General features: G+C 40.4%; 1 protein-coding gene and 1 long non-coding RNA gene across 4 annotated transcripts; one reads left to right on the top strand and one right to left on the bottom strand.

Moving 5' to 3' along the window:
* Nucleotides 1-32,318: 32,318 nt before the first annotated feature.
* On the bottom strand, nucleotides 32,319-125,673 carry MUSK (muscle associated receptor tyrosine kinase). Of its 3 annotated transcripts, none has more exons than XM_040481948.1 (15): nucleotides 124,736-125,673; nucleotides 114,139-114,265; nucleotides 108,862-109,013; nucleotides 103,901-104,028; nucleotides 102,499-102,640; nucleotides 83,032-83,061; nucleotides 75,630-75,754; nucleotides 65,696-65,855; nucleotides 57,517-57,523; nucleotides 47,725-47,988; nucleotides 44,147-44,322; nucleotides 37,508-37,709; nucleotides 36,824-37,015; nucleotides 34,974-35,122; nucleotides 32,319-33,598 (listed from the first exon to the last, which is right to left on the bottom strand). In XM_040481948.1, exons 1-15 carry the CDS (start codon nucleotides 124,812-124,814, stop codon nucleotides 32,916-32,918), a joined length of 2,616 nt encoding a protein of 871 aa, XP_040337882.1. In that variant the 5' UTR covers nucleotides 124,815-125,673; the 3' UTR covers nucleotides 32,319-32,915. The 3 variants fall into 3 exon arrangements, with proteins under 3 accessions (XP_040337882.1, XP_040337880.1, XP_040337881.1); XM_040481946.1 differs by lacking the exon at nucleotides 83,032-83,061 and adding an exon at nucleotides 43,457-43,480; XM_040481947.1 differs by lacking the exon at nucleotides 83,032-83,061.
* On the top strand, nucleotides 37,633-133,752 carry LOC121034827 (uncharacterized). Its single transcript, XR_005792636.1, has 3 exons — nucleotides 37,633-37,711; nucleotides 92,797-92,877; nucleotides 133,316-133,752. It is a non-coding gene; the product is annotated as an uncharacterized LOC121034827 (long non-coding RNA).
* The last annotated feature ends 10,427 nt before the right edge of the window (nucleotides 133,753-144,179 follow it).

The raw sequence follows: 144,179 nt of genomic DNA, 5'->3' as shown, positions 1-144,179 counted from the left end.
TGGAGGAGGGGAAGGGGGAAAAAAAAGAGGTTAGAGTGGGAGAGAGTCAAAGCATAAGAGACTCTTAAAAACTGAGAACAAACTGAGGGTTGATGGCGGGTGGGAGGGGAGGGTGGGTGATGGGTATTGAGGAGGGCACCTGTTGGGATGAGCACTGGGTGTTGTATGGAAACCAATTTGACAATAAACTTCAGATATTGAAAAAAAAAAAAGAAAGAAATGGCTCTCCAAGCCTTAGTACACAGATGTCTGACTCTGACCTCTCTGCCTCTATTGTAGGAAGAAGCTGTATTTGTATTTACTGCATAACATCATATGTGTGTGTGATATCTTATAAAAGAAATTGATTATGGCAGAAAAACATATCTTTGCTTGCTTCCTCCTCCCACCCCCCACCCTATGTTCTGCTTTACAGTACAGGCAGTGCTGGGGATATTTGCACCAATATGGAGAATTCCTTTGAGGAATCTTCAACTTAATACCAGTGGGGAGATAGTCAAGTGGAGAGAGAATCGCAAAGACCCAGAAAAAATTCACTTCTTTCCTGAAAACAGCACCTTAGAGGTAAAGCCACACCGAACAGGTGAGCTCACTTGAATAAAAGCCGACGGGCAGTTTTAGCACCAAGTGTGTTCAGGGTTTCCATGAACACGATTGGGACCAGCTTCTTTCACTCACACTTGTTAAAAGCTAAAACAGGCTGCAGGGCGTGGGGCTACTGAGCAAAGGAGGCTTGGTAGTGGAATACCTCTGCCGATGAACTATTTCAAAGCCTTCAGCAAAAGACTGAGGTATGTCCCGTGTTTAATCCTGAAAACCGAGCATGGATGTGTAATGGCATATAATTGAAGTAAACAGTAATTTTCTCAATTGTAATGTATTGGAAGGACAGTAGGTCTGTGTGGAGTCTACAAACCTAGAGCCAAAGACTGACTCATTTATCCCCAGCCCGGTTTGGAGAGGGGGCTATGCAGGCTGGAATGAGTAGTGAGCCCTCGATAGGATTATCTCAATGGGGAGATGCCAAGGAGGTTCACATACTGCTTTGTTCTGGTTCAGTGCTCACTGAGAAATCTTTCTTTTTCAATTTTCAGTTTTTATTTGTAGGCATTATTTTATACGAGACATTTGTCATCTTTATCATAAAGTTATATCTTTACACTGAGCATTTAAAAAAAGAGAAACACTTCAAAAAAAAAATCACTCCATTTCACTTAGGCCAACAACAATTTTTGGCACGTATTTTCTCCCAGTCTGTGTTCTACGAATACGTATTATAATAATAGTGTGTAAACCGTCTTGTCTTCTGTTTTTCATTTAACGTTCTATCAGAAGCATGTCCCACACAGCTAAATCATATATATAACTACCATTTTTAAATATCTCGGCACAAGTATCCAAAGCTTGTCTATATTTACAACATAAAGAGAATTAAATATGAAATTTCTGGGCGACCATGTGAAAAGTTTTACTATAGAAGTTGTTCGTGACAGCCATATGGCTAGCTCCCTAATCAGATGCAGTAGTACCTTTTCATGAGTGTAGGGACTGGGCATCCAACTCGCCTTTCTCCAGACTCACACAGGGATTTTCTGCCTGCCTATTTGTCCAGTTTTGGTGATGAATTTGGACCCTGGGCCAGTCTTTTTGATCTGGCATCTCCCCAAGACCGTGCCTTTCAGATTTCTGTCTCACAGACATCCCTCTGATCGACCACCACCCTCGCAAGACATAGGCTTTTGGACTCTTGAGCCCTTGACACAACCCAATGTCCAGCATCTTTGCACGTGACAAAGAAAAACCCAGAGAAAAGCGTTGGAAAAATGGAAGTATTTTTACTTGCAAAGTTTTGCAAGTTACTCCTGACTTCAAGAGAGCTGGGCTTCCAGAATAACTTAAAGTTAGCTTGTTGGTGGCAGGAAAAGCATGTCATCGTCACAATTTTGTCACGCGATTGTCATCTGTACACAAAGGTTCACGTATATGTGGAGGCATAGGTCTTAGAAAAGTCAAGGGTAAAATTGTCTTGGTTGGAGAATAATGTAAAGGAAAGAGCTCAGTCTTTATTTCTTTGGGGGAATAGTGCTGGGCAGAGTGTTCTTGCCGTTAAAAAAAAGTTTTATTAGGATGCAGTTTTTCCCCTCTGACTGAAGTTGGTGATAGGCTTAGTATTAACAGCAGCAGGAACACAAGGCAGCTCTGCCTTCTCATTTGTCTTGGATAGAAACCAGGTGGAAACACAGAAGGATGCAATGGGAGGTCAGGGAAAGGACAAATTAATGATACACATTGGCTGTATCCTTTATCTACAATATATCGCCTAACAGGCAGCCACAAAATCTCAGTGGTATTTAACAGCAAGCATTTTATTTTTTAATTTAAAAAAAAATTTTTTTTTTCAACGTTTATTTATTTTTGGGACAGAGAGAGACAGAGCATGAACGGGGGAGGGGCAGAGAGAGAGGGAGACACAGAATCGGAAACAGGCTCCAGGCTCTGAGCCATCTGCCCAGAGCCCGACGCGGGGCTCGAACTCACGGACCGCGAGATCGTGACCTGGCTGAAGTCGGACGCTCAACCGACCGCGCCACCCAGGCGCCCCACAGCAAGCATTTTAATCTCACACACCTGTGAGTCCTCTGCGCTGACCAAAGTTGGACTTGGTTAGGTCGGTTCCCTGGAAAAGTTCTGCTTGGTGAGTTTCTTATGTTCCTTCTGGGACCAGCCCACTTGTTCTTCTTACAAGTGATGTCAGAAGTTTGTTTAAAGGGACTTGAAACTGATACATTATCATCCGTGCTTCCGTGCTGTTGGCCAAAGCAGGGCAAGGCCAACCTCAAAGATATGTGTGGGTAAGTGTAGTTTGCTCAGGATAAGCCATGGCAAAAATGCAAATGCAGAGAATGGGGAAGAATTATGGCCACCAATGCAGCCTGTCACACTGGGGGTAAGGGAGGACTTCTTGGGAAAGGGACAAATGAACTGGTCCACAAAACAGCATGACGTGTTTGGGAAAAATAGAAGCAATTAATTGAGGTGCAAGGGATAGGGGATGGTGATTGAAGATGAAGGTCTATAGATAGGAACAGGCCAGAGCATGAAGGGCCTTGTGTACCAAGCAAAGGAGCTTTAATAATTTGGGGCCATGGAAAGCCTTTTTAGAGTCTTAGATTTGCCTTTGGTAAAGGTCCTTTCGGGTGAAGTATGTGGCACATATTGGCATGGTCCAGAAAGGTGTCAGGGGGCTCAGGAGAGAGAGTAGAGAGGCCATTGAAGGTGAGGTCATAAGATCTTGAATTAAAGCAGTGGAGATGGCGATAAGGCGGAGTAAAAGGATAGACATAAGGTAGAATCCACAAAAGTTGATGAGTTGGTTGTTAGAGCTCTGAAAAGAAGGCTTGCTCCTCCTAGGGTGATGCACAGGCTGGTGGTATCAGCTTCACAGGAGGAGATCGTTTTCTGATTTGGATGTTGCTGGGGGTGGGGGTGGGACAGATGTTTAGCTTAGCTCAGTTTGGAGCCTGTAGCCTTTTGGTCTCTGGTTTGTTCTGGTGTTTTGGTCCCTAGATGATTTGACCTGTCTAGAGTTCTAGGTCTCAGGATAAAGGTCTGGGACTTGACTCTGGATTTGGATGAGGCTTCCCAGGGAAAGGGATTGAAACCCAAATAACTGAATTACCAAATAATTGAGGACTGAAGCCGGATCCCAGATGCAAGGAGTCTGCTAAAGAATAAGGAGAAGAATCATCTGCCAGGTAGGAGGAAACCCAGAAAGGTTGTGTTATGAAAGCCCACGGAGGAAAGGTGTTCATCAAGGTCCAAAGCCATAAAGAAGTTAAGTGAGATTTTAATAAAAAGGTGTCTTGGGCTTGGGAACCAGCAGGTTAAAGGTGATATCCACGAGGATGATTTTAGATGAATGATGGTTTGAGTGGCTCAGCCAAGGTCACACATTCTACTTTTTTTTTTTTTTTAATGTTTATTTATTTTTGAGAGAGAGAGAGACAGAGTGTGAGCAGGGGAGGAAGACACAGAATCCGCAGAAGGCTCCAGGCTCTGAGCTGTCAGCACAGAGCCCAACATGGGGCTTGAACTCACGAACCGTGACATCATGACCTGAGCTGAAGTCGGACGCTTAACCGACTGAATCACCCAGGCGACCCGCACGTGCTCCTTCTCATGTGGGTTGTTTGGAATTCAGACCAGGGCTCTGCTCTGTCAGTTTCCCTCTGGTACCTCTCAGTTGCTGATCTATTTCTAAAGACGATGTATCGATTTCCTGACCTCTAGAGCTTTGAAGGAGGGAGGAGAGTAAAGAGGCATACATGAATGGTTTATCAAAAAGTGCCTGGTAAATGCGTTAAGCTACAGCTCTTGGATATCCTCACAGACCGTAGTTGAACAGATAGATATACTTGGGCTCCTGGATAAAGCTGAGGACTCCCTTCAGCCTGGATCCCCGGTGACTCCAGCAGTCTGCGAGATACCCCATGACATTGTCACTCTGTAATTTCCTCACAGCCTCCCGGACCTGAAAGGGCTCTGGGATTCTTTCTTTTTATTCCATGTAAGTGGAGGTTTTGACTACCCGGCCGGGGAAGGAGATACATAATGTTGGTCCTTAGCTTTTCCACTCTCCCTTTGCACAAGTGTTTCCTTTCTCCGTGTGGGCCGTAAATCCTGTAACTAATAAAATGTCAAATCGCCGTAACCTAAAGATCCATGACAAATCTTCTCCTTTTCCTTCCAGTTAAAATACTGACACACAAAAATAAACTATGTCCAACATTGTGGTTTCAAGTATTTTTCCAGGCAGAATAGGCAAGGGAAAAGAATGTAAAGAATCTTAACGGGTATGCATTCTTGGGAGGTGAAGCAAGACTTCATGATTTCCAGTTTATGGGGGCTGTGCAGCCTTAAAGACAGATTCGAGCTCCAACCTCCCTCCCACGACTACTCCCCCACATCTTTATCTTGTAATTTTATTTTTCACAGTCTTCCATTCAGTTTCTTAGATTACTGGAATGTCGTATTGCTGAAAAGGATTTGAAGCTGATAGTCTGGTATTTTCCTATTTATGCAGTCTATTAAATAGAAATAATTACTTTGCATTTTCGTTTTCAAGAGAAATCTTTCTTTTTCCTTTTATTGACTTACTGCATTGGGTGAAACTTCCAGAATAAATTTAAGTTAGGGTAGTTAACAGCGGGCATGTTTTATCTTCGTTATTTACGTATGCCTTCACTGCTACGTGTTATAGCTATTTGAGATTCGTCTGTCCGCATTCTTCCACACTCGTTTAGGGCCTTTTTTCATCTGTCTTTTTGTTATTTCTTTCCCCTAGAAATAGATATTGAATGCTATCGAATGCTTTGTTGACACATGCTTTTTTTTTTTTACTATAATTATTGACATATCCAATTACTATGCTTATTTAAATGGAACCATTCTTATGTTCCTGGAATAACTCTTACTTGTTCATAAGTTTTCATTTTTGTAATAGCGTATGTTGATGGTGGAGTAACAGTAGGTAAGCGAAGTATTCTAGAGATGGATTGCCCGAATAGAAGTCCCAGGTCCCCTGTTTACTAGTTATGTAAACTTGTGCACACTTCTGTAATCTCTCTGTGCCTCAGTTTCCTCAACTCTGTAGTGGGGATATTGGCCCCTACCCTATAGGGATGTTACATGTTACAAGGATAAATAGATTATGCCAGTGAGGTATGGGTATAGCTAGCGTGCTTAGGGAGGGGTGGGTGGTGACAGCTAAGGGGAGTGGAATTTCTTTTTGGGGTGATGAAAATGTTTCCAAAATTAATTGTGATGGATACACACCTCTGTGAATATGCTAAAAGCCATTGAATAGTACACTTTAAATGGCTGAATTGTACTGTATGTTGACGCCCAGTTTATGTTAGCTAACAATATTGTTGCTGATAACAATATTGACGCTGGTAACAGTATTAATGCTGATAACAATATTTAGCGTCGCAAGTGAGAACTTGGGTTCTGTAACAGGATGACCTTACCCAGCACGACACCTTCCCCTCTGCACCACCTCAGGCAGGTTACTTAACCTGTTTTATGTGTCTTAGGTTTCCCCAGTGTAAAATGAAAATAACAATAGTAGTTATCTCTTGGGTTGTTATAAAGAATAACTATATTAATACATTTCAAACCCTACGAATAGTATCTGTTAGAGAGTAAGTTCCCAGCAAATGTTAACTTTTATTTAAAATATTTGTCAGTTAATATTTTACTTAGGATTTAAAAAATCTTTATTCTGAATGATATTTGTTGATTGCCCTCCTGTTTTTTTTGTTTTTTAAAAAATAACCTCTTGTAAGAAAAGGGATGCTATGTTATTATTTATCCTGGTAAGAAATTACCAGCAAGAATAAAGAAATAAAATGAACCCACAGTCCCATTGCTATCACTTTGGCATACAGCCTTTTTGTTTCTTGCTCGTTCTCTCTGTGTCCTAGATAAATATGTGCACATATGTGTTTTGTTATATATTATAAATTAGATATGTGTATTTCATGTCATATACGTATTAATGCATCTAACACAATTTATAAGGATAATTCACAAAATGCGACTGTACTTTAAAATTAGTTTAAACACTTAAAGTAAACAGGTCCATATCTTGTTCTGCTCTCTAATTCGGTGGTCAGTATGTAAATTATCCAAGGGTTATTTTGGTTTGTGTGAATTGATGTAACGCACCTCCTTGCATTGCACATGGCAGAAAGCTAAAACCTGCAGCTCCCACGCATCTGTGCAACTAGTGTTTCTGATATGATTTAGATTCTGTGAATTGAGCATAATTATGTGAGACTTAACTTTGCCAGGGAGTTGAATGGGGAGAAAAGTGGGCTATGTGACATCCCTTTCAGCGATACAGAAATCAGCAAAGGCAGTGTGTTTTCAGATCCAGCAACAGTAGAAAAAACTTAGCCATTTAGATGAACTTTTCTTGGGGCTTTGGGAGTCGTTTCTGGAAATACAGCCTATAGCCTATTTTTTTTTCCAGTCCTCTTAGAGATTCTATAAGCCATTTAGTACCATGTAATAAATTCCTTCCTCCTTAAACTAGCTGGAGAAGATACCGGGTTTTTGCAACTGAATGTGATCAATGCAAAACGAACTTTATTTTTCCCAAGTAGAATTCATTAATCCATTCTCTTCCCACTGATTTGAAGTGTAACCTTTATCACGTGCCAAATACTCATGTGTAGTTTAGTCTATCCCCCCCCCCCCCGCTTATCTCCCTCCTTTATTGATCTCTGGCTATAGCAGGATTCTGGGAGACAAGGCCCGGGGGGCAAGTCACATGTGTCTCTGGCCCACATTGGTCTTTTTATTTAATTGAACTTTTTCCGTTTATTCTACTGCCAATACCACACTTTTTTGCTTACTGTTTTATGGCAATCTTTAATATGTGTTTGGATAAGTGCCCCTATTAATCCAACATTTTATAAACCTCATGAATATTTTTGTCAAATTCTAAATATATCTTCATTGAATTTTAATTGATTCAGGAGATAATTTACATCTTATAATATTAAATAGTCCTAGCTCAAAACATATGTCTCTCAACTTAAGCAGTCCTTATTTCCAGCTTTTTGTTGTTACTGCTGTTTATATAGATCTCACAGATTTATTTTCATGCCAGTTCCCAGATATTTTCTACTGGTTGTGATTGAGAGTGACATAATCTGTGTTGTATATTGTACCCAGCTTTATCTAGAATATATTGATTTGTACATGTTTATTTTTTATTTTTTTAATGTTTATTTATTTATTTTTGAGAGAGAGGGAGCAGGGGAGGGGCCGAGAGAGAGAGAGAGAGAGATTGGGAGACAGGGAATCCAAAGTAGGCTCTGAGCTGTCAGTGCAGAGCCCAATGCGGGGCTCAAACTCACGAACCATGAGATCACAACCTGATCGGAAGCCGGATGCTTAACTGACTGAACACGTTTATTTTTTTTAACTACCTCCCTGAACTCTTTCACAAATTCTTGTGATTTTCAGTTACTCATAGGCTATCTGCCTTATCTGTAAAATGATGGCATTACCTCCTTTGTAATATTTACACCGTATCTTGTTGCGTAAAGTTATACAGTAAAACCTTGGTTTGTGAGCATAATTTGTTCTAGAAACATGCTTGTAATCCAAAGCACTTGTATATTAAAGTGAATTTCAAGAACCATTGGCTCAGTTGTGATCATGTGACGTTCGGCATCACGTACTACTATCGCAAAACATCACGCGTTTATCAAGTTAAAATTTATGAGAAATGTTTGCTTGTCTTGAGGAACACTCACAGAACAAGTTGTAACCCAAGGTTTTACTGTAATTAATTCAGCATGATGGATCAGGTATCCTTTTGAAGGATCTTCTTTGAGCATCCGCAGGATCATGAGAAGGAGCCCTATGGGTTGGGCAGTTTTCTTGAGACTCAAGAGGTGTGTAGTGGGATCCATTCCTCCTAGACCATGATGCAACATACGCTCACCCACCCTTCTGTCCATTCCTTTCAAGATTCCCTTGCTTAGCATGATCTTACTATCCCATATTTAGCCACAAATGATCTCATCATTTTTCCAATGGAAGATAACACAAATTTGTATCAATAGGAGCACTTGTTTTCTGTGTCCAAAATCTTTTCTTGATATCCATTCCTTCTACATTTCTGTGGCAAAGCCATGGTGTGCAAAAGCTATTTCTGACTATGGCGGCCATTAGAATATAAAAGAGAATTTTGTAAAGATTTGAAAGAATGGAAATATCCAGAGTTAATAAAAGTGGAGCAAAACAGGACCCTATTGTTGAATAAATGGATCCCTATGAACTTGCTGGGGAACAACTTGGCAACATACTTCAAGATCTTTATAATGCACATATGCTATGTTAATTAAAATTCTTTGGTTGCAAGTAACAGGAAGCAAGTTGAATTGACCGAAAGGAAAGGGGTTGGGAGTTTATTATAAGAATATAAGAATACAGAATTATCACAGGCAATTCACAATTCAAAGACAGAGTTGCAGATGGACCTTAAAACAGTATTAGAACCAGGATATACAAGGTTAGTTAGGGACTCAGCTCTTGAGTCTCATGTCTTCCCGCTCTGTGCATCTCTTTCTTTTATCTGCACTTGCCTGTTATTCATGTTTGTACTTGCCATGGAGTTGGGTTCTCAGAGGTACTGTGGATGACTTCTGACACCTCCTATATACTCCTCCAAATTCTATGCCCTTGATCTTGAACATGCCTCTTTGCCTGTGGTGTTTAAGCTTCCCCGTAAGGCCACTTGGTGTTCTGAGCTCTTAATTGTAGACTCGAGACTGTCCTCAGCTTTTGCTCAGCATTTACATTTTGCCCTTCTGTCTGTCTTCTTCTTGGTCTGACCTTGGCTTCAAGGTTTGTTCCAACTGGCTTAGTAATAAGCTCTATCTGACATCGTATCACTAAACAAAGTGCCTACACTACTACTTCGACATGGAGATAAGTGAGTTTTACAACTTTTTTGTTTTTAACTACATGTTAATCCTCGAAATAAGTTACTGGTCTTTCTGTAATTAGGGTAAGTGTGTAAGTGTTAGAACAGAGATTTGGTGCCAGTTTTGGTGTGGGATCCGCTTGAAAGAGAAATTGGACCTGTTCAGGCATCATTCTGGCTGGGGCTGCTGGTCTCTGCCCTAAGATAGTAAGGACGCAAGCCGGCTGTGTCTCTCATTTCATCTTTCTTGGCTTCTGATCATGAAGTGACTCAGCTTGGGAGTTTATAAAACAATGAGTCGTCCCAAACTATAGAATGAAGCGTGGTACTTTTAAAAAATAACCTTAGTCATTACTGACTACTGCATCCCCCTTTCCCCTTCCATATGTTTACCTGTGATACATCTCCATCGCTGGTTACCCGTTCATATTATTAGGTTATTGGTCTGAACGTGGAGTGATCACTACTATACTGGTCTTCTCTGGACAGCATGTCGCATGGAGTATATTACGTTAGTTACCTCCTGATTTTAGATAAGACAAAATGATTTCATAAACCAACATGTGTAACAGACCAACAGACTGAAGTTTAGTCTTTAAGGTAATTTCTACTGTGACTACATAATTTCAGCTACATAATTTCATCAATTTTCTCTATTACTCTGATTCTTTTTGGGGTCCTCTTTCCTGTTGTAAAATGCAGGGATGCTGCAATTCTGTCTGCTTTGTAATATTCATCGTTCTAGGGAAAAAAGCCGTTAAAAAAATTCCTGAAGCTATAGTGGGAGAGGGTTTGGAGACACTTTTGGCTTTAGGCAGGGAAAAGAGTATCTTTCAAGTTGAATGTTTCCTGAGATATTTGCTCCTATTAATTGGAAAGCCTTTCTTTTATGGTTGCTTTCTAGTTACAAATATTCAGCAGCTTCTCGGCAGCAGGAGGTAGGGTTAAGAGCTGGGTACTTACAGGCCTTTTATCCCTTTCTGGGATAATGCTTCTGTTTTTCTAAAAATGAAAAAATTCACTAATGTCCAGCTTATTTGTAGTTTTAATCATCATATCATTGCGTGGGTTGATGCCTCGAATGGTAACATGTATGGGGGAAGATATTTCTAAGAAATATCTTGTTTCCAAGAAACAAGACAGGATGCTTAATACAGTGATGCTAATCTATTTTTATGTATGCTAGAAGCAACCAAATATAACAATTTGAAGTCATTAAAACTATTCTCATTCGTGCTTGATAGGTTTTCCAAAGGTCTATTAGCCGTTACCTTTATTCGTTCACTGAAAGGGCATTTATAGAAATCAACCATTTCTCTCTTGAAAAATTGGCTCCGATCAATAATCTTTATTCTTTTTTTCCAACCAAACAAGTGAAGTTTATTGTATTAGTTAGCTTGGTTAGCAGTTAACTTGCCATCTGTGGTTAGCAGATTATTTTGTATGGAAAATTAATTGCTTTATTCTTTCAACCAGCATTATTCTCCATGGCCCGAAAATTAAATTTCTTTTTTGTTTTTGTTTTGGTGAACTATCCAGGACACATTCTCTCCTAATCTTCTCATATGTGTGTCAGCTGCTGGTTCTTATCCAAAAGTGGAATTCATTTAACTAAGCACTGCCAGGGCCTTTTTTGTGGGATTCCCCCCTCCCTCCCATTTCTGGAGACTTCTATTCCTTCTGAATGTCCCTGTCTGGGAAAGATTATCTTGGCAAAGGAGGGGGACATTGGGAAATAAGAGAGGGCAGCTCTCTGTTGCCAAGCAAAGTAGTGCCTCACTGACTTCAGAGAAATGTGAGCGGGGCTGGTGGGAAGCTCAGAGAGTCCCGCAGTTTTTAAGAAGTGTAAGTGATCTCATTCTTTTCCTTAAATGACTTCAATCCCATGAAGCAAAAGGGATGCCTGACAGCCTGACTTTCAAGCTCTTTGTACGGAGCCATGGATACACAGATATGAGGTCCAACAATAGCAATGTGTGATTCGGGGGCACTCAAGTGATACTACTGAGCCCTCAAAAATGAGTCACTTGATGGATTTGTCCAGTTTGCTGGGCTTTGTTACTATTGCACATTACACAGTTGTCCTAAAGAGCAGAGTGGTCTTCAAATGGTATGCACCAGGGGGCAACCCAGTTGCTAAAAAATTAAAATACTTCAAGGATCTTCTGGGTCTTCCCTAGATCCACTAACTAAAGTGTTAGTCATCTGGCAAGATGGGGGGGGGGGAGCTTCCTTGGATGGTTACCTTTCTAAGCTATCAGTGCCTGGGCCATATCAGTTGGTAAATATTTTAATGATCACTTCTAATAACCAATCTTCTTTCCAGTTTTTAATCCTGACAACACATTCATTCTTTTATTCATTTATTCAACAAATACTTAACTGCTGACCCGCTAAATGCAAAGCACTGCTGTTGATGCCAGAGAAAACACTAGTGAATATGATGGCGAGGTCCCTAATCCAGTGGTGTTTACATTTGAGTAGAGACAACAATCAACATGAACACAAAGACGTAGATGCAATCACTTAGTAATGATGGGTGCTATGAAGGTGGTACAAACGTAACGAAATACAGTAGTCCCCACCCCTATTTGTGGTTTCCCTTTCTGCAGTTTCTGTTACCATGTCAACCGCTGCTGGGAAACAGATGCTCCTCCTTCTGACGAAGCATCAGGTGGTCAATAGCAGCCTAACTCTACATCACCAGGCGTTCATGTCCTTTGGTCTCATCTAGTGGGCATGTTAGCACCTCACATCATCTAAGAGGAAGTGTGAGTCAGCACAATAAGATATTTTATGAGAGAGACCATATTGCCATCACTTTATTATAGTATGTTGTCATAACTTCTATTTTATTATTAGCTGCTGTTGTTAATCTCTTACTGTGCCTGATTTATAAATTCAACTTTATCATAGGTATGTATGTAGGAAAAAACGTTATTTACAGGGTTCGGTACCATCCCTGTCTCAGGCATCCACTGGGGGTCTTGGAATGTATCCCCTGTGGATAAGGGGGGGGCCAGTGTAACTGCCAAGGAGGAGTTCCTTAGGTGGAGGGGTCAGGAAAAGCCTTCCTGAGGGGAAGTGTTAGCTGAGACATTAATGTCTCATCTTCTAATGTCTGCTGGGCTCCATAGTGTGTCTAAGAGTTTTCAGGCTGCCAGCTGGGGCTCTACTCCACACACATCCAAAATCCTGGCTTAGGCATCTCAATGGCAATGGTAGCAGTGGAAGAAAGGGAACACGTTTTTCCAGATTGTTCCTATGTCACATTTGCTAGCATCGCTGGCTAAAGTTATTCACATGGACAAACCCAGAGACCAATAGGGGAAGTGCCATGAGGGTAAATAGCAAAGGAGGGGATAGAGTCAGAGGTGAAGAAATGGGGTCATTCGTGTAGTCAGTCAACCATACATTCTTCTGTGAAGTTTTCTATTTTAGCTGACTATTTAAATTTTTAAAAACATACTGTTTTTCTCTCCATTTGTGTAGCAAATGTCCTTATAGTTGTGGATGCAGTATCTTAGTATCTTCTCAAACTTCTTGGAGAATACTAATTAGAATATTTTTCTTAGATTTTCTTAGTTCTGTGAAACATGGCTTTATTCTTAGGGGTCATTATTTATTTATTTTTTAAAATATGCTCATACCGCTCATTGGTGCTGTGGTTTGTCTCAAATGTCTGCTGATGCTTGGGTCTCTGTTCCCTGTTGTGAAGGATTGATTTGACTACCATAAGGTATAGCTGTGAGCTTTTCTGGCCAGCCTTTCCTCCAATGGCCTCTCCCCTGAGTGGGAGAGCAGGCTGCAAATTCATTACACTTGGAAGGCTTCAATTTAGAGAATAAAAGCAGGAAAATATCCAAAGGAGGATCATTTTACTCTGAGGTGTTAGTATCCACATGGGCAACCTTGATTCTATCCATATTTAGAAATGGCTATTTTAGAGAATAGCCTCTCATTTCTGTTGAGGGTTCAATGCTGGTCTACCCAACCTTCTGCATGGCCGGGGGCCTGGGAAAGGAGGCAATGGCTGAGGGCAGCAGCTGTTGCCATGACAGAAAGAGACTCTATTTTTCTTTGCCTTTTGATTCTTTATACCTACCTCTGCCTAATCAGAGCCTCTCAAGGGGTTGGCCAAGGAAAGGCTTCTCTCCTCACTGCATCATTCTCTTGTTTCTTGTGCTCTGTTGCCTGTCAACATCTGCTTTCCATCTTCCATAAGTTTATCAAATCTGTATTCTACTGAGGCTCTGGATAGTGAGACAAACACACGTTTCGTCATCCATCTTGAACTGGAAGCTCATCTAAACATTGACAGCCTCTCCATAAACCCTTCCCCAATTAAGATTACCAAACATTAAATCCTCAAGTTAAGGAAGAGAAGTAAATTGATTTATATTAATATTATTCACTTTCTATCACTTCTAGCACCTTATCGTTCAATTTTTCCTTTGTAGCCAAAAAAAAAAAAAAAAAAGATATCAATCATAAAGATATCATTTCAAAAGGCACATACTCCTAAAACCCACTCTTGGCTGCCTTTTGGTGCTAGCCATTCCAGAAGCAGATTGTCCAAAGCAATTTCGGGCTCAATGTGACTTCAACTAAACAATCTTTCCCTTAAAACTGTTCATTGGCTCTTAGAAACTGCTTTAATCTGTCTGGGGAAGACACATTTAGACATACATGAGGACTGTTTTGAAATCTCTCTGCTGGAAATAAAACCTCAAGTAAAGTAGACCCTTTTGCCCCCACCCTCAACCCTTTCCACTTGCCCCCAGCAAAGAAATTTCCTGGAGATACACTGTTCTTAAGCCAATGATTCTGTCCAAGAGATTTCAGGCTCACAAGTACTTCAGGCAAATTGTCCACCCTGCACCCTGGCCAGCGGCCAGGGGTTATCCGACAGCACAAACCTCTAGTTTAGTTGCCCCCATATTTGAGGTTTGAGATTTAGGGAGGGTGACCCACTCTTTCAACACTTTGCCTTGAAGTTTTGGTGGGAGGCTTCTTTTTTTTTTTTTTTCTGGCTTGGAGAAATGAAAATCTTGACGGCATCCATCCAGTGTCATCGTAAATGGTTCTAATCGTGTTCATAATAGCATGCCTTTTTTTTTTTTTTTTTTTTTTTTTTGCCCCTAGAACCCTGGAAAACTTATCTCTGGCTGGAATTTTGTTTGACCATTGAATCACGAAAGGCATATAATTATAATTCCTGGAACTTAAATAGAAAACATTTGGGCTTGTTTTGGAATTTATTAACGTCAATGAACCAGGACATGCTGAGGGAAGAAAAGAGCATATATTAAACCAATTAGTCCTTTATGCATGAACATTATAATTGTAACACTGCTGTGGATAATCTCACACCCTCAATATCTTGCAGTGTTTGAACTATTTCCAACCGGAGTCTTCGATTTCCTTTGAGGGTTTGTTTGTTTGTTTGTTTGGTCTACAATAGGTACCAGGCAGAAGTTCTGGAATGAGGCCAAATAATTGACACCAGTATCTCTGGTTGTATATGCTAGTATTAACAATTGTGCATGCCCCAGTGGGCACCAGTGCGAGGGACAAACAGACAAATTTTCTTCCGTAGGGACCAGCAAGGATCCAGGGGCACCGCATGGAATCTTGGACACCCTTTTCTTCCTTTCATGAGGCCACAGTCCCTCTGCCACTTGCTCAGATCCCATCCTGGAAAAGGGCCGAGGATGGGCGAATCCACCTGAGAGCCAGAGAATTTCAAATGAGATGATGGAGCTCCTGAAGGACTGTTTCAATAACGTCAGTGGAGCAAGGTTTACTGTAAACCAAAAAAGAGGTTTCCTCTCTACGCGGCAGGTGGGAAAACACGGGGATGCCATAAGAAAGCTTACATTTTCTCTGTACTGTGGCGTGAATCAACCTGTGACTGTGATAGGATATGTATTCAGTGACCTCTTTCTCCAGACTGAGGTACAAACGTGTTCACGTTTCTTATTTTTCCAGTTACGAAATCAAACCCCCACAAATTCTTCCTCTCGAGCTCTCTGCTCCTGCATCCTCAACTGTCCAAGGGGGCCAGCTCTGCCTTAGCGTTCCAGAGGAGAGAGGGAACTGGATGAATCAGCCCATCGGTCGTACTGCTGTAATTGATGCTGTTCCCTGTTGCAGTGATGTCTTTCCTAGTCCAAGTCCATCCCTGGGTTGGGACCTTTGCACGGGCCACTAGTGGGTCCAGGGGTGCTTTTCACTTCACCCTCATGCTGTTCTAGAACCAGCCTCCCCTACCAAATGCCATACCCCTACGTTGGGCTCCAATACCATCCCACACTTCCCCTTTCTTCTGGTGAGTGTTTTTGTGGGGCTTTGTTAGTCTTGTCAGCAGAACTTGGTCAGACCATCACGACCCATTCTGAAAAATTCTCCAACTTTGAATCTCAGCACAAGGAACTGAGTTTCCTCCAGGAAACTGTTGGCTTCCTGAAAATTAGTCTATCCTGCCTTCAGGGTATATGAAGGGAGCAGTTTCTGGAAAAAGCAAACTCCGTGTGGTAACAAAGGTTCTCCTTTGCCCTTCAGCCATGAAATGAATAACCTCATTCTATGTTTGTTTAAGCTGGGCACCTCAATAATCTCCTGTTCCTGCTATTTTAAATTCATCTCAAGAATAGAGGCACATATACAATGATTTTCATAGTGCTGTTTAAAGTGTGCAAATAATGCAACCTGTGTAACAAGTCGAATACTGCCTACGCGATCGTTTGTTAAAACATCACTTCTTATTTTCCTTCTGCTGCTGGAAAACTCAAGAGATATTTAAGATAGTTTTCCTCTCTGGATTCTGTTCCCAGTTTTGTTTTTGTTTTTTTTTTTTAACGTTTATTTATTTTTTTGGGGACAGAGAGAGACAGAGCATGAACGGGGGAGGGGCAGAGAGAGAGGGAGACACAGAATCGGAAACAGGCTCCGGGCTCCGAGCCGTCAGCCCAGAGCCCGACGCGGGGCTCGAACTCCCGGACCGCGAGATCGTGACCTGGCTGAAGTCGGCCGCTTAACCAACTGTGCCACCCAGGCGCCCCTGTTCCCAGTTTTAAGGCCTTTGTTTCCTTTGCCATGGATGTTTTTGCAGTGCTCCTTGACCAACCCCCCCAGCAGAGAGGCGTGCGTACAAAAACAGTCCACTCTGTGATAGAGGGACTCAGGACAGGGCCTACTAGTGCTGAAATTCTAGGGTATTCTAGAATTCTAGGGTTCCATGCCTGGAACATGGTTTACAAGGAGCCATAGAGGCCCTAGTAGACATGTCTCAGTGGCTCCATGGACCTCTCACCACATAGACAGGGTCATCGCTGCAGAAGGACCAGAGTGAGGCACTCGTAATTGTGGGGCCTAAGTCAGGGCCCCCTCCTGCCCAGGTCTATGGCTGCTACTGGTCTCTGCTGCAGAGTATTCATAATGAATGAGACTCACTGGTGCCAGTTGATAGATTACATTGTTTTGTGCCAAGTTTGAGATTTTCCTTGCTGAGAAGCCCTTTTGTGGTGTTTGTGAAAAATTGCCAAATCGGCTTTGAGAACTTCTCCAAGGGTGAGCAAAGATATGAAATCCTTGACAATGGGAAGAGCTATGGCTTAGCAAACTTCAATGGGGACACTTTCCCTTTCTCATTTCCAGCGCGTTGGAGGCATAGACCTCCAGGAATGTTCTTCATCAGAGCTGTGGGAAACACTTGATTCCTTCAGTGCTGAGAATCCCGGTTGCGTCTGTGATAGAAATCAGGGACACGCTACGGGTTGTAAATTGTAAGGACGACAGAAAATTGTCCTCCTGCTCCTTCTCCTTCCTCTTTCCTTGTCTGTTCTCAGCATTTGTGACACTTGGAGGACTCCAAAAGCCTGGGAAAATGTGCAACCCCTATGACCAGGGATCAGTAGTAGCTTTCTTGCAGGGAAGAAGATTTAACTGATGAGCTAAATGTGTGCTCTTCGTGGCCCATAGAGACAAGGTGAAACAGGGAGTTTCCATCTCATTTCTTTGGTAGTCAGCTAAGGTTGAATTTGAAGAGTGTGTTCTTTCCCCTGAACTTCAGGTTGGTCCCGGACCAACCAAAAGGATTGATTTAGTTACCAGGATTTATGCCATATCTACTAGCGCTAGTAAGGGAGGTGTTCGACATAAAAGGCGAACGGGTCATGGTTCTTTAACAAGGGGATTGTGTCCACAAAAATAAGCCCAATAATAAGGAATATTTCCAAATTGAAGAGTTCAGGAAGTCAGTAAAGTCAGGCTTCGAATTCAAGGAAGTGATTTCAGCATACCATTTAACCCTTTAATGCCTTTCCCTGTTCTGTATTTTGATTGAGTCCAACAAAAAAATCCGGCGACAGGAAACATGGTATTCACAATGGAAACTAGGGAAGGGTATCATCTACAAGTTAGAAACTTTGAGGATATTTTTGGAAGACAGGAGTAGGTGAATCTGGGTTGATGACTCATGATGGAAGACTGTTTAAGAAGCAGTTAGAAAAGGTCTTCATCTAGCAGAATTCTGTAGACCCCTTTAATCCAGAATGGCAGAGCTGAAGATGACAGTGGTTTAGCAGATGCTGTAAAGCTCCACTCAGATCTCGTTTCCCAGGCCCAGAAACCCAGCCCCCAGCTGCTACCCATCACCCTTCTCACGGGGACTGTCCTCCAATGACAGGAGCTGCCTCATATGGGGTTGCCTGAAAGATTACCTGCTACAACCTCCTTCCCCTGCCCTTACCCTGGGGTGGCTCCTGGCCAAAGGGACAAAAGCACAGGCACAACAGTTCAGTCTCTTTTGCTTTTGGGGAGGACCAGCTCTGTGGTAAAATTCATGCTCGTGACTGCGCAGTGCGGTCAAGCTGAGCCACACTTCAGCTGAAACCACCCCTTTGCCCAACTCCTTTGTTGCCCAATCCTGCTTCCCTCCCTCCCTGAGGATTTCCCCTGAGAACACTCCCTCAGTAAATCACCAGCACAGGAATCTTCACCTCAGCCTTGGCTTCTAGGGAACCTGACTTAAAACACAGGGACCTAGGAGCATATACTCTAAGGATGGGATTCTAAACTCAGATCACTCACAGATAGCAACAAGGACCACATCACCTGGGGTAAGTAGAGTATCGGTAGCCCTTGGTATGGTTGCAGCGAAGTCGCTAATAAATTTATTTGTGGTGAGCAGGTAGAAGTAAATACACTGTCCAATGTCTTGGCCTCGTAGCACTCATTGTTATTTGGAATTGGCTTGTTTAAGTCTTTATTTTCATGTTTTTGTTTGTTCTCCGCTAGAATGAAAAATCCACCACATCCCAGGCCTCATCCGTCTTCTTCACTCATGTTTCCCCAATACCTACAACAGCGCCTAGCATTTAGTAGCTATTAAGTGACTATTGGTTAAATGAATGAAAAAAAAAAAAGATTCATAGATGGGTTGGAAGAAGGAAGAAGAAATGACTAGAAAGGAGATTGGTTATTAGGTGTGAGGGTCAACATATTTACTGATACGGGGGCTCCTGGGTGACACAGTAGGTTGGGTGTCCAACTTCGGTTCAGGTCATGATCTTGCAGTTCACGAGTTCGAGCCCCACATCAGGCTCTGTGCTGACAGCTCAGACCCTGTATCCTGCTTCAGATTCCATGTCTCCCTCTCTATCTGTCTCTCCCTAGCTCATGCTCTGTCTCTCTCTCTTTCTCTCAGAAATAAATAAACATTAAAAAAGAATTTTAAAAAAATTTACTGATATGGCCCAGGCCCTGACAGTAGATAAATCACCATCCATAAGGCCTTGAGTCCTCCTCTTGCCAGCTGATAACACTTTAGTTAGTAGACCTAGGGAAATAGTCTCTATGTAGCTTCTCGAGGGTTTAGCCAAGAAAAATGATTTCTACCTCCACTATATCGTTCTTTTGTTTCCTGTGTTCTGTGTTCCGTCAGCATGGCTCCATCTACTAATTTTATCTTCCAGAAATGTATCAAAATCTCCAGTTCCCTGAGGCCCCAAGTGGTGAGGCAAACACATGTGCAGCCTCTCCTATCTTGAACTGGAAGCTCATCAAAACACTTAAAATTCCACAATAATTACACTTAATGTAATTATTAACATGTTAGGGCTCAGGTCTGCCATTTTATTTTATTTTATTTTATTTGTTTATCATTTTTTTTTTGAGAGAGAAAGACAGGGAGAGAGAGCACGCACATGCAGGGGAGGGGCAGAGGGAGAGGGAGAGAGAGAGTCTCAAGCAGCTGACTCGTGGCTCCATCTCATGACTGTGAGATCAAGACCTGAGCTGAAAGTAAGAGTCAGATGCTTAACCAACTGAGCCACCCAGGCGCCCCCAGTCTGCCATTTTATTTGTTGCTTTTTGTTTGTTTCTCTGTTTTCTTTTTTCCTGACTTCCCATGGGCTAATTGAAGTTTCTAAAATTTTGTTTTGATTTATCTATAATGTTCTTAAGCATCTCTGTTTGTATAGTATTGTTATGGTTGCTCTAGGTATTACATGTGCACAAAGCTGTCATAGACTATGCGCGCCAACATTCGGCCAGTTCAAGTGAAGAGTGGAAGCTTTGGCTTCCTCTCCATCCCTTTAGCTTCCTCTGTTTATAATATAATTGCATTCAATGCTTCCTCCACACACATTCAGAATCCAGTGGGGTTGGACTCAGACTTTTCTGACACTACTTGGGTAGGGTTTGAGTATCTCATTATGATCTGGTGAGGGTGGGAGTTCAGGTCCCCACTTGGCCTTTGCTGGCCTGGGTAGGGGTGAGGTCAGTTTTTCTGCCATGGTTGGCTGAAGTAGAGCCATTGCTGTTTAAACATTTTCTGTCTTGCTAGGCTGCCCTTTTCTTGGTCCTTTGGTTAAAGAGAACATACTTTACTTATGGCTTTCTTTGTTTTTTGTTTAGGTGTCTGTCCATTGGTGTTTCTGGTTTGCCAGCTTTCTCCGCTCCATGTTTGAAATAGTTGAGGCAAAAGGAAAATCTAGGGAACTCACCATGTGTCAGACCTTGGGTCTGTCCTTTTTTTTTTTTTTTTTTTAATTTTTTTAATGTTTATTTACTTTTGAGAGAGAGAGAGAGAGAGAGAGAGAGTATAGGGGAGGGGCAGAGAGAGAGGGAGACACAGAATCTGAAGCAGGCTCCAGGCTCTGAGCTGTCAGCCCAGAGCCCGACATGGGGCTCGAACTCATGAGCTATGAGATCATGACCTGAGCTAAAGTCAGACACTTAACCCACTGAGCCACCCAGGCACCCGGGTCTGTCTTTTTTCTTTTCTTTTTTTTTTCTTTAGCCAATCTGCCATCTCTCTATTATAATCTCTCTAAATTTGTTTTATACATGACGTTCATGAGCTTTAGTTGTATTTAGTGGGAGGCACACAGAAAAGCATATCTACTCTATCTTCCTGGAAGTAGAAGTCTGCCGTATAGATTTTTATAACCTTTGGATGTTGACCTAAGCAAATATATTACCTATTAAAAATAATTAAATAAGAATAAAAATAACGCCATGGAAACAGTAAAATGTGGATTGGATCCTTTAAATAAGTAACGTAATAAATTAAGAAATCGATTAAGCAGGGCACATGGGTGACTCAGTTGGTTAACTGTCCAACTCTTGGTTTCGGCCCAGGTCATGATCTCATGGTTTGTAGGTTCAAGCCCTGTGTTAGGCTCGGCACTGACAGTGTGGAGCCTGGTTGGGGTTGTCTCTCCCTTTCTCTCTTTCCCTTTGCTCTGCGAACTCACTGGCTCACTGTCTCTCTCAAAATAATAAACTTTAGGGGCTCAGTCGGTTGAGTGTCTGACTTTGGCTCAGGTCATGATCTCGCACTTGACAATTCACAAAATGACAAAGAGAAGATTTTAAAGAGATCTGAAAAAGTCCATAAAAGCTCTGGAATTAAAAAGAAAATCAAAGTAATGCAAGGGGACAAATTTTCTCCCTTATCAAACAGGCTAACTATTAAAATTCGATGGCACTCTAAGTTAGCCAGAGTGTGAGAAATGGGTACCTTCACACATTGCTCTTGGTTGTGCGAACTGCTGCAACGTTTTTGGAGGATAATTTTACAACATACGTTAAGATTCCTAAAAACGTTTACTGGGTCTGACCCAATTTTTTCAATTTTATTACTTTATCCTTAGGAAATAGGAAAAAGATACGAGCAATGATTCAGTTTTCATATGGTTCATGGCAGCCTTCCATATAATGGTAAAAATTAGACACAATGTTAAAGCAAAACCCTTGGAAGCATTTACTGGGCATCAGGCCTTTCCTAAACCTCGGCTACATATTAACCCATTGAATCCTTCCAAAAACCTATGAATGAAGTGTTACTATCATTCTCATTTTGTAAATGAGGACAATTGAAAGAGGGATTAAGTCAATTGCTGGGATTTGAGTCAGTGCCTGAGTCCATAATTTCTCTGTCACATGAATATAATGGCTTGTTATACAGCCATTAAAATAATGTAAATGTTCGTATTTGAAATGTAAAAATATGTTCCAAATTGATTGTTAATGGAAAACTGGCAAGTTATGAAATAAGGCAATCTTAGCGGAAAAATATAAGTGTAGATTTTCAATTGTTTTTTTATTTTTATTTATATTTCAAGAGAGACAGCATGAGTGGGGAGGGGCAGAGAGAGACTGAGACAGAATCTGAAGCAGGCTCCAGGCTCCGAGCTGTCAGCACAGAGCCCAATGCGGGGCTCAAACTCATGAGATCATGACCTGAGCCAAAGTCAGATGCTTACCTGACTGAGCCACCCAGGTGGCCCAAGTGTAGATTTTTAAAGTGCAGCGTCTAAGTATAAAAGATTCGTGTCAAAGGATTAATGTTTTTTTCCTTTATTTATTTTTATTATTTTTTAAAATATTTTTTTAAGTTTATTTACTGAGAGAATGAGCAGGGGAAGGGCAGAGAAAGATGGGGACAGAGGCTCTGAAGCGGGCTCTGTGCCAACAGCGGAGAGCCAGCAGAGATCAATGGGGAGCTTGAACTCCTAAACCGCGAGATCATGACCTGAGCTGAAGTTGGTCGCCTAACTGACTGAGCCACCAAGATGTCCCAATGGTTTTTCCTTTAGAGCTGTGGTGCCTTGGACTCATTTTGTTGTTGTATTATAGATACAATGATTTACCCAGTAATGATAAGTTGTGGTCAAATGCCAAATAAATTCACACTTACTGCTAGAGGTCTTTCCAAAGAAAAAGTGAATTTTCTCTAAATTTCTGTAACATTGGGTGAATGGATGCATACTCCCTTCCAAAATTGTCTTAAGTATTTTAAAATTAAAAATTATGTTTTCAGGGGCGCCTGGGTGGCTCAGTCGGTTATGCGTCCAACTTCAGCTCAGGTCACGATCTCACGGTCCGTGGGTTCGAGCCCCGCGTCGGGCTCTGGGCTGATGGCTCAGAGCCTGGAGCCTGCTTCCGATTCTGTGTCTCCCTCTCTCTCTGCCCCTCCCCCATTCATGCTCTGTCTCTCTGTGTCTCAAAAATAAATAAATGTTAAAAAATTTATGTTTTCATAAAGCTCTACAAAACTGATCTCATAATTGGAAACTGGGTTTGTCAGCCATAGAAACTGAGTAAATATGTTTTCCTTATTGTATTAGAGGCTTATTATTTAAAATTATCTTGGGGATCCTGGGTGGCTCACTAAGTTCAGCGTCCAACTCTTGATTATAGCTCAGGTCATGGTCCCGGGGTCATGGGACTGAGTCCTGCAATGGGCTTCATGCTGAGCATGGGGTCTGCTTGGGATTCTCTCTCTCTCTCTCTCTCTCTCTCTCTCTCTCTCTCTCTCTCTCCCCCTCCCTGCTCTCTTTCTCTAAAAAATAAAATAAAATAATCTTAAATATTGTGACTCCTCAGGCATTTCCTGGTTTTCTTTGCCTTCTTAGAAACTGAATTTATTTGTGGTTCTTTGCTGTCTCAACGTCTCTCCTCTGTAAGTGCTTCTCTCCTTCTTCATTGTTTTTATTCCTCACTGTCTGTCACTTCTAAGAGACCTTAGGGAATGGAATGAAATCAGGGTAATTCTTTTTTGAGGCTGCCATAAACAAAGCAACCCAAGCGGAGTGATACCGGACGGATGATCTTGAGAGTCTCCTGGGAAGGCGATTTAAGTCACTTACGTGAGTAAAGGTAAAATGAACGAATACACGACACTCATGGACTCTCTCAAGATCCTTAAATATAATGCATCCCAGTGAGTGAAAAAAACCAAGGTAGCAAAACTGGAGTTGACGTTAAATCGCCTGTTGGGTCCCTACTTGTGTGAAGCGTCAACTGAAACAAGATGGAGCCTTCTACTAACCACCACGGGGCCAACACTGCTAAAAACGAAAGTCAGAAATTAGTGTCATGCCAACACTTCTAATTTTAATCATAGCTCTGAATAGTTAAGAGCACACCCAGAAAATGACAGTGTATATCTAAGTCTGGGGTTTTTTGTGGTTAACATCTCCCTGACCCAACCTTAGATAGTGCAGGTGGTTCCTCTTATGGGCACAATTCTAAATACGGTGTATACTTTCCAGAGGCTGTGGTTTGAGAGAAGAGTAATGATGGCTTCTTGTGTAATTACAGGTATGATGATGCAGCTTATAAGGAAAATATCCTTTGTGAATCTCTTAGTGTTTAATTAAGAGGGACTCCGTAAGGAAGACACGTAAAGGTTTAGAAGTCGTGTAATTATTTTCCTTCACCTGCAGTTTGTTTGATATTGGAGATGACATGCTCTTTCAGAAGGCAAGGCAACCATCTAGACACGTATTTTTTGTTACTTATAATGATAAGAAATGCACTGGCAACGACGTTTTGTTTTTTAACCAGACGCTCTTGCCTGTGAGTCTTTGTTACTGGTGTAGCTTCTGAGCCTTCATATATATAATGACTCAGTACTGAAAACTACGTGTTTGTACGGTCATCTATACCAAAGTAAAGGTTCATAAGTGCATGTATCTTGGTGAGTGTGCTACTTAAATCGACCTGAAACAAATACAAGAATGGTGACCTGAAATGCATGTGCTGTAAAGATTTGAACGTGCAAGGTCAGGCCAACCCTCCCCACGAGAAGGCGGGCTGTGGTTGAAGACATGAGTTGAGTACAGCATCAAGTGCCCTCCTCCGGGATCCCCACAGAGTGATGCACAGACCACGTTAAAAAAGGAAACACCCACATCGGTGCTGCAAATCAGGGATGGGTAACAGCTACCTTCAAAATACTGGCGAATTTCTGCCAGTCGTAATGGGAATGGGGGAGGCTGTTGGAAACTCTTAAAACAGGCCAGATCTGCCCTCTCGAGAATGAGTTTCTGAGTCAGCAGTACCAGGACACTAAGTGTGCACTCATTCTGGAGGGGCTCTGGGTCTCCACCCTGACACAAGAGGCAATACCAAGCTGTGAAGTGGTTTTCGGCTTTGCTCCTAGATCAGATCAGCCCCAGAGACAGAGCAGAGAGGGAGGGGAGGAGGATTTAAAGCTCTTTTCTAACAGGTAGTTAGAAATATGAGCATGAAGCTGCGGAGAGAGGATTGAGTTAAAGATAAAAATTTCAGCGTATTGTGGTATTTTTAGCCTTGCATGAGACGTCCGGATGAGATCACTAGAGGAGAAGATAGATAAGAGAGAGACGCTGCCCAAGGATTGGGCGGAGGCGTGTTCCAATATTCAGAGGCTGGGAAAAGACGGAGGAAAGGCAAAAACAACAAAGGAGATTAAGGAGGAGCAGGTAATTTCTGAGCTATTAAAATGATTCCAGAAAGGCTTCTTGGTCAAAATGGTAGGCCTGAGCCTTTTCCTTTCACCCCAAGATTTCACTGATGTGACAGTAAAAGTATGTGAATAAGAATAAATGTATATACATGCTGAGACCAACCTAAGTGCCATCATTTTGAATATTCGGAAAGCAGAAGGTATCTAACGTTCTTATTCGTGAATAACGCAGGCACAGGAAACCGCAAAGTGCAGCCTGCAGTACACGAGGGCCAGCTGTCAGGAGAGGTGGGAAGTGATTTCACCAGAGTAGACAGAGAGTCCAGGCTCTGAGTCAGCAGATACGGAGAGCAGGGATGGGCTGTGGGTTGTCTATCAGGGTGGTTGACGCGAGGCTCGCACATAGAACAGGTGGACTGAGAGGCTTTGCCACCAGCTGGAGCCCCCGGAAATGCTTTCTGAATGGACTGGAAGATTTGCCTGGTAGGGAAGCAGAGTAGAATATGGGAAGAATCTCAGACTCTCACCGGGGATAAGAGGGGTGAAGGAAAAATCGCCCCCTCCAGGAGTGAGACACACTGAAGTATTCAATCCACAGAGTAGAGGCTTTTCATCATTTTGGCAACTGTGGGAGTGCTCACTCGGCCTGCTTCTGCTCCCCCCACGAACCACATACTCAGAGCCCATAGGTGCAGCCATCCCATTGAAGAGAGGCCTGCTGCATAAACAGACCAACAAATCTGCAGCAGAAGCCCACTCCCGCTCCCCATACGAATCAAAGCAACTCTTCTTTGTAATTCTCTATGTTAAATCAGTGACATTTGTGGAAAACAAAAGCATGAGAGAAGAGAGGCAGAAGAAAGGAAGAAAAAAAATAACAGAAGAGAACTTAAAAACGTGGTGATATTTTAAATGATATATTATTTATAAAAAAGAATGCATATTAAAATGCATTATAACATTAAAATTGAATATCATTTCTTTAGCAATGCATATTTACATAATCACATTATTATAGATATTGTTCCTTTTCTTCATGATTAGAACCAACCTATTGTCAATACTCAAATCTTAATGTGTTGCAGAACCAAATGCAAATATAGAAACAGGGGTATAGCTGACAGCATGCAGCAATATACATATATATATTTAAAAATTTTTTTAACATTTATTTATTTTTGAGAGACAGAGAGAGACAGAGCATGAGCAGGGGAGGGGCAGAGAGAGAGGGAGGGAGACACAGAATCCAAAGCAGGCTCCAGGCTCCGAGCTATCAGCACAGAGCCCGACGCGGGGCTTTAACTCACAAACAAGGAGATCATGACCTGAGCCGAAGTTGGACACTTCACCAACTGAGCCATCCAGGCGCCCCTGTGTAAGTATATTTTTAAAAATATAACGATAAGAGGGGCGCCTGGGTGGCTCAGTCAGTTGAGCGACTGACTTTGGCTCAGGTCATGATCTCACAGTTTGTGAGTTCAAGCTACCCGCGTCGGGCTCTGGGCTGACAGCTCAGAGCCTGGAGCCTGCTTTGGATTCTGTGTCTCCCTCTCTCTCTCTTTCTCTCTGCCCCTCCCCCACTCATGCTCTGTCTCGCTCTGTCTCAGAAATAAATAAACAAAAATTTTTTTACAAATATAATAATAAGCAATATAAGTGATAATAAGAAGTTAATTAACATATCTCAGAAATTCGAGAGGAGTTTGAGTAAAAGTACTCTGAACTGCCCATCGTTTAGGAAGGGAGCTATTACATAGCTTTTCTAATTGATCAATTCAGGAAGAATATTTGTTATAAAGTAAGTGTATTTATTAGAATTGCAGTGATAATCACCAGAAGAACTGAAACCAGAAATGGGTAAAGTGGTTTGCACTTAAACTAGGACTAGGGATGAATTGGATGAAGGGATATTTAAATTTATTTGTACCCTTCTTAGGAGTGTTTAAAAAAAACGGGTGTGCGTATTGCTATTATTAATAAGTAACCATTATTTTATTTTACTTTTAATATTTAAAGTTTATTTTGAGAGAGAGAGGGAGAGAGAAAGCAGGGGAGGGGCAGAGAGAGAGCGAGAAAGAATCTGAAGCAGGCCCTGCACTGACAGCACGGAGCCCAATGCGGGACTTGAATTCATGAACCATGAGATTGTGACCTAAGCCGAAACAAAGAGTTGGAGGCTTAACCAACTAAGCCACCTGGGCGCCCCAAGCATTATTTTAAAATAAACCAACCAGGATCATAGAGGAAGAAACTCCTAAGTTTTTGAAACTATCATAATGCTAATACCAAATTCTAACAAAGAAGAAAATGGTAAACTTTTAATTTTATGAATTTATAAATATGGATGCAAATAAATGTTAATAAAACAGGTTTGGTAGTAAATTAAAAGTTTAATGTGACACATCCAAAGAGCGTTTATTCCCAGAACATAAGGATATTTCAACATTTGGAAATCAATTCATACATTTCTACTTATTAACAGATTAATGAAGGAAAAAGCCACAATTATCTCAAAAGACTGAAAATTCACCCTTCTTTCCTGTTTAATAAATTCTTATAGTAAAAGACAAATAGAAGTATGTATTTTTGACATGATAAAAGTGGTTAAAATGTGTATGACAAATTTTAGCTCCTTAATATTTAAAGTGCTTTTTACAAAGCAATAAGAAAAAAGATACACCAAATAGAAAAATAATAGGAGAAGGCAAATCACAGAGTAAATCAATTGTCCCCAAAACATTAAAAATATATTCAATCTTATCTCATTTAAAGAAATATAAGCATAAGCTACAAAATAGAATTTTAAGCTATTATACTGGCAAGTATTAAAATGCTCAGTATTGGAGAATTTGAAAGAAACAGGCTCATCTCTCATCTAGTTGGAAGATGTGTATATTGATAAATTAATTCTGGAAGATAATTTGTCAACATATTCAAAAGTATTAAAAGCGTATAGATAATCTTTGTTCTAGAAGTTACATTTCTAGAAGTTGTATCTAAAGAAATCACTTGAAATAGATATTTACAAAATTTAGCAAGAAGATTAATAATCAAAATATTGTATTTACAATGAAAAATAAAAATAAATGTCCAACAATGGAGTAATAGTTAAATATTATAGGTCCGTATGATGGAATATTTTTCAACCACCAAAAATGATGAGGCACATGAATACTTCTTGATATGTTGATGATTCATTCAGTGAAAAAAACAAAGATCAAAAGAATATAACCGTATGATCTGGTTTTCATTTAAAATGATTGTCTATCTCTATCTATCTATCATTTATCTATTTGCCTACCTACCTATACACTTATCTGAAAACAGCTGGAACTTTATTTATCATGCTGTTAATGTTAGCTACCACTGGTTGGTGTTTTTTCATTTTCCCCATTATTTTACACTATGTGTTGTTATTGCATATTATTGCTTATTTTCTTTTCAAAAGATTATGTATTGCTTGTGCAATAAAGTATTGCTTGTGCAATAAAAAAGTAAATGCTATTTTAAGGTAAAAGCATGTATATATTTTCCCTTTTGTGTAAAGTATGACAACGTTTCAATATTTATTTTATAAAATGACTCTTGCAAGTCAATTAGAGAAAAGAACAACACAGCAGAAAAACAGGCTATAGATGAGTCCCAAAATAAAAACTATGAGTGACCTAGAAACAAGAAAAATTCAACTTCACTAGTAATTTAAAGCATAAAATCAAAAGGAGATCATCTTTTTCTATCACCAAATAGACAAGTCTTCTAAAAAAAAATAAGAGAATTAATTCTCTGTGACAGTAAATTTTTAGGGCTACGAGAGATCTCTTGTACAATGCAGATGGGAACAATATTTCTAGAGAATATGATAATACCTAACAAAAGCCTTAATGTTGTGCATGCCATTTGGCCCAGACATTCCCTTTCTCACAATTTCCATAAAGAGATAATTACGCACACATGCAAATTAGGACGATCATCACAATATTGTTTGTAATAGTGAAAATTAGAAAAACTCAAATGTCCAAAAATAAATTAACTAAATTATGGTAATATTCATAACATGGAACCTTATTCAGAAATTAAATTGGACTTCTAGAAGAATAGCTAATGACATGGAACAAACAGTTTATAATACACTGTAAAGTGGAGAGAAGTGTTCGTTTTCTGCTTCATCACAGAACCAGGGAATATGTTCCTTTGGTGCCACATGCATTACCCCGGTATTCTTGTCACATTTGATATTCGACCACTTCACACAGCTTGTTGGTGCCTGTTCTGACGCTTGATAACAATGGTACTGTGAATGTCTCTCTCTTGTCTCTCCTTATAAATTTATACAGTGATTTTACAATGGGAAAGATCTGTATCTAACAAAGAAAACAGTACTGGTAAATAACGGGTCCATGTTCCTAAGATACAGAACCTGAAGGTGAGCACTAAGGAAATAAGGTAGTGACCTTAACATAACCTGGAAATGCACTTAGAACTGACAAAAAAGTAAACACGCCATTTATTTGACTTTGTGACTGAATCAGCAATCCCCAAATATACTCTTTTTGCTATTCAAGACTTGGAGAGACAATTAATAGTATAAGGGCTATAGGGTGTCCTTAGAAACTACGTACAAATTACAAATCCCGTCCATATAGTCATCAAGATTCAGTTGTTCCCTCTGTACTCATCTGAAGCACCATAGTGTCGTGGTTGAGAGCTCAGCCTCTTTTGGTCATAAACCAGGCTCTGTTGCTCTATGTGTTTGGGTCAGTTACATAATCTCGCTTTGCCTGTGTACTCACATAAAAATGGGCATAATGATAGTACGGACATCACAGGGATAGTGTGCTATTAAAGTTACTATACTTACAGACCTTTGAATATACATGGTAAGCATTCATTAAGTACTAGCTGATGGTATTTTTATTACTACCATTATTATAATGGGATTTTTGCTGATTTTTCAGTTACTGCAAGTATTTAAGAAAATCGCGTGGTTTCCCTAATACTTGCTTGCTTAGTAACTCACTCATTCTCTCACTGTATTTCCCTATATCTCTGCGCTTTGTTTGCTTTGGGATCTTGAATACCAGAGCCCCAAAAAACACACAGAGAATCCATGAGGCTGTAGAGGCCGCGAGGAAGAGTCAGGAAAGTTAAGGGCAGTTATTCAGCGGCAGGGAGGGAAACAGAGAATAGCTCGAAGTGGTGAACAACAGAACCAGAGCTGTGGACACCCGGTTCTGAGACGGGATGCCTGCAGCATGAGCCATACGTTGGGTACTCGGAGTTCCTGTCCTGACTCCGATTTTCTTTCGGGTAGCTTTTCTGATTGGCTTGGCTGCCATGTCTTTCTTTTACAATGAAACTTTCTCAGGGGCGCCTGGGTGGCTCCGTCGGTTAAGCGTCGGACGTGGGCTCAGGTCATGATCTCACGGCTCGTGACTTCGAGCCCCGCGATGGGCTCTGTGCTGGCAGCTCGGGGCCTGGAGCCTGCTTTGGATTCCGTGTCTCCCTCTCTCTCTGCCCCTCCTCTGCTCAGGCTCTCTGCCTTTCTCTCCAAAATAAATAAATAAAATTATATAATAAAACTTTCTCAGCTGAGGAAATGTGAGGACTTCTTTGAAGCTTGCACAACATATATGACACGCACGTGTGAACCATTTAAAGTATGCCATGGATATCCACACAAAAGATCCACACTGGATGCTGGGCCTCTCCAGCTTTTCTGCTTTGTTGGCCACTTGGCCTTTTGTTATGGACTCGGGCTGCAACCTTATTCTTCAGCTAGCCCTTTGGATGACTGTCTCAATTTTGGACTTACAATCATGACTTTTATCTAAAGCACCTCTCTAGGTCTCAGTCCTGAGCTCTGACTTCTCTGTTATATGAATCAGAATTGTGAATAAGCAGGTCCTCACGCTGTCATAGCAATGGAATCTGCTTGGGCCTGAAATGGAAGGAAGGTTGTGATAGAATCTGTAATAGTCAGATGGGCTGGAAGGAAAGGTACATGAGCAGGAAGGAGGGTTTTAAAAAGTAAAATTGATAGAATATCAGGGAGGAAGGAGTGGGTAAAATCCAGGGTAATTTCTGATGCTTTTGTCTAGATTACATGGAGGGACTATGAACAAGAAATGGCAGGTTTTTGCAGCAAAGACAACAAGTTGTTGCATGAAAGAAAATTTGATTTCAGTTGGATTCTTCCAGCAGACAGCTGAAAATTTCCTTTTAAAAATTCATTTCCCTAACTACCAATTAGTTTGAATTAAAGTAAGTTGGTCTACAGTAGATTGTAATTTTCTCTTCCCTGTTTATTTGCTTTCCAGGAGTATTTGGGTTCACATCATTTCAGAAATGAATTCATTTTATTCATGTTGACCTTAGAAAAACATATATCATGGGGGGGGGTCCTCTCAAAAATCTGTGCATCAGGGATCTGAATTCGAGAGGGTTTTTATTTCTTAAACAATCATAAAATGTAATAAGACAGGGTTAATAGTCCTACAAAAAAGTTGGTAACCAACACTATATTAATGCTATTGCCTGTGGAATTGTTTTCTAGAAGGAAAAAAAATATCAAAGTGCACAAAAACATCAAGTTTGAAATAACTTAGAGCCATAAGACCATCTTGAGAAATCTCCTACACTATGGTTTAGGAGATTTAATAGACTGTGGCAATACATTAGTGGATGACAAATTTGAAATGTGTAGCTTCAGAAGCAAGTACAGGAGAAAATAGTATTACTTTGCAAAAGTTATATACACATTAGTCTACGGTGTTAGTTTAAAAGTTATTATTTCTGCCTGGGTATTCATTGTATATATGAGATGAAAAGAAAAAAAAATAAATAACCAAAACAGGACATAAAGCCCTGCAAAGTGAAAGAAATAAAATGAAAGCAAAGATACAGAGAAAATTTTCAAAGAAAAAGATAAATACAAAAACGTATTTCAGAAAAACTGTAGGAATAAAATAAGCAGATGAAATTTAGGACAAGTGCCCACAAAGGAAAAACTTCCAAAGGAGAAGAAGCATAAAGACAGAAAAGGAAATTAAAAATCACAGTGGGGATATGGCCTTACCGATTTATCATTTTATTCCTTAGAAGCCCTCTATCAGTAAAGTATAACCACAACTCTGGAGAACACAAACAAATATAAAATTATGCACAAATGCAAGAAAGAAATTCAATTAAAAAAACAAAACAAAAACAACTAGCACCCGTCATCTTTGGGTGGGAGACAAAGAATGGTTTTTTCTTCCTAGTGTTCTGTAGTTTACCTAAGTGTCTTACAGAAAGATATACTACTTTCATATGGACAGGAGTAAACTCTATTGAAAATGAAGCTCTGTATCACATTTCATATTAAAATTTAATCCAGCAGAGTCTTACTCTGCTGCCAGGCGAGTCAGGAACTGAAGAGGATGCTCTGCTTCCCCGTAAACCATGTCCTAGTCAGCCTTTTCAAGTTGGAGTGGTCTACGGGATGAGCTCTGCACTTTGCTCTTGGTGAGAAACTGACCTCCCCGCTACTCGCGCGTGGTGCTAGCCGCCCCGGTACTCGCGCGTATCCGTCCGCCGTGCTGTCGTCCAGGTGGGAGAAGCGGCTCGGATTCCTGCAGCTCCCAGAGTCTCAGCCAGGCCTGCGGTGCGTCCCCCGTCGCGTCCCCGCGCTCAGACGCCCACTGTCCCCTCCGCTCTCTCGCACATCCGCTGCAGAATTCGGTGAATGCTGGGGAAGCTGGGTCTGTCGGCGGGCAGCTTGCTCCAGCACAGGCGCATCAGGTTGTACAGCTCCAGGGGGCAGTCCTCCGGCCGGGACAGGATGTGGCCGTCGCGCACGTAGTAGATGACCTCCTCGTGGGCCATGCCGTAGTAGGGCTGCAGGCCGTAGGAGAAGATCTCCCACAGGACCACGCCGTAGGCCCACACGTCCGACTCGGTGGTGTAGCGGTTGTAGAAGATGGACTCGGGGGGCATCCAGCGGATGGGGATGGCGTCGTTCTCGTTAGCTTTGTAGTAGTCCGCCGAGTAGATGTTCCGCGAGAGGCCGAAGTCGGCGATTTTCACCACCATGTTCTCACCCACCAGGCAGTTCCTGGTGGCCAGGTCCCGGTGCACGAACTTGCGCTCCGAGAGGTAAGCCATGCCGGCGGCCACCTGCCTGGCGATGCACAGCTGCTCCGCGCAGGAGAGCGGTGGCGGGGCCGGGCTGGCGGCCTGGGCCCTCCCGGACAGGTCGCTGTGACTGAGGCTGCACACGGGGTGGGGGGACATGCTGCGGAGGAACTCGTTGAGGTCGCCGTAGGCCATGTATTCAAAGAGCAGGCACATGGGCTTCCCGACGGCGCACACGCCTGCAACCGAAATCACGGCCCTCGTTAGGGTGGGTGTCTCAAGTGACACGGGGGAAAGAGCGCTCCCAAAGCACTTGGTGGCCACATTAGAAAATAGGGGCCCCGGTATTCTGTGGACGGCATCGCACTCGAACCCTGACCCCATTTGTTTGGGTGTCAACGTCTGCCTATTTACCTTTTTTTTTTTTTTAATTTTTTTTTCAACATTTATTTATTTTTGGGACAGAGAGAGACAGAGCGTGAACGGGGGAGGGGCAGAGAGAGAGGGAGACACAGAATCGGAAACAGGCTCCAGGCTCTGAGCCATCAGCCCAGAGCCTGACGCGGGGCTCGAACTCACGGACCGCGAGATCGTGACCTGGCTGAAGTCGGACGCTCAACCGACTGCGCCACCCAGGCGCCCCTACCTTTTAAGATTCAGCTTATCCATCACTCCTAAGTGCCTCCACTGCAGACACTGCCTGTTACCAGATTTGCCTTCTATCAGCCTTTAGCGGAGGACCTACCGTCCCGTGACAATCGTCCATTTGTTTGAGGTTTCTCCTCCAACGTTTTAGCGCTCTGAAAGCAGAAGTCATGTCTTATTCTTTTTTTAAATCCCACACACCTACCACGTGTGCGGCACAGCAAGTACTCGGTACTTGTTTGCCGAGTGAATTTACAAATGGCGCTTGCTTTGAGCATGTAAACTACTTGCTCTTCCCGCTCTTTCTATGGGGAAGGATGGTAAAGAAGATGTATGAGATTTGGAAAGGATAACACAATCCAAAATCTTAGGTAAAGTGCTCAGTAAAATTTTTCAAAACTTAGCTTTTAGGATGTTCATTCTAGAAAGAAAAAAAATGTTAACATAAATGGAGTCTCAGGGTTAGTGCCAGGAGGACATGTGCAAAACTTAAATTCTTGCTGTATTTGAGAGGGAAATAGGACACCTTGAAATATTAGATCATTTGGGTGCAATTTCACATCACTGTAAAAATAGATTATTAGACCTATTATTCTTTTTTTCAGGCAAAAATTAGAAGTCTCTGTTCAAAAAGGAAGAGAAATAATGAATGCTATTATCTTGGCTTATTTATATTGGGCCTGGTTTTTAATTCCAGGGATTTAGCAATCAGTATATTTATACATTCTAGAGAGAAAATTAAATGACAACATACTTCTCTGAGTAATTTAAAAAAAAAGCGATGTTTTGAACTGAGGTTATTTAACGTAACGTTCCACTCCTTGGTGCAGAAAATATATGGGAAGGAACAGGGATGGCTCTCTGACAAAGAAGTGAAGGAAAAAAGCACAAATGTAGGGGTAAAGGAGGAAACCTTGGGAAGCTTCTGTTTGGGGGATGCAATGCATTTCTTCATTTCTATAGTCATACCTAAGAGTTTCACAATGTTAGGGTTATCAAATTCTGCCATGAGGGCTGCCTCCCTCTGAAAGTCGGCTTGCATGTCTGCTGAGGCTTCTTCTTTGAGCATCTTCACTGCCACCATTGTGAACGGTTCATAGGGAAGTAAGCCCGGAGCCCTGAGAGATACATTTGTTTAGAAAGAAATCAAAGATCGGGAACACCATCTACCCACATTACTCTACCCACATTCATATACATTCCCTCCACTTTTGCAGCCTTTCCCAGAGCCACAGAATCAGAGTAAGATGCCAACAGTAGATCGTACCTAAAACTCCTTGACTCCAATTAATAAAAATCACTGGGACTATTTTCAACACAGATTAAGTTTGAAAAATACATTATTTGTACATTTCAGGAATTCTAAAGTACACAGATCCAATGAGATTGTCATTACCATCCTAAACCCTTAATGTCTGGCCAGACTCGAAATTCCTGGAAGGCAGGGACCATGGCTTATTCTTTATATCCCTCTAAAGCCTCAAATGGTGCCTTGCGTATTTTTGGTTCCCAGTACGTATTTGTGTGAGGTTTTCATTAATTATGTAACCTCCATACCAGGGCTACTATGAGTGGAGTTGAGGCTGTGTCCTGCCCAAGAACACCAGGACAGAATGACAATTAGTGATTAAAACCAAGTCCACATTCTCTGGCCCAGTTGTGTGTCTTGAGCCACATCCATGCATAAAGGGTATTTCCTTCCAGTTCACAGAAAGGCAGTAAATGGGCTAGCATTGACCCTCATATGTACTCCTTCCTTGAGCTCATTATGTTCTGGCATGTTTGCATTATTTTTTCCTTTTTCTATTTTTGCCATTCCATGGATATCTATTTATTTTTAAAATTTTATTTTTTTTTAATTTACATCCAAATTAGTTAGCATATAGTGCAACAGTGATTTCAGGAGTAGATTCCTAAATGCCCCTTACCCATTTAGCCCATCCCCCCTCCCACGACCCCTCCAGTAACCCTCTGTTCTCCATATTTAAGAATCTCTTATGTTTTGTCCCCCTCCCTAGTTTTATATTATTTTTGTTTCCCTTCCCTTATGTTCTCTGTTTTGTCTCTTAAAGTCCTCATATGAGTGAGGTCAAGCAAAATTAGTCAGAGAAAGACAAATATCATATGACTCCATGGACATCCATTTAATATCTACACGTATCAGACTCTGAATTCTTCTTTTTTAAAATTTTTTTAGTGCTTATTTATTTTTGAGAGAGAGACAGAATGCAAATGGGGGACAGGCAGAAGGAGAGGGAGATGCAGAATCTGAAGCAGGCTCCAGGCTCTGAGCTGTCAGCACAGAGCCGGATGCGGGGCTAGAACTCAAGAACCATAAGATCTTGACCTGAGCTGAAGTCAGACGTTTAACTGACTGAGCCACCCAGGTGCCTCAAGAGTCTGAATTCTTAAATGGAAACACTAGTTCAAAGTAAAGTTTAGATGAAGTGAAGAATATAGCAATAGAAAATGGAAGAGAAGTAAATTTTAGAATTATTTACTAAAAACAAGGCAAGAAATTATGATTAAAATCTGTGATAAAATTATTTCTGAAAAGGAAATATAATTAAACTTTGCTAATTGCTTATAATTTGAATACAGCATAAATGAAGGTTCTCTCCTTCTGCCCAGCCCTATTTTCCAGCAGAGAGAAAAAATTATTAAGATTCAGAGTGTAAGTACTCCATGAGATGAGGTTAATGATGTGAAGAATTACTTGATAATAGGTATCATACATTCAGCGTAGGCATCAAAGGAGCGGTCTCATAGCCTTTCAGGTACAAATTCGGTGGAAAGATTTTTCACATGGGTAACTTTACCTTGCTTGAAAGACCCTTCCAAATGCTCCTTCGCCAATATCTCTCACATATTCAATGTTATTCCTTGGGTACTCCAGGCTCAGCAGTTTGGGATTCAGCAGGAGTGGCATCCTCTGGTACATGGGGTTGGGATGAAGTCTGTCTAGTAAGAGCTCAGAGGGAAGAGTAGTGAGGGTTACCGCCGCTGACTCTCTGCAGGTAAGACAGGCAAGATTGATAATGAGCTCAGGGTCAGGTGAGATCTTTGTACTCAGGCTCGGGTTTTAAAGAGAGAGGATGCTAGGAGGAAACAAAACAAATTATACTAAGGCAACGGAAGACCTTCAGTTTTAGAGCAAGAAATATTTCGTTTGGTCTGGAGTCAAAAAGCACATTTTTGCGGGAATTTTGTCACTATCCAGTTGGCATAGCAATGGGGCTGAGCTGGAGTAGCCATATTCTTCCAAATTATTGTTTAGATTCTCTCTACTATGAAAAGTTAACATTAGGACATGTGATCCTTTGCAAAAAGGTATTGATATTTTTAAAGATCATGGTGGGGTGCTTGATCTTAAAGCAAGGCATTAGACGCCCTAAAGAGACTGGCCGTGTTGTATAGATCCCTCTTCCCATCCCCAATTCCCATGTTAAGTTTATAGGTTTTAATATATTACTACATGTGATTAGCTTCAATTAGAATCTCACCTTTTCTTATTTTTCCATTGTTTTCGTCTCCGGCAGCAATAAAGAGTAGTTACAGTAAGAAGCGCAAATATTGCAAAGCTGGACATGATGGAGATTATTACAGTCATGGAGTATGTAGGTGAGACGGACAAGGAGGAAGAAGAAGAGGAAGGCAGATTTGGAATGTCCACACTTGGCTTTGAGGACGTCATTGGTGGGAATGCTGTAAGTGAACAATAATTTTTTTCATTCATTCTTAAACTTTTAAGAAGCAATGTTTGTAGTCAAGGAATCTTCGCTAAAGTCAAGCAAGTTTAGTAAGCCAAATTTAATTTTAAGAATATGTTTTTATGGATCAGGTCGTCCCTGGTTATATATTTCTAAAGTCCAAGTGTAATAATCCAGAGGTGCAAGTAAATCCAACTTGTAGAATCACAGAATTTTAAAGATGAGACCCAGAGAAAGGAGCTGTTTTTTTCCAAGACAAATGCAGATCCTGGGTTAGTGCTGTTCACACTGCATCATGTTTTTTATGACCTGACAACAGTTATGGAAATTGTTAGGTTATTAAATAAAATAATTTCATGAAATTATATTTGAGGACAGGACTGTCTAAAGTTGAGCTTTTATACACATTTACTGTTGATTTACAAACAAAACAAAAATAATAGGAGATGAAGAGTGGAAATATTAGACACAAATGAGAATTTAGTTCATCTAAAAATTGAACTGTCAAGCTCCGATTAAAAAGGTCAGTGCAGAGGCATCTGGGTGGTTCCATCGGTTAAGCATCTGACTTCGGCTCAGGTCATGATCTCACGGCCCATGAGTTCGAGCCCCGTGTCGGGCTCTGTGCTGACAGCTCAGGGCTGAAGCCTGCTTCAGATTCTGTGTCTCCCTCTCTCTCTGCCCCTCCCCTGCTCACACACTCTTGCTCTCAAAAGTAAATAAATATTTAAAATTTTTAAAAAAAAAGTCAATGCAGTATGAAAACAAGGTAAAATCTGCATTTCCCTGGAAACCGACAGAAGCCATGTTCATATCACTCTGTAGAGTACAAAGTCCACTGTGTATCTGTGAAAACAACTTTATTAATTTATATTCTTTTAATTGACTGGTAAAGACAAAAACACAGATACAGGGTATTTTAATAATATTGACAAGAATGTTCTAATAGCAAACAATATCCTTTGTACCCTACACAGAAAGTAGCCACAGTGACAGATTAGAAAATAGTTTGCTGATAGAGGATGTGAGCTTTGGCCAAAGCCGTCCTCAATGGTAAACTCAGTGTTGTCTCTTTCCATTAGATAAAAAGGATGAAAGTGAATGAACTAGACGTTTAACTCAAGACTTTGGAAAAGAAACAAAAACTACAGAAAACAAAAATAGATGATAAAGTAACAGCCAGGTACAAGCAGTAATTAATAAGTTAGAATACACATACCACAAATGCTAGAATTTAAAAATAGGTCAAGGTTTGGTCTTATCTTTATTAAAGTAGTCTGGTAAGTAGGATTTTAATTTTTAAAAGATAAAAGCATAAACATGAAATTAGGAATGGTAAAGGAGTTATGATAGTAGAATGTAATTATGCAATAACATTTTTTAAATCTTTAGAAAAATGATAGGACCACATTGCCAAATTGGAAAAATCAGAAAATCTGAAGATAGTCATAACCAGGACATTTAAAAGTCTTTATAGAATTACAGAGACATTCTTTTGGTCTCAGAAGAAATAAAATTCCCAGATTTTAGAAAATGTTACAGTAAGAGAAAAATCTATGAAATTATTTTAGAAAGTTATTATAATACTAATATCACACCCTGGCAACATTAGCACCAAAGAAAAGTGCGTTCCTAGATTAAGGAACATAGCTTTAAACAATCCTAAACGAAATGTTAGAAAGTGGCTGCAATATAGCAAAAGAATTATATGTTTGATATACAGACATATATTAATATAACACATCACAAAATCAAAAGAAAACTTTTATTGCAGCAGACGCCTAAAGAGTTGGAAATAGGACACTTGCAAAAGCAGAGATTACAAGGGGTGTCCATGTAGGACTTCTTAGTGTAGCAGTGGACACAGTTATTACGGCCTGAGCACTGGTAGCTGGCAAATGGTTTTAAAGCCCATGGAGACCAAGTTTGGTCCCTTCTGTGACAGGAAGAACATCAGCACAGGACTGGAACTGGAGGAACAGCACAGCAGTGCATTTCGGAGCAATGACAGCATTTCTCATCAGGTGTCACAACAACAGTGGACTTAGCCTTCCCGGGTTCCTTTATGATTGGCTTGAAAGCCGATCTGACTTTCTTTGGACTGAGTCATATGAAGGTTTTTTAAAAAATCAATCCAAGATGGGTGCGGAGGGGAAAGCTAGATTTCCTGCTAATAATAAAGTAGGAGTAATCATTGAAAGGCAGAAAGAGGTGACTATTTTTGTATCTGGACTTTATAGGGCAGTTCATACTTATTTAACATGGAAAGGAATGCAATGTAATTTGTAAAATTGGTAGTATAATCTCATTAGTAAATATAAGGATAATTTTTTTTATCAAAAATATCACACATATTGGGGAGCCTGGGTGGCTCAGTGGGCTAGGCGCCTGACTTCAGCTCAGGTCATGATCTCGCGGTTTGTGGTTTTGAGCCCCACATCAGGCTCTGTGCTGACAGCTCAGAGCCTGGAGCCTGTTTTGGATTCTGTGTGTGTGTGTCTCTCTGCCCCTCCCCTGTTCTCACTCTGTCTCCGTCTCTTTCTCTTTCTAAAAAAAAAAAAAAAAAAAAAAAAAAAAAAAATCACACATATTAAGAGAGTGATCCATGAGGACTTAGTAAGATTTATTTTCAAAATGCAAAAATTGGCATTGTTTGAACAATAATTTTGCTTTATGGATTTAATTATATCTTCCTTTCTGGCTAGTTTTGTTATTCCTTGTTTATTGCCTCTGATCCGTTTGCTGTGGCCTTCCCTAGAGGGACATCGATTATCTCTTTGAATCTAAATTATCAATCCAGATCTCCAGCATCTTTTTATCTTTGTCTTCTGTCATCAATTTTACCTCCACCCTTTTCCTTTGAACATCAGGGGAGTTTTTATTCACTCATTCATCCATACATTAAGGTAGTCATTAAGTTAGTATTGACATTGGGTCTCAAGAGTACTATGGTGGACACGACAAGTCTTTGTGTTAAGGTATTTAGCTAGGAAATAATTTGTAAACCGACAATTCTAATAAAATGTAATTATAATAAAATGTTGTAAGACTGATAAGCTTGTGAACGGCCTGGGACAGCTCAATTCTAGGTCTAGGCAAACTAGGGAGGTTTTCTGGAGTAAGTGTTTAAGTTGAATAAAAAGGGAACAAGCAGTCGAAGGTATGTGTGTGTGGGTGGAGTGGGGGGGGGGGGGGCAGGGGGCAAGTAGGGAGGTAGTGTTCCACAAAGAAGGAGTGGCATGTATCAGGGTCCAAACCAAGGAGTCGGCATGCTTCCCTAAAAATGCATCTGAAAGTTTCATTGTTGAGTTGGGGGAGTGTGTCTAGGTAAGGCTGTAGATACCAGGTCTGGGTCATAAAAGGCCTTGCATGCCCAAGTACATAATTTGGACTTGGCCCTGCAGTAAATGGAGAGAATCATCAGAGGGTTTTAAACAGTGGAGTAGCGTGATCAGCCTTTTGCTTTAGAAATATCACCTGCCTGCAGCCTGACCTCCATGGCCGATTTCAAGCTACCAAGACAAAGAAGGTCCTGAATGCAGAGTTGGAAAGAGATGTTCTGTGACGCCCCATTACATAGGATTTCCACTATGCGGATAACAAGGATAAAGAGAAAATCCTTGAAGTTGCTTTCAAAACAGAAACACATTGCTTATAGGAAAAAGTAAGCAGACTCGTACCAGACGACCAGTCATTTCCAAACCTAGAAGCTGGAAAAGAGTGAAATCACATCTGCAGATTCCTGAGAGAAAAAGAAATGTCACTCAAGGCTATGTCCAGCTCATTTAACTTTTAACTATGCAGGTGAAAGCAAGCTAATCTGAACATTGCAAGGAAACAGAGACTCTGTCACCCACAAAGCCATCTGAGGAAACACACGAAGTATGTGCAGCCTTGTGGAACTCAGGAATAGTGAGATGTCTGCTCAGCAGACAAAGTAAATAGTACAAAGACATCGCCAGCTCAAAAAGACATTTCACTTCAGCAAAAGAAGTTATACAAATGAAAACTACTGAAATCTTACTGTGCGTGTTCAAGCAAAAAAAAAAAAAATCTTCTGTCACCCTTCTAAGTGAACTGGCAATACCCTTTATAGAGTTTACTCAGAAATCAAGAAACTTCAAGAAATATTTGAGGGCTTTATACATTCCGTAAAATATGGACACTCGACTGAATAAGGATGACTTCTTTGCTTAGCTAGCAACCTGCCTGAGAAGCTGAAGCCGGTTGCTTCAGTAATAATTGCATTTAACCAGGGAGCATACTTTTAGACAATTCTCCATGACATGGTCAGGTGAAATGATCCGTTTATGACATTTGGAGTTCATTTTCTGACATGTCCCAAAGATTTCATAAAAATAGGTTAAGAGTAGGAAATTGGTTTATTGTTAGCTAGTTGTAGCTAACAATTTTTAGAATCAGTATACAAGGCAGAAACATGGATGCTTTCTCTGTGTGTCCCTGTCTGATCTAGGACTGAAGGTCGGCACCTTCCACATGGTAAACCCCCAGTGAGTGCTTGAATGGATGAATGAGTAAACAAAGGGTAACAAAGACCACCGTTGCCAATTAAAAGTCCAGTCAAAGTAGGCTTTAGCTACTTATATGACAAAGGATTGAAGCATTTCTTTTTCATTCCTTCAATTTGGAAATAACAATTTGACAGGCTTGCAGAATAATACTTTATAGGGTTTCCATACCTCTCTTGTTTATTAATGCTGAGTGATTCAAGTGGGACCAGTAGCATTCTTTTCTTTTTATACTTTTAAGTCTTAGTTCTTGAAGGAAGCTGGTAAAATCAAGGCCTGGCACTTTGCCAGGTGCAGAGGCAATTAGGCCCAGAATATACCTCATAGGAAATGAGTATGATTGAAGCCCTAGAAAGCTCAAATCAGAGGAAGTTAATTGAAATGAAAAACTCTTCCAATTTCATTCTGAAGATTTCTGCATTCTGGTAGGGTTAAAGCATCACCTGATTCAACCTCGTGTCTAGGCCTCTCTTTGCAAGCAACCATCTTGAGTTCCTTCCTAGGGATTTGGAGGCATCCACTTTTAAAACCATTTGATTTGGGGGCTCCTGGGTGACTCGGTTAAGTGTCTGACTTCGGCTCAGGTAATGATCTCACAGTTCATGGGTTCAAGCCCCGCATCAGGCTCTATGCTGACAGTTTAGAGCCTGGAGCCTGCCTCCGAGTCTGTGTCTCCCTCTCTCTCTCTCTGCCTGTGCTCTGTCTCTCTCTCTCTTACAAAAAAACCCAAACATTTGATTTGACCCTGTAAACTTCATACTGGAAATCAGATGTCTTAAAAAACATATCTTCCAAAGGAAAGATCTCTTGTCACAAATGAAGATCATGAATTGGCTCAATGAAGAAATAAATACTTGTTTTCATCTGTAAATAATTAGATGGTATAAAAATCAAGAATGCAAAATCAGAAGGTGGCATTTTCAGTTGCTTATTTTGTGGCCATTGAAAGGATAAAGCAAGTTATAACCTTGGGGTAGGGGATCTCATTTGTATCATTCACTAAATATGCTGCTCTTCATGGCCTGATTAGAAGCTGTAAGCTGAGATCTCTGATGATCTTCCTTCATGTTTTACCCCAGTAAGCAGAGGAAAACAGCCTTTGAGAAGGGACGTACATCCTGTTCTGGACATCATGTAGTAGGAGTGTAAATACGCATGCACGAATCCAATTACATACACATAAGGGTTCAAGGGCACAAACAAAATTACTTACTTGTTAAGTTTTCTTTTTTATAATCTGAGGGGGAAAGGATAAAAATTTGTTTTAAATGAGCATCCAGATATCTCACATATTTTGTGAGAGAGTGCTAAGAAATGCAAGTTCTCTTTCAGCTTTTCAGCATACAACTGGTCAACATGCTTTGCATTCGAATGAGAAAGGATTATGTCATTGAAATTAAACCAGCTGTTAGGGCTAACAACATAGCTCTTTACAAACGAAGTTCATTAAACAACATGCAGCGATTCAGCTTTGTTTTGTGAGATCAGCACTTTCAACCATGTGGCTTATTTTTGCATGCTTAGAAATCTGCTTCGTTGGCTAAGAAGGGGGACTTTATTCTTTTATTCCACTCATCTGACATAATATGAGGTTTCTTAGCCATTCTCTGCACATTCCAAAAACCGTTGCAAGCTTTCATAAGATCCCCTTATGAAATAAGATCTTAAGCAGCAGTTAAAAGTGCTCTTTAATTTCTTTTTGAACCAAATGGAGTAAACTCTTATGCTGACCTGTGCAATTAGGGTGGACAGTAGGATTTTGTGATTAGGTCTCTAAAAAGGGCAGAACTCAAAAAATAAGTTAGAAATGCTTAGAAATATTAGGAGATTTAAGCTCACAACTTAGTTTCTTCAAAATAGTAAATTTGTCGTAACCTCTAAAGTATCGAGAGAACTCTGTTACCTAAATATGGCAGTCTGGTGCAGGCCGTGGGGTCCCAGTGCATGCTGGGGAGTTTGGTGCATTCTGGCACGGGGAGCAGGTGCATCCCAGATCTGTAGAGTCCTCTGTGAGTCTTCTCTTCCATTGCCAGCCATTCTTTTGCACAGAAGAGCTCCTTTACTGCCAGGCAGTATTCTCTAAAATATTTTAGGTAGAACAAAACTTGATGAGTCATAGCATGTTAAAGCCAAATTTGTGGCAGAGCCTAGATTCTGTATTTTCCAAAATATCATCACAGTACATTGTCTGCTCTTGCAAAAGCATTTTTTAAAGGATCCTTTATTGTAAATAATGTGAGACTTTATGAAATATAGTGTATATCCCTGAGACGAAATGCTGTCTTGTTTGGTTTTCATGGTGTAGCTAACACTACTGAGGGGGAAAAGAATTTTTAAGCTCAAAAGGAATCCCTGATATGCATTCCCTCATATTCATAGTAAAATAATTACAAAGGCACAGAAACAAGGTGCATTGAGTTTAAAAAATACACATAATAAAAGTCATAGGTCATTGTCAATCAGTGTCTAGCCTGAGAGATTCTCCTGTAATCTCAGGGCTAATGGGCAGAGACTGAGGGGCACAGTTGGCCTGTCTAAATGCTTTGCCCATCAGAACAGAAGACATCACCTTCCTGGCAGGTTACAGGAGGGCATATGGGTCCTATCCACCCTGGCCTTGGAGAAGCCACCCCCTATCCCATTTCCGCATTTGCTTCCATCTGAGAAAGTCAGGGTAATGTCTACTTGAATATGAAATGTTATGTTCATTCATGTGTTTTATTGTAAATGAAGAGACTGAAGAAAGACTAGTTATACTAATTATAATTTTGTGCATTAATACTTATTCAAGCTTATCTTATAAAAAATAGGATAAGACTACATAGGAGAAACCTGGTTGACTCCAAAGTAAGACATTTTGGATTAAAAATAAAAGGAAATTAGAGATTATTAAAGAAATTAGAGATAATAGCAATGTTGTTCATTCAATAGCTAAAGGATTCAGCGAGGAAGGAATTTGTGGTTGTGTATGTATGTGTGTGCATATACATATCTGTGTCATAATGGTGTCTTTTTAAAATAGTCATGCCTACACTGCCACTTTTCTGGGCAACCACCTGTCAGTAAGGGCCAACTGAACATGTGTGGAATGAAAGGGCTTTGCAGATGACTGTGATAGGGTACAATAGGAGTCATGAGAACAACAATAGGATTTTGAGTTCTTGATGTGTCCGCTGTGGAAGGGAGAGCAGTGAGGCTTTCAAGCCTCTGAAAACCAGAGGAGAATTACTTAGCTTGCTTCTGCTTATGCCTTGGCCCCCCCACTCTGGGATCACACAAACACAACTTTCTGCATTCATACAGCACAGTTAAACTGTGCAAAAATCAGTAGGGGGCAGGTGAAAGAAACTCCACAGCCCACATCATGTGCAGGAAGCAAATACCCTGGAAAGCTATTTTTTATTCTAATCGGAAGAACGCATTAGAGAAAGGTTTGCTTGTTTTGTTTTGCTTCCGTTGCCATGTATTAAAGATGACCCCTATAGAAGAGTCTTTTGCAAGGAAAAAAATCAGGGTGAAATGGAAAATAAACTGAAAACTAAGTTAACTGAAGAAAATAAAGACCACAAAGAAGTGAAATCAACACCAAAAGTAAAATTGTCATTAAAATCAGTAAAGAAATGTCACTGTAAGACATTGAGCAAGTAACAGAGGAAAACTTTACAAGTCCAAACTGAATGCAGACAGAATGCATGAACAGTGAAAATGATGTATGAGGAGACAGCTGAGATGGAAGAGCCAGGAAGAAACCCAGAGTTCGGATAATGTTTCCCAATAAGAAAACTAGAGCACAGAAAAAATGGAAAATACTCAAAGATATACTAAAAGAAAACATTGTTAGGACAAGAAGGAGGTAAACCTGATAATTAAGGTACATTATCCATTATTTTTGTATTAATTATAGGAAAGAAAATAATGAAAAAAGAATTACTCCCAGATGAATTTGACAAATATTGTGAATCTCAAAGATTAAAAAAGAATCCTCCTACCATTTGCCAAGAGAAAAATATTCCCTACAAAGGAACAAAATTCAGGATTGCCCTATATGTTCTTCATTACAACACAGCCAAAAAAACAATTAGAGTGCACAAGATTTTGAGGAAAACTGAATGTAACATAAGACCTAAATAAATAGTCAGAAATACACACACACACACACACACACACACACACACACACACACACACACGATCACAACATTATGGTGAAAAATGTTTACATGTAATCTTCTAAAAATCATCTACTCTAGCTGAACAAGAGATGAATCGAAATTGAGAACTTAAGAAATTGAAAGATTTTCTATAATATAAATGACAGTGAGGATGAGGGATAAATAACAGAGATCTCTACCAGGTAGTTGGATATATGATGATGCAATCATATGTAAAAGCTAAAAATAATGGCCTGGTTTTATCAAAACAGAGGTGGTAGTTTTCATGTGTTTTCTTCAAAAGCAAACGATGTCCATTTCTAACATATACCATGGGTTCAACTGATCTTTTAATCCTCTCTCTTTAAAAATTTTTTTTTTCAACGTTTATTTATTTTTGGGACAGAGAGAGACAGAGCATGAACGGGGGAGGGGCAGAGAGAGAGGGAGACACAGAATCGGAAGCAGGCTCCAGGCTCTGAGCCATCAGCCCAGAGCCTGACGCGGGGCTCAAACTCACAGACCACAAGATCGTGACCTGGCTGAAGTCGGACGCTTAACCGACTGCGCCACCCAGGCGCCCCTAATCCTCTCTCTTTTACAGATGAGGAAACTGGTTAGCCAAGGTCACATGTATCTAGAAAGAAGTACAAATAGTGTTTGAAAATAGTATTCTATTTGGCTCAAAAGCCAGATTGCTTCCTATCTTTTCTCCATAAGAAGTAAATAAAGGCAAAGATAATTCTATCAAATATGGATTTATGAATTTCCATGTTTAAAGAGTATGCGGGTTTTAAAGAAATAACTATTTATTACAACCCCTCCCCCCCCCCCCCCCCCCGTGAGAAAGGGTGTTAGTACTTCAGTAAGAGCACTGGGTGGAATGTATTTTAAAATAATATACATATGATATAAAATAATACTCTGAAGTGCTCACCAAGATCTCCTATTCATTGGCAAATAATGCTGAAACATTTGAAACGGACATTTTCTCTTCGCTATCTTAGCTTACTCATGAGGTCCATGTTTGTTCAGGTTGTATCTATTTATTTCATAGAAAGTAGGGATATTTATGAATATGACAACAATATGAAAAATAGCAAGTATGTGAGAATATTGTACCTTTTATGACATTTTCTAGGAGCTTAGAGTCCTTGTATTACAGGAGGTCATCAGGGAGTTAGATGGTAGGAATTCCGTCCAATTAATTACCTTCTATTTTGGGCAAAAGCCATCTTTTGCCTTTATTGTTGCACATGACAACTTCTTTTGAAAACTCTTCCTGTTTGCAATCAAAGTAATTTTCCCATTTCTTTCTTCTTGTATTTTACCTGCAAATGGGTGTAGGAGTAGGTACTGCTCCAGGGTTGCATTCTTGGAAGATGTGGTTACACAGCAAAGCCTCAGCAGCTGGCCGGCAAAACGGGCTCACTGCGTTCAGTTCATTCCAGGCCGTGCGAACCAGTAATTCTTGGGCCTCCTCAGGGTGTGCATAGGAGTTGTTGAAGAAAACAAGAGCGTCTCTGGCCAGGACAGCATTACATACCTCCCCTCTGTACTGGGCGCAGTAGCCTTTGTTATCTTTCTGTAATTTACTGAAAGAAGAAATGAACAACGTACCCAATCAAGTGGTGTTTCTTAGCCTTCAGTCCATTTTTTTTTTTTTTTGATTTCCACCTCTGCATCACAGAAATAGGAGAAGATTGTACTAGCAAATTGGCTGAAATGTTCTATCTGAATACTGTTTTCATTTCCAGCTGTAATTATGTCACCTCCAGCTACTGCAGAGGGTTATTATAAGATTGTGTGTGAAAATGGATGTGGACAGCTTTGAGAACTATCAAGGACTGAATAGATTTGAGTGTTTTTATTATTTACACTATAAATAGAACTTAACTACTCTTAGTTAAGCCACCTCATATGCTTCTTACAAATGGAGCTGATTTAAGCGAGTAAAAGACATCTGAAAAACATATTCATTGTGATGATTAACAAATGATTAAGCATAATAATTGTGGTGAGCCAGGTTTTTGAACATAGGTTTATGTGTTATGATTATTAAATACCTGAATTTTGTGGAACACATGCATCTTTGCAACACCTTCTATCCTCAGATCCTCTCACTCAGACGTCTTCCCAGCATTTCATTAAAGAAGAAAAAGAAAGCCACATAGGGAGGAGGAAGCTTGGATATGGCTTTCAAAGGAGCTAAGTAGCATCTTTAGCTTTGCTGTTTTCTCTTCACATGATTTGGGGAGAGTCATCTGATCACCCAGAGCCCCAAGGTTCTAATTTGTTGAGTGATGTAAGGAATTATTTGGAACTCAGATTGTGTGTTAATGGGTAATATATGAAGAAAAAATCTAAATTCTATAGAGCTAGCACAAAAATAAGGTTAAAAGCTTATCTGCTGTAACAACTGAGGAGAATAATAGGCAGAATGGAAAAATACTGCTGGTACTCTCTGCACTCATCCACTGCCCCCTAGCGGAATGCTGGGAATTAAGATAATAACTCCTATACTCCCCCGTCACATATTTATTGAGCACTTATTATATGTAGACACTGTGACGGTCTCAACATGTTCTTAGGCTTTCCATCAGATCTATATTGTTAACAATGACAGAAAACTAAGTTGTATTCTCATTTAGATGTGTACAACTGTTGGAACTTCACATTTCATTATCTTTATATAAAGGATTTTAAGAAAATTAAGTTGGAATTTGTGGGAAATTTTTTAAATTGTGAAGAGACCCCATTTGAATTCAAACAATTGATACTTGGATTAGAAACCATCATTGACTAGTGTTTAAAGAAAATCTATTAAATGGTATACAGCTCATTCAGGTAAAACAGTGAACTTTCAAGAAATATTATACTTTGAAATAATGTTTTATAATATAGAATCTTTCTCTAATTCATACTAGCCTTTTACTAATTAGCCAGCATGATTTTATTGCATTACTTCTAGTTCGTAGTTCATTTTAAAAGTGAAGGCCTGGGGTGCCTGGATGACTCAGTTGATTGAGCATCTGACCTCATCTCAGGTCATGATCTCCCCACTCCCGAGTTCAAGCCCCACATTCAGCTCTGTGCTGACAGCTCAGAGCCTGGAGCCTGTTTCAGATTCTGTGTCTGCCTCTCTCTGTCTCTCTGCCCTTCCCCCACTCACGCTTTGTTTCCCTCTCTCAAAAATAACTAAGTATTTAAAAAATACTTTTATTTTTATTTATTTAAAAAAAAATTTTTTTAACGTTTATTTATTTTTGAGACAGAGAGAGACAGAGCATGAACGGGGGAGGGGCAGAGAGAGAGGGAGACACAGAATCTGAAACAGGCTCCAGGCTCTGAGCTGTCAGCACAGAGCCCGGCGCAGGGCTCGAACTCACGGACGCGAGATCATGACCTGAGCTGAAGTCGGCCGCTTAACCGACTGAGCCACCCAGGCGCCCCTAAAAAATATTTTTAAATGAAGGCCTTGAATAAGAAAACAGAAAACTCTCATGAAAACTTGGGCCGGATAAGGCTGAGCTAACACCCAAGGAAACTTGGCCTATGGTAACACTAAGAAAGTTCAAGAGAAGCAAAGATGCTGGGCTCTAAGAAACTGAAGAATAATACCTAATACCCAGAAATACTTCAAACTGGTTTACCAAATGGTGTCACATATTAATATAATACCTTGGTATAATACCTTGGGGGATAGATAAAAGCAGGCGGGATTCTTTTCATTTAAAACAAAAACCGTGTCATGTAAAAGTTAGATATTTCCCCTAGTGTTTCTTGGCTGAGCATTATTCATCCAGGTTCTGCCATGACGTATTAACCATTGAATGACTCTCTTTATTTTTCCATAGGTAGTTTTTGAATTAAAAAATTCATGCTTTTTCCTTTAACTATATAAGCAAAAAAACCAAACAAACATAAAAGGTATACAAAAGAAAAATTAATAAAAATAGCCTCAGAAATGAGGACTACTGGCAATTAATAAGCAATCTCTTTGTGTGTATTTCTGCTGGCTGTCTTAATAAAAGCCAAGAAAAGTCTTTGAAACAACCTCAGTTGGCCCGATAGTATTGAGTCCTCATTTATTTATTAGTTACATAATGTGAAAGAAAAAAGAAAAAACAGCAGAATACGTATTGGATAGAAATGAGATCTTGGTTGTCATTTTGGTTCTTTCTACCAGCCTGCAGAGAAGTAACCTGTGAAAACCCTTTGCCTGCTGGGAAAAAAAACCATACAATACAACATATATGGTTCTTACTAATTATCTGTGCCTCTGTGATGTTCCTAGGGGCATTAAAGGCTTAGCTTTGGAAATACATCTATGCTAGGATTAGCTGTACAAGGTCAAGGATATACAGGACCAAATACATATGTGTTATGTATAATAATATATACACATACACATATACAGAGACTGCCCAGAGTTTCAGAGTTTAAACAACTTTTCTTTTTCCTCTCTCTTTTGCAGACTCATAAACCTGTAGTTTTTTGTGGTGATCAAATTTTAGAGGCAAGAGCCGGAGGCACGTGGGGCCATTGTTCCTCATCCTCCTAACCCTATCACTTAAACGTTTTAACAGGAGCTCACGGCAAAAACTGGGGGACGAGATGAATGCAAAAAATCTCCACGGGTATCTTCCGCTCTCTTTTGCAAATGACGAGACCCCTCCCTGTTCAACTGAAGTTGTGTTTCCCTGCTCACAGCTCTGGGGACTACAAATGGAGCAACCCCGAAAGCAGCGGGTCCTGTCTGTCCTACGAACAGTGGGGCAGAGGTCACAGGGATCTGTTCACAGAATGCTGGTTATTTTGGAATGGTCTGCCGGACAAGCTCCAAAAATGCTGGTTCACGTTGCACGTGGTGCCAGTCCCTCTCTTGCCTCTTGACAAATGAAACCTGGCTGACCTCCCTTTCTGTAAAGTTTTTTCTTTTCAGAGACAGCAATGGATATATGATCTCAGGTCCCTCCTTTAACTTAAAACACACAACTCTGCTTGGTCAAACTGAACACTTAAAGGAGCCTCACTACACCTTTTGTTCTTATTTCTCTCCGCTTTAACAGAGAGGAATCACATCCAGTAGGGCATTTTTTTTTTTATTTTACTTTTTAAAATTTGCATCCAAATTAGCATATAGTGCAGCAATGATTTCAGGAGTAGCTTCCTTAATGCCCTTACCTGTTCACCAACAATGAAGCAACAGGAAGAGAAATCAAGGAATGGATAGAGCACTTTTAAATATTTTTTTTTTTAATTTTTTTTTCAACGTTTATTTTTGGGACAGAGAGAGAGACAGAGCATGAACGGGGGAGGGGCAGAGAGAGAGGGAGACACAGAATCGGAAACAGGCTCCAGGCTCTGAGCCATCAGCCCAGAGCCCGACGCGGGGCTCGAACTCACGGACCGCGAGATCGTGACCTGGCTGAAGTCGGACGCTTAACCGACTGCGCCACCCAGGCGCCCCTGGATAGAGCACTTTTAAATGTGATCTTGCAGTTTCTACGAAGGAGACCTCTTCTCCCTTTGAACACACATTACTTTGCCCCGGGGGCACCTCCAGAGGGCCAGCTGAGTCTAGTTTGGGTTAAGGCAGCCCCGCTCCTCCAGTGGAAACTCTCGCACGTTTCTCCACCCTCCCTGGGCGGGGCACGGCTGAGAGCTCTCCTCTGGGGCAGCGTTTTCCTCCTTATCCGAGGTTTTGCTTGTCCTGGTTTCATACCTGCGGTCAGCCAAGGGCCAGAGGCAGATGCTCCTGCTGACGCAGCAGCAGAAGGTCACAGGTCACACCACACTTTCACACCTGCGTCACTCACCTCTTTTTGCCTCCCCTCCTAAGCATTTTGTCCTCTCGCAGCATCACAGGACAGGTGAGTGCGGCAAATAAGATAGTCTGAGAGGCCACGTTCACAACTTTCATTACAGTATATCGTTATCATTGTTCTGTCATGTGATTACCGTTGTTAATCTCTTACTACGCCTAATTTAGAAATTAAACTTTACCACAGGTGTGTATATACAGGAAAAAACCATAGTATATGTAGGGTTCAGGCCTTTCTGTGTTTCAGGCGTCAACTGGGTGGGGGGGGGGTCTTGGAACGTATCACTTGTGGATAAGGCAGAACTGCCCTGCAAGTGTTCCCTTATGTAGCAACTGCACTTTCCTAACAAGTGTGATGGCGGGTTCAACACCCCTTCCACTGTCCAAAGCAAACTGGAATATTTTTTATTCTTTCCTGCCTAGTATCTTTGTATATCATTGATTCTCTAAGGTGGGGGTCAGCAAATAGAATCCACAGATCAAATTCTGCCTACTGCCTGTTTTTATACTGCCTGTGAGCTAAGAATGGTGTTGACATTTTTAAGTGAAAAAAATCAAAAGAAGTGAAAATTACATGAAATTCAAATTGCAGTATCCATAAGTAGCATTTTTTGGGAACAGAGCCATGTTCAACCATTTATGAGTCACCCACGGCGCTTTTTACCCTGCAGCAGCAGAGCTGAGCAGTTGCAATAGAGACTGTGTGGCCACAAAGCCAAATATATTTAATATCTGGGCCTTTATGGAAGACATTTGCCAACCCCTGCTCTGTGACATAGATCAAATGTCCTTTTGCTGAAATGCCATATCCAGTGTCCTCAAGAAGGACATGATGTCCTCTGAAAAACACCTCTTGTAGTTCTCCGGACTGAAATTCATGCCTAGTTTTTGTGTAAAATAAAGATGTAAGGAATGATGATGTAAAGAAGAAAAAGTTTTTAATTAAAAATTTGAAAATTAGTTATATTAGCCAAATATATAAACACTGTATATTTTACATATTTGTACATATATCAGTTATAATCAGTAAATACATAAGCATATATAGTGTTACATATACTGTATATAGTGTATGTACATAATATATAGTTGTATATACAGTGTAAGTATATTTAGAATCATCCTGTAAATATACTTTTGTATCCTGCATTTTAAAAAATTTATTTTGAGAGAGAGAGAGGGTGCACGCATGTGCATGGGGCAGAGAGAGAGGGAGAGAGAATCGCAAGCAGGCTCCATGCTGACAGCCGATGTGGGGCTTGATCTCACCAACCATGAGGTCATGACCTGAGCCGAAATCAAGAGTCCGACGCTCAGTAGATTGAGCTGCCCAGGCACTCCTATATCCTGCATTTTTACTTAGCCTGATATTATAAACATTTACCTGTTCTATTATAGTTTTTCAAAAGCATGGTTTTTAATCACAACAGTTTCCCTTATTGGTAGATACTGACATTACTCATAAATTTCACTAATAAATATAATACCGTTTTCAATTTTGTTGCTCATACACTTATTATCTTCTTAAAATAGATTGCTAAAAGTGGGTTTATCCAATCAATAGCTACAGCCGTCTTAAGGTTCTTAATAAAAGCTGCCAAATGCTCTCTAGGCAGGTTACAGCAGTCTTCCCTCTACCAGCAGTTCGAGAGTGCTTACGTTACCACAGGTGAAAAATAGTATGGACTTTTTCTTTAGCTTTAACTTTTTCATTTGCATTTACTTGTATTTGAATGATTTATTTCCGTCCTTGAGTCCTTGGAATTTGTTCATGCTTCCATTATTGTGTTGTCTTGTAATTAATCTTTGTGTGTGCACGTACACCCCTAGTAAAATGTAAATTCCTTGGGGGCAGTGAATACATGCAAGTTGTTTTGTTTTTCTGCATTCCAATATAATGTCAGAAATAGAGTGAGTGGTTTAAAAATGTATAGGAAGGGACACCTGGGTGGCTCAGTTGGTTGAGTGTTTGATTTCGGCTTAAGTCATGATCTCACCGTTCGTGTGTTTCAGCCCCGTGTCGGGCTCTGGGCTGACAGCTCAGAGCCTGGAGCCTGCTTCAGATCCTCTGTTTCCCTCTCTCTCTGCCCCTCCCCTGCTCGTGCTCTGTCTCTCTCTCTCAAAAATAAATAAACATTAAAAATAAATAAATAAAAATGCATAGGAAGGACAGGAGGAATGAATGGCATGTGAAGGAAAGATGGCATCTCTTTTCTTGGTAGCCCGTGTTTTAATTTAACTTTTACCACATTTATGTTGTATATCTGTTCAGTAGATACTCAGTTTCACTGTAGAATCCTTGGGGACAGGACTATCTCTTAGAACTGTGATAAGGCAATGAATGCATCAAAACTGCATGAATTGGCACAAGATTGAGAACTAACCAAGTTTTCTAATGCAATGACTTATTTTATTCCATGGAATTAGAGTCAGTGGTTGGAGTTCTAGGTCCTGCTCAGTAACTGTGCTATCTGGGTTAGTAGAGTAGTTACCAGTCTAAGTTCTTGAGTCTGTCTACCTGAGCTCAGATTGACAGCTTTATAGTTGGCCAGCTGTGTGGTCTGGACAGCTCCTAGTGTATCAGGTTCCTTCTGTTAAAGAATAGGAATACTCAGAGGTCTTGGCCTATAAAGTCACTGAAATGTTAATATGAAAAAAAAAAGTGGTGATCATAAATGTCACCACAACACATGTATTATAATTATCAGTATTATTAATTGATAATTCTGAATTTCAGTTTTGCTGCTTGTAAAATTAGATGAAAAGTTATGACACTTCAGAGTTTTATGAAAATCCATCAATTTTACTGAAAATAAAACACTGTAAGTTGCAAAATATTGTATTATAAGGTGATACTTTCTTATCTACAGGATAAAACTATGAGTGGAAATTGGGAAGTCTGTTCTGGGTTCAATTTCCAAGCCTGTCACTTACTATTTGTGTAAGTCACTGGAACTCTCCAGTTCAAAGAAACTCTCTTAGTTCCTATTCTGTACGCTAGGAGTAATAATAGTACCTATTTCATAGGGAAGTCCTGAGGATAAATTTAATTTTTTTAATGTTTATTTTATTTTTGAGAGACAGAGACAGAGTGTGATGGGAGAGAGGCAGAGAGAGGGGGACACAGAATCCGAAGCAGGCTTCAGGCTCTGAGCTGTCAGCACAGAGCTCGATGCAGGGGTTGAACCCATGAGCTGTGAGATCATGCTCTGAGCTGAGATCAGACGCTCAACCAACTGAGCCACCCATGTGCCCCAGGATAAATTTGAATAATGCATGTAAAGTTCTTAGCACAGTGTCTGATGCATACATAGTAAGTATTCAATAGACTTTACCTATCTTCATTAGAAGGTTTCTGAAAGATTACAGTATTTGGCAAATAGCAATAAATGGCAAACAAAAAATCACAACAAAACATGATGTGACAGAGATATCTTACCTCCATTCTATTAACAGGAAAGGAAGGCCCCACAGGAAATCACATTAAAGGGGAAAAGAAACAAAAGTTAGTACACTGTAATCTTAAGATTTGCAAGAAATAGCTTTGATATCTCTAATTCCTAAGTTTCTGGAAAGTTCTCTTCAGTTAGGATGCCAGACACTGCATTAACAGGCATATTTGGAGGAGATGAAGAGCAAACAGGGTCTCCAGGAACTATCCTTTTCAGGCTGGGTCCACCTCAGCCATTATCAGCCCAGGCAGCTTTAAATTCCTAGCCACCAAGGGACTTTGTATCAAGCCTGAAGATGACAGACCAGCCTATATAAAGCACCCACGGGACCCAAACCACAAGACCACTCTGCCACTGGGCAGATAGAAAAGAGGAAAGGAGACATCAGGAAATTCTTCTAGAGAAAATGGGATATAATTTGGAGGGGTAAAGGCAGGTTCTAATAGCAGCTGAGCAGAGAAACCTGTTGAAATACCAGAGGCCAAGGTTATGTATATGAAAGAGCCCTCAATTTGAGATATAAAAGGAGGATTCAATACCGTGAAGATGTGCCAGTCAGTGCCAAAGAGAACCCAGCCATAGTACTTGGGAGGAGGTACTCAGCTTAGATAGGCTTCTATTTTGTGGACAAGCAAGGAAAGAAAAATGAAACTCATTTAAGGATGCTTGGTTGTCTTGAGAATATTAAGAGAATCAGAGGACCTTCCATGTGTTTCTAACAGATATTCCCCCAGTCACATTTTGTTTTGGGGGGAGGGTGGGGAGCAGGCGGGGATTCCAAGAACGTTGTAATTATAAATAAGTGCTTTGATTTCAAAACTAGATTTTTTTAAATTCCCAAAATTTCCAACAGTCGTCAATATGTTCAGTATCCTTAAATTTATCTGGAAAAGTCAGTAAAATTTTGGCTGTCTTCTAAAACACACAGTAAACTTTAATATGAGAAAGCTGCCCAATTGTAAAAAGAATGCTCGCCCCTTAGGCCTAACTGCAGGACAGCTGGTAGCAATTTAGTGTGGCTACTGGCTGTTACTCGTATATTCTTTTCCCTTTCATTTCAAACAAAAACAAACACCTTTAATCAGTTTGAAACCAGATAGCCACCACCAAGCACGAGGGCGCAATGTCTATTTTGTTGGTAAGAGCACTCTACCTATCCTGGATGAAGCACTGAGTGATAGAGGTGGTCATGCGCCCCTACTCACCACCATGTGTCTCTTTATTGGGAAGAACATTGCAGGGACACGGGAATGTGACTATAAGACATGAGAGAGACCATGATCCATGGTAGTTAGTACATTCAGTTAGCTATATCCATTGTGAAAATATTTCAAACTTCCTTTTTTTTTTTTTTTTCGGTAATAGTGTGAAACATCAACTCCTAAAATACAGAGTCGAAAAATAATGTGGTCCGTTGTGGACGTGGGGAACTCCAATACTATCACATCGTAATTCTCCCTATGCCTATTTTTGGATATGCTACATATATTTATTTGAGTTTTAAATTGAGTGACTGGAAACCCCAGACCCTGAGGTCAGTCCAAAGAAGGGGCATTGCAAATGGTGGGGATTAGAATGAGTGGCTTATATTAGAGGAGGCATGGGAACACAGACTCATTCCTATACTCTCAGGCTGGCTAAAGATAGACAGAACTCAGAACCTCAGTCTTACAGGAGGGACCTGTTGATGCCACTGAGAATGGAAAATACAAGCTTTTCCTCCCCTGCACCCCTGGGTCTATTTTTTTGCCAGCTTTACGGAGATATAATTGACATATGATGTTAAGTTTAAGGTATATACTTACATAATGCAAAATGATTACCATCTTAGCATTAGCTAACACCTCCATTCTGTCACATAATTACCATTTCTTTTTTGTGGTGAGGACATTTAAGATCTATTCTCATAGCAACTTTCAGTATAATACAGTATTATTAACTATAATCACCATATGTACAAAGATTCCCAGAACTTATTCATCTCATAACTGGAAGTGTGTACCCTTTGACCAACATCTGTTTCCCTCCACCACCCAGCATGGAGTAACTACCACTGTATTCTCTGTTTCTATGAGTTAGACTTTTTCAGATTCCACATATTAGTGATATAGATCTGTCTTTCTGTGACTTCCATCACTTAGCATAATGCCCTCAAGTTACATTCATGTTGTCACAAATAGCCAGATTTCCTTCTTTATCATGGCTGCATAGTATCCCATCGTATGTATATATGTATATGAGATACTAGAAGATATATGATAAGATATTATATATATGTATATATGTTCCTTATCCATTTGTTGACAGAAGCTTAGGTTGCTTCCATATCTTGTAACTGCTATCTACTGTTTCGATATACTGTGAATAATGGTGCGACAACTACGAGAATGCAGATACCTCTTCCATGTCCTGGTTTTTTTCCTTTGGATGGATACCCAGTAGTGGAGTTGCCAGATCACATGTTACCTCTATTTTTAATTTCTTTTTTTTTTTTTCCAACGTTTTTATTTATTTTTGGGACAGAGAGAGACAGAGCATGAACGGGGGAGGGGCAGAGAGAGAGGGAGACACAGAATCGGAAACAGGCTCCAGGCTCTGAGCCATCAGCCCAGAGCCCGACGCGGGGCTCGAACTCACGGACCGCGAGATCGTGACCTGGCTGAAGTCGGACGCTCAACCGACTGCGCCACCCAGGCGCCCCTATTTTTAGTTTCTTGAGAACCTTCCATTCTGTTTTCCATAGTGGCTGAACCAATTTACGTTCCCACCAACAGTGCACAAGGGTTTTCTTTTCTCCACATCCTTGCCAACACTTATTAACTCTCATCTTTTTTTGGATAGTGATTCTAATAGGTATGAGGTAATACCTCATTGTGATTTTGATTTGCATTTCCCTGATGGTTAGTGATGTTGAGCACCTCTTCATGTACCTGTTTGCCATCTATATGTCTTCTTTAGGAAAATGTTCAGACCCATTGCCCATTTTTTTTAAATGGAATTGTTTGTCTTTTGTTCTTGAGTTGTATGAGCTCTTTATATATTTTGGATATTAACCCCTTCTCAGATACATGATTTGAGAATATTTTCTCCCATTTCATAGGAAGCCTTTTCATTTTGTTGATGGCTTCCTTTGTTGTGCAGAAGCCTTTTAGTTTGATGTAATCCCATTGGTTTATTTTTGATCATTTTTTTTGCTTGTGCTTTTGGTGACATATATCCAAAAAGACATCACCAAGACTGATGTCAAAGAGCTTACTGCTTATGTTTTTTTTCAGGTCTTATGTTTAGGACTTTAATCAATTTTGAGTTGCTTTTTGTATGTTGTATAAGGTAGGGGTCCAGTTTCATTCTTTTGTATGGTTATCCAGTTTTCCCAGTACCATTTATTGAAAAGACTGTTCTTCCCCCATTGTGTATTCTTGGCTTCTTTGTAGTAAATTAATTGACTGTGTACATGGGAGTTTATTTCTGGGCTCTTGAGTCCATTGGTCTGTGTCTGTTTTTATGCCAATTTCATACTATTTTGAATTTTATAGCTTTGTAATATAGTTTGAAATCAGGAAATGTGATGTCTCCAGCTTCGTTGTTCTTTCTCACGATTGCTTTGGCTGTTCATGATCTTTTGTGATCCCATACAAATTTTAGGATTGTTTGTTCTATTTCTGTGAAAAATGCCATGGGAATGTTAATAGGTGTTGCATTGAATCTGTAGCTTACTTTGAGTGATATGGACATTTTAACAATGTTAATTCTTCTGATTCATGAAATAGGATATCTTTTCATTTTTGTCTTAAATTTCTTTCATCAAAATCTTTTCTTTTGGTTTTCAGCGTTCAGATCTTTTACTTTCTCAGTGAAACTTATTGCTAAGTGTTTTATTATTTTTGATGTCATTGTAAATGGGAGGATTTTCTTTTCTTTCTCAGATGTTTTGTTGTTAGTGTATAAAAACACATCTGATTTCTATATGTTGATTTGTATGCTGCAACTTTACTGGACTTGTTGATTAGTTCTAATGGTTTTTTGGTGGAGTCTAGGATTTTCACTATGGAAGATCCTGTCATCTACAGACAGTTAATTTTACTTCTTCCTTTTCTTTTTTTAAATTTTAAAAGTGTTTTATTTATTTTTGAGAGAGAGACAGAGACAGAGAGAGACAAAGACAGAGTACAAGTGGGGGAGGGCAGAGAGAGAGGGAGACAGAGAATCTGAAGCAGGCTCCAGGCTCTGAGTTGTCATCACAGAGCCCAATGTAGGGCTTAAACTTGTGAACTGTGAGATCATGACCTGAGCCAAAGTTGGACGCTTAACAGACTGAACCACCCAGGTGCCCCTCTTCTTCCTTTTCAATTTGGATGCCTTTTATTTTTTTTCATTGCCTAACTGCTCTAGCTAGGACTTCTAGTACTATGTTGAATAGAAGTGGTGATAGTGGGTACCCTTGTCTTGTTCCTGATTTTAGAGGAAAAGCTTTCAACCTCTCACCATTGAGTATGATGGCTGTGGGTTTGCCATAGATGGCCTTTATTGTGTTGAGGTATGTTTCTTCTATATCTAGTTTGTTGAGCATTTTTATCATGAAAGGATCTTGCACTTTTTCAAATGCATTTCTGCATCTATTCAGATGATCATAGGGTTTTTATCTTTCCATAAATGTGGCGTATCACATTTATTTAATTGCATATGTTGGACCATCTCTGCATCCTAGGGATCAATCCCACTTGGTCATGATGAGTGCCTTTTTTTTTTTTTTTTTTGTATTTTATTTTGGAGAGACAGAGAGAGAGAGCAAGCAGGGGAGAGGGGCAGAGGGAGAGAGAGAATATTAAGCAGGCTCCATGCTCGGCACAGAGACTGATGTGGAGCTCGATCCCACAATCCTAGGATCATGACCTGAGCCGACATCAAGATTCGGATGCCCAACCGATGGAGCACTCTGATAAGTGCTCTTTTTAATATGTTACTGAATTTGACTTGCTAATATTTTGCTAAGAATTTTTGCATCCGTATTCATCAGGGAGAGTGCTCTGTAGTTTCCTTGTTGTATCCTTTAATCTGACTTTGATGTCAAGGTAATGCTGGCCTTGTAAAATGAGTCTTGTAGCATTTCTCCCTCTTCAGTTTTTGGAAGAGTGTGAGAAGCATCGGTGATGATTCTTCTTTAAATGTTTGGTAGAAATAGTACCTGTGCCTATTTTGGTGGCACCTGGCTCAGAATGATGCTCATTACAGGGATCATGGGCTGTCTTGTTGGTCTCTGTCATAGGGCCGAGGGTTCTAATGACAAAGAGAAGGCACCTGGCCAAATACCCAGCATCCTGGTGATTTTAAATTGTAACTTGAGCCTTTCAAGGTTGTGGCTGGAAGGAAATGCAACTTCCTGGTTCGTAGGGAGAGGCTCCAAAAGTTCTCCTGACTTCGTTTGATGACTAACAGCAAATGTAAATGAGTCAGAAAGAAGTCTATCACATTTCTCGAACAACACATAAGGATTTGGACATACACATGGAGGAGTTTTGGGAAAATGAAGGCTGATCTTTATTTTTTTGTTTCCCTTCACGCGCTAGAAATATCATTAGGCATAATCCTGAGCACCAGATCAGATTTTTCCATTCCCAGTTTTCCTGCTGGGATGAGTAAATAAACAGATGGAGTAAAAGCTTCAAAGTGAAACACAGAGAATGTGACAAAGGAGGCCGTTGACTACAGAACACTAGGGGAGGATGGGGATGGCTGACATGAGAGCAAGGAGAGTTTGGGTAAGGAAGCATTGCCAGAGAGTCAAAAGGAGTCACCATGTCTGACTCAAAGCTCTGCACCTCTGAGGCCAAAGGAGGGGGGCTGAAAGCAGGAATGCAGAAAGCAGATGCCGTATCCAAGCGCCAGGAGGTCTGGGGAGCATAAGACCATGCTTCTTTAAAATGATTCTGAATTAAGTGGCTCCGTGGATCTGTTTTTCACCAACGTGGCCTCACTTTCCTGCAATATTGCCTCAGGGAGCACCCCAGGATTGAGAGGTAGTTTTCAGTGATGGCACTGGGATCATCATGAGGCATCTAGCAGACTTAAGTAAAAAGAATGGGCCGAGGAGAGGAAGAGAAAATGGCAGATGTCTCCTGGGGTTCAGAGTCCTATTCCCTTGCACTCATGAGACACTCTCATTAGATCTGCCTGGGGAAATTTTAGGAAAGGTAGGGGAGCTTCAAGCCTCATAGTCAGTGGGACCCAACAGGAAAAACAGATCAGGGGATGAACAGAAAGATCGTGTCTTTTTTTTTTTTTTTTATGAATTAGCTCCTTAAGGGAGTCCCTCTTCACTCATTTTAGTCACATTTTTCTCCCCATGTGCAGAAGGGTTCACATCGGTTACAGCACCTAACACTTGCTAAGTATGCATTGCCAGGCCCATTGGCTACAGTCAGGTCCTTGCTGGTTACAGTCTAGATTACTGTTACCCCTACTTAGGTCACTGCTTCTCATCTGCTTTCAATTCTGCTTCTCTAGGAGATTTCTAGTCCTCTCTGCTGCTGTGTGCCAATCCATGCATTTCCACAATCTTTTTCCTCATGCAGATACTTCTGCTATTTCCCCCCAGGCTACCATTGCTGATTGCCTCCATCCTCACTCAGTACTGATGCCTAAGACCACTTCTCCCTCCATCCTGAGACCCTGCCTTTCTCTGCTGCTTGCCATAACTTAAGGCTTTTTTTACACCAGCAGATATCATTAATTTTTTTGTATTACAGTCTCCTCTGTTGGTATATTCCACTAATTAATGGAGTTGGATCAGGCTCTCCTTAGAGCTAGGTCAGGGATGCAGGGGTGATGTTGCTGTATACAAGATGGTAGCAGTCATGCTCTGTAGTCATTTCAGCATTTGAAGATCATGTCCATGCAATGAATCTGCCTTGGTGTGATGTAGATATACCCATTATACTAGGTTCTCCTTCTTTATTGCCCTAGCATTGCCTTCACCCTCATCTTTGTATTTATGATGATAGGCTCTGAAGGTTGCTACACTAAACAGGAGTCCCTCCAGCTTGGTATATGGTGGAAAGGAGGAAGGTAGAGGAATTAAGAGTTCACATATACATTTTATAGATTCCTTTCTCTGACCGAAATCCTAGAAGGGCGGTATAAATTAAGGAAAAAGCCAAAGCAGAGGGAGTTTTCCTGATTTATTTGGAACTAGAAGCAGGGAACGTTTTAGGGACCCCTTGTTCTGACATGGGATGGCCACGTTTGTGTAAAAATGGTAGCATGACATGGGTGGGTAGACAGCAGAGCTGGGTCAATCAGTCTGACTCTCTTGGATTTTATATAACATGAATGTGATCCAGAAGTTACTTCCGGCTCCAGATAAGGAAGGAGCTGACTTGGAATTCATCAGGCCCGCCTTCGTAGGGAGAGACAGGGTGACCTCGTTGCCGAGGTTGCAAAGTAGACTCTAGAGAGGGGCTTGATGAAGGATGTGACTGAGATGTAGAGGACTGTGCTGTTACAGGAGGAGCCTCAAAGCCTCAAAGGTGCCGAGCCAGCCAGGGGGATCCTCTGGGTCCTAACAAAGCCAAGAGATGAGATCACGAGTTCTCCAGCTGTAGATTTCACCAGAGAATGGGGTAGGGGTTTGTTCCAGAGGACGCCACAGCATGTATCCAAGTCCCTTTTCCCCTACCGTCTAGGGAGAAGCAGGAAGAAGGGAAGGAAGAGCCCTGGCAAGGAGTGAATATGTGAAAGACTGAATAATTATCTCAAGATTAGCAACATTAATTTTTCTCTTCTACCCTGTGGAGGTATAGGTTAAACTGGATTAAATCCGTTTATTTTATTTGATTTGAGTATTCATATGTAAATCTCTCTCTCTCTCTCTCTCTCTCTCTCTGTCTCTGTCTCTCTCTCTCTCTCTCTCATTCTCTCTCCAGGGTGGATAGATACTATAAATAGGTATTTATTTATTTATTTAACATTGGTTTTAGATCAAATATCAAATAAAACATAAGATAGACTAGAATAATCCCAGGTTATTCAAATGCATCAAAAATTTTAATTCTTATCTCCTGGACCTCCTCATGGTCTTGTTTTTAAATTTTTTTTAATCCATTATTATTTGTCTTAGACACCTTCCTCAAGCTGTCACATCTTGACGCATTCTACTCCACTGCTACATTCTAGCATTTAGCTCCTATGGTTTTATCCTGACAGGTCTCCTGTATCTGTCTTCCCTGCCCCAAGTCCTGCAGGTGTTGTTCAGACCTTCGTTATTCTTCTAGACTCCGGAATAGCCTCCTACCTGCACACGTGCCTCCTACTCTTTTCCACCCAACATCTGTTAACTTGACAACGGATATATCTGACCATATCGCTGGTCTCCTTCCTCTAAAATAATGAGATGACTTCCCACTGATTGAAGAACACGTTTAACCTACTCGGGCTGTTCACAACTTGGCCAGAGCCCACATTTCAAACCTTTCTTCCCAATTCTCCACCTCACTCCCAGTCTCCATCATGCTCCAAGCCTGCCAACCCACTTGCCGTTTCCTGAACACAGTTTAACCTTTCTGTCTCATGCTCCTGTCTCCTGCTTAAGTGGTTGCTCTTTCCCACACTTAAACTCTCTCTGTCTCTCTCATTCTGCTCTTATACTCTGTTTATGCTTCTGCAATAGAACATGGTCTGTGCCCTAATGTATATGGGTAACTGACTTCCTTTCTAGATTGAGAGTCCCTTGGAGGCAGGCACCCTGTTGTTAATTGTCCCATTTGTTACGTAAGTGTGCATCCTGTATTCTACCTAATGATGGCCTGGATCGAGTAGTTAATAAATGCATGCAAGAGTATTTTATAAACAAGGTACTATATATAACAATAATTGTTTCCTTTTTACTTGTTAAATTTACTTGTTAAATTGAGTTGAATGTACTTTTAGAATTCTCACCATTCTCTGGGAGAAATCATTTCCCATCAGTGAAAATTCTAAAATAACTGATATGCTATATCAAGGTACTACAAGCAGATATATCCCTGGAGAAGAAGGCAGAAGGAATCCTTGAATCTTCTTACTTCACAGGCATGCTTTAGAAGGCCAGCCTTGTCCAATTCTCCCTGTATAGTTCTCTGTGGTCTCTATTCCCCTCATGTTAAAATCCCAAACATTACTAGCAAGTTCCCCATCGTGGAAGATCAAAGAAGTGGCACAGCCATAAGAAATAGCAGGATCTGGGGAGCTGGCCCTGGGCACAGGTTCTGCCAGTGCCTGCCTTACATGTGAGGCCAAGCATCTCTGCTGACCCTTGGGCAGTAGACACATTCTGAGTGTAACATGCCTGGCATTTCCTGATACAGGGATTATTTCCATCTCTAGGAATTCCACAAATGTTCTCAGAAGCCTTTGGGGGCATTTATATCTTAAAAATAAACCTTTATAACTCAACACAAATATTCTAGAAATCCATATGTCAGCTCTTTTCCTTGAAAACACCTGTAAGTCTTGCTATCACTTTCATGAAACAGGAGAAGGAAAGGCCACAAAGTAGATCAAATACTCATAAGTAAAAATGGCCTCAAGAAATAGCCATGCAGAAATTGGCACAACCATGTTAAATATCTGCCAACTTACTCTTTGAGAGCCCTGGAAAGTGTGATTGGCTCTATGAAAGAAAAAAAAAGGGGGGGTGGGAAGAGAGAGAGAGAAGGAGGAAGGAAAGGAAAGAAGGAAAAGGTAAAACAGGAAAAGAAGGAAGGAGGGCGAGAGGAAAGACAAGAAAGGGAGGGGGAAAAAAGAGAGAAATGAACTCCTGGAAGCTGTTACCCATCACTAGGACAGGTATCTGAGGATTTCATTTTCGAGGTGATAAATCTCCCATTGTCAATGATCTAGATCAACCTCTGGAATGTCCCCAAGGAGGAGAAATAGCCCAAAGGGGACTGGAGTAAGAAATAAAACAGATTTCCCCCCAAATGTTGTGTGGAATAGTGCCAACTCTCCCTTCTCCCAGAGCAATGCAGTTACGAAAATCCATCTTACCTGCTATGCTAACGGTGGCCGCAGCCTTTGCAGTGCTAAATTTCTCTCCGTGCTTGTTAGTAGCTATGCATGTGAAGAGTCCTGGCTTAGTGATAAGCAGCTGCAGTCTTGAGTCAATCACTCGGTCTTTCACACTTTCCTGAATGGACCCAGAGGAAACCTGGTGGAGTAGAGGGAAAAAAGCAGATAGAATTAGGTCAAGGATTTCCTAATATGATGCACCAGGTTGACTTGAAAGAGAAAGTATTAAAGTGATGATCAAAAGGCACGGGTAGGTTGCAAAAATAGCCAAAACCTTTGTAGCTCTTCCCCCATAAAGTAGCGTCTCTCTCCATGCTTTGAATCTAAATTGGCCTTGTACCTATTTTAGAAAATCAAAAACAGACTTGTAAAATTCTTTCGCCCTGTGGCTTACTTTCTTGTTGCTCTTGGAGCCTGTGACCTCCTATGACCAACCCAGAGCTAGCCTGCTTGAGGAAGAGGCACACACGGTCCAGTTATCCCCACTGCCCTAGCTGGGAGCCAAGAACAACCACCACATATACAAGTGAGGCCATTCTAGATCAACTAGCTCCCAGTCTGCATGCCAGTCACAGGAACCAGATCAGCCACGATCACGAAATCCTGGCCCAAATCAGCAAAACCACCCAGTCAACCCACACACTTACGAGCATTATTAAAAGGTTAGCTCCTGTTCTGTCCTCCACAAATGCACAACAGATAGATGGATGGTTGTGAAGAAAAATGGTTATAAAGCCAAGTCTGTTTCTGAGGCATGACTTGCATCCTGTCATACTATTCAAATCATAAAATCAAATGTCCTTGAAGAGTCAGGGTATCAATATTAACCTAATTGGCAGGTTAGTTTATGTGCTTGTTTATTATCATCATTTCAGCTCTGTGGGAAAGACAGCTGCCTAGCACTTTCTATTAGGTTGCAGAGTTAGAATTTGTGCCCCAGTTTGATCCCAAAGCCTGTGCTTTTAATTGTTATGTTAGAGTGCCTTCCCTAGCACTAGAAGAGAACATATGGAGAGTTATTAGAAAACAAGAATGCCAACCTCAACAAATCACCCATAAACAAAACAAATGCATGGCTTAAATGTCACTGTGAAGGTGGTGGCATGTTTTAAAGTGGCGATTCTTCACTATTTTTTTGAGCACTGTACCATCTTTGCAATAATTATTCGTTAATTGTCACTGTCCGAGGGGAACATGCCAGTTGGAAGGAAATCTGAATGGAATGACAATCAGTCAGTGATTCACCTTGACCTTATGTCAGAGGAGTGGCCTTGAGAGATCTCTCTCTGTCCCTTAGTGGGAAATGAGGCTGGGAATAAGAAACTTGGAGCCAGTTATTTTGCTATTTTGCCTGTTTTCACGGGTAGACCAGCAAGGGAATGGCAAGCCCTGGGGTGAAACTAGCTTTATTCTTTCTGCTGCCAGGTGTCTGGCTAGCCTTGGAACCAAATACACTCTGTAGCAATTAAGCAGGGAAGTTTGCTCAATTGGCTTCTTTGACTTTTTATTCCTTCTATGCACTACTGTTTCCAACCTTTACGATAAAAATATCATGCGAGCATCAACTTAAGTCAGATCAAGTATTGTGGTAGTTTCCCCAGAAAAGCAGCCTGGACGCTGTGAGAAATTGACGAGACAGAGAGAAAAATATCTTTAAGAGACATACACTCGGTTGGGAATTCAGATGAAATTCATCATCATCATATTTATCAGCAGTGCAACCTCTTATGGATTTGAGTTTCCAAGTTAAACAGAAAAGACTGAGTAATTTGAAATGCAATGTTTGATTCTCCCTGAATTTTAGGAGCAAAGCAACACTGAGAAAAAAACCAAAGACCTCAAACCTCTATGCTCAGTCAACATGCTTTATGCTGTTGAGATGTTTCCTTTATAAAGACAATCCCTTTCCAGTTGATAGAAGTGAAGGCTATAGAACAATTGCCTTCTCCCTTTGCAAGCTTAATCCGTCCTTCAAGAACGAGGTGTGCACAATGCCTGGGAGATGACTTGGGAAGGAGTCTTTTCCCCAAGGTTGACGAAACTAGCGTTATTTTCATGTTCACACCTAAGAAAGTCATTCCTAAACTCCTCCTCAAGGTTAATGAAAACATTCTTGGTAGAAAAGAGGATGAGTTTTAAGCTGGCTGACCTCTCTTCTGCTGGACTTCATCCGGGTGTTGAAGTAATTCAGCAAGGAGACCAACAAGTTATGAGGCCCATTGCTCGATTATGGCAGGGCTCCTAAATGCTTTTCCTCCTGTTTTCAGAGGCCTTGCTTGATTCGGGTTGTGACTCAGGCACAGCAGGCCTTGTTAGTCAGAGTGCGAATTTGTTTTTCTTCCCTCATGGGTCATCCTGACCAACAGTTTTGTATTTTTTGATGACCTAAAAATAAAAACCACCCCTTGCCCTCCATTTTGGTCTTTTTGCTCCTCAGGTTCAGATTATTACGAGTTTTGACCAAGGTATGTCTCGGCAAAACCAAGTACTTAATTGAGGTGACTATATCTGGGATTTACAGTAAATATGTTATTTTCTGCAAGTCTGTCAGGCATACTGCCCTGAAGTTGCTGGATAAACAGCTCTGCTGTGTATGTGCGGTTCTCTTTCTGCGACAGTGACCTCAAAAAGAGGCAGGCAGACAGGAAACCCTGTCATAAATAGGCACCTTGGTTCACACCTGAGGTGATGTGTGTAAAAGCTTTTTGAAAGTGGCAAAGTAGTATTGACCTGTGGAATATTTTTATGTATCATTAACACATTAATAATGCTGTTTTGAGAGGATCTATTCACAGGTACGAATAGTCTCATCACTTCGTCATGAATTGGCCTTAGCATAGGAAGGCCTCTGGCTTCAATGGCTCTGTCTTACAAACAGTTCCAGCTTGCTGAGAATGCCTCATGGAGCCGTCGGGTATGGCCCAGTAGGGTCCATGTGTAGGGAGTTGGAATAATGTCTGTATGTGCATCATAGAAAGAGGGCTAGGGGCACCTGGGTGGCTCATTCGGTTGAGTGTCCAACTCTTGGTTTCGGCTCAGGTCATGATCTCAGGGCTTCATGAGTTCGAGCCCTGCATCAGGCTCCGTGCTGACAGTGCAGAGGCCTGCTTGGGATTCTCTCTCTCCCCCTTTCGCTCCCCCTCCCCTGCGCTCTCTCTCTCTCTCAAAATAGATAAATCAACATTTGAAAAAAAAAGAAAAGGGGGTAACGGAATGAGAAAATCTTCCACATTGTTTCTGACCAACATCGCCGTAGTCACCTCTTTCAATCTGGCTACTGCCATGTTTCATGGAATATATTCCAGCTGATACATGTAATTATCTTAATTAACACAGCTAGTAAGATGAGAAGACTCCAAAGCTCAGGTACTTCAAACCAAAAATACTACCTCTTAAAAATACATGTAAAGGTGAGCTGACCTTTAAGAAAATTCAGAAGCACAGTCTTCCACATAGATAGTTTGGCTACTTATTTTTTTATAAAATTCTTCTAAAAAAATTAAAATGATCCAGCTTTTAAAAATCCTTTAGGAACTGTGTTTAATGGAGAAACAAGAGAGACATGTAATTTTTCTACATTTTTTATTTGAATGCGAAAATAATGGAGATATTACCAGTCTAACTTGAAGTCAAGTCTGGTTATCGGAATAGAAGTTTGTTTTCTTTAAGAGAAGTGAGCTCTGCTCTATCCATGTGAAACTACTACTTCCAATGTTGTAAAACAAAAGGAATATTACTCCTCGTTCTGAGGTTCATCTGAGACTACAGATTTCCATGAAAAATGAATGACATTTGTGTACAAAGAGAGGAAAAAATAATTCTTGATCACTTCAGGGCATGTGGCTTGCCTTTCTCTTGTTCTTTGGTTTAACCATTCAGGCTTTTAGGTTATTGATGTGTTCACAGAGGCGGGGGGAAAGGAGTCGTCACATCCGTTCGAGTACTCACTGTTCTCAGGAGTGTGTTAGTGAAGTTAGTTCATGAATTTGGAGTTAGTGAAGAACCACAGTTTAAACTCTGTTTTATTCTGTGCCAATTAGCTCCCAGCTCTGTATTCATCTTTGTTCAGTCCACCCCAGATAATACCAGGGCTGTGGGCTCTTCCTGTTCCCAGTAGAATTTTCTGGTTGCCCCTTGTGCATTAAATGCCTGAGATTGCCTCCATTTCCTGTGATTTGTGTCAGCATGAGCAAGATCATCTCGGTTTCTGTTTGGACGTGGGTCGTATCACCACGAACGAAACTTGGCTATAAGAGCAACCCTGTCTCTGACCATGAGAACCACGGATGTACTTCTGCTTTCTTCCAGAAGAAAGCCACTATTAGTTTGTTTTATTCCTGTATAAGAATCAGAGGCAATGGGTCTAGTTTGCTTCCTGCCTTTTGTGAATCACATCTTGAATCTTGTGAATCACATCTTTCTGTGAATCACATCTTGAATGATTAAGTTGGGGTCTCAGTAGGACCCAAACTAACTCAAACCATCATACTCTTTTTTTATTACTCATGAACTCCAAGAGAGACTAATCATGTATCTTCCAGTTGTAGACTATTATGAGCCTTTGAAAACCCTGAAGGTTTTGTAAAGCATGTGTCTTTCCATTTTCTTTATTCCTGTTTTCATAGAGGAAGACAAATCATTAAAGTCCCATCATCCGTTCCCCAGCTTTCTTAGGACATATTTTTACACTACCTTGAGAGGCTTAAGACAACTACAGTGACTTCCACAGAAGAGCCACAAAACACTGCCAAATAAGACTTGAAATTTATTTTACTTACTTAGAGAGTGCCAGCACAAGTTGGGGAGAGGGGGAGAGGGAGAGAGAGAATCTTGAGCAAGCTCCATGCTTATTGTAGAGCCCAATGCAGGGCTCGATCCCACAACCCTGGGATCATGACCTGCTGAAATCAAGAGTTGGATGCTCAACTGATGGAACCACCCAGGCGCCCCAAGATTTGAATTATAGATGACACTTTAATTAGAGAGCTAAAGAAGAACAGGAACCTCAAGTTTTTGATTGTAACTTAACAAAAATGGAGAACTTTAACCCTGATGTCCTATTAGGGATCATTTTCTCCAGCCACCTGACACCTCTATCATTAAAAATATGGGAAAATCTGTGTCTGAGAGGTGAGTAGACTTCCCTACAATTACATTAGCTAGAGAGAGCCATTTCCAATTTAGTCTGCCAACCCCTCACCTATTCTTATTTCTTATACCTCATGTAGAAAGTCTGTAGAGTGACATTAATTCATTTACTGTATTTCGAAGAGACAAGTTAAATTGGTTTTAAACACAAATGATGAGAAAAGTGGTTTTTGACAAGCATCAGAAAAGAAAAACCAACCCTTCAGCAAAAACAGTAGTGAAAGCAAAGTAATAAATGAGTTGTAGGCCGTAAAGAGTCTGCTTTTGCAGGATGACATTATTAGTTCAGGTAGGTTTAGAATCTGGCATCTTTTTCCTAGTGAACCACATCCACCGGAATTTCACACATGGACATGCTTTGCTTCCCACACACCTCTCTCTCTTCCCTTCTTCCTTCCCCATGTCTAGTGTCCTACTTCTCTTTCCCATCCTCGCCTTCTTTTCCTCTGTTTCTTTTTTTCTCCTCATGAGAACACTCCTTTGACTTTGAAATGTTGCTGTTAATATTTTGCGATACGACAACATATGCACACTGCAACCAAGATACGAAACAGTTGGAGAGAGACTATCCTGGGGGACGTGAGAAAGGAAAATGGTTGAGGCCCCTCTAGATGACTCCTCAAGGTTTGAGTTGCTTAGCTGTAGTGAGAGCCATCCTCACCCCACCCAAGGAACTGGTTTGAAAAAGTACCCCATCTTTAAAAAAAAATTTTTTTTAATGTTTATTTATTATTGAGAGACAGAGCATGAGCAGAGAAGGGGCCGAGAGATGGGGAGACACAGAATCTGAAGCAGGCTCCAGGCTTTGAGCCATCAGCACAGAGCTTGATGTGGGGCTCCAGCTCAAGAACTGTGAGACCATGACCTGAGCCGAAGTTGGATGCTTAACCGACCAAGCCACCCAGACGCCCCAAGAACCCCATCTTCTTAAGGCATGAAAGAGGGTCTTCAATAGGACCACCTGAAGGATTGACGTATGTCCCCTGCTGTGTAATAAAGGGTTAACTTATTGGACTCAAGGTGTTCAAACCCTATACTCAAACCCAGAAAGGACTGGCCTTTGACTTGCTTCTAAGAGATAACCTCTCATCCTTTGGAAAATTCTGCCTCGTAAGAGTGTCTTTGTATATCTGAGACCATGAGCCATGCCAGATGGTTTATGTTTGAGTGCAAATTATGGTAAATAGCTCTTTTTGTTCAGCAGGGACTCTAGGCTATGTTGTATCAGTTTGACCTTTGGAAGGGCTAGAGACTAGCTAAGGTCAGTCATGTGAGCCCTCCATGCTTATGTAACTGACCTTCAGGAAAATCCCTAGACACCAAGGCTGGATGAACTTCTTTGGTACAAGACGCCATGTAGGTTGACATCATTGCTGGGAGATTTAGGTGCTCTCTATGGGATTCCACAGGGAGAGAACAACTGATTACCTACTACTGAGTTTAGTCTGTATCCTTTCACTGTAATAAACTATAACCATAAGGATAATGGTTTTTCTGAGTTATGTGGGTCCTTCTAGTGAATCATCAAACTTGAGGGTGGTCTTGGGGACCCTGACACACCTGCAATTTGTTGACACAGCCAAGATGTATCTGATAACCACCTGTAAAATCAAAAGGGCAGAGCCGGGCTGCCTAACAACTCCAATGGAAGGAGAAAAGAGGGGGTAGCTCTGTTCAGTGGTCTGGATGCAAGAGTTTGTGGATACAGAGGTTTTATAGAAGATCTGGTTTGGAGTCATTTTCAGTCTTCCCCAAAGATCTTTTGGGGGCATTGATGGGACCCTGACAGAAAGGCTTCCCATCAACAAACAGATTAGGGGCTAAGAAGGAGATGGCTGCCCTGAGGAAAATGGGTCATGGGGTCATCTTGAATATCCCTTGATTTCTGAAGAATCATGAACGTGTCCACGATGGAAAGAATTGTTTTAAATACTTGTTGGGCACAGTGGTGTAAAGCCAACTTAAAAGAGTGTCATTTAAATTAGAACTTTTCCTCTTCAATTACTGCTCCTCCCTCCTTCCAACCCCAAAGCTGTAGGAGTCTTAAGTAGCAGTTAGGAAGTGGAGGAAGAGCGAATGAATGAGTGTGAGAGAAGAAGCTAACCACAGGACTGTTGTGGAAGGCAGGTAGCATGCATGTGGTAGTCTTAAGAAAGGGAGGAAGGTGGGGCACCTGGTTGGTTCAGTCAGTAGAGGGTGTGACTCTTGATCTTGGAGTTGTGAGTTCAGGCCCCACATTGGGTGGAGAGATTACTTAAAAAGGAAATCTTAAAAAAAGGGATGGGGTGGGTGGAGGGAAAGGTCCCATCTGTGAATTGCATTTGGAAGCTTTGGTTATTACTCAGGTTTAGGCACTTAAAATTACTAAATTGGGATGGTATTAGTGATTTAAAATCACCTAAGAGCAACCAGAAAAGCCACAGAGCCTGTGTGAGGTAGCCAGTAGCGAGAAAAGAACTTGCCCTACTGAAGACACTTGATGGGCAGAGAAAATACTAAATAAGGTTGTATTACATGGAAGTCATGCTTGGCCAACAGTTACAATGGTAATCTCAGCCCACATGTTTATTAATTAACTCTCTGTTTTCCACCTGAATCCCAAAAGGTAAATAAAATCTAAAATTAGGAAAAATAACTCCATAGAAAGGTAGAAGGGTGTCATAATCAAAGGGCCAGAAATTTTCAGCAATTTCTGTAAGATACAAAGAGATGTGATTGGGTTGATAGAAAAATTAATATCAGCTAAGTTGCTGAAATCTAAACGTTCACTGAGAGGAGAATGGATAAATTTTCCCTGTAGAGTCATGGAAAAATCCAGAGTTCAGATAGCAGGGCTGTAAGTAGGAGCCAACTTTGAGAGAGTCAGTAAAGTAGCAGAAGAGCGTTGTGAGCTATTATGTGTGCATATAGCACTAGGCTGAGACATTTGTCCATCTAAGACTTTCTATAGTAGGCTGAAAAAAATTAAAATTGTGGAGAAATACTTTTAGCCAATGTAGCAAACTGAGAAGCTTCTATTTTCCCTGACAGTTTTCCAACCCAGAAAAATTTGTTTCCTTTGGATGGCCTTGAAGAGTGAGGAGACAGAAATCAAAAGTCAGGTTCCATAAGGGTAAGAAGTCTAATAAGAGATACAATAAACTAACATCTCAAAGAACCGGGTATCAGGGACATACCGATGTGAACTACAAGCGACATAGCCTACATGGAATTGAAGACTGTGTTACAATGATCTGGGATGACCAAGGAGCTTCAAACTTTGAACTTAGTTTAAGATGGTCCAAGATAAGTAGTTGCCCCTGGTCTTTAGCAAAAATAAACAAAAATTCTTTCTAGACAAAAGTACCTTTATCTAGACCTCGTATTAATCCCTGACCTTTCTTCCCCCAAAACAATGAGCAACAGGTAGTCAAAGATAAGTAGGCACACGAGGAAACAAAACACAAGGAACAAGAGTCAGCAGGAAAGCAGATAAGAGAAAGAGACCTAAAATGGCATCCCATCTCACTTGATTAAAAGCCAAAATTGTTTCAATACTCTACATAAAGCGTATATGATCCACGATTCCTAGACATACCCCTTACCTCTTTCTTCGTTTCTCATTCACCTCTCGTCATATAACTTGTTATTCCTTTGATGTATGGCGTGCACCTTTATCTCAGAAACTTGCCCCAGTTTTCTTCCCATAGTTATCTACTACAGATAACTATAGTTATCTTACAGTTATCTCGTCCTTACCTCCTTCAGATCTTAGCTCAAAAGTCTTCATCTTTTTTGAAAAATTTATTCATTTTGAGAGAAAGAGAGAGAGGGAGAGAGAGAACATGCTTGTATGCGTGTGAATGGGGCAGGGAAAGAGGGAATCCCAAGCAGGCACCATGCTGTCAACACAGAGCCTGATGTCAGCCTTGGTCTTATGAACCGTGAGATCATAATCTGAGCTCAAATCAAGAGTTGGATGCTTAAACTGACTGAGCCACTCAGGTGCCCCTGAATTCTCTACATCTTAATGGGGCTTCCTTGACCACTCTGTTGAAAATGGAATCTTTCTCCTAAGGTTGCACTTCTGTCTCATTTTCCTGCTTTATTTTCCTCCATAGTAGTTGACACTATCTGCATAGAATATTAGTTTTATTTTTTGTTTGTTTTTCCCCATCATAGTGTCAGTTCTTTGAGGGCAGGGAACTTAACCTGTTTTGTTTGCTCCTATATCTGTAATGCCCAGAATAGTGCCTGACACCTGGGAGATGCTCAGTAGGTATTTGTGGAACGAATAAATTTATGTGTATATATGTAAAGTGCTTAGAACAGCTCCTGGAACATAGTGATCACTTAATATATGTCAGTTATTATCAGTATGAAAAAATGAATTAAAGATGGTTAAACTGACAGTCATGGGTTCTAATTCTGGATTACTTTTCATCAAAGTACCCTCCAGGAGTGACCTAATTCTTGAGCTGGTGAATTTTGTGAAAATTGTTTTACCTGTGTGGGAAGGAATTGCTACCATTTCCCTTTTACACAAAGGCATAAAGGAAAATTTGATTTTCTACTCTTCCCCATGATACAAGGAAAGAAGCAAACCCATGGGGTTCAATTTCTAAGGCAGTGACTGCTAGGATGAAAATACTGGAAGGCTTTGAAAAATAGAGGTGCAGGTGGGACCAATGACAGAGATCAGGGTAACTTTACAAATATGTGGCCCATCCTGAGATTCCTCTCGAGTGATCTTCCCCAGACAAGTCCCCATAGCGATGGCACTCACGGCATTTCCATTTTCAATCCAGGTGATGGTGGGGACAGGGATGCCTGTTGCTGTGCAGCGCAGGGTCACAAAGGAGCCAAATGTGACGTTGTGGGATTCAGGAGCCCGCAGGATTCTGGCAAAAACTGTTAGGAAAACAGAAGTGGTGAGTGACTCTCCTATAGGGAATGCTCAAGCTGGAGTGGTCTTTTAAAAATGCAAATCAAGTCACGTTCTCCCGTGTAGAACCCTTCCGTGTTCCCTCCGTATTACGGATACGCCCTGGCTTCTAAGCCATTTATGCTTTAACCCTACATTTCTCACCACCCATGGATGCTCCGGGCTTATTTCCACCTTAGGAGCTTGTCCATTCTGTCCCTCGGCCGACAGCACTCATCCCCCAGATCTCCATGCAGCAGTTCCCTTGTATCATCCAGTCTCTGTTTGAGCAGCATTTCCTCAGAAGGGCCTTCCTCGACCACGCAACATAGAGTGTAACCTTCCCCCATTCACTTTCTCATCATCCTGGTTTACTGTCTTTCCAGACCTTACCGCTATCTGAAGTTATATTTCATTTGTCTAATGCCTACCTCCTCCCCATCCCCCCCATCCCCCACTAGATTGTGAGTTTTCAGCAACCAGAAACCTAGCCTGTTTGTTCACTACCCAGAAGAGTGCCTGACCAAAGTAATAGTATTTAATTAAGTAATGAAATGATTAGTGCTTTATATCTTCAACTGTGTCATGGTGGGAGGACAGACAAAAGCTGTCAAACTTTTTAGAGAATGCGATGGGCACATCGGGCCCCAAAGAAACATTTTAGGCCAAGTGTGAGCAGGGGAATAGGTAATTAATATTCCATTCTGAGACAGAATCCCTCCTGATTAGATAAGAGAAAGTTCAGAGAAGATATGATTTGACAACTGGATGTTTTTGGCGGATTCTAATTTTATTATTTATTTATTTTAATTGTACATGCTTATTTATTTTGGGGGCAGGGAGGGGCAGAGAGAAAGGGAGAGAAAGAGAACCCCAAGCAGGCTCTGCCTGGGCAGTGCAGAGCCCAACGTGGGGCTCAAATTCACGAACCATGAGACCATGACCTGAGCTGAAATCAAGAGGCAGGTGCTTAACCAACTGAGCCCCTCAGGCCACCCTTGCAGATTCTAATTTTAGATTTGCAGGTTCAGATTAATTCAACTTCCTATTTTTTGAAATTGAGGACTCTAAGAGATGGAATCTAGAAGAGCGTGTTAGAAATACAATGTTGGGCCCAAAAGCCAGAAGAAAGGAAAAGCAAGGAAGCCTCCATCTTCAAGGCATGAGGTGGTTAAAAAAATGCTCCAAATGTTTAAAATACAGCTGAATCTACCCCCAACATCCCCACCCCCCCCACCCCAAACAAAACTGAGCCGCTTTTAGTAAGTCCTGTGGTCTGATTACCAACCTATAAAAAGCCGAGGTTAAGGAACATGTGAAACAACACTATGGGGATGCAATTCGTCCAAATCCAGAATATAGACAGTTCCGCAGAACAAATTATTTAGTTTTCTCAATAAATAAAATGTATCAGGAAGTAAAAAAGAAAGAGGGAACAATCATAGACTTAAAAAGACTCAAGAGGCATAACCCCAGATGCAATGTGTGGATCTTATTTGGACTCTTAATTCAACAGGTCAGACGTAGAAAGATATTTTGATACATTTGGATAAAAATTACACAGTCCTGGTAGTAAATGGTACTGAGAAATGAGTGCTAATTGGGGATGAGTGGAGTAATGAACATAGCATTATATCTTTAAAGAAAAAAATCCTTACACTAATGTACGTATTGGTTGATTGAATTAATGTCTGGGATTTGCTTTAAAAGAAACCAGCAGCAATAAAATAGTAATGGAATCAAGGAAACAAAAAATGGTAGGCTGTTGATCATTGTTCCCCAATGGGTAATGGGAACATGGGAGTTCACTATATTACTGTAACTACTTTTTTGTAAGGTTGAAAATTTTATAATAATATTTTTTTTTAATTTTTTTTTCAACGTTTATTCATTTTTGGGACAGAGAGAGACAGAGCATGAACGGGCGAGGGGCAGAGAGAGAGGGAGACACAGAATCGGAAACAGGCTCCAGGCTCCGAGCCATCAGCCCAGAGCCCGACGCGGGGCTCGAACTCACAGACCGCGAGATCGTGACCTGGCTGAAGTCGGACACTTAACCGACTGCGCCACCCAGGCGCCCCTATAATAATATTTTTTAAAAATGCTGTGGAGCCTACCCCACAGCTCCAGAAAACATGTGATGAGATACCCACTTCATCTGCTATTGAAATAACATCAAGTTTTAGAAAACCCCAAAACTGAAGAAAAGTAAGGCTCTGAGAAGGAAGATTTGGCAGAGGCATCTGTCCTAAGAGCCTCAGAAATATCTACAACAGTTTTAGATCAAAATTCAATGGGGGATGATTCTAAATTGAAACAAAATGTGGGACTCTGAAAAATTTCCCGACCAGCTGAAAAATTCCATAGCAAAATGAATTTTACTGTTACTGTTAGTGACAGTAACCATCGTGGTCTGCAGGGTTGGCTTCAAGTGTGAGTGGCCCTGTGTAGTCTCATAGGGCACCATGCTAAGAGGGCCCCATGCTTGGTTTGATTTTCTGCTGTCCATGTCTTGAAGTTACTAGTGATTTTTGAATTAAGGGCCCCAGATTATCATTTGCACCTGGCCCACAAATTATGGAGCCAGTCCTAAAATTGCTGCCTTAAAAGAGAGGGTGAAGTCTGTACCTCTATGGGAATCCCAGAAAAGCAAGGCTCCAAGGTGAAATAGGAAATAAAAAGTTGCAGAATGCAAGAGTCCGAAGGAAATGTCAATCAAGACTAAGTGACAGAGGCTGTGCACATTGGAAATTCTCAATTTTTCAAGAAGGCCAGCCAGCTAGGAGGCGATACACATTTCTTCCAAATATACCAGAGTGACACATGGTGACCCATCTGATCACTTGATGGGAGATTTCTCCCAGCTCGGTCTTAGCTCACAGGTTGTGAAGTCTTGACAACTGACAGACTGGCATCCCAGCAAGGGCGCTCCCAAGTATTCTCTCCTTTTCTAACATTTTCTGCAAACAATAATGGACACCTAGATTATACAACATATCTGAATCCACGTTCTTCATTTGGTTGAAATAACTTGTTGGGGTTGGGGCGATACTTGTGTGTCTTACATTTTTTTGAGTGTGAGACCCATCATCTTATGGGTCCCATTGACTCTCAGAATCTGAAAAAAAGGAGGATCCTTGACAGATTGGGGGTGGGATTATTTTAATCCCATAGGTGCTGGAAAAGTGTAGCCAGCAGCCGCTGCAGATAATGCTTTTACTCGTAAACCTGAATGAGAGCCTTCTGGCTGAAGAGGAGAATAAGAAATTGGAAAAGAATGAAATCTAGACCCTTCTTTCTGCTTTAATTTATAGAGGCAAGAGTTTTCATTTGGGAACCATAAATTCTTCCTGGAAATGCAGTAATCAGGGAGGGTTTATTTTGCTCTAATTTATAGCTTTTTTTCTTTTCTTTTGGCTGGTATTATTTGGAATATCACTTGGGCTCATTGCAAAACTTTTAATGATCTATATTGCACAACACAGCTAAGCATAAAGTGACATGGTAAAGAAAATAGAGTCGATGACCATTTGAGAGCTCAATAGGACCCTGCAGTGAATTTACTGAATATACTGCTCTGTCCCATATCAAAACCTTCTGGGGGGTCCAGTGGTCACAGGATGGTACATAAAGGAGAACTATTAGCATTTTCAATGACTTCATGAAGGTGTGACTGTGCTGACAAACAACTGGTCTTCTCCTCCAAAAGAACAAATATACCCTTGGCTGACCGTGGGTTTCATTGTGTGATTAAAAAAAAAAATCTTTTGAAAAAAAAACAAAAAACAGAAAACTTTATTTTTCTGAGTTGGTGTCTCAAGATTTTATAGTATGATAACCCTGCTACACCCAGAGTCTAGACATTTAGATAAGGACTTGAGGTTAGGACGTCCATCCTGAGTTCCCATTTTGATCTTCCTGGGCACCTTTTATTATTATTTTTTTAATGTTTTATTTATTTTAGAGAGAGAGACAGAGCATGGGTGGGGCAGGGGCTGAGTGGGGCAGGGGCAGAGAGAGAGGGAGACACACAGAATCCGAAACAGGCTCCAGGCTCTGAGCTATCAGCACAGAGCCCGGTGTGGGACTCGAACTCACAAACTGAGATCATGACCTGAGCTGAAGTCAGACACTTAACTGACTGAGCCACCCAGGTGCCCCCTGGGCACCTTTTAAAGTAACCACTTAAAGTGAAGCTGAGAAAAGTTAGTGACCTCTGCCCCAATCACCTTATAAATACAGGTACTTGGTACCCTGCTCTCTGTCTTCTCTGTGACCTGGGTCAGACAGAGATCTGCCCTTCCCTAGGCTCAGGGCATGCTCCTCAGACCCATGCTTCTGGGATTTGTAAATAATAAAGCTTGTGATTCTGCTTCCTTTGTGTGGATGTGTTGAAACTATGCCTTTGATCAAAATGATCCCATTTTGGGTTTCACTTCCTCAAAGTGGGAGCCGGGATGCTGAAGGAGCTACTTGCCAACCCCATGTGGGTGGCTTGTGCCCCCTCATTTGTCAGGTCACGATCTACCAGCTTCTCAACACACATTAAGTCTAGTGCGGTAGGAGGGGGAAAAAAAAGGCCAGGAATTAAAGGGAAGCTGTTCTCTTCTACATGCCTACATTCTTGCCAAAAGATAAAACAGGAACTTGCCCCCTTTTTTTCATTATTGAAAGATGGCTTCCACCGTTCTTGTCAGTTGCCTTCCCCCAAAGAAGGTCACAGATATCTCCTTATCAAAATGTGTCTCAGTACATCTCCTTACCCTTGTTTGTGTTTCTTCGTGGCACTTACCACCATGTCGTAACTATCGATTTGTTTGTTTGTTAGTGGGCTGTCTCTTCCTCTGGAATGTAAGCATCACAAGGCCAGAGCTTGCTTTGCTCAGTAATACAGGCTGGTTGATAGACAGCCCTGTGTGGCACATGGTAGGCATTCAATAAATATTTGGTGAATGAATAAGTGAATGAATGACTCTTCTGATTGGTGAGACTGGAGAAAAAGACTTGTCTGTGTTAGGAGCATCTCAGTCCTCTTGGGGCCATCATTCTCCCAGCTACTCTAAACAAGAAGGGTATGGGGTTAATGTGCGGTGAGGGTCCCGGGTCAGGGCTTCTCCATCCTACAATGTTAAAGAGTGGGGAGGGGTTGAGGAGGATGAGGAAACAAGTTATGTTAGTCGAATTCTTGGATGAAAAACTGGAAAGTTTTATTTTTTGATTCAGCTTTATCAGCCATAAAACTGATATTTTTATACCCATCTGTGTTTGTTACCAGTTCCAAGCATAAGAGGTGGAGGAGGGATGAAAGAAATTCCACCATATTTATCAGACATTGGAAACAGTAAATCCAGTTGTAATTAAAAACAAATGCCAGCCTAACCTCCACGGATAATAATACACTGGTAATAATAAAATTAAATGTAATCCAATAATAAACTCCCATTATCTTAGTGATAGTCCCAAACCAAAAATGCATTCTAGGTCATCAATTTTAAAAGTAATATATTTCATATCAAGTAAATGTCCATTGTATATCTCTAACTTGCGCTTTTTTTTTTTTTTTGCATGCAAGACTATGTTAAAATGTTTTTGTTACATGAACAGACTACTTAATAGAAGGGGTATAACATTACTTAGTAATTTGGAAAATGTTTGCAACTGTTTTGATATGGATTTTTCACATGATGCAACTCTTCTTTCTGTAGATAGTCATATGCATCATTCTCCAATTCACTGTAAGCTCTATCACACTTGCTTTCCTGTGGCAAACGCATTATTGTTCACCTGCATCGTGGGAAATACACATGGGCAATCTATTTATCCCTGGGTTTTCTCTCATGGGATTTATTCATGAGTTTTGGGCTTTGATTTCTCTTGGGTAAGTTTACAGCGCTAACTGCAGGTTGAGAATCCTGTATTCAAAATTGGGCTGAAGCAGCCACTGATTCCAAAGTCCTTTATATCATAACCATATTATATTCTCATCCATACCTCCTTTCTCCCTCCCCCCCTTTCCAATTTCTAAAGCACTTTCAGAAACATAATAAATGTTATTGCTGATTGTCATTTTAAGGGGTAATTTGAATTAGTAATAAGGAGATAGAGCTATTACTCAGTCTGAAATTGCACACTGGTGCAATGGAAAGCCTAGGGCAGGGGACCCAAATTAAGTCCTGAAATTAATGACCAGTTCGGCTTGAGATGAATTACTGCTTTTGTCTTGTTAAGGGAGTATGACCAGAGGAATACTTAGGTCTCTTATAAATTCTGTTTCAGAGCAATTATCTCAAAAGGACACAATGAACTCACATGGATTTTATTTTCTCTCATGTTTTCCTTTATTAATGTTTTTCTAGTATCCTTTAAAGAGATTTTTTTTTCAGGTTACTTGGTTCTAACCAGCAATGTCTGATGGAGGGAAATTGAAAGCAAGCAAAAACAAAAATTAAAATCACACAGGAGCTGGTGAAATGGTTTTATCTAAATTTAGTTGTAAGAAGCCTGATGTTTAGAAGTAGAAAAGCATCTCAAATACCTTATTTGAGATACTACATAAGGAGGTGCTGTTTCAAATAATACTAGCCTAAGGTTTATTCCTAAAGCCAAAACTGTATTGCATGAGAACTTGTGAATCTGATCCAAAAAATATAAAGCACAAAGTTGGAATCTTCATGAGGGTAGAAGGTGCTTTCTTGGAAGAAAAACTGTTATTCTACAGTCAGGTTTTTCCCCAAACAGATTTGATTTCCCGCTACTTTCTTGTAAACGTATCCCACTAAATATAGGTATATGTCTGTGTGCAATTAAAACTAATTTAAATTTGATTGATTTGATTTGGTTTGGAGCAGTTGCATAATACTTGTCCTCTGAAGTAATAACAATAAAAACCTAAGCTGGCATCTTGACATTTTTATATCTCTCCAAAAATTGTAACACCCTCCCTCCCCCCACGTACTCCCCTGAGAAGCTTTTTCCTATTCCAATCTCTGTGAGATTTCTATTCTCATGCTGATTTACGCCATTTTGTTTGCATTTTCAGAGTTGACTTAATAAAAAGTAAATGGTCGATAAATACATTATAAAATAAAGCATCGCATCTCATAATACTCTGTTAAATGCTGACAGTATTCCCTGTACATCATTTTATTTCCTAAAAAAAAATAACGGCACTTAGACTTGTTTATAAGGTCAGCAAAAAAAAAAAAACCACAATTGAATAGAACCGTACATTGGAAAAGAAACAGTGCAGAAAGAAAAAAAATACCTTTAGTATCTTGTTCAGGTTCACTTTCTTCTATTAATAGAAACGAGACAAACACACACAATAAACACACAAACAAAAACAACACATCATGAAAAGGGAAAATCTTTGAGCACGGAAATACCAGTTGTGCAACAAGATTAATTAGAATCTGCTTGTTTCTTATTTCAGTAAGAAACATGCAATCAAGGGAAACTGCTGACCTTTACAAGCAAACTATTAAAGGACATAAAATTTCAAATTGCTACTTTTAGTCGGGCAGTACTACATAGAACATAAACTCCAGCATACCCAACAACATAGCTCATTCATGCATTTTTGTTTTAATGTTGACAATTACCCTTTCTTTCAAGGCAACAGACTGCCTACTATTCTGATAACTTGTGTTTTCCCTTTGTTAGCATGGCTTCTCCTTTTACAAGGTCCTGCTGTGTAGGCAGTGAGGTTGACTCTGGGATCTCAACTATCATTTCTATGGCAATAGACTCATGTTGTGGTAAACAGAGGATTAGGGGGTTTCTGCTGAAGAGAGTCCACCACCAGCGGAGATGGTCTCCTACCAACTCCAGGAGGCTGCTCAGAGAGCAGAGAGGAGCAAACCATTATCTCGCGTAGGAAACTACCAGTGGAGCAAGCGACAAAGAAAAATGTAAAAATGTCTACATCCGGATGCAGAATTGAGAATATATAATGGTTTTAAATCCTAGAAGAGAAGACAACCAAATTTAATTGTTCCAAAATGTTTAACATAATACTGTATCAGGTGCAGATCGCATATGGAGCTTTCATTTTTCTTTCCTGAGTAGTTTGTGTCAATTTAGACCTTTTGAATTAGCGACTAGCCAATTGCAACATTTGTTTAGAAGTATAACATAGCAATACTTAATGATAAGATCTTGATGATACATTTGCGTAGTTCTTCACAAGTTATGGATATTTTCATGTACATTATACATTATCTCCCGTACCCAGATCATATCCCTGTGATTAAACCTAATTGATTCAATAGGATTCAATTAAACCTAATTCAGCCCATTTTCCAGACAAGGAATCTGAGACTCGGGGCTTTGCTGCAGGTACAGAGCCAGAAATGCCACTTCAGTTTTCAAACCTCAAGTTCTGTGTTCTGACATAGCATCATCATAAGAAGCCCTCGTTTTTTTGCACTTAATACCCAGTCCTAAATTTAAATGAACTTATAATTTTCTATTTCGATTTTACTCTGACTGAACATTCCCTGTCTCCACCACCCAGGCCAGTGGCACATTCCTGTTTTATTTTTTCAAAGTCTACTTGAAAGTTGTAAATTGAGGGACGTCGGGTTGAGTGTCTGACTTCGGCTCAGGTCATGATCTCATGGTTTGTGAGTTTGAGCCCGCGTCGGGCTCACACACACACACACACACAAGTTGTGAATTTAATACATTTATGGTTAAAAGGACAGTTAGCGGTTTTCTGTCAGATGGACCTAAACAAAGACAATCGTTTTTTACAACACCCCCAACAGTGCCTGGTTTTAGACACCAGTTTTTTCATACTGAAAACTGGTCATATGGACACTTGGAATAGCAGTGACCCCCTGTTTCTAACATAGACGTTAATCAGGAAAAATCAGTGAAGGTCCATGCTTGGGCCGGATTAGACCTGAAAAATTGTGTCTGAGTGCCTTTGGGCTAGGCATGTTTTCCTAGTTTCTCAACACAATGGTGCTTATTTCTAAATCTTGTGTTTTTTTGTTTTTTTTTTTTTTTTTCCACCAGCCGAGTAACTATGAGTGGCTGAAATGGGCATGCACTCCTATGGGAATATTAAGTGTCTTCATTCCCTGGCTGCTATTATCTCCAAAATGTTTTCCACCAAAGTTCAAAGGCCTCAGTAAAATTTGAGAATCTTATTCCCTTTTTTTTTTTTTCCCTCTCTTACACTACTCTTTTTCGGGTCCCGGAGCAAGTGCAGGTAAATTCTGAGTCTCTTTCAGTTTTGCTCCAGTGGTCTTTTACTGGACCGTTCTTCACAATAGACCGTGAGGACTGTGCTGATTTCCCTGTGTGATCTTTCACTGTGTAGTTGTCACTGCTTTCATCTTGCTTGATTGGTTTGGAATTGGGAGCAGTGTGACGTTTCGAAAGAATGTACCCATTTCTTCCACTGTGGATCTACAGAACTGATTCAGGAGATGAAAGATCGTCTAAGATCTGCTGTTTTCCTAGGAGTAGGCTTAGCAGTTCTACCGGAAATTACATGTTCATAGAGAGACTGTCAAAGTTTCTTTCTGTGCGCGAGAGCAGATACGCAGCTCTGTATGTGTATATTGATATATGCTGATATATTCATATACACTTGCGCCGTATTCACACATGTACACACACAATTGAGATTACTTTAAATAAGAGAAAATAATGCAAGGATAATCTGCAAAACCTATCTAAGCTTGAGTACACTCATTCAGTATATGAGATTGTTGGTCATTTCAAGGTCAGACTGTAGTCCTAGCTTTTTCGTGTGTCTTGCTTGCTTAGCCTATGATCCCTCTTGACCTTGGAACTTACTGTTTTGCCACCTATCAATTTGTAAATATTTGGCTTCATGGTCTTTATTCTCATTTAACTGCTTTATATGTAATGCATCAGCCGTGTCTTCCAGACTGATGTGTAATCAACCTCCTTTCCAGGGCAGAGGCAGGGAGTGGCACAGAATACTTTTGTTGTTTTCTTTTCTCCCTAAAGTTTAGCAGTGTCTTGTAGAAAAAAGAAAATACTTAAAAAAGGACCTAGGCAGTGATTCATTTCCCTTCTCTGCTTTTTGGGACTTGTTCAGTAAGACATTTAGAATGAAGAATCATAGCGGTGCCTGGGTGGCTCAGTTGTTTAAGTGACCAGCTTCGGCTCAGGTCATGAACGTGTACTCTGTGAGTTTGAGCCCTGCGTTGGACTCTGTGCTTGACAGCTCAGAGCCTGGAGCCTGCTTTAGAGTCTGTCTCCCTCTCTCTGCCCCTCCCCCACTCATCTTTTGTCTCTCAAAGAATAAATAAACATTAAAAAAAATTTAGAACAGAGAACCGTGGACTTCTCTTAAATTGGAATAATCTGAAATATAAACAACATCCAAGTTAAATAGTATATCCATCATTTTTTTGAATACTTTGAATTATGGGCAACTCAGTATACCATAGCAACCCATTTAAAATACTCTGTTAAAAAAAAAATATATATATATATATACACGCATTTATATATTCTAAATCAAACCAAAATCAGTCTCTTTATGATTACCGCGCACAAGATTATGTTTCTACTTCTATCCACTGGACTAAAAAAAAAAAAAAAAAAAATCCTTCAAATATTTTCATTTTTCCAAGCTTGCTAGCCCCAGTTCCCCATGTTGATTGCTCACTTTTGAACTTTCTTATCGTACCTTCTTTTTTTAAAAAAATTTTTAATGTTTATTTTTGACAGAGAGAGAGACAGAGAATGAGTGGGGGAGTGGCAGAGACAGAGGGAGACACAGAATCTGAAGCAGGCTCCAGACCCTGAGCTGTCAGCACAGAACCTGACGCAGGGCTCGAACTCACAGACTGTGAGGCCATGACCTGAGCTGACACTCAACCGACGGAGCCACCCAGGCGCCCCTCTTTTTTTTTTTTTTTAATTTTTTTTAATGTTTGTTTATTTTTGACAGAGAGAGACAGAGCATGAGCAGGGGAGGTTATCGTACCTTCTTAATTTACCTGTTTGTGGTCCCCAGACAGAAACTAACACACACTTAGAGAGTCCCACAAATTCAAAGAATAGTAGGACTCTTTGTAATATTCTACTTCTGCGACTATAAGTTTGCTTGAGTTTTTATTTGCATTTATGTAAAAACACAGCTAGGTCATATCCCATTGCAAATCATGAATATCCAACACCAAGAAATGTTTTTCCTACGTGATTCACTGTATTAGTTGATACGAGAAGAAATTTGGAGGGGAAATGTATTGTTTTATAGGAGGAAGGGAAGCCATCAAGATTCCCTTGCATAAATGAACACATTTAGTGTGATGATGTAGGTCACCAAGATCTTGTGGAAGAAAGAAATGGACTGCACGAGTGAGGAGAGCCAAGAAGATCATAGGATTTTGGTCACCTGGAGCTGAAGTCTCGATGGAAGCTACAATAGCACATTCTGTGCTCTTTGTAGAATGACATTGGTTATCATTTTCTTCATCGGCAATACCTTAAAGAAATCTCTGACCATCTGGTAATGTCAGGACACCATTTTCGGGCTTTTTCATTTTTGAATGAAATGATTTGCGCAAAGCAGTTAATAGAGCAACTAACACACAGCTGGAAAGTACTGGAAGCTCATTTTGAACCTGGGTCTTCTAGCTTGCTCTTTTATTTATTTATTTATTTTTTCAGAGCTATTTCCATCTTTATGGTATCTTCCTGGCTGATGAAAGCTGTTTCTCCAACTGCCTTAGAAGAAAAAGCGCTTATTTCATTTTTAAATTTCAGTCTGCCTTAACGAGCTATGTTCCAGATACTCACTGCGTTGAGTACCCTTTGTGTTGGTATTAAAAGCATGTGCTGAAATCTATTCCTCCCTGAGAAGAGAGGAATCATTCTGTGGAAGGAGAAATCCATTCTCCAGACCTTATTAAGACATGGATGCTAATCCATACTAGATTATGGAGTCTGTTCTTAAGTCTGCTCCGTTCGTCTCCTAGTCTAGCATCGTATTTCAAAACTGTTGTGTTGGAGATGCCTGGTAGAAGACAAGTACCACAAACAGCAAAAAAGGGGTTATTTTAGTTGTTTTCTTTTTTATTTAAAATTGGCCCAGAGGATTGTTGAAAAGTAATCCTGTTAAGGCTCTGCGGTACTCTGTTTCTGAAGAGAGTCTTCTTTTGGTTTCCAATCATTCAAAGAACATGTGACAATAATAACAACAAACCTAAGTAAATACCTGTTTTCCTTTTCTGACTTCTTGGTAGCTAAAGCAAAGAAACCCGACCCTGGTGTGCTGCCGCTGTTTACATTTCTGTCTCCTTTGAAGCACAGCATGCATGACGGTTATCCACTGTGGCTCCGTCTCCGGAGGAATCCGAAGGCATGCTCCTTTAGAAAACATACACAGCGCCCTCACAAACAGCCTTCCTTTGCATCTTCAAAGTAAGGCTGGCCTGGCTCTGTGACATCATGATTCTCTAAAGTGGCTTGGGCTGGGAACGTTTCTGTGGCCTTTGAGATAATAACATTTTCCAAGCTTGTAAATATGGATGGTGAATAATGAGTCTGAGCAAGGAGTGTTTATCAAAGTCCATCAGATAAGAGCCACACGAAATTAACTTGTTTTTGCTTCAGTCCTAGATGCAGATAGGGCAACTATTAAGGACGCTTTTGTTAAAATGGTTCTGAAAATACATTAGAAGTTTAGCCATAAGCCAATGAAAAAGTTGGACGTCCGTCGTGATTCATGTTTTTCATTCTTTGAGAAAGTGTATATTCTGGTTTTAATGGGAGGAGATGCTAAGCTACTTAGTTACCAGGACAGAAGCCTTTCTTGGTATACCCTTTTAAAAGGTTTTAATTCTAGGCATGCCTGGGTGGCTCAGTTGGTTAGGCATCTGACTTCAGCTCAGGTCATGATCTCACGGTTCATGGTTTCAAGCCCGGTGTTGGACTCTGTGCTGACAGCTCTGAGCTCAGAGCCTGGAGCCTGCCTTGGGGTTCTGTGTCTCCCTCTCTCTCTCTCTGCCCCTCCCCCACTTGCATTTTCTCTCTCTCAAAAATAAATAAAAACAATAAAAACATTTTAACGCTTTTAATTCTGAAATGATTTTAGATTTACAGAAGAGTTGCAAAGATAATATAAAGGGTTTCCAGGAACCTTTCACCCAACTTCCCCTAATGTTAAAATCTAATGTAACCATGATACGTTTATCAAAATCTTGGAGTACTTTTAAATAACATTTTGGACCTAATCTCATGAAAAGGAAGATACTTGAGCTCTGACAGCAATAGAAGAAGGTAAAGTATATTAAGAACAAGAATTTTTTAATTTTTAAATTATTATTTTAGTTCACCAGAAATTTTAGCTGAGAAAAGAAGCAGAAGGCATAACCTTAAGCGTAAGTGACACCGTATTATCCTCTTTGTCTAAAGTGGCTTGGGGGCGTTTCTGTGGCCTTGGGGTTGGAGTTCCAGATGCCCAAGTAGGATCACAGACCTCCAAACTGTAGGTCCCCAGGCTAGCGAGATAACCTTTGAAAACCATGTCTAAGAAAGGATACCAGGGGTTATAATCTCAGTGTTAGTCTGTGAATCAAATTGCAGCCGGTTCTTGTTCTCATGGAATCCCAATAGATACTCTCTCATACTCCCTAGTCTGGCTTTTACTTCCTGACTCAGTGGCAGCCTGTTCTCTCGTGAAAAGCCTGCATCCCGCGTACCCCCTCACTGTGATATATGATGTGTACCGTGAGCTGCTGTTCACTGATCAGAGCATTGTTGGACCTCCCCTCTCCGAGGTTCCCTGACCTCCCACCATCTCCCTGTCCTGTGTACGCATCCTGCACAAACTTCTATCGTTGCAAATAATTAAACTTTCATTACTGTAATTACTTGCTTGTCTGCGCATTTTCCTCACCGAATTTGAAAACTTTTCAAGAAATAAGCATGTCTTTATCTCCATTTCCTTAGGAATAGCCTCATTGCATGAAATACAGTAGGCACTCAACAAATGAATACATATGAAGCTCATTTTAACTCTTGCCCTCCTAATTATGGATAAGCTAACTTCTTCCTTAAATTTTCACGCTTCGTCTGGAATAAGGACATTCCAAGTAGAAATCCTCAAGTTAATGTTTCTCAGTGTGTGGGTTGTAGACTACCCAGGTGAGGATCATTTGGGAAATGGTTAAAAGACCATAACACAGACTTATCAGATCTGAATCTCTGGGGAATGCACCCTAGAGCTATTCTTTTTAATAAGATTTTCAGATGCTTTTGATGTGCACTGAAGTTTGAGAACCCCTGCCTTGGAGCAGGAGTTTCATTAATCCATCAACTGGGTTTTTTCCATCCCTTTCCAACCGTGGAGGTTTTGAAGTGAATATGATCAATCATATGACAGTGAATTAAATGAAATAACAGCCCATTAGTAGCAGGGAAGAGGAGATTTCTGGTTGGTTTAGTGTAATAGATACTATGACTTAGCTCCAAGTTGGATTCTGAGATACATGCCAGATAGGACAAAAGAACAAAGTAAAAATAAAGTACAGCATTCTCACTACAAGAAGGGAAACAAAAGGCCAATTTCTCAGGAGAGACCGTTTCCCCCCCCATGTGCTGAATTTTTAAAGCAATTTCTCACTTAGGATTGACCTTGAAGCAGTGAGTGATGGAAGGATCGATATTTTCAACAAGATTTTTTTGGCAAACAGCTATTTCTGTAGTGAGTAAAATAGGCAGTAGCTCAAGATGCACGCTAAGGTTGCTTTGACTTTCCTGTTGTGTAGACTATGTTTTTTGTACAGGCTGACTCTAACCAGCCCCTTTCCAGTTTGCCAGTAAGGGCGTGTCTTCACACAGCTTCTTAGAGAAGCTTTCTCCCATCACTTGTCACAGTGGGGCCAAACCAAAGTTATAATCTCTAACAAGTACCAAGCATGCAGGTATAAAGCATTGCTGATTGAGGGTAGATTTATGTGCTTTGGAAACAAGAGGAGCAGTTGGTAATGTTGACATTCTATTTGTGAAATATGAGAAGGCTAACCAGTAATATTCTCTGGGTAGAATGTAAACCATGTAAACAACAGGCAACAATACCAACAACAGCCAATATTTATCAAAGAGTTACCATGCGGACACGGTATATATGCTCTCTTAGTCTACTTGTAAGAACTCTTCACTCTAACTAATGGTGCCCCCATTTCACAAATGAGGACATAGACTTGCAAAGGTTGGGGAAATTGTCACGTAACTAGCAAGAGGCAGAGTCAGGATTAGCACCCAGATCTGTCTGATGCTGAAGCATGTGGGTACTCCAGCATGCTGGTCTGTGAAACATAAACATAGAGAAAGGAAAAACTCAAGAATGGGGCAGTGGAAGATATCCTGGCCTGGGAACCAAGACGTCCAGGCTCCTTGCTAACTTGGGAAAAAGTACTGATTATCTAGTCTCAAGTTTCCTGATCTGCAGAATGAGGGACTGGATTATGACTTCAGGTTTAAAATCTATGATTACTCTTCTGATGGAACCAAAATTAATAAAAATTGCTTCTATTTAAAGAAAGATGTAGGGTTTTGTTTTGTTTCGTTTTTTTTTTGTGTGTGTGCCATTGAATTTGATTGCTTCTACCTCAAAGATAAATATACCACATAGAGTAAAAAGCTGTAACTATCTCCACAAGTGTTTTTAAATCAATGCTTCCATTGTGCAAAAGTTAACATTAGTCCTAGAACTAACACTGAAAACTAGGATCTGAGTGACTGCTCTGTGTGATCTAAATACAACATATAAGGTACAGAGTATTACTGAGCTCATTTTACAGGTGGGGAAACTGAGGCACAAAGAGACTAAGTAACCTTCCTGACATTACACAGGCGGTGAGTGGTAGAGCCAGGATCTGAACCAGGGTCTGAACTCCGGAGTTTACTCCAGACTCTGGAGCCCATGCAGCTTTCTTGAGAATCTAGAGCCCATGTTATCAGCCAAAACATTGAAGTTCACTCCAAAAATCATGCTTGACTAGTTTATCATTCCTGGAGATGAATATACTAATTACAATTTGAAAGTCATATATTTGATTTCTGAAGGAAATAACTGAAGGTAACGTTATTTGAATTCCGTATTGCCGTGGAAGTTCTAATAGCTTTCCATTATATCTTTTCATGATTTGAAACTGTTACATTTTGAAATTAAGGCCAGTGAAGGCATGGCCTTCTCTCTCTGTCTCGCACAGTGTGAGATGAGTCTGTGTTGGATGAATTAATGCATTAAAGGGAAAGAACTTTTTTGTGTATGTATGCTTGAACTTGTGTCTCTCGTTTTAATACCTAAAAAGTGAAAATCAAAGCTCACTCTAATTAGAGTATGCATAATTAGAGTATGCACAGTAACTTTTCATTTGAAATAATATGCTATTCATATTATATTAAACAATTTGATCAACTTAAACAATTTAAGACAAATCTTTGAGTCACATTTTTTTTCCTTCACGCCTGCAGTTAAAGAGGGCCACCTTGTTCTTTAACTTGACATATTATCTGTTCAGTGCTATGATCATTATAGAACCTCTTCTTTCCTTAGAGAATTTCACTGGCAACTCTTCAACTAAAGGACCACTTTACCAGTGTTTCTTGAAAGCACCCAAGAGCTTTTGAGGTGGGAATACAACATAATAGTCCCTCAAGTGGAAATCAGTGGGTAGAACTGTTCTTTTAGAGCATGCACCTTACTAACCATGCAGATTTAATTTTCCCCACGGTCACCCGCGGGGATAGCAAAGGTTTATGCCTTTTTCTCTGGCTCAGTGTTTAGACACACAATGTACTCATGACAGCAAATCAAACCTGTTAGTGGCATCAAGCAAGTAGAACTGATGCCGGGAACAGGGCCACCGCAAATTTTATTAAAACTGCAATCACTGAGAACACAGCACACACGTTGGGATTTAAATACCTCTCTCTGTGGCATTTGTCATATTAAGAGCTGCAGCATAAACAAAGGAAAAAGCAAATCAAATGGTGTGTAAACATTACATGATCGCTTCCACTTTTCCAGGTGCAGTAAGGAAATCTGATGTCTAGGAAAGAAGGCAGACAGAAGTCTAACATTTTGGAAAATCGTGCTGATCTCTTACAGGTACGTCTATTGATATTTGCCTCTGGGACGTCGCATATGTGTGTGTGTGCGCACGTATATGTGTGTAGGTGTGTATATGCATATATACAGATGTGTGTATGTATATATGTATATATATATATATATACATATATACATATATATATAATGTGTGTATATAATAATTTGTTTTTATCTTTTGGGATTCTACTGTTGTCTGATATACTGCATATGTCTGCAAATAATCTTCCAAAAAAAAAAAAAAAAGCCTTTGAAAGACCAAATCAGCCCTAACGATAAAGCCTTAGACTACAGGGAAGCAGACTGACAGCCCTCAAGGGCCCTGACAAGTGATGGAGATTCATTCACCGAGGCCACTTACATTGGCCAGTTGGCTCACCCTCCCTCCTCACTCCCTAAAATGCCTCTCTCCAGTGCTGAGACAGGGTTCTGCTTTCTGAGGCTCCATGCACATGAGGTCTTGTTAAACATTTGGGAAGCCTGCACTAACCCTCTCCCTCAGAGGGTTCTGTTCTTGGTCTTGGTCTGTTTCTCGAGCTCTCATTTGCAGTTTTGGACTGGTGCTAAGCTACCTTTTCCCACTGGCGATTGTGGACGGATAACCCTCCCTTGCTTCCAGCTCCTCTTCTGCCCAGTATTTTCCTTCATGGCTTAAACCTCCAGGGGTAAACAAGGTAATAGTAGAAAATGCAACTGACAGGGAATCCAATACATCCCAACATACATCTATTTTAAATTGAGCCGCAAACATTCTACACTCAACCAGTTTCCCTATGCAAAGCAGAACTTGTCTGAATGTGAAATTCACGGAATGTAATAAAATCCACACTCAGCTCCAAATAAGTAAATCATTTCAAAATAGTTAAGTCAAAGAATGTAAGGGAAATACAAGAAAATGAGATATTTGTACAATTTTAAGTGGATCTCCTCCAGTGATTAGAAACTTCGTAACAGCGACCTCTCTGCTTTAGCTAAAAAACAACCAGAATTACATTATCATATTAAAAGTGTTTAATTTCTGTGGTATAGTGTTTATTAAACACGGTTTTTTGAAGGGAGAGTATCCTTCTGGTTGAAAACAGGAAAGTAAAAATCAGCATCTTCCACTTCAGAGGTCATCTGAAGCCTCCATGATGCAGCCTTTCCTTGAAAATCCCAGCCGTACCATCCAAATCATCCTATTCATTGCCACATCCCTATGCCACTGTGAGTCTATCTTCCTGGCCTTTAGGGTACTTGGGAGAAAACTGTTTCAGTGAAGGTACAGGAGAGAAACAGTATGGATCATCCTTTGGATACATACATACCTAAAGTAGAACATGGAACAGGTTAGACTGCCTCTTGACTTAGAAAATAATTCCTTCGACTTAGAAAGTAATTCCTTCTATAGGGCACTGAGAAATCACTTTGTCTCTGTCTCCAGCCTAACAAAACTAATATGCAGCAAACATAATTGTGGTTGGTGGGGAGACCACATGAAATGATGCCACTGAAAATGATGCTTTCACCTCTGTGAGGAGCTGATTGAAAGAAACGATCTCAAGCAGAAAGAATATTACTAGTTAACCATGAGGAAATCTTTACGAGCCAATACAATTGACTTATTTCTGTTTTATCATTAAATATTCTCATATTTGGAGACAGCTAAGGAAAGATCTCAGCTTCACGGCAGAAACCGCAAACCAAATGTGATTGCCTTTAAGACCAATAAGATAAATCTGAATTTCAGAGATATTAAAATGCACAACAAAGAAAATAAATACTGGCCAACGATGATTGTAAGAAACCGAGATTCACCCCAGATACGGTAAATATTTAAAATGAACATCTTAGAATCCGTGAAATATGATACGGAGATTTCTCTGGCCCTCATTACCTGTCCTAAAGGCCACTGTCACAGAGGTACATGAGACAGGGGTTAAGCCTTTCTAAGAAAGAGCCTCCACAGCTGCGAGATTGACAACTCTTTGCTACATTTCAAGTGCCAACGGAATTTGGGAAATCACAGATACTTCCCACCAATCTTAAAGCAGTATATCTGGATAGTTCTCACCTAGCGTAGTCCTTCACTTTTCCATGGGACCTTACCTTTGTTTATTTTATGAGTCAGTTAACACCCAAACGTTTGTAGGAAATACTCATTGAGAAATCAGAACCCGGGGCGCCTGGGTGGCGCAGTCGGTTAAGCGTCCCGACTTCAGCCAGGTCACGATCTCGCGGTCCGTGAGTTCGAGCCCCGCGTCGGGCTCTGGGCTGATGGCTCAGAGCCTGGAGCCTGTTTCCGATTCTGTGTCTCCCTCTCTCTCTCTGCCCCTCCCCTGTTCATGCTCTGTCTCTCTCTGTCCCAAAAATAAATAAACGTTGAAAAAAAAAAAAAAAAAGAAAGAGAAATCAGAACCCAAGTTGGATTTTATTGTTCGATCCACCAAGCACTAAGGGATCGTAAATTCCGGGTCTGCTCATAGTAAGAAAGAAGAATCAGTGGGGCGGAGGGGGGGGGGGGCGGAATCCACCGGCAGGTGCTATTCTCTCAACCCTTTCTCTTCCCACTCCGTCCAGGTGGCTCCCTTACTTCCTCTTGCAGGTCTCAAACTTACTGTCTTTATGGATGGATTCCTTCCCCAAGGAAATGGCATACTTTGTGTTCTGTTCATCAGGACCTCCCCCTCAACCCCAGAGCCTCAGCCAATAGCCAATGTTGTGAATATCTAATCAACATAGGAATCAAAAACTTTTGTTTTTGATTCTAGTTTGAATCTAGAACTTTTGTTCTAGAACAGAATGGAGCAAGAGAACTGCAAAAGTAGTATGTCAAATCACTGAACAGAAAGGTTGATGCCATTTTTATCAAAATAGTGTGATGTTTTGAGGAAATCATCTCTTCAAAAGCGTAAGTACATGTATGGATTCTTCCTAATTATGAAGGTCTCTTTGTAAAAATCCAAAAAGTATAGCACTGTATAAAGTATATGATAGATGTTAACCTCCTATGTAATTCTACATGCAGAGATGATGGCTATTAACAGCTTGGTTATCCACTCTAATATAGAATATATAAAACATACTGTTCTGTAACTTTTTCACTTATGAACACATTAGTATTTCTAATGAGTTAGTGTTTCTAAGGACAACAGTACCTTGCACATAATAAGCGCTATATAGGTACTTAATGAATAATAAAAAACAGCAAATAATTATATAGTATTTGCTGTGTGCCTGTATTAATTCATGTAATCGTTGCAGCAACCTCAGAGGTAGGTGTTAGGCTTTTTACCCCTCTTTTAGAGGCGAGAAAACTGAAGGTCAGAGATGGAATACCCAAGTTACATGCATGGTGGTAATTGTAGAAGTTAATGCGTACAGATCGATCTCATTCTTCTTAATGGCTGCATGGGACTTTATCACATATTTTATCAGTCTCCTATTGATGCAAATTTAAATTCCTTACATATTTTTGCTGTTATAAAAAACTTTGTGATAATCTTTAACATACACTTGTGCAAATAATTGCTTTAGATAAATTATCCGAAGTTAAATTATTGAGACAAATGTATACATATCTTAAAGTTTGATTTTTATAAGAAGCAAACAAAAAGATCTCCACTAGATGATACCAAATAATGTTTCCTCACACCCTCTTTATTGCTTTCATCCTAATTGTCTTTTATAAGTAATCTGGTTTTTTGCTTCGATAGTTTAAGATCACCTCTTTTTGTTTGATGTTTATTATGATGCATCTGGGGGTGAAACTATTTACATACGTGTTCTTTGTTTTTACTGATTGGGACTCCATGTGCTTCTTGTACTTGAAGATTTATGTCTTTCATTAATTTTGGCAATTTCTCGGTCATTATGCTTTTGGGTATAGCCTCTCTTATATGTTCTCTTTTCTCTCTTTCTGTAATGCATATCCCTAATTCTTTCTTTAATTCTGTTTTATCTTTTCCATTTCTCTGCACTGAATTCCAAGTTCTGAAGAGATGACTTCTAATGTGTACATTATCTCCTTATCTCTAGCATACTGTTACTCATCCACTGAATGTTAGTTATAATCCTATTTTTTCATTTGTTAAAATTGTGTAATTCTGCTTTTTTTCTTCTAATGTCTTTTTCGTTCTTTTTCTCCTTTTGTGTCTTAATTCATTTAAACATATTTAATTTTGAGTCTCTATTATATTGTGTTAGCTAAATTTCCTGGGCTTTTGATCCCTTTGTATATTACATCTGCTGACTATCACTTAAGGCCGTTTGTTTTCAGTGGGTGCTATAATTTTGCCTTGTGAACTCCTCCTCAGTATGGCTTTCAGTATGAAAATCCTGTGTAACCTGGGTCAGGTATTTTTTTAAGCTTTTTGGTTATTAACTTTTTTTGGCCTGGAATCAATTTTTATGTTAATTTCTCTAGCTGTGGAACCCCAGTCTCTGCTGGCAGTATGAATTCACTATCAGACCTACGTGAGATATAGTCCTGAGCACTGAATACAGATTGATTCATTTAAAAATGTGGTGGTTTGGGGGCCCTGGGTGGCTCAGTTGGTTGAGTGGCCGACTTTGGCTCAGGGCATGATCTCACGGTCCGTGAGTTCGAGCCCTGCGTCGGGCTCTGTGTTGGCAGCTCAGAGCCTGGAGCCTGCTTTGGATTCTGTGTCTCCCTCTCTCTCTGCTCCTGCCCTGCTTGTGCTCTGTCTCTCTCTCTCTGTCTCAAAAATAAATAAACTTTTTTTAAAAAATGAGGTGGTTTTCTCCCTCACACCTGCAGTGCAGAGACAGACAAGCCTCTTCATTGTCTTTCTGTCATCAAATAGAATTTTTCTGATCCATCTTTTTACTTGTGTGATTCTAACTTTTATAGAAGGTTCCCAGTGCTAACCTCCACTTTCCAGGGGCCCAAGACCTTGTCTCCTGTTCCTTTAAGAGTCTTAAAATCAATATTCTAAGTTGTAGATATGGGCATCTGTGTCATTACCTCCAGGACGATGCAGAACCAGCTCATGAGCTTAATGCTGTGTTTTTTCTATTCCTATTCATTCCTGGCCTTTGGACATTTAATTTTATTCTTGTGGATTGTATGACTAACCCAGCATTTCTGGGTGTTCATAGTAGGAAGATGTTTATGTTATCCTGTCTGTCATATTGCTGGCGCTGTAAGTGTCTAATGCTAGATTTGTATTTTTGGTACACAAAGATAATTCGTTGCTGTAACCATTCTCTTGCAATAATTCCCAAATCCTTTGCCCTGTTGTCCTCCCTGGCAAACTCCACAATGGTATCTTGCCTTTGGATGTGCCATATTCTCCTTTTTCTAAACTTCTGCTTTTTCTGCCACTCCACATTCACAGTCGCATTCTTTGCTAAAACTTTCATGTTACCTAGGAGTCCTAGTTCCCCTTGTGAGTCATCTCTCTCATACCCCACAGCTATTTTAAAATCTTTCCACTCTCCTCAGCCCTCCACCCCCCTTTACAGAAGTATTTTCAGCAGATAAACTTACTTTCTACTTCCTACAGGAAATAGAAACCAACAGAGCTTTCTCATATTCCATCCACCAAACCCATTAACTCGTTTATACTGGAATACACCCCTTTCTCCTTCCTATTACAAGGAAGGAAGTTCCTTCTTCCTAAGTGTGGTGATCATATAATTTATTATTGAAGCCTGGATACTTTTGAAAGTAAAAGGAGGACCCTATTAATAATTATGCCAGGACAACAGGTGTGAACCAGAACTGTCCTGGGCAAACTGGGACAAGTGGTCACCCTCTGTCTACGGTTTGTCACTCTGCGTGTCCCCTGAATGTGCCGTTTTTGCCTTCTCAAGCACCACATTCCCTTGAATATTCCCCCTCTCTCCTTTATGTTCAAATGTCCTTTTCTCGGAGGCTCTTCTCATTCATATTTTAACATTTTCAGTATTTTTTAATATTTTAATCTTTTTAAAAAAGAAAGCTTGTGGGGCGCCTGGGTGGCTCAGTTGGTTAAGCGCCAACTTTGGCTCAGGTCATGATCTCGCGGTTCGTGAGTTCGAGCCCCGCATCGAGCTCTGTGCTGACAGCTCAGAGGCTCGAGCCCAATTCAGATTCTGTGTCTCCCTCTCTCTCTGCTCCTTCCCCACTTGTGCTCTGTCTCTCTCTCTGTCTCTCAAAAATAAGTAAACATTAAAAAAAATTTTAAAGAGAAATCTTGCCAAGCAACATTACCTGTAAACCATATATACCTCTAGCTCCTGCTCACCTTTTTGCCTTTTCTCTTTTCTCTGCCAAGTTTATTGAAAAATTTGTTGACCCCCACTGTCTCTTTTTTTCAGTTCCCATTCTCCATCATTTACAGAACTTTGGCTTTTTCTCTCGCCCCTGTTCTGACTCTGCTCTTGGCAACGTCACATGTGGTTATCTGTTCTCTGATAGAACAGACGGTATTCAGCATTAATCAATCTCTTAGACACGTCTGTGAGTTAGTTGTCCTCTCTTTTTCTCGGTTTCGTAGAACGGCACAATGATAGGACCTTCCTCACCGACTCTTAGTGAGGATTAAATAAAGCGATCCACGTAAGCATCTAGCATTTTAAAATGTTAGCCTTCCCGGGGCGCCTGGGTGGCTCAGTCGGTTGAGCGTCCGACTTCACCTCAGGTCACGATCTCGCGGTCTGTGAGTTCGAGCCCCGCGTCGGGCTCTGGGCTGATGGCTCAGAGCCTGGAGCCTGCTTCTGATTCTGTGTCTCCCTCTCTCTCTGCCCCTCCCCTGTTCATGCTCTGTCTCTCCCTGTCTCAAAAATAAATAAACATTTTAAAAAAAATAAAAAAAGATAAGATGTTAGCCTTCCCGTTGCTCACCTTTTGGAAAGACGTCCATGTTCGGCTGTGCATGAGTGAGATGGTTTCATTAGTAAATTTGTATGTCACTGTTTGAACCTTTTAAGATAGGACAGAAATGTGGGATTTCTTCATGTTGCCATCCCAGGCATCCAGCAGACTGAGAATGGTAATCTGGAAAGGGAGCTTTACTTTTGGGTTGAAGGGTGTTTGATGTTTGTTATGGCAGCTAAGGTTTAGTGAGCATGCTCCGCCAAGCCCATAATTGGTATGCTCCTCATTAGAAGCGGGCAGCATCGAGTGACATCGTGGACTTCTCATTTTAATTTGGTCGAACGAATTTGCAGAGGTACTGACACAGTACATAACGAATGTTCATCTGCCTCACCGGCTATGGCCTGGCTTTATCTTCAATTCTACTATTGCCTAGTTAGTAGGCATTTGCAGACACTTTTGGGGTTGGGCCAGTTGCGTTTCAGTTGGTTTTTCACCTGTTCTGAATTGTAGGTTAAATTGGCCTTTCCTTTAAATAGATCACGTCTGCATTATATCTTGTGGAAATGCCTGAACTGTTTCTTGAAGTGGAAGCCAACCTTTCGAGCTTCAAGAGAAGCTACACAGATTTGTTACAATTTTTATGTTCTGATAGTAATAATTATAATTGATGCCATTTATTGAATGCTTATTATGTACCAGCAACCGTGCTAAGCATGCCACGAATTTTCACATATATTAGCTGCTTTAATAGGGACTCAAATGGAATAAAAATAGATATGTGCTAAAACGATCATCTTACTGTTAGAGCGACTTTAAATGATATCATGAGCTCTCAATACTAGCAAGTTTAATAGAAACCTCTCTGTCTATTAACTGTTAAGGCGATGAGCATGACCACTTAAATGTTAAGAAGAAAGAAGGTAGTATTTAGTTCTACTGATAGGTGTGATGCAAAATTAAGTGACAAGGCAAGGCCAAACTATGTAACGGACTCCAACTAATTGTGATTGTGTTAATTTTCCCTAGGTCACTGCTAAAGCAAACAATTTCAATATCTATGAAGACAGGGACCTAAACTATCAGAATTCTATGTTATAATACAAAGGGCTTATATTTAATGTCTTAAAGAGGAAAATCTTTATGATATTATATACAAATGGATAGCATTCATTCTGTGTCATTCCACATACAGTTCAAGGAAATACTGAATCCAGGCAGATAGTCAATGTGTCTGAATGTAGGTATGTTTATTTTTCACTGAATAAGTCACATCAACTGGTTATAGCATACTGAGCTTTAAATACCATTGCTAATGCAGAAGACACTAAATTATAGCAACTATGCCGAGAATACATCTTTTTTACGTCTGACAGTCACTATTCCTATCATCCTCATTCTTTTCTTTTTTTTTTTTTTTAATTTTTTTTTCCAACGTTTATTTATTTTTGGGACAGAGAGACAGAGCATGAACGGGGGAGGGGCAGAGAGAGAGGGAGACACAGAATCGGAAACAGGCTCCAGGCTCTGAGCCATCAGCCCAGAGCCTGACGTGGGGCTCGAACTCACAGACCGCGAGATCGTGACCTGGCTGAAGTCGGACGCTTAACCGACTGCGCCACCCAGGCGCCCCCTCATTCTTTTCTATGAGAAGTTAATAGAAATTCTATGAGCAATTGATGCAGTGACATAATAAACATGTCACCTCAACTGGAAGCAAGTGTGGGAAATAAGATTATTAATGCTGTGAGAGAATGGCCTAGCTAGGAAATAAAAATAGTCTAAAAGCTAATAGAAAAGTGTATGATGGAGAAGGAAGAGACGTGAGCTTAAATGAGTAGGAAGAAATCAAAGTAAGCCATGGGGAGCTCTCAGAGTCTGTCCCCATTGAGCTATAATTTGGGCTAGTGTGTGACAGTCCAAACACTTTATCAATCACATTAGAGAAAAGCAGAAAAATAGGTGATGATTCTTACAGTCAACATTTACTGAGTGTTTACAAAAGGCCAGGCACTCTGCTAGATACTGTCAACACCTTATCGCACTGACAACTCCTAACAACCCCACTTTACAGATGAGAAAAGTAGGAGGGGTTCTGTAGCATAGAACAGGAGGAGCTGGGGAGAGTTTTGTATTTGTTTTGTTTACCTAGCACAGGCATGCCGGTAGTTTCTATTTGTAAGCAAAATGTGATGCAGTTTTGGTGGGTAGAGCACCAAGTCCTATCTGCATTATGATTTCTCAGTGACGACCTTGCCAACCAGCTGCTGAATTGGTTGACTTTAAAAGAACATTTTAAAAAATTGAAACTAGTTTGACAAGGTGACTTCATAGGGCTAGGAACATTTTTAGTCAGACATTTGGAGTCAGTATTGTATTCTTTTTCAACCCTTTGTGATAGAATACAATCTGAAGTTACTTATTTTCTTTTGATGTTTTAAAAAGTCATGTCTCTGGGCTGAAAGAGATAAAAGGAGGCTTTTCAAATTCATAAGCCAGGGAGAATTGTCCAAGCCAGACCGAAGTTCTGAACTGGTGTTCTAGTGTTTTAGTATCTTAGTGAATTTAGTCTGGTTTTGTTAAAAATTACCAGTGACTGTGGGCTGTAGATGGGATATGACCTATTATACTGGTGAACACTTCGTTCTCTTTTCAGTTTTTTCTTTCCATAGTTTTGAACTTAAGGTGTCGGATGAGGAACAGTGGAGGGGACTGGTCTAGCCACATCTCTGCCTTTGCAAGCTAACAGTCCAGCCGTCAGAGTAGAATGGGCGGGTCCCTCGAACAGCACCAGAATGGGAAGGAATGCAACTCCTTACCCTCAACTTCCAGCTTCACCAATTTGGAATATGCCGTCCCGAGGCTGTTTTTTGCCACACACCGATAATGTCCTGCATCTTCCTTTTGCACATTATGAATCCTTAAACTCCCAGATTCAAGAACTGCAATGCGGGAATTCTCCTGCCAGGGATAGGGACATGAATTTTAAAACATCCATGGCTTTATCAAGGATACATGTGCCTCATTTCATCAGGTCATTATCATCGCTGCTAGCATCAAAAGCATCATTTGAACATTTGGCATTTATTTTGTATAACATACTGTATTAAATGAGACAGTATAAGGTTACCTAAACGGAGTTTAACAATGGTTCTATAATATATAGTTTATTTTCATTGTCCTTCATCATATGAGGACAGTAGGCTTACTTGATTTCCTGAAAGTTACACCCAAGTCTCTTTGATTCAAAACACTCTATGTGGCATCTTTAGGAAAATACACGTTTTTTGAAAGTTGGGAAATTCTACAAATAATAAAAAAAGATGGTCTTGGAAGTTAAAATACCACATTTACCTTTGGGGACTCTAAATTCAGTCTCATACGAAAATTCCTACTTTTTTATTGTAGGAAACCCACTGATATTTATAAGAAAAGGAAAGTCAGAAAATTACCTAGGTCACCTTAAACAGTTTCACGTTATTTGTCTTATGTCTGGCGAAACCAAGCTAACTGATTTTATACTTCATTCCAGTTGATGGACGCATGTCAACACCTGTGTATTCTGTGTGGCATATTCTGAGCAGAGTAGGATGAAAAACCTCACTGCGTTCACAGTTAGTAGGTGACAGTAATGACACAGTGTCATGATTTCCCAGTAAACGTAGGTATGAGATTCCAAAGTGGTGCAAAACGAGCATGTAAGCACTAGGTTTTTAATCTGACTGCTGTGTGACCGAGGAATTTGTCAGGGTGTTAGTTCACTGGTCTTGAGTGTTGCTGTTCTAACTCCACTCCGGAGGTTCTCCCGTCCATGCTTCCAAACCTCCTTTCTCTCTCTCCTCCCAGAAGCTGTTTGTCGGGTCTAAAACCTGGATTTTAGTTGCACCTTTTTTGTCACCTGTGTCTCAAAGATTCAATGTTAAAACCTGCGTGAGCCAACCACCCCACCAGCCAACAAAACCCACTCCCGTTGCTTTTGCTTGGCCTCCTTTTTCATCCCTCAAAAGAACCGTTGGTTCCTGTCTCTTTTTTCCCCTAGCCACCCCCAACTGGAATGCCTTATAGTTTGTGTGTATGGGAACAGGGATATTTACGTGTGGTTGAAATGTTGTCAAAGGGGAAATTTTATACTAGAAATTTGGACTCACGTAACTGAGTTTGCAAAAAATTGCCCTACTTGAAAATATGTTGTATAGACACGTTTTCGTAATGAGGACTTACCCTGAGAGCACTGTCCCCCTTAATCCATGACACTGATGGTTTGGGATTGCCCATTGTAGTACATGGTAGAACTGCTTTTAGTCCTTCTATGATTTTTACATTTATGGGAGGACGAGTTATTTTCGGTTCTAAAGGGAAATAAAAATTCAAAATTAAAGATGCAATATGGCTACATTAAGCTTTCTCTTTTCTATTTAGTTTTAAATATCCACTCTAAGAATAATTGATTACATTATAGAATTTATCAAATGCTGAGGGGTTTTTAGCAGGTATCGACAGAAAGCATTTTTCAAAGTTTAGGTTATGTCTGTTTTATTAATATCTTATTTGCAAAACACAAACTCATGAAACATATTAGGAGTTTGAGGTCATAGTGTTCTTCACTTGAAAGGATAGTTAATAAAAAGTTGACTAAGTATACTGTCACCATAACAATCCGACGTTATTTAATTCATACCAACAGACATGGAAACATTTGAAGAGACATTTTTGATCTATTTTTCATGTCCTTCTCAGTTATGACCTACTTTCCCTGTAGTTTCATCTTACTTTGACCTTTAAATTTCGTGATTAAAAATTAGTTACATTTATCCTCTAGAAAGTAAAGCAGATGTTATTTATATTAGTAATTGGAGAAATCCTGTCATAGAATTTAGGGTAACTGTAGTCTGCAAGGCAAATTTTTGTAAGTTACTGTGCTGTGAAAGACTCTTAAATCCATTCTTTCAGAAGAAATAGATTATGCCAGCCTCTGTTTATTCTCCAGTAGTAAGATTTCAGAAGTTATTAAATCTAATGTGTAGAAGAATTTACAAAATCAGGATGCCTGTTCTTTTACTACTTGAAGGATTCATATAGAATGAAAACTACACTTATTTCCTTACTAGTCTCATGTTACAGTTATAAAACAGAGGACTGTCTTTGCAGGAGGAACTACTGAGAAATGGATGCATTCTATTTCTTTTAGGTCATGTGCTGTAATCAGTGTGCTACTTTGACAGAAGAGCATGGAATAAGGACTTTTTTCCTTCTACTTTAATTGTGCGTGTGGGGGTTGATGGGAGTTGGAAGTGATATTTGCAAAGACTTCATGGTCTACTGATGTCTAATCTAGGCATTTAGTGCCATTTCGAATTGGTATGATCTTGCATTGTGACAAACAAAATACAAGACAGGCTTTAAGCATGTTATAGGAAAATATCAACGTTGTCACTTTGCCTGCTATTTAAAGCACACAACTCTCCTAATCAGCAACAGTGAACCCTTGCATTTAGATGATGGTGAGGCACCTCAGTTGTGAGTGGGGTTGTCACACAGCTGCTGGAAAAAGCTTAGCTTAAAAGTTGATATTCCTATGACATAGTCAAAGAGAGTGTTTTCCATTCCTTCCACTGGTTTCCTTGAAGATCCCTATGGCAAATGTCTTAAGCAGATAACCTCTGTTTAAAGCAGTTAACTCCTATCTTCTCAGTGAAATAGATATCTTGGTCATGTGTTGGGTGAGAAGTGAGAAGAACCCTTTTGGGAAGTTGAACATAAAGTGCACTGGGAATGAGGTGAGCACTGATGTTGAGTCATGGATTCCCCACTGTAAGGGAACACTCTTCAGGTGAAACCATGAACAGTGACTAATATGGGCTGGTCATCTGGCTACAGCGGGATGCTGGAACTTCATGCTGTGCCAGCATGGAACCATTTTCTGATGGGTGACAAGGAATTTGGGAGAGGGAGCTCCTGGGAGTGATCCTTGGATAGCTGGAGTAGTGATGGGACTGGGGGTCTTAGGCATCTCAGGAAGAAGCTCTGTACCAAGTGGTGTGGGAGCATTCTAAAATGGTAGCACCTGGGATGGCCATACCACCGTATACCCACATGACTGGATGAGCTTTCTTAAAGAAGATAAAAAGAGGAGATTTGGGATAGGACCGAAGTAAAGAACATTTAGTGTCAGAGAGAATATGAGAAACTCTCAAAGAAAAGGTAGCAATGAAATACTTAAATGTGCTCTGTCTTTAGAATCAAGCCTTCATTATGTTGCAAAGGAGAACTTTCCAGTTTCCTCACTTGATTTCCTCAAGTAAGGAATGCCTTCTTATGGGCACATCCCTACCCACTTACAGAAGAACCCCCAGACCAGCTTCCCCACAATGTCCCACTAGCCCTACTACATTCCTATTCTGATGAATCTAGGATTTCATTTATAAGTCTGACCAAACATAAAAGATTAATAGAGGTTTGAGAAAAAAAAAAAAAAAAACATGAACGTAGAAGCAAAGAACTGAAAGAAAATAAAAACTTATGAAGAAAACAGAAATAAAGTAAGGAAAAGAAGACAGAATTTTTTGAGGGAGAGAGAGAGAGAGAGAGAGAGAAAAGCTGGGCTTACCCAATGGTAAGAAAAGGTTTGAGCTCACCTGATGCGGGGCTCATGATCACCTGATGTGGGACTTGAACTCACGAACCATGAGAACATGACTTGAACCCAAGTTAGATGCTTAACCAACTGAGCCACCCAGGTGCCCCAGGAAAAGAGGAATTTTTTCTTTAAATGCATTAGTGTTATCCTTACAGAGAGGAACAAATATTGCATCATGTAACACGTAGAGTTTGCTATGAGGAAAAAAAGGAGCAGAAAAATAATTCCTAGAAATTAAAAACATGGGTTTTTAAGATCAAAAGTACTCAGTGTAAGTGTAGAATAGTAGAATGGTCATATTGAAGACTGAGTTCATGATATAGAAGGAAAAGTTAAAATAAATCTCCAATAAGGTAGAATATCAAGATAGATATGTAGAAAGTATGAGGAGAAAAAAATGGGGTCACGAAAAATGGAAAAAAAAGATCTAATATGTACTAATTAAAAATTTAAGGGGCACCTGAGGGTGGCTCCGTCGGTTGAGTGTCCGACTTCGGCTCAGGTCATGATCTCACAGCTTGTGAGTTCGAGCCCCGCGTCCGGCTCTGTGCTGACAGCTCGGAGCCTGGAGCCTGCTTCAGATTCTGTGTCTTCCTCTCTCTCTGCCCCTAACCCACTCACATTCTGTCTCTGTCTCTCTCAAAAATAAATAAACATTAAAAAAAATAAAATAAATAAAAAATAAAAATTTAAGAATGAGATAAAGTAAAGAGGAAGAAAAATTAAAATATATACCTCATTTTGAAAAACAACAACAAATCCTTATTTTTTGGATTCAGAAGGCCTACCTAAAACTCAGTAGGAATAGTAAGAGAATACATTTAACATATTCCTATGAATGTGAAAATCTTATGAATTCTAGAAATAAAGAGAAAACAGTAATATTTTTAAGAGAGATAAACATTAGATTTACCTTTAGGAATAAGAAAAAGCCTTCTCAGCTGCAGCATGGCGTGTCATATGATAGTGAATAATTGTTTAATAAAAGCTGAGGGAAAAGCCTTTTGAAATTCTTGTCTGTACCTGGACAAGTTTTTATCCCGGAGCAAAGGCAGAGAGACTTTCAGCGATTCAAAGAATCAGAAAACGTATGCTCAGATTATATATGATCACATGCTCACACTTTGAAAAGAAGCAGCGAACTCAACAAAAACAATGACAACACAGTAGAAAGAAGATATGAGAAATAGTGATGCTAATCAGGAATCACAGCAAAACTTGCAGTAAAGTTTCTGAGTGGAACTGGACCCTGCTGATTCGTATGTGCCAGTATGGCTGTTTTGTGATTTTTGCCCTCAGCAGCGTGATGTCAGAGAGAAGAAAATAAAAGTTACATTATTACAGGGTAGATGATTTGCAAGCAGCTAGTGCTTCCAGCACAGGAGGTCATGAGGTCTGAGGGTGCTAAGAGTGCTTAAAGATACACCACCAGGTGCAAGAGAAGACTAAAAGAAGAGAGAACTGAGTAAGTCCCCACTGGGAGAAAGGAGGAGAATGTGAACATGCGGTGATGGCTCTGCAGAGGGAATAGGGGAGGGAGAGAGCCTGACTCTGGTTCTTAGCTGAGAAAGAGACAGATGGAGGCACATCATGAGTGTGGGAAAGTGTTTTCTTCTTGGGACAGCGCTGGGAATAGAAGTGTCCGTGTTCTGAGTATGGTATACCGGAGCTTAAGATTTTAAATACGGACCATTTCCTGGGGGTGACAAGGTCATTGATGGGATAGGTTGATAAGAAGTTAAGGCAAATATCACTGGACTTGTAGAGGTCAGGAGCTGTAAGGACAAAGTGGCCAGAGGCTGTTTCATGGTTTGTTAAAAAATCCCTTAGGATGGTGGCAGGAGTAGGGATGGATAGACCGAAAGATATGATAGATAGGAATCAAAGTCTTTGGTAGATATTGGGCGGGGTGGGGGGGTGAGGGGGAGTACCTGGAAATGAGTAGGTGACTTGAATAGAGTTACAGGAGAGAATGGTCAGAATGGCACACGCCCTCATGAGAAGATTTTGCACAGCAATAGAAAGGTGTAATGGCTTAAAAGCAGCAGTGAGAGCTAGGAGATTGACCGCGAGTCCTTGCTAGCCTTGTAGACAGGAAAGGTGGTGAAAAAGTAGCCTCCAGTGAAGCAGAAAGGCCACTCAAGTTTGAAAAGTCACCCAAGAAAATCAAGTTTGAAATAAGGCAAAAGGGTAGAAGTGTCTGCAAAGAAGTTAGAGATAAAAAGCGTGTCTGGTTGTAACGGAACCGGTTCAAGGGAGCAGGCAGAAGATTTTAGATGGAAGTTCCCTGGTGGAAGGAGTCAAGGTGGAGCAAATAGGGAGCTGTGTGCAGGCAAGGAAACGGGAGAGCCTAGAGAACTGAGGGGCTTGCCTGTAGTTGAGGACAGGAATACATGGTCTAGAATTCACTGCCTCAGGGGTGTGATTTGAACTTGAGGTTGGCTGACTGCCGAGCCTCCAAGCTGTGCTGGAGACTGTTTAGTGCCTGCTTCGGAGTGTACCGAGTCAGCTTTAACATCAAGAGCGGAGGCTCTCTCCCACTCACTCATCTTCACTTGCAGAGCCCCGCAGCTCTCCGCAGCACCCCCCACGCCGTTGTTGGCCGTGCAGCAGTAGACGCCATCGTCGCTGTCTTCCACGCTCAGGATGGTGAGGAGCTGCCCGTTCTCGCGAATGCTGTACCGGGTGTCAAAGAGCCTGCAGGTCGCAGACAGAAATGGCAGGTTAGGACCTCCTGTGTGACTTTTTTTTTTCAGGCTGTGATTAACTGATCAGTAGATGACTTGTCAATGGAAGAAGCAGGTTAAAAGCAAAAGGAAACTTGGATGGGTTCTGAATAATAGAATCACCTTTTTTGGTAATATAAAGCTAGCATTACATTCTAAGATTAGAATGCTGTGCTCCAATAGATTGGTCCTGTGCTCTAATGATCAAAGCACCTGAGTCCTTCAAAAATGCTTTCCGGGGCACGTGGGTGGCTTATCCGACTCTTGACTTTGGCTCAGGTCATGATCTCATGACTGTGAGATCAAGCCCCACGACAGGCTCAGCACAGAGCATGGAGCCTGCTTGGGATTCTCTGTCTCTGTCTCTCCCCACCCCCGCCCCCCATGCTCATTCTCTCTTCCTCTCTCTCTACCCCTCCCATGCTCATTCTCTCTCCCTCTCTCCCTCTCTCAAAATTTAAGAAAAAAAAAGTGCCTTCAAAAGGTGATGTCTGTTGATGAGACCAAACATAAAGTTTACTTTATTCAGGAAGGTATATTACTACCAAGGTATATGAGTCTTCTCCCCACAATTACTAGAACGTAACAGCTAGAGAACAAACACACGTACATAAATGTTACCAGTGGGAAGAGATAAATTCTTACAGGAGTAACTAACAATTAGCTGAGTATTCATTTATTATTTGTTGAATGCCTAACAAGTGCCAAGCACAGTTCTACTTCCTTGGAATATAAAAGGAAGCAAAACAGCCTCAAACTGTGAGTGTATGTTTTACATATATTATCTCATTAAATTACATGCTGTTTGTCAAGAAAGGAATTAGCGAAACAGAAAAATTTGAGTGGAAGCATCAACATAGAAGTGGGGTTTTATGACCAAATAAAGATTCTTTATGCAAAATGTATACATGAGGCAGAAAAATGCCCCCCACCTCAATCTAGGTCTTAATCCCCTGAACCTGTGAATATGTTACCTTACATGACAAAAGAGATGTTGCAGATGTCAAGGATCTTAAAATAGAGTATCACAGCTTATCCAGGTGGGCCCAGTGCAATCACAGTGGTCCTTAAAAGATGGTAGCAGGAAGCTGAAGGATGATAGGAGATGTGACAGTTGAGGCAGAGGCCAGAGGGCTGTGATTGCTGGCTTTGAAAGTGGAGGAAGGAGACAAGAAAGGCAGGTAGCCTTCTTGAGGCTGGGGGAAGGTGGGAAATCAGATTCTTCTCCGGTGCCACTAGAAAGAATGCAGCCCTGTCAACCCTTGCTTTTCACCTTGAGAGACTGATTTCAGACTTACGACTCCCAGAACTGTAAGATAATCAACCTATATTGTTTTAAGCCACTAAGTTTGTGACACCTTCGTATAGTAGAAATAGGAAACTAAAATGCAAACAAACAGTGGAAAAGGAAGTGGTTTCTTGATGTTCTAATCTCTACAGGTGCCCACCATCACTTCCTGATACTAAAGGGAATAAAAGCATGTAGTAAATTTTGGTCTCTTGTGACTGAGGATAGTATAATCACTGGGTAGTTCACAAAATAACAATAAATAATTGTGGAAAGCCATGATACTCAGTGTCACATAATGTTGTTTTGCTAGGTTTTTCGTTTTTCGTGGGAAAATACGTACCTTGGAATATTTCACAGATATACTTGTGGACCAAGAGTCCAGCCACTCTGTGAAATAGAAAGTTTCCAAATTTGTAAGCTGTTGCATCAATGTTGCTTAATTTGAGTAAATTGCTTGTGGGTGGTGAGGACGCTCAAGTCTTTATAATTTTTTTTTAATGTTTATTTACTTTTGAGAGAGACAAAGACAGGATGCGAATGGATTAGGGACAGAGAGGGAGACACAGATCCAAAGCAGGATGCGGGCTCCGAGCTGTCAGCACAGAGCCCGATGCAGGGCTCGAACTCACGAGCTGTGAGATCATGACCTGAGCTGAAGTCGACCGCTCAACCGACTGAGCCACCCAGGCGCCCCAAGTCTTTATAATTTTTTTTAAATTTTTTTTTAACGTTGATTTATTTTGGGGACAGAGAGAGACAGAGCATGAATGGGGGAGGGGCAGAGAGAGAGGGAGACACAGAATCGGAAACAGGCTCCAGGCTCTGAGCCATCAGCCCAGAGCCTGACACGGGGCTTGAACTCACGGACCGCGAGATCGTGACCTGAGCTGAAGTCGGACGCTTAACCGACTGAGCCAACCAGGCGCCCCAAGTCTTTATAATTGTTAAAATAGAATTCATTATTCTCAGTTTTTAAGAGTCTCTTATGGTTTGATGGGGGGTGGGAGGGAGGGGAGGGTGGGTGATAGGCATTGAGGAGGGCACCTGTTGGGATGAGCACTGGGTGTTGTATGGAAACCAATTTGACAATAAATTTCATATTTAAAAAAAATAAAAAAATAAAAAAAATAAAATAGAATTAATTAGAACAGTTTTAGATTTACATAAAAATTGAAAAGACAATACTTTCCATATGCCTCTTTCCATCTAGTTTCTCCTGTTGTTAATCAGATTAGTTTGGTACATTTGTTACGATTAATGACCCAATATTGATACTGTTAACTAGTTTATATAAGTCTTAGCTTATTCAGGTTTGTTTCAGTGTTACCTGATGTCTTTGTCTCTTCCATGATCTCATCCAGGACCCTACATTACATTTATTTGTCATATCTCCTTAGGCTCCTTTTGGCTGTCACAGTTTCTAAGACTTTCCTTGGTTTTTGATGACCTTGACAGTTTTGAGGAGTACGTGTAAAGTATTTTGTAGGATGCCCCTCTACTGGAGTTTGCCTTATATTTTTATTATGATAAAATTTGGTTTGTGGCTTTGGGAGAGGAAGATCACAAAAGTAGAGGGCCATTTCATCCCATAAAAAACAAGGGTGCATGCTATCAATATGATTTCTCACTATCGATATTGACCTTTATCACCTGGCAAAGTAGTGCTTGTCAGGTTTCTTTGGTAAAGCTATTCATTATTCCTAAAAGGGCACACAAATATATTTTCAAAATGTAATTTCTTCTTATTTCACAGATCCTTTGACTAACAGCTAACTATTCAAACCTGTAACTCCATTTATTTCTTATTTATTTGTAACATTTTTGCCTTATAATAAAGGGAAGATTCCAGTTTATTAAGTGACTTTATTCATAGCATTCTTATAATGTTGATTTTCTTTGTGTAATTAAAAAAACTCTTCCATTGTCCATTTCTTCATCTCCTTATAATATTGAGAAAGAAACATCTGAGAGGATCGTAAGGCTGTCTTTTTCAAAGCTATTTAATGATATAGGCATCGCACTTCCTTCCCAGGCATGGTAGAGGGCCATAGTGGAGAGAATAATCTTTGATCATTGACCTTTGCCTGTCCAGCAACTATTATAATTTCAAAGTAGGGAAGTGCATGAATCATATGCCAAGATATAAGCAACAACTGTAATGTAATACAAAACTCTGTAACTTCTGTGTTGCCTTCACAGGTGCTTTTATGACCACTGTTATTCATGATGCATATTGACAGTGAGGTTTTTCTGTATTATTTAAAGACATTTAATTATATTATAGAAGATAAAGACATAAATAATAGACAAAACTCATGAAAATGTTGAGCATATAAATTGTAAAGCTGTAGTGTGTGAGATATTAGCACAATGACTCGTGTTAAATGGAGCCATTGAGGAAGAGAGTCACTTGTGGAACATAGCTAGAGCTGGTGAGATGTGCTGAATATAGGCCATAAGTGAAATAGCAACTGCCAAAGATTGATGGAATAAATAGAAAATATGATGGAATAAAGAAGAGTATCACTTAGAGTAGAAAGGGATGGAAAGACAAGCTTATAATCGTGCCATCTCTAGACTGACGGCTCTGTCACCCCTAAATCAACCACCTGTTGGTGATATACAACGTGGTCCCTTTAGGGTCCCATGCACTCTCCCCAAGGAACACAGATAAAATCCATGGCTGTTCAGCAGGCTAATTGGCAAGCTATCGTCATGGCCAGGTGCACTTGTCCTTCTGTTTCTCCAACAGAGCAAGTATATGTCCGTAGCTTTGGTGCCTTCCACCTGTGGGCTCAGACTTTACTCTGGTCCTTGTAAGAGCTTGACAGTGGGGAAGTCTGAGGCACAAGAGCAACTGGCCATATAAACATTGAGTGAACCAAGATTCCTGAGTACATTGACTTATCCCATTTCTTTTCCCTTGTTCTCTCTAGAGATTTCAAATGGATTTAATAAACTGTATTTCAAACATCTTATTTTCAGCCTTCCTATTCCAGGACTTCTGTAATAGTTTTCCAGGTAGACAACCTGAGGGTGACCACAGCACAGGGTAATTTCCCATATTACAACATGTGTAATTGGAGGAAACACAAAATTTCATTAGAGTTTAGTGCAAATAAAGACATAAGTTTTCCTCATGCAGGTTCATGGACCCGAGTGTGTAGATACCAGCTCAAGAATCCTGGTCCTACTGCAAGCTATATTGCCTGCTGAGAAGCCAGTGGTTCCCTTTGTTACAGAATTTTTTTGGAGTATTTTTGATCAGATAGCTATTGCAAATGAGGAAAAGATAGCATGACCCTTTCATGTCAAATGGGAATTTTTGTCTGTTTAAGAGGCTGCCTCATTATATATTAGGAAACCCTTCTGACTTTCAAAAGAAAAAGTTCTGGTGACCAAGAGGTCAGGTTCTTGGACAACATACTTTAATTTATTGGAATAGAAGTAGAGATGAGTCTGGTCCCTATTAATTCCCCAGCATGTCCTGGAACATGTGTCCTGTACCCCCGCCTTAGGATATCATCGTGTGTCTTAATTACTTGAAACTTCCTCTGGGTCCTATCCTGGAGTCCATGAAATAGCCCTGACATCCCCAGGTCAATTAAATCAGTGTTTGGCTTTAGGCAATTCTCTTAACCTCATTGACCTCCAGATCTTAACAATTATAAAATGAGGAAATTTGCATTTTACATATTTTAGAAGGTAAGGTTTTGTCCTACCAAGAACTGTGATTACATTGATGACAAAGTTAAATTGCAAGGCAGCCATGGGCAGCCTTACCAGAAAAAGGCAGAATACTTACTTAATGAGAATTTTATTTCTGGTCCAGGAAATTTCAGGCTGGGGATAGGATTCCACTGCACACATAAATGTAGCCACTTCTTCAACTAAGGCATCCACTGTTTCCAGCGGAGTAGTGATGACAGGAGCTACAAGGAGAGGAAAAATCAGATGAGAACATTCTAGAATGCTGTTTACTAACCCTCTGTGAGCAGTCAGAGGCTGTCACCTGCTGAATGATAATTATATTTCCCCATAGCAGAAAATTGCCAAAAGGAAGGAAGATTGTATGTAGAGAATTTTGTTACTGCTTCTGAAATAGATGTTTGAGAATCAAAAGAGAAGGCTCTCAGTAGAGTAGGACTTAGAATTTAGTTTATATAAGTAGGGGCAGATCCAGCTTTTATGAAGCCCAAAGTTATATAATTTGAGTACACACAGTGAGGAAAAAAAAGAAAATTATAAATACAAAATATCCGTGGCCACCCAACACGGATCAGCTTGAAGGGAAGAGAAGTCAGAATGGAGAGAGAGAGATCTTAACAGTTGTTTAAAAACATTTTTTTCTAAATTTCATAATAATATATGTTCATATTAACACATTGCTAGAGTCCACTGAGGGTCTTAGATGGGGGCTCCTGCAAATAAGAGATTTTATAAGCTTAAGCTTCGTGCAATTTATAAAAAAATCAGATCTGCATGTGAATGGAATAGAAAAAGAGTACATAAAATGACAAAAAGCCCAACTGAAAAAACTGGGCAAAGATCTGAATAGACATTTCTCCACAGAATTTGTACAAATTTCATTTGTGTTGGAGACACAGCACATGAGATGATGTTCAGTATCATTAGCCATTAAGGAAATGCAAATCAAAACCACAATTAGATACCACTTCATATCCACCAGAATGGCTCTAATCAAAAAGAAAGATAACAACACCTCTTGGCAAGCAGGTGGGTAGATGCACCTTTGTGCATTACTGGTGGGAATGTAAAATGGCGCAGCTTCTGTGGAAAACAGTATGTGGTTCCTCAAAAAATTAAACATAGAATTACCATATGATCCAGTGTTTCCACTTTTGGGTATATACCCAAAAGTATAGAAAGTAGGGACTCAGATATTTATAGATATTTGTCCATAGTAGCGTTATTCACAATAGCCAAAAGGTGAAAGGAGCCCAGGTGTCTACCAACAGATTAACAGATAAACAAAATTGGTATATCCATACGATGGAATATTATTTGACAATAGAGAGGAATGAAGTATTGATATATACCACAACATGAATGAACCTCGGAAACAATAAGCTAGGTGAAAGAAACCAGTCAGAAGGACACATATTGCACGATTCCACCTATATGAAATGTCCAGATGGGCAAATCTACAGTCAGAAAATACATTAGCGATTGCCTAAGATCAGGGGAGCAAGATGGAGGGATTAGGGGGTAAGAAATGGCTAAAGGACACAGGATTTCTTTGAGGTATAATGAAAATGTTCTGCTTAATTTGATGATAAATGCACAACTCTGTGAATTGTACACTTTATTTTTTAAAGTTTTTCAAAAACTTTATTAGAGTGTGTGAACACAAGCAGGGAAGGGGGAGAGAGAAGGGGAGAGGGAGAGGGAGAAACCTAAGCAGGCTCTGTGCTCAGCACAGAGCCCAGTGCGGGACCTCATCCCACAAACGGTGAGATTATGACCTGAACTGAAATCGGGAGTCAGATGTTTAACTGACTGAGCTACCCAGGAGCCCTAGTTGTACACTTTAAATGGGTGGAGTGCATAGTATGTAAATTATATCTCAAAGCTGGTTTTGTTTTTTGTTTTTTATTGTTTGTGTGTATGTGCCTCTGCATGTGTGTGTGTTCCACAAAAAGAAAGAAAATAGGAGGGGCTTTGACATTGATCCTTCTCTCCTCCTGTCCCCCCATGAAATGAGAGTCGCTTGGATTATAGGAGTTAGAAGGACAAGGAAGTTAAGAAGGATGAGAGTCGGTTAGTAGTAGGATGCATCCCTCTTTAATCATTTAGGAAGCCTGTGAATCTACCAGAGCAAACGGAGTGCGGTCCTGGTCATCTCAAGGGCTGGATGGTGTGGGACAGAAAATGTCAATACCTGTATTTGCATGAGTCTGGAAATCTACCCCATTGCATGACCTTATTGAAAATAATTATCATCATTACCACTTTATCGTTATTATTATTTATCAGAGATTTGTTTACTGCTTTCCATGTAGCAAGCACCAGGTTGACTAGAAGCAAAAAGATGTGTAAAGTCCATCGCTGCCTTAGAAGAGCCCACAGTCTTTCTCATTGCCAAGTAGCATTTCATTGTATATATAAACCACACCTTCTTTATCCTTTCATCAGTTGATGGACATTTGGGCTCTTTCCATAATTTGGCTATTGTTGAAAGTGCTGCTGGAGGGTATTATGCTAAGTGAAATAAGGCAGAGAAAGACAGATATCATATGTTTTCACTCATATGTGGAACTTGAGAGACTTAACAGAAGACCATGGGGGAGGGGAAGGGGAAAAACCGATTTCAAACAGAGAGGGAGGCAAACCATAAGAGACTCTTAAGTACAGAGAACAAACTGAGGGTTGATGCGGGGCAGGGGAGAGGGGAAAATGGGTGATGGGCATTGAGGAGAGAGAGCACTTGCTGGGATGAGCACTGGGTGTTGTATATTAGCGATGAATCACGGGAATCTACCCCCAAAACAGAGCACACTGTATACACTGTATTTTAGCCAACTTGACAATAAGTTATTTTAAAAAAAAGATTTTTGAAGGATTTCTAATATCATGGGAAAATGTATAAATATGTTTTTAAGTGAAAAAGAAGATTTGAAATGATACATGTATCAAGAAAACAAGCTTGTAAATAATATGAATGTGAATATAAGTATAAATATTTAGGAAGAAGAATAGACAATAAACCATTACAAGGTGATTTTCTATTGTGGTGTTTAAAAAAAAAAAAATAAAAGAGCCCACCATCTAGATAATAAGGATGGACGGTTACATAAAACGATCAGCTATAATAGTTACGCGTGCTCTCCTGGAATAATTGGTAGTGCCCCCTGTATTCCAAAAGTGCCCGAGTTTGGACAGTCAATTATATGGTCATTTTAGATAAAATGCAAGGTATGTATCAGAGCCAAGTAAGTAGTGTGAACAGTATTTTAGATGCAGGGTAGGGGATGACAGCCTCATGAGACACCTAGGACAGATCGGCACATTGGCCATAAAACACGCATTCACAGTCTAAACAAACCTTATTTTTTCACTAAACTCAGAGACAAATTCATGGGCTGAGAGTAAGGGAACCTGGTGCTTGGGAGTGTCCCACTGAGCCCCCATCTTCCTCCTTAATGTGGTTCTTGTCTTAAGATGCAGTTTAAGTAGCATCTTAGCCCAGTTTCTCAGACTAGCTAGACAGAGCCAAATGCCCTTTTCCTTATGGGTCATCCTATAAATGTCACTCTTATAGCACTTGGCACACAGATGCTATTAAAATGATACGCTTATGTCTTTATCTCATACTCAGTAATAAAAACCTTGAGCTTTGGGGCCAAGGACCATGTCCTAGACCTTTTTCTATCCCTAGGGTTAGCAGATTTACTGATAAGATGTTTAAATAAGCTGTATTTCTGAGGCCTTTATAAAAGGCATAAATTTTTTTTTTAATTTTTTTTTTCAACGTTTATTTATTTTTGGGACAGAGAGAGACAGAGCATGAACGGGGGAGGGGCAGAGAGAGAGGGAGACACAGAATCGGAAACAGGCTCCAGGCTCCCAGCCATCAGCCCAGAGCCCGACGCGGGGCTCGAACTCACGGACCGCGAGATCGTGACCTGGCTGAAGTCGGACGCTTAACCGACTGCGCCACCCAGGCGCCCCTAAAAGGCATAAATTTTTTAAAAGGTTGAAAGCAAATAGTTGAAATAAGAGCAGAAAATTTTTAGGTGAAATGACATCTTTTATACGTAGGCATCAGGGCTCTTGTGGATGGAATAAGCAATCAATTGTAGAGTCATACAGATAAAGAAATAAAAACACTGAATATTGAGTTTGTGAGATGCAGATAATGATGGACCCAAAGGTGAATTGATGATAGTGAATGCTTTCATTGTTTAAAAAGCAAGAGCAATGAGCAGCCAGACAGAGGTGCTAGCACAGGGCTTGAGTTCAGATCCCTGTTCCATCACTTCCTGATGCACCAAGTCACTTAGCTGGTGCCTAGGCATGTTCAGCTGTAGATGGAGATGATAATAAAACTGCTACATAGGCTTGTCATGAGGATTAGTTAAATGAATACACGTAAAGCATTTAAAACGGTCCTTTCCCCATATGGGACACTGTGTGTTATTTGATTCTGTAATTTAGAAACAGAAGCCCGAACTGTTCAATTGTTGGCCCAGTCTCTGGATTACTTGCAGATTTACCATTAATATTTACTTCTGGGAATCTATCCCAAAGAAATAATCTCAAGGTGGAAAGCCACACAGATGACTTTCACTGTACAGAACAGATGAATTGTCCTGGATCGTACTAATCGTGCTGAAAGGGAGGAAAGTTTCGGTACACACTTCTGCCTCATAACTGCGGTCTGCTGGAGCTGGCTTGTACTGGCTTGCTATAGCCAAGTGTTAATTTCTCCGGAATTCTGTGAGACAACTGTTAAATACAGCCATTATTAAAAACTAAATTATATACATTTCGGGTGACAGATGGTAGCTACATCTGGGGTGAGCATAGCATAACCTCTAGAGAAGCTCAGTCACTAGGCTGTACCCCTGAAACTAATGTAACATTCATTGTGTGCCAACTATACTCAAGGTAAAAAATTAAAATAAAAAACTTACAATTCAATAAATTATATTAAAAACTAATAATACTCGAAATTTATCACTTCCTAATTATGTTACTACCTATGCTCTTGAAGTGATTTATACCCAAGGTCACCGTATGGTAGAATTAGTGTAAAAAGCCATGTTAGTGTACATCCCTCCCAGTTCAGTGTTCATTGTTAGCTTGAAATCGACTGTGGTTGGAGTCAGAAATCAGCAAATGCAACAAATCAGGGCCTTTTATTTTTTTGTCTCAGGGAGGCAAATATTAAGCATATGTTAGCAACTCTTACCTAAACAAGATATTATTCACATAATCACTGCGAATGGTATTTTTAAGAGGATAAATAAAATAGAATATGCTCATGTATTCATGTGAAATAGAAATGGCAGGTAGCAGAAGTATATGAACAGTTATTTATGATACATAGAAAAAAATGGAAGAAAATATATGCTCAAACAGTCTTGGAAGTCAAGGTGACTTTTTCTAGTCTGAGGGTTGTTTTTTTTTAAGTTTATTTTGAGAGAGAGAGAGAGAGAGAGAGAGAGAGAGAGAGAGAGAGAGAACGAACCAGCAGGGGAGAGGCAGAGAGAGAAAGAGGAGAGAGAGAATCCCAAACAGTCTCTGCACTGTGAATGCAGAGCCTGACGTGGGCCTCGATCTCACGGTTTGTGAGAGATCTGTCTCGTGAGAGAGCATGACCTGAGCTGAATCAAGAGTCAGACACTTAACCGACCGAGCCACCCAGGTGCCCTCCTGTTTTAAGCTTTTCTGTATTTTATAGTTACAAAATCATTCTTAATGGCCATGTATTATTTTTATAAGAAAATAAACTTAATTCATTAGTTTCTTCTCACCTGATACTTCAGAAGTGACAGAGGTAACAGACATATGTTATTAATATTTTTACAAACTGTGGAGATCAGTTAAGATCAAGAAAGTAAATCTGAGAATGTCTTGACACAGTTATGGAGAAATACATGAGGTGTTACTAAGAACTTTATTAGATTAACACCTTCCCACCATGTGCAGTGGCGTGATAGTCTTGTGCGTCGTTTGATTCTGTTTTTAATAATTTTAGCATCCAAAATTAAGAACCTGCCATGGGCCAGGCATTATACTTTTCATTCATTATCTCATTTAGCACAACAAACATAAAGGTAGATACTATTATTATTCTCATCTGCAGATGAAGAATGGAGGATAAGAATGGTTAAATAGCTGTCTAAGCATAACACAAGTAGGAAATAATAGATTTAAACTTCAAGGTTAAGGTCGGTTTAAAATTCCTATCTTTTAACTCTAAGCAATTGCATGCCTTGAGCATAATACTGATTACAGACAGAGGGGAAAAATAAGGTTTACATTAATATCAATTTATATAGGCAGGGTATAGTTGGCTCAGTTCACTTTCCCCATCTTTCAAAATTACCCAAACAAATCCACTTTCAAATTGTTACTGGCAAAATCACATCGTTGTATTTAATGATATTTGTTGACTCAGCAGACTGTCTCCTGTTTACTTTCATTCTGTTATCCAGCTTTCATCTCAGTCAGAGTCTGTTTAAACTAGGGCACTATTTCTCCCCTCAATCCAAGGACCACATGAATAACAAATACATGAAAATGAGCACAATGCTTTTCTGGACCCAAAGAGTAACTTCACTTGAATCCTAGCTGCTTGATGTGAAGGAAAATGATATTAACCCTTTTATGGGCTCTACCGCATGGCCATTGACAGACCAGCTTCTGATTGACTAGTTGTTGACGAACATGACCAAATGACTGAGTAAACACCAAGAAGTCAGGTGAATTTGCTCCTTTCTGTTTTAGTAAAATTAGAGCTCAGACTTGGGACATATTCGTGTTTTTTTTCTAATATCATGAATACAGTATTGTTTTTTCAGTATGAGAAAACACTTTGGTGTTGGAAAATTTTCAGATTCCCCAAAGAAAGAGGATATTCAGTATTGCTCATCATTTGGCTTATCTTAGAAACTGGCACATTTATTCTACTGGTGATACAATAAAATATAAGTTATTTTTTTATTATGATGCCTTTGGAACTTGTAAGCTTCATTGATAATCTCAGCCACTTATTAATATTGTATCATTCATTCTTTGTCACAGAACACACTTTGGGTCCTTGCCTTCAGGAATGGTACTGGGCATAGACCGGAAGGGGTTTAGGTTCATCCTGTTCAGAATTTCTGAAATTGCCTCTCCTGGGTGAATTCATTTGGGTTAAGAGATAGTCCCACAGAGACCCGTCTAAAATGTTCATGTTACCCAAGAGCGATCATTTCAGCAATCACTGACCATCTTTAGCATAGTACCTAATGTTATATGTTGAGCCCTAGTACGTACTTGTTCATTTTATGAGGAAATGGAGGCTCACAAATACTACGTGCCATCCCCAAAGTCACACAGAAAGACATTGGAGACTAGGAAAAGGAACTTGATCTTAACACTCTCTTCCAGGCCTTAAATGTCCTCACTTCACTGCCTTCATTATTCTGCCTAGACTGCACAGTATGTTGCTATATAATCTCAGCTCCCTTACTCTCTAGTCCTTCAGCTGCCCTGACCCTGGGAAGCACCAACCTTGAACTAGTCCCACCTGCTGTCCTCGCTTGCCTCTATGTTCATATAGTATTGTTAGATGAAATGAAACACTGGTGCAAATCAAGGCCACTGTAAAGGTTAATTCCCAACCCCAGCTGGGCCCTCAGCATGGCCCACGTAGTTCCTCTGCATTACTCCGGTCTGCTCTTTGCTCACTTTCTTGAATGGGGCCACATCCTTCAGGTCCCATTCTCCCCCCTCACCTTGACCCTTTCTCCCATGACTTAAGTCCTAGTTCACTGAGAAGTTGCCTACTACTCTGGAAATATGGCAGAAGTCTTGACGTTTCTGCTCTTTCTCTCTGTTCTTGAAGGGCAGTATTATTTAAAGCAACTGTGTTTCCCCAAACATGCAATGAGTTGCTCTTTCAATGTACGTCAATATTCATCCAGGACTCGGTGTCCTGGATTTCAATGACAGCTGTGCCTGCTCTGACTTAGTCATATGTTGAATCTGTGAACCCTATCTTTGTATGCATACGATCTAGAAGAGGAAGTTACTCAAATATATCTGAAGATAAATCACTTAGGCTCAAACACTTCTAGGTATGGGAGCAAATGAGGTAATTTAAAAAGGTGGAGTTTGGACAGGAGTTCTTTGTGCGTATTAAAGAAACTCAGTACTGCTTATGTGAACTCCTGTACTTCTACAGAATTTAAATCCCACCACACACTTAATATTCCCTGATAAAGCACTCACTGTTATTGAAATATGTGGTTAAGGCGAGTATTCAATGAAACGTTGGTTACTTTCATACGTGATGGTTTGTAAATTTCTAGTTGTGGGTTATGATATTGAGCTCGTCACTGAAAGTATCACTAGTTGTAATTATTTAGAACAAGTGACTTTTCCTTTTGTCTTTGAACATTAGGAATCTCCAACTAAAATTAAAACAAGAAACTAATAATTCTACAAAGTCTATTATTAATTTTATTGAGGAAATGGTATGTGGAGAGTTAGAAGAGAATCCACTAAATACCTTGTGCTATTTAAAAATCTGTCATTTTGTAACACATTATTGTGCAGATTCCTTGATTCATTCATTTTTTAAAGGACTTAGGAAAAAGACATCTGGCTACAGAACACTTTTTATTCTCTGTCAAGAATAGAGAAAGTAACTCTGAGATAGTTTGGGTGGAACATCTTTATTATTTCCAGCAGTATGAAATAATAGTATATTATTGTTTTTTGTACCAATATATTCCATGAACTCTAACATTTCAAATTTTAAGGACTGTTTTTATGATAATGTTTATTCTCAGAACTGGTGTGTGTCGTTAATGAATGTTTGTTCTAGTAGGCCTGGTGTTCTTGGCTAAGATTGGTGTTAAATCTGTAACTAATTTAAATTTTACCGTAAATACAGTAGACTAGGCAAAAATATTCTTTTAATTGTTTGGTTTTATAATCTAAGCATAGCAATAAGTTAATTATAAACAAAGTCAGATTAACAATCTGATTTTTTTATTCAAAGTTCAAGATGTTTGGTTTTATCTTTAGATCACCATATTTTGAATTTTTTGAAATAGAGATGGTGTGCGTTTGAATTAAGGGCTTTACCTGTAAAGTTTGGAAACTGTAAATCATTTCATTCTAGAATATAAATTAGGAGTTGTTTATACAGGGAGGTGGGTTTGTTTATTTTTTTTTAATACACCAAATCCTGATTTGCACCAGCAAAATCAATTGTTTTGTTCCTTATAAGACTGAAGTTTAATAAATGTTAGCGTTTACCCATGTCACTTTTATGTAACTTCATGGTTTAGGAGAGCACAAATAAGACTTAACAAACAATCTGTAAATGTGAACATTCAGGTGCTACCTTACCGGACATCCGTTGTATGATCAGGAAGTATTAAAATAATCCAAAGCCAATGTTAAGTCTTTCTGGCTATTATTAGCTGTTTGAAAAGATCTAGATTCTTCCTTATCTGGAGATACCGTAACCTATTAGTTGGCAATTAAATGTTTAAATATATCTGAAGATACTATTCTACTTGTGTAAGATGGAAAAAGAAAGCAAAACGTAAGTCTCCAAAAATCAGATTGTTTGTGAAGAAAGCTATATCTTATTAGCATGTGAATCTTGCCCTTGTGGCTCCAGAAATTCTAACAACCCACAAAATCTAAAGCTGTGTTTCCCACCTACATACACATACTACCTTCACTGACCTACGCAATACAAATGTGTTCAGTTCTTTGGGAAAGTAACATAAAAGGAAAATAATTAATTTGAGTGTATCATAAAACGCAGAACTCTTACTCTAATACATTAAATCTGAAAACTCTTTAACTGACATCATTCAGTCTTTTTCATGTCTTTAAAATTTTTTTCAGAGAAACTCTCAGTCGCTTTGTAAATCACATACTTTCCTGTCTTTCTTCCTGATTTGAAATACACTAGTCTCCGTTTTATAATGCACTGGCCAGAAACCATATCACTGTGGACATTCTTGCTGCTGCAACAGGTGTTTGTCAGTTTCTTAAGTTGCCTTCCTTTCCCTGAGGTGGTGTTATTTCCGGTACATTCCAAAGGCTCTGAAAAAAAACTTTCACAGTCTCTTGTTGAGCCAACTCATGCCTCCAACCTCAAAGTTATTGAGAACTCATTGTCTTCAGGCTTTTGTTATATAGGCAAATTGTGTGAGTCTTTCTGTAATTCCAATTTTTAAGAACTAAAATATTTACTAAGAATCTTGCAAAACTGAAACTGAAAATGGAAATGACTTTTGTTCAGAAGCAAACAGTCTGGACATCTGGGAGTAGGGTTGATTATATTCCCAGCAAACCTAATGTGAAAAGGTTTTCATCATCCATTTAGACCACCCTGAAGTTTGACACACGCATAAACAAAACGGACCTTGATAACTTGCAGTCTACCTGCTGATGTTTTCCTACAAGTGAGGGCTCTGCATGCCCTGTGTGGCTACACTTTTTATTGCAGAACTTAAGCGAGGGAGGGATACTGGTAGAAAGGAGATCATCAGTCAACTGCTCCTTCTCCATACGTCGTACCCCTACTTCACCAAGTAAAACCCAAGCCCGCCATAATATGAATCGGTCGTGATCAGAACACACACATGCACTTTAGAACTGTGACAAGGCAACAAGAAGACAAGATTCCTCAAACAAACCTTTTGGAAGTTTCTCAGTCCCGCTGAAGGCAACCAAAGTAAGAATATGTACCAGTGGAATGTTGACGAGCTCTCTCATGATTAATCCAGGCTCAGGCAGGAGAAAGTTCCTTCTGGACAACGCAAGGAAAATGCCCCCAACAGTTTACATTTTAAAGCACAGTTTGTTACAAAAGGGTCGTCTGCTAATGACTGTTTGTGTCAGCAGCTCCACAGGCTCTAAGTATAATCAGGAATTCTCAGTCTTGGCTGTAGTGATGGACACGGCCAGCTGGTGAGTATCCACTTAGGCCAGTAATGCAAGTGTAGTGCTGGAGGAACAAGGGAAAGAAAATCCCTTTAGAATCCCTTTTAAGACAGTGGCAGAAGGACAATACCAGATGCCTTTGCAACCATCACTGTATTCCCTGAGGTATAGGTTTCCTGATCTGATTCGGTTCACCACCTCTCTCTGCTCACGCCAGCACCCTGGGTGTATGTAATCAGGCTCCTCCCCATCGCTCACTCCACCTCCTACCTCCAGCCCATTACCAGTTCCTACAGATGGTACCAACTCCATATTCCTGCATTTCTTCCCCTCCGTTGATTCCAGTTAGTATAATGCTGTCCCAGTCTCCTTTCCAGACATTCATCTTCTCTGAATGATGGCGATAGCATCCTGTCTGTTCTCCTCTACTGTGTCTTGTTGCCGTCTGATCTCTTCTCAGAGATCTCTTCTCCTGCTCAAGAGGCTTCTGTGCCTCTTGGCCGCATCAAAACCTATTCAGACCTCTCTAACATGACATGGGAGGCCTTGCTGGCCCCTGCCTGTCTTGTTAGCCTCATCTGTTACAATCCGTGCCTCTCTCTTAATATTTAGCAACCTGTTTCTATATGCAGCTTTCTTCCCTCTGTGAATTACTCAGGCTGTTCTGCCGGCTTGGAATTCTTTCCCCTCTCTGCACTCAGTTAACATCCATCCCAACTTGATCATGATCTCCTCCTGGGAGCCATCCCAGACCCAGAGTTCTATATCTCCCCAAAGTTGCATTGGGTTTGCCTCCTCTGTGTGTGTGTGTGTGTGTGTGTGTGTGTATGTGTGTGTGTGTTGTGCACATGTCTATCACTGCACTTACCACATTGTTTTAAGATTTTTGCCTTATTGGTGCATCCTCATTCTTTGGCCTCATGAGTCCATGGATCTGGAAGCTGGGGGCTGTCAGCCAAATTAGTTACTTACAGCAGATCTTCCTAAAGGTGCACCTCCATGGCTTCCGAAATGTTCTACTACGCAAATTGCCTTTTCTCACTGAATGATATGTCTTGGAGACTTTACCATGCTACTACATACCCATCATTTCTACCGACAATATAATTGTCTAAATTATGAATGTGTGATGGTATATATTTGCTCCCCAGCAATGTGTTGAGAGGACCCATTTCCCCACACTCTTATCAACATTTACCTTTGAACTCTTACATTTAAATAGAGTAAAAATGATACTTCATTGTTTTAATTTATACTTATTTCATTGAATACTATTGGTAATGAGAATTTTTCATATTTTTATTATTCATTTTCCTCTTCTGTGGCTTTGGCCTATATTCCTCTTACATCATTTTTATTTTTCTTATTTATGGGAATTTTAAATGGATGCTCAATATAAATAATTTATGTCCTTTGTTGTATATATTGTCAATATTTTCCATGTGGAACACCTCTGCTACCGAACCATAGAGAGCTTGTGTTAAATCAGTTCTTCCTTCCTAGATCAGGACCTGTGAGGACCAGGTTATCCAGGGCTGTTGGAAGCTTCTGTGCTCCATTAACAAGAAATAATGTGCAAAGCCAGATCTGTCTACTGGACTTCTTTGTTATTTAAATTAATAGATTCACCCTTTTGGGGAGCTTGGCTAAACATGAGTTTGAGTCCTTAAACTGCAATCAAAATAATGCTAGTATAATTTTAACAGAAGACATATAGATTTGATTAGGTTTCTGCTGAGAACATCCTGTGAATGCTGTGTATTTCATGAGAAATTTGAATGTCAATAAGATGAGCACATTTTTTTAATGTGAAATTTAGGAATCAGCAGGATGAACAGTGTGGCTACCTATCATTTCCATAAATAACACTAGAGAAAGTGCAGGGTTCTGGAAATTTGGTCGACTTTGGATTTGTGAGCCCCCCAAGGACCCTCTTCCTTCAGATGTCCAGGAGGAGGACTTATAAGGGAGCACTCTTCATCCCCTTTCCCCTAAAATAAAGAACAAGCAATGATGACACCTGTCTTGAATCCAGTAGGAACTGCCCCCTCTAGGCCAGGAACCCCAGGAAGTTATTTCCTACTTCATATTCCACCATGACCTGAGTCTGAAGGTGACCGCAGTACCGTGCAGGGTTAAGGGGAGACAAAACCCCATTGAGGGAAAATTGAAGCTAGAATTTGAGGGAGAGTGCTGGCTCAAGATGAAGCAGTCATTGGCTGAGAGAAGCCCGTGAGGAGTGTGGTTTAGGTAGGGACACCACAGCAGGTTCCAAAGTGTGGCAGCCAATTACATTCCTTGCAGCAATTTCTTGTACCCCTGGTATGAAATGGCCTTCTATCCTACAGTACAATCTGCTGTGCCTTACAATAGCAGACTTAGTCAGCCCTGTGGAGTGAGACTGGGCACCAGTCCTCAGGGCATGAGGAGAGTAGGTGAGGCGGATGGCCAGTCTTCCCCATTAATAAAATACAGTCAGGGGCGCCTTGGTGACTCAGTTGATTAAGCGTCTGACTCTTGATTTTGGCTCAGGTCATGATCTCACAGTTTGTGAGTTCGAGGCCCGCATTGGGCTTTGTGCTGACAGTGTGGAGCCTGCTGGGAATCCTCTCTCTCCCTCTCTCTCTGCACCTCCTCTGCTTGCTTGCTCTCTCTCTTTATTTTAAATAAATAAATAAACATTTAAAATAATAAATAAATATGCCAATGAAGCTTGCCTGGCTACCTCTGCTATCTTTGCTTCTTCATCTCAGAAGATGGCCAAAACTCCCAGGAAGTAGGATCAAAGAGCGAGTAGCACCGTTCTGAGCCACATCTCAAACTAGACACTGGCATTCAGCTGCACAGCAGCTGATGACACTAGCCCCATTCGTGCTGGAGTCAGCACATCACCAAGTTAGTGCTTCTGGTCTGCACCAGGCTCTCATACATCTGGTGAAGCTTGGCAAAGAGCCCCTTCTAATTATCACAAAGGGCAATGACCTAATTCTTTGCCTCACTGGTCAGCAGACAACGGGTCATGAATGCCACATGGATTGCCCTTTCCAGAAAACTCCTGGGGAATCAAAGCGATAGTGGTAGGGTTATATTTTTTTCATGGATGGGATCTCCCCATTAACTGTGAGGATAGCTATTAGAGGTGCATCAGGATTTTTGGAGCCTATACCTTATAAAATTGGAAAGGTCTCTTGAAAGAAAATGTTCAGTGAATGAATGAATTATACTGAATACCTACTGTATGTGGGACATTCAGCAACAAGAGATGGGGCTTGATGTCTGGTGAGGGAACGAATAACAAACAATTACATAAATAAATAAATACATTAGAATCTGGAGAGATACACTACATTGTAAGATTATATAAAAACTGAGCCTGAAAAAAAATGAGCCTGGCCTAGTTAGGGAAGCAAGAAATGCTCTTCTGAGGAAGTGCCACTGCGGCTCCCCGCTGCAGGATAACTCAAAGTCAGACAGCCAGACTCGGGAGGTGTGGGCGTAGACTCTAACAGGCAGTGGGAGAAGAATGTGGAAATGGCTGGGGATATGGAGACCATGGTGCTGTGATAGAAATGAAAATTGTTTGGAGTGCAGGAAGGGGAAAGGTACAGAGGCAGATAGGGGAGATCACTCAGGATTTTGTATGTCTCAGTAAGAGCTTCATTCTACGAGAAGTGAAACGCCCTGGGAATGTAGATTGCAGTGCAAGCTACAGACGTGAATCTGATATGCTGAAGGGAGCACGTGAAAGGAGAGGAAGCCTTAGATCTGAGCCATGACACGTTCCACGTTCCAACCTCTAAATGCCAGTGAAAGATAAAGAGCTAGGAAAAGAGATGGACACAGAGCAGCTAGTTGGGTAGAAAGCTATATACTAATAAAGTAGAGTGTCACAAAAGGGAAGGGAAGAGAGCATTTCTAGAAGGCGAGCATGGAGTATGTTGAATGCCCCTAAGCGGTCAAGTAGGAAGGAGTTGAAAGGTTTCCACTGAATTTAGCATCATAGAAGTGGTTTATGATCTTGGTGAAGGGCAGTCCTGGGGAGCAGTGGGGAAGGAGCTAAGACCCTGGAGTGGTGTATGCAGACTGGAGAGTGAACAGGACGTGAGGAAATAGAGACAGTATGTGGGGAGGATTCTCTCAAGAAGAGTGACAAGGAGAAAGCTAAGCAGCAGCTAGAGGGAAGGGTTGGACAGAGACAGAATTTATTCTTTTTTTTTTATTTTTAGTAGGCTCTATACCTAACATTGAACTCACAATCCCTAGACCAAGAGTCTCATACTCTACCAGCTGAGGCAGCCAGACGCCCCAGAACTCATTCTTTATTTATTTTGAAGGTGTGCTGTGAGGGATCCTGTAGAGAGAAAGAGGTTAAAGACACAGAAAAAGAAAAGATAATAGGTAGTTCAAGGTCTCCAGGAAGGCAGGAGGGACTGGAGCTCTAAGCACTGGATCTTGTAATAGGAGATGATAAGGGAGGGGTAAGTAGGCATATTTGTAGGTGAGAATGGGGAAGAGTTTACTGAGCCCTCATCTAATGACTTCTATCATCTCTGTGAAGTAGAAGGTGAGGTTGAAGAAGATTTAAAACAGTTATTCTGGAAAATAAGAGAGCCCACAGTTGAGGTTGTTGGTATAAAGTTATGCTGATATCATACACCCTAGTGTGTTTTTTTTCTCACCAGCCCTTCTCAGCTTCACAAATGACAGATGTTAAATGATTAGGTTTATTTTGGGGGGTGGGGGGAGGAAAGGGTATTTGTTAGTGATACATTAGTCCAGGGAAGCAGCATTCCAGAAGAGAGAGGGAAATGCGATGCTAGGGAGCAAAGTGGGTATATTGAGAACAGACACAGTCAATAAGTGGTGATACTGGCAGCACAAAGAAGGTAGGAACGTGGACAATGGAAGGAGCAAAAACCGGAAAGAGAGAGATTCAGTGATGTGGGGTAGCTTCAAGTCAATTCAGGAGTCCACCTGGGGAACATGGCCCATGGCCTGGGGCCATTTTGCTTATGTGCAGTTAAGTTCATTTCTCAGAGGGGAGACCAGCTCTGAGTCCACTGTTCCTGCCCATGAAGGACAATGAGGTGGTTGGAGAGGAAAGGGTAGATTGGAGACAAATATGTGAAAGATTGGGCCATAAAGTTAAAACGAACACCAGATTTTCCACTTGAAAAATTCAGTGGAGTTGGGCTGCTGGGGTGTGGAGACCCGGTGAGCCTATGGGTGGGTGAGCAGGCGACGGGGTGGGGGTAGGTGGAAGAAAAATCAAATGAATGTAGAAAGTGGAGTCTTCAATTGTATGCTAGCAGGAACTTCTGAAAGGAAAAGAAGTCTACTAAAATGATCAACTTGTATCATACAAAATTTATAAATTTATATCTTAGGCTGCTGTCTGGGTCCCAAAATGAAATAGATGGTCTGCTCAACTAGAATGCAAGGAGATGTATAGGTGTAAGGTGTTCGGAAAGTGCAAGAATTAGTGTAGAGACTGTGAACCACCAACAGGTGCTCTTTACCATCTCTAGGCCTGAGGGTTGAAGGGGCAGAAAACCACTTATCGGAATCTAAAGACTAAGTCATGGGAGAGCTTCCTATTAGGAGCTAAGACTTTTGGTTGAAGGATTCAGGTAGCTCACGAGAATGCTTTTGATTTCTGGCAGATCCTCACCATTGGCCAAACCCAATAAGGAACTGGAGGGCAAGAAAGCCCATTGATAGAGTTCATAGAAATCAGTTTCCACAGGCACAGAACAGGGGACAAGTAGATCTGGAGGACAAATGGAAGGAGACCCCAGCTGGTCTCTTTAAAGAGTTCCAGCTTCTCCCAGAGCACAAACCACACACCAGATGAGACTTCACGCCGGTTCTCCGATTTGTCTGCAACAGTTACCTTTGCAGTCATTCGATCAGCATATCACACTTTACCCCGCCTCTCTGCTTACCCCCAAAGACTAAACTGCTTTCTCGGTCATACCACCTCTGGTCTCTCTGAAGTATATCTTTGGTACCCCAGCGTGTTATAGGGGTTTTTCCAGAGTACGGGTCTGCCTGTCTGGATTTTCCGTACTCTCTATTCTCTGAGACCTCCAACCTGTTGGTCGCCTGCATGAACACAGTGCTTCTTCCTGGTTCATCCAGCCCCACTCTCAGTCTGAAAACCCAATGGAAAATGCAGACGTGGCTACAGTTCAAAGACCCTGAAGTTCACACATATGGTATAAATCATTCTGAGGGAAGAAGCCCTCCACCATGCTTCCCGGGGAGGTCTGTTCTTTCCATTGGCCTCCGCCAGAGAAAGCCGCGCGGTCACTGTTGTTCTTGCAGGTCATCCACCCTGCCTCAGTCTGCTGGCACAGGCTGTTTGGACCCTTGATGCTGCTGCCAGAGGGAATTTTTTTTAATTTATCCACTGGGGTACCTGGGTGGCTCAGCTGGTTAAGCCTCTGACTTCGGCTCAGATCATAATCTCACTGTTCATGAGTTTGAGCCTGCATTGGGCTCTGTGCTGACAGCTCAGAGCCTGGAGCCTGCTTCGGATTCTGTGTCTCCTTCTCTCTCGGCCCCTCCCCCACGCACACTTTGTCTGTCTGCCTGTCTCTCAAAAATAAACATTACCAAAAAAAAATTAAAAATTGTCTACCACTCACCTATTAGAATGGGCAAAATCTGTAACACTGGCGAGGATGTGAAGCAGTAGGAAATCTCACCCATTGCTGGTGGCAATGCAAAAGGAGTCTGCCATTTTGGAAGACTGGCAGTATCTTACCAAACTAAACATACTCCTACCACATGATCCAGCAGTCATACTTCTTGGTATTTACCCAAAGGAGTAAAAAAATGTTGACACAAAAACCTGTACACAGTCGTTGATAGCAGATTTATTCATAATTGCCAAAACTTAGAAGCAACCAAGCTGTTCTTCACTAGGTGAGTGGATAAATAAACTGTGGCACGTGCAGACAATGGACTGTTATTCAGCTCTACAAAGAAATGAGCTAGGGCACCATGAAAAGACGTGGAGGAATCTTAAAAGCCTGTCACTAAGTGCAAGAAGCCAATCTGAAAAGGCTACATACTATATGATTCCAACTATATGACATTGTAGAAAAAGTCAAACTATGGAGACGGTAAAAAGATCAGTGGTTTCTGGATGCAGTGGGAGAATAGGCAGATAAGAGAAGAGTGCCTGAATAGGCAGAGCACTGATTTTTAGGGCAGTGAAAAGACTCTATATGATATAATAAAGACAGCTATATGTCATTATACACTTGTTCAAATCCACAGAGCATACGATAGCAAGAGTGGACCCTAAGGTAAGCAGTGGACTTTGGGTGGTGATGATGGGTCAGGATATGTTCATCTCTGCCAAAATATGTACTACCCTAGTGAATGATGTTGATAGAGGGGGAGGTTAAGCAGGTGTAGGGATAGGGAGAATAGGAGAAATCTCTGTACCTCCTCAATACTGTTGTGAACCTAAACAGCTCTCAAAAATAAAGTCTTAAAAAAAGCATCTGTAGCTCTGTGCAATAGCAGTGTTATAGCCAATTAGTCAATGAGGCATGACTATTGCTAATTGAAAATATATATATATAAGGGTCCAGTACAATGATATTATTCAATTTGTTTTAATTTTTTTTAACATTTATTTATTTTTGAGACAGAGAGAGACAGAGCATGAACGGGGGAGGGTCAGAGAGAGGGAGACACAGAATCCAAAACAAGCTCCGAAACAAGCTCTGAGCTGTCAGCACAGAGCCCGACGCGGGGCTCGAACTCACAGACCACGAGATCATGACCTGAGCCGGAGTCGGCCGCTTAACCGACTGAGCCACCCAGGAGCCCCTGTTTTAATTTTTTAACGTTTATTCATTTTTGAGAGAGAGAGAGAAAGAGACAAAGCATGAGTGGGAGAGGGGCAGAGAGAGAGGGAGACACCAAATCTGAAATGGGCTCTAGGCTCCGAGCTGTTAGCACAGAGCCCGACACGGGGCTCAAACTCATGAACCGCGAGGTCATGACCTGAGCCAAAGTTGGACGCTTAACCTGACTGAGCCACCCAGGCGCCGCTCAGTTTATGTTTTCATTAAAGTTTTTATATATAAAAAATTATGACAACTACAGATGGCATATTATAAGCCAGTACAAAGCATAAAATCTTCTTTGCCAGGAAGGCATTATTCTCTATAGCGAAGTCATTTTTGGTTTTGTTTCTTAAACTGAGTATCCGAAACGTTTCGTATGTTTGTATGGGTTTTGGAAGCGGCAGGTCCCAGCTCTGCCTCTGTAAGCTGAGAAAAACGAATACTTACTCTCGTGGACCCTGATAGGTGGATACAGATGAGTGACCTCAGCTCAGCCAATCAGACACGTCTGCTGGGACTCTGAATTTGGAGCAAGTGACACAAAGAAGGAGGTAGTGAGAATTCATTCCAGTGGTAGCGGCATCACGCGTTTGACGGCATCGGAGCCAAGAGTAGCACGCAGCCACGGCGGCGCCTCAGCAGTATCCAGTGTCCGGTGATGGCAGCGCTGGTGGCCATGCCCAGCGTCAGCGGCGGAGCTGCGTCACCCTGACCGGGCTGTTCCTCGGTCGAGAGCTTGGCCACGGTGCTTGCCACCTGACTGCCTTGGTTCCTGCCTGCCTCTCCGGTATTCCTGTGTATTTTGTAAGCTGCCCAGTAGCCTTCCAAAACATTTCCTTCCTCCCAAGTTAACCCTTTCTCTCGAGTTACATGATACACACACACACACACACACACACACACACACACCCCAACACACACACTTATTTGTAGGAAATATATATACACCTAAAATATAATTAAATGAATAAATGTATAATATATGAATATAATGTATTTTATTTAATTAATTTATTTAATATAATGTATGTATATGTGTGTTTGTGTGTGTGTGTATATATATATATATATATATATATACACACATATATATATATATTCTCATGGAAAAACCTTTAATAGGACACAAAACCTAGAAGTCATATAAGGATGACTCCATTTGACTACATAAAGTTTTAAAATCCACCTGGGGGAAAAAGAAACATGTTGCCAAAGGTTAAATATCAAAGTGAAGTTAAAAAAAAAAACAAAACACCCAACTTGCTAAGCTAATAGATATGTGCATACATACTCATTATGTATCTTACTTGAATTTTCCTCAACGTGTGAAAGTATTGGCCATTCTTTTTGCTTAAGATTCTTCTTCACTTGGCCTTTTTATGATAGAGTTATTTCCTGGTTTTCTTGTTGTTATTTTTTTGTTGTCCCCTTCATAAATTCCCCACCCTGCCCCATTCCTTCATGCAGAATTTAAATGTTTATTTTCCCGAGTTAAGTCTTTGGCACACCTCTCCTGAGTGTGCCATACTCTAAGAGTTGTTTCGACCATTTTACAGCATTAGAAAACATCTAAATATGTATGACTCTTACCTGTAGCTCTGAATTAAATCTCTCTCGGAAACACCTGTATAACTAGTCGTCTGTGTGGCTAGCTCACAAGCAACTGAAACTCAAGATATATAATATTGAGATATAATATTATTAATCTTAAAAATGTTTAATATTTAACTAGAATTAGCAATGCAATCAGAGAGGAAGGACAGGAAACCTTCAAACTTTGCTTTCTCTCCCCATTGCTGCAAAAGTCTCTCTGAGACAGGATGCCACTTTCACAGGCCACAGCTCTAAAATGGCTTTCTACTGCTGTCATTGAGCTAAAATATTAGCTGGAAGCCAACATGCCTCCACATACCGTACCCGGTTCCAAGCACCTGTAAATGAAGGTGTCAGCGGGAAAGTTGGAAAATACACACTTTTTCTTATTGGCGAGTTCTATGAAAACAGGTACTTCAGAATAGTGACTGGCACATGCGATGTGTGTAATAAATACGAGTTGTGCGTAAATTCAGAGCTTTTTCAAGTTGACAGGGCTCTCGGTTGACTTGTAACACATGATTCTCAATGTTCAAGTGCTCTCAGGGATAAGACAGGATGAGAAAAGAGCTAGCCCAGTAGAGCTAGCTGCATCTCCACCTATGGTGTTCTCCACTGTTTCTTCCTCGACTGCCCCAGCCCTATATGGAAGAGGGATGTAGTTATGGGGAGTTGTGGGAGACAGCTTGGGAAGGTATTATAGTCTCAGAGCTGATGAAATTCAAACTTTTATTCCAAGACTCTCAAGACCTAGAGCCTAAATTTCTGCTGACCAAAGAATCTGTCTTAATTTAAATAAATCCAAGATGCTAGTACCTGGAGAAATTGATCCTAAGTCCTACAACCTCAATATGTCCAATACTAAACTCATCATCTTCCCTAAAGCCTGGGAATTCCTTTTTTTTTTTTTTTTTTTTCTTTATCTTTTGTTTTATTGAATATCACATCTTCTGTTCGCTTCCTAACCCATTGAGCTCTGAGTCATCCCTGACACCTTTCTTTTTCCTTAACCCATCAAGTTTACATTCTGAAGGCCTGTCTGGATTGTCCCTTTCTCACTGCCCTCCCCACGCCACTTTTAGTTCTCATTAATTTATGGTCTGCTTCCTAAGCTGCAGCGAGTGGGTCTCCCTACCAATCAGTTCTCTACGCCGATGTGAGAGCACTCCTTCTAGTGTATAAATTTGGCCACGTCATTCTCCTGTTTAGAATGTTTTATGACTTCCTGCTGCTTTGGGGGTAAACTCCACGCTCCCTTTGTTGGCAGTCCTCTGCTGCCCTCTCCTCCCTCTTTCCTCGCCTTCCCTTCCTCACACCCTTTGTTCAAGGAGTAACTGTAGTGCCTCGGAATCACCACCACACTTGTTCTGACCTCCATGCCTTTTAACATGGTTTCCTTTCTGCTGGAATGTCACTCTCCTGTTTTCTTTTAGCCAAACATGGCTTGTCCTTCAAGATTCCACCTGGTTCTGGCCTCTCTGAGAAGTTTCATTTGATGCCCCAGTCTAAATTGCATGCCCCCTGCTCTCAGCAGAAGCTCCCACTCTGGGCTCACCTCTTTCTTAACCCACAGCACAGGTAGTAGAATTCTTAGCTGATCTTGACTCTTTCTCTCCACAAGAAGGTGAGCTTATTGAACACTGATTTTTGTGTTCTGTATGTCTGTGATTCCTGTGCCTAACAGAGTTCCTGATGTATTGTAGCCCCTGGTACCTATTTTATGATGAAAGACTGGATAAATGAAACCACATCCTTCTTTCTCCCTAAGAATTTTAGACCTTGCTGGTAGATTCTCTTGATAGGGGGATGAAGCATTAAAGAGATTTCCTTGGCTTATTCCCTTAGGTCTTCTCCCCCACCCCCCACCCCCCACCCTTTTCTTTATAGTAGCATGTGGAGTGCTGAGTTGCACAGAGCTGCATTTTGCAACTTGGGGAAGCCATTGTTGGGAGGCCCACTGAATGCTGGAGAGAGAGGAGAGCTGGAGTTACAGAGTGCTACATATTTGAAGTCTATGCTTTGGTAGAGAAGAAAAGTTATCTGTGTTACTCATCTGGTTAAATTAGGAGGGAAATGGTGAGCAGGAATTCAAAGCATATTCTGTGTACAGGAAAAGAGTATATTTGATTTGGGCCTTCTTTGGCCTTTGTCATTTGGGGACCTGAGGGTAGCAGTAAGCCAATGCCCTTCCTTGGTTCCTCTTATGATAAAACTGGTACCTGAGTCCCCTAGGGTTTTCCCTTCTATAGCCTCATCTTTTCTGCTTCCCTCAATCACAAACCTCATCCAGAGTTGCCTGAATCATTATGAACAGACACAGAAGACTGGAAACCATTGTGGAAGCTCCTATCAGGATGACAGATTCGTCCCTCTTTCTCACTGCTTGTCTCCTTTCTGCTTCTTCATTATAACTGGAGTGTTCCAGACTCCTACCACATATTCCTCAAATATGTTAGATTGGTTTTTAGGGCACCGTGAGGTCACCTCCAAAGGAAACATCCCGTCCTAGGAACTTCATTTCTCAGTTTAGTCCCAGCATTGTTTATATCTTCTAACCCTGGCTTAGAGATGCCCAATTCAATTCAGTTCAGCAGGTCATGGCTAGGCACTAGGCCAGGCCCTGGAGTCCAAAGGAAACATCGACAACTGTTTCCAGTAGGCCATGTGCAGTGTAAGGAGAGAAGCTCTTGGCAGGGTTCAGAGCACTGCCCAAGGGTCAGAGCAACCCTCGCCAAGCCTGCCCTGGCAGTTGCTGGAGTGGTGCAGGCAGGCTCTAAGATGGCCCCCAATGCACAATCCTCATTCTTGGAGTGTGGTCTGGATTTAATGACTCACTTCTGAAGACCAGAACACAGCAAAAGTGATGTTATTTCACTTACGAGATTAGGTTCTAAAAAGATTCTTCTTCTATCAGGGGGTTTCAGAACAACAGGACTCGGTGAAGCAGAAGGAGGAACAGAAATGATGTTGAGGTTTTGGGATAGAATAACTAGGTGGATGTGTATCAGGAACTGAGATGCTGAAGATTGGATTAAAAACCAGTTTGGGGGGGGGGATGTTCTTAATGATGATTTTCTATTTGGATGTGAAGTTTGAGATGTTTATGTGACAATGCAAATAAAAATGTCTGCTAAGTAGGACCAATTTAGGTCCGAAGCTCAGAAAAGAGTTTTGGGCTTGAGTATAAACTGGGGGAGTTGTCAGCACACTGATGATGTTTAATCATGAGACAGCACAGATTGTCATGGGCGAGTACGGATGGAGCCAAAGTGAGGAGCCAGGATCGAGCCCTTAGTAATGTCAACTGCGAGAGGCCGTATTGAAGAAGAACACGTTAATGAGGCAGGAGAGAGTGGTCAACAGCTGCCAGAGAAGCTGGAGGAAGTCCAGGCATGTGCATTCTTGTGGGAAAGAGAAGGAAGTTCCCTGAGAAGATGGGAGTGGTCAGCTTGGTCAGAGGGTTTTGAGTGGGTGAGGGAGTTTAGGAATGGGAAGTGGCCATTAAAATTGGGAAGTAAACATTTAAAAAAAAAAAAAAAGAAAAGAAAGAAACCTAAAGCATGATACATTTGAATTGTTAACACCATAGTTAAAGTAGCTTGGTAAATTGCTTCCCAAAATGACTAGCCCTAGTTTTTGCCATAGGTTGAAAGATCAGAAAATGAATATAGTCAACTTGCCCTTCACCTTACCTAGCAGCAATTGCTAGTTGCACACACAGATTATAAAAATGCTTCTTTACATGCTTGAATTCAGCCATCTTCAATGAATTCTAGATGCTAGATGCATCTTCTAGCATCTTCTATAAATAATGCAGTACACTTACAGTGACTATGTTAGATAAATAAGGGCTCAGGAAGTGTGCATGTATGTCAACACTGCGTGGAAGGGAATTGTCCAGTTTTGAAAACTATACCACCCCAGGGGAAGAGAATCCTTCATGTAGCCCCTCAGCAACTCAACGGCTCAGCAGCACAAAATAACACTAGGAAAATTATGCTGCACACTGAGTAAGCATGACGTGGTCAATTTATTCATAGTCTATTTTTGCAGCGATCTCTTTGAGCTATGCCAGGATTAATAAATGTGGTTTATGCATAGCCATGATGCTCTCGGGAGACTTAATTTAATAAAAATATAAACCCCCAGATAAGTCTTATTTTTGTAATGTTCTGGTAATCACAGGATTAGGGTAGGCAACCCAGCAGTGCTGCTGGCTCTTTCTCAAAGCCCGGGTGTGTGGCCTGCGGACCAGACTTAGGGTTGCTTTAGGTTAGTGCAGGGCAGGGGCCGGGCTGAACTGTGCTGACTAGGGAAAGTCCTAGAGATTTTGAGATGTGATTTACACAGGACTTTATGCATTATTACAACACATACTCAAGGGCACACACATTTTCTGTGGTTTTCTATCTTCATGAGCAAAGTACTATTTGGAGATGTTTCTTTGGCAATAGTCGAATAAGTTGGTTGCTGATTGTACGTCTCTGGATCAAGAAATATTTGAAGATTGCAATAAACTGATGTGATTTTAGGCACTCTTTGTCCTCTGACATTTTCTTTTTAAAAATCTCTTGCTGATTTTAGCCATGCACTGTAAAAAATAAGAAGAAAACAACCATAAGATATTGAGAATAAAAATAACAGTCAATTCACAGACATGCCCAGACTTTAGAAAACAAGCATTATTACCATATTTGTACATTTATGTCCTAACTTCTATCATATTATATGTACAGAAAATATGTTAAATAAAATATGACGCACGCTGCACATGGTTTCGTGTACATTTCTACCATCATTGATTATTACAGATTTTATTTTAATGTACAAATACGCTATTATCTGTGTAGCCATTCTCCTGTTGTAGGTAGTTCTGATTTCTAACTATTAGGAATAAAATGTCAGCATCTTATCCCTTCTGTTTCATGTGATGCTGTAATTATGGCCCTCCAATCATTAAAGAAATGGAATTATTGAGTCAAAGTGTGTGAATATTAATGAGGCCCTTGGTATGTATATTCAAATTTCCTTCCAGATGTTTTTGCCTATGCACACTCTGTCACGACATTCTCATTTTTGAACCCGTTATGGTAATTCGATGGGCGAAAAAGATGTCTCGTGTTTTTTTGTTGTTAGTATGAAGTGTATCCTTTTGCAATATACGTGTTTGCCATTAATACTTTGTCTCTTGTAAATTATTACATTGTTCTTAGTTTATTTTTCCTCTAGGATGTTTGTTTCTTATTTAATTTAGAAGATATTTATACATTAAGAACTTTGTTATATGGGGCGCCTGGGTGGCTCAGTGGGCTTAGCATCCGCCTCTTGATTCCGGTGCAGGTCATGATCTCATGGTTTTTGAGCCCCATATTAGGCTCAGCATTGACAGCACGAAGCCTGCTTAGGATTCTCTCTCTCCCTCTCTCTGCTCCTTCCCTCCTCGTGTTCTCTAAACAAACAAACAAACATTAAAAAAAGAACCTTATTATGTACACTGCTAAACTTTCCCTTATTTTTTCAGTTTGTTTTTTATGACTGAAAAAAAGATTTTAATTTTTATAAAACCTAATCTATCAGACTCTTTTCTTATATCCTCTCTCTGTTTTGTGGTCATAAAAGCTCTCTGAACCCCCAGAAAAGATCATTTTCACCCATGTTCTCTTTTAGACTGTTCAGGAGTTCATAATTTTTATATTGAAGTTTTTGGTAAATCCAGAATTATTCTTACTTTACATGGAAAGTAGAAAGATGACATTATTTCTTAAAGCATAAGTTGTTCCACCTCTATTTATTGAAGAATATTCTATTCATCCCATTGATCTGAAATCTCACCTTTTTAGACTATTCCAGCCTTTAGGGCAATAAATTGGTAGGCCAGGGAAAGGCAAAAGGAATTAGTTTGAGTGACAACTAAGATGATTGCATAGAATGGTGCGCTAAAACATTCTGGAGCCATGTGAGAGCAGACTAGAGTGCCATAATTGATTACTGATGTCTCCCATGAGCACATGAATGGGAGGGTAATAGTAAACATGCTTTATATTTGTACATTGTGTTTTGTTAGTATCTGTTCCTTGTTGACGCACTGTCATGTACTATAGCTTTATGCATCTAATTATATAGCCCCAATAAACATGAAAGAAAAATTTATAGAATTGCTATGAGAAATTGGCAAATCTATAGCCTCTATGGAAGAGTTTAACATACCTCTCTACAATTGATAATTTAAGTGGAAATGGTTAAGTTTTCCCCAGATTTATCTATTATTTATTTATTTTTTAATGTTGATTTATTTCTGAGAGAGAGAGAGACAGAGACAGAGACAGAGCATGAGTGTGGGAGGGGCAGAGAGAGAGGAAGACACAGAATTTGAAGTAACTGCGAGATCATGACCTGAGCCAAAGTCAGACGCTCAACCGACTGAGCCACCCAGGCACCCTACCCCCAGCTTTATTAAGGTTTCTTTGGCAAATTTTAAGGTGTTTAAACTCTACAACTTGGATGATTTGATATATGTATGTATTGTGAAATGATTCCTACAATCAACGCATTCGTTACCTCACATAGTTACCTTTTTTAAATTTTATTTTTGGTGAGAATGTGTAAGATCTATGGTCTTAGTAAATTTCAAGTATACAATACAGTATTATTAACTATAGTCACCGTGACATACATTAGGTTCTCAGAACCCATTCAGCTTATAACTGAAATTTGTACCCTTTTATAAACCTCTCCTCGTTCCCTCCCCGCTGCAGTTCCTGGCAACTACTATTCTGCACTTACTTTCTATGAGCTTAACTGTTTTCTTTTAGATTCTGCTTATAAACTATACCATACCATAATGTATGGCTTATCTCATTTAGCATAACACATTCCAGGTTCATCCATGTTGTCACAAATGGATTTCCTTCTTTTTTTAGACTGAATAATATCCCATTGTATGTATATACCACCTTTTCTTTATCCATCCATCCATTAATGGACACTTAAGGTTTTTTTTTAAGTTTATTTATTTGAGAGAGAAAGAGTGAGAGTGTGCATGCATGGGGGAGGGGAAGAGAGAGGGAGAGAGAGAATCCCAAGTAGGCTCCACACTGTCAGTGCAGAGCACAACACAGGGCTTGAACCCACAAACCCTGAGACCATGACCTGAGTCAAGACCTAGAGTCAGATGCTTAACTGACTGAGCCACCCAGGCACCCCACTTAGGTTGTTTTCTTATCTTGGGTATTGTGAGTAATGCTGCAATGAATATGGGAGTTCAGATGTCTCTTTGAGATAATGATTTTGTTTCCTTTGAATAAATACCATAAGTAGAATTGCTGGAATGTATGGTAGTTCTGTTTCGAATTTCTTAAGGAGCTTCCGTAATGTTTTTCATAGTGGCTGCACCAATTTGTGTTCCCACCGAAAGCATTCAGGCATTTCCTTTTCTCCACATCCTTGCCAACACTTGTCACCTCTTGTCTTTTTGATGATAGCCATTCTAATAGGTTTGAGATGGTGTCTCATTGTGGCTTTGACTTGCATGTCCCTGATGCTTTGTGATATTGAGTACCTTTTTACGTACCTGTTGGCCATTTGTATGTCTTCTTTGGAAAAATGATATTCAGTCCTCGGCCCATTTTGTAATTGGATGGTTTCTTCGTTTTTGCTATTAAGTTGTAGAAGTTCTCCATATAGTTGGGATATTAATCCCTGATCAGATGTATGATTTGCAGATATTTTCTCCTGTCACATAGATTGCTGTTTCATTTTGTTGATGGTTTCCTTTGCTGTGCAGAAGCTTTTTAATTGAATGTAGTCCCACTTGTTTATTTTTACCTTTGTTGCCTTTGCTTTTGGTGTCAAATCCAAACCATCTTTGCCAAGACTGATGTCAAAGAGCTATTCCACTATGTTCTCTTTTCGGAGTTTTACAGTTTCAGGTCTTATGTTTAAGTTTTTAATCCATTCTGAGTTGATTTTTGTGTATGGTGTAAGATAGGGGTCCAGTTTCATTCTTTTCATACGGATATCCAGTTTTCCCAACAACATTTATTGAAGTAACTGTCTTTTCCCCATTGCGTATTCTTGGTGCCTTTATGGAAAATTTGTTGAACTCATATGCATGGATTTATTTCTGAGTGCTCTATTCAGTTTCATTGATCTCTGTGTTTATTTTTATGTCATTACCATACTGGTTTGATTACTGTAGCTTTGTAGTGTAGTTTAAAAACAGGAAATGTGAGGTCTGCCATTTTCTCTTCTTGCTCAAGAATGCTTTAGCTTTTTGGGGTCTTCTGTGGTTCCATACAAATTTTAGGATTGTGTCTTCTGTTTTTGTGAAAAATGCCATTGGAATTTGATGGAGATTGCACTGAATCTACAGATCGCTTTGGGTAGTATGGACATTTGAACAGTACCGATTCTTCTAATACATGAATATAAAATTTTCCACTTATTTGTGTCTTCTTCAATTTCTTTCATTTTTTCTCTTTCTTTTTTTGCAAGGAGAAATTCAGCAACAAATGAGTAATTGTGTAAGATCTTTGAGTCTGGCCCAATTCTGAGATTCAGTATCTTAGTTTAATCTTTGGGATATTCACGGGGACACAGGTAAAGTGTTACCTTATGGACTAAAAACACTAGATGTCCTATATGAGGGAGTAAGAAGATGGAACAGAGAGAAGATGGACAAATCAAGGCTCAGATATAGAAAGGCACATCAGAAAGGCCTGATTTGGGGTTTCCTATAGTGACATTAAAAGTAAGGAAGAGGTGTGTTTTGACATAGATGTGTTTTAATTTCAAGTAAATAATGCTCAACTGTGTATGAAAATAGGCTCTTTGAGTATCACCTACAGCGAATGATCGAAGGACACACGTCATGTGTATGTAGGGTGGGAGGAAAAGGAGGTTGCCCCCACATTAGTTGTTTTAGCAGTACATTCTCACACATTATCATTATCAGCATTTTATCATTGAAAATAGCAGACGGTAATATATTAAACGTTTATTTAGTGTTTGATGACTGAAATACCAATTCATCAAATAATGGAGTCCTATTTATATCATTCTTCAGTTCAAACCCAAAGTGTTATAGACCACCCCTAGTGTAATGGCTGGCACATATTAGGTACTCAGTAAATACATGTTCACCAAATGAGCCAGGGACCAAGATTCTAACAACCATGCAAGTTTTGTCTGACAACATTGTAATATGTAATTGTTAAATATGGTACTTTGCCCCATGGTATTTAGCAGTAAAGCCTTTGAAACCAAATAAGACAAATACAGTGATTACCTCTGTTGTTACGGAATTGTATATGTTTATAATGTTCTTTTTTTACTTTCTAAGTGTTATAAAATATCCACCTTGAATATTGTTGTCCGTAGTTCGTTGTTACAGAGATGGCTGTCCCAAGAACTTGGAGATAAGGATAATACAGCTGCCGTCAGAGTTAAGCTCTGATGTTCATGCATGATGGATCAGTAGATAGACACAAAACATCATGCAAAGAAGATAAAGTGGGTTCCAGGCTGGAAGGGCTTGGGTATAATCTGTTTTAATATATTCACCTATTTAATTGAAGTATTCTTTTTTAAAAAAAATATGTATCTATTTTTGGGAGAGCACAAGCAGGGAAGGGGCAGAGAAAGGGGGACAGAGGGCCCAAAGGGGCTTTGCACTAGGTTGACAGCAGTGAGCCCAATGTGGGGCTCGAACTCACAAACCATGAGGTCATGACGTGAG

Source organism: Herpailurus yagouaroundi, unplaced genomic scaffold (assembly GCF_014898765.1).
Source record: "Herpailurus yagouaroundi ecotype Mexico unplaced genomic scaffold, PumYag 160, whole genome shotgun sequence".
In the NCBI taxonomy this organism is placed as follows: domain Eukaryota; kingdom Metazoa; phylum Chordata; class Mammalia; order Carnivora; family Felidae; genus Herpailurus; species Herpailurus yagouaroundi.
This window is presented reverse-complemented; position numbering and strand designations above follow the sequence as displayed.

Bases quoted from the DNA above. Each gene is read 5' to 3' on its own strand.
- MUSK (XM_040481948.1), bottom strand. From the start codon at position 124,814: ATGAGAGAGCTCGTCAACATTCCACTGGTACATATTCTTACTTTGGTT. The intron at 102,641-103,900 runs GTAAGTCCTCAT...TATCCCTGGCAG, and splicing joins AGGGGGACAGTGCTCTCAGG to GAGAATTCCCGCATTGCAGT. The intron at 37,016-37,507 runs GTGAGATTCTAA...TCTTACCTGCAG, and splicing joins CAATGGAAAAATAAGAAAAG to AGAGTCAGCGGCGGTAACCC.